The sequence below is a fragment of the Cyrtonyx montezumae genome, unplaced genomic scaffold, assembly GCF_038088225.1.
Source record: "Cyrtonyx montezumae isolate F1298 unplaced genomic scaffold, pur_monq_1.0 scaffold_5, whole genome shotgun sequence".
Taxonomy (NCBI): domain Eukaryota; kingdom Metazoa; phylum Chordata; class Aves; order Galliformes; family Odontophoridae; genus Cyrtonyx; species Cyrtonyx montezumae.
Window position 1 is genome coordinate 8,866,801 of NW_027072056.1, and position 144,179 is coordinate 9,010,979.

The 144,179-nt window shown below is 37.7% G+C and overlaps 3 protein-coding genes across 3 annotated transcripts; 2 read left to right on the plus strand and 1 right to left on the minus strand.

Annotated features, from left to right (window-relative positions):
• The first annotated feature begins 3,554 nt into the window (after positions 1-3,554).
• Positions 3,555-5,760, plus strand: CCL20 (C-C motif chemokine ligand 20). The gene is made up of 4 exons (XM_065748127.1): positions 3,555-3,817; positions 4,066-4,180; positions 4,907-4,984; positions 5,288-5,760. The coding sequence occupies exons 1-4, from the start codon at positions 3,736-3,738 to the stop codon at positions 5,313-5,315; spliced, it is 303 nt and encodes a 100-aa protein (XP_065604199.1). The 5' UTR covers positions 3,555-3,735; the 3' UTR covers positions 5,316-5,760.
• A 6,607-nt stretch (positions 5,761-12,367) lies between these two features.
• On the plus strand, positions 12,368-29,369 carry DAW1 (dynein assembly factor with WD repeats 1). The gene is made up of 14 exons (XM_065748408.1): positions 12,368-12,377; positions 12,845-13,132; positions 13,438-13,510; positions 15,127-15,271; positions 18,550-18,608; positions 19,278-19,400; positions 20,958-21,057; positions 21,377-21,484; positions 22,546-22,652; positions 24,828-24,930; positions 26,284-26,398; positions 27,173-27,249; positions 28,460-28,622; positions 29,258-29,369. Exons 1-14 carry the CDS (start codon positions 12,368-12,370, stop codon positions 29,290-29,292), a joined length of 1,506 nt encoding a protein of 501 aa, XP_065604480.1. The 3' UTR covers positions 29,293-29,369.
• A 4,404-nt stretch (positions 29,370-33,773) lies between these two features.
• On the minus strand, positions 33,774-85,826 carry SPHKAP (SPHK1 interactor, AKAP domain containing). Its single transcript, XM_065748409.1, has 13 exons — positions 85,770-85,826; positions 82,602-82,717; positions 82,187-82,289; positions 75,105-75,215; positions 53,743-53,802; positions 49,910-50,044; positions 48,265-48,520; positions 44,256-47,988; positions 41,082-41,261; positions 39,194-39,280; positions 37,147-37,199; positions 36,874-37,058; positions 33,774-34,489 (listed from the first exon to the last, which is right to left on the minus strand). Exons 1-13 carry the CDS (start codon positions 85,824-85,826, stop codon positions 34,346-34,348), a joined length of 5,220 nt encoding a protein of 1,739 aa, XP_065604481.1. The 3' UTR covers positions 33,774-34,345.
• Between the last annotated feature and the right edge of the window lie 58,353 nt (positions 85,827-144,179).

The window sequence follows — 144,179 nt, forward strand, 5'->3', positions numbered from 1 at the left end:
GAAATAATACCACTTTTTCCACTGACACAGGGATGTCTATCAAGATTCAATTCTCAAGTCCCTTCAGAATTTCAGAGCATGGTGTTGGGGGTAAAAAACCTTTGGGATAAAAGAGGGAATACATGACATGGGCAGAACAGTCTCACGATGAGGGACAGAGGAGACATGGAGGCTGTGGCTTTGCAGCCAGAGCCTGAGAAATGTCTTTGCAGATCTTGTGTTTTAATGTCCTCAAACTGCTCAGAACTTCTGTTTTCCCAGTATTACCATTGGAAAAGCTTCCGTTTTCCCTGTTGTTTCTGCTCCTTTTACCGATCTAACTGAACTGCTGTGAAGCCTCAGTATCTGGGCTACCTTCACATCCTCTTTTAAAAGACATACAGTAGGAATGTTGTGCTCCCCAACTTTCTTTCTGGCCCCTGGAATAAAAGCAGAGAAATATTAAGAGAGGTTGAAAACTTTGTGGATCTGTGATTTGGCATTTTTGTCCTACTGCGAGCATATCAGCAGAGACAGAGAGCAGGGTTTGTGAGAGGATCTGAGGAGGGAAAATAGTAGGGGAGGAAGCCAAGAAACTTGTAACAGAGGAAATGTCAGGAAGAAACAAGCTAGGAATCTGAAATAAGAGAAGGACAGTTAGTCCTAATAGAAATGTCAGGAGGTAAAAAAAATAATAATGTGGGCTTGATTATGGCTTGGAGAGGAACTAAAGGAAAAGATCTGCTCAGGGCAGGATTGTGTCCAGTTATGTTTTAAGGTATTCAAACTGAGTTTTCACATCTTCTCCTGAACGACCTGTCCCAGTGCTTCACCACCATCACAGTGAATATGTTTTTTCCACTGTCTGATGCAAATTTCCCTTCTTGGTTGTGGCTGTTGCATCTTGTGCTTTGTGCTGTGCCCTCCAAAGAGACTTCTGGGCACAGCCCTGCCCACACAGCCCTGTGTGCAGCCCCGGCCTCCCCAACATGGCGGCACCTTGCTGAGTCAACAAGGTGTGGGATGGGTGCAGGGAGCGCTCCTGGCCTGCACTCAGCATGCAGCCCTTTGCTGCAGGGCTGTCTGTGCTGCCCCCAAACTGCGCCAGTGTTGGGACATTAAACACATTGATTTTGGCCCAGCACTGTCCACCCACGGCTAGATCTCCAGTAAACCTTTAGTGGCCGATCACTGCCTCAGAGCTTGAGGGTCTGCTCTTCCATCTGTGTTTCCATATTCTTTGACTGTGTAAAACATCAGGTTTTTTTCCTCTCTTTCTCTTTGTTGTTTTTTTTTTTATTCCCTATGATTGTGTTGTAAATGTGAAGATAGATAAGATATGGTTATGAGCCAGGAAAGTCAGGACCTGCCAGGCAGCTTTCTTCAGCCATTTGCATTGCAGCTTCTGTTGATTTTTAACTACAATGTGCAAATAAATTCAGGGTACTTGGTACAAACCAAGAACAAAATAAGGAACATTGTTTTCTGAATATGAGGCCCTTATGATGACTTTTGTTTTACATCTTAATCTAATTTCTGAAATCAAATGAGTTTTGACACTCATGACACAGCAGCCATGTGTGACACTAGGCACAGCACCAGCAAAGGGCTGTGATAGGAACCGGAGGTGCGATGGAAAATGCCCAAGGGCAGGGGTATGGGCTGAGCACTATCTGGGTTACATTATTGCTCCAGTATCCAAACTGCTTGTACCCAATTAGGAGTAGATGGGGATGGGAGCGGCTGTCAAAGCTGTGGTGAGAGAACTCGGATGAATGGATTTCCTTTAAAAAAAAAAAAAAAGTGAGTAACTTTTTTAACCTACTGCTTGCTTAGTGTCAGTGACAATCATTATGTTAATCCACAGATAAGAAAATGTTTCAACAATCTTAGAAAATTCTCTTTACAAATTGGCTGGAGACTTTCCTAGTTTCGATGCTAAGGTGAAATAGGAGGGTGGAAACAGAGGAATGAGGCTTGATAACCCAATGCCTAATTTTCATATCTTATTGACAGAGAATGGATGGCGTGACTTCCAGCTTAAAAAAATAATAAATTACAGGCTGTCACTGGACAACCATTTGGAAAAAAAATAGGGATGATAGAGAATCCTTCATTGCCAACTTGACTCTGCTTGATGTCTGTCAGTTTAGAAATAAGTTATTTATATCTAACATTTTATGAAAGCAAAAAGCTGTCAACCTAGAGTTCTGTCATTTTAGTTGTTACTCTGGTTAGGTGTTTTGTTGCATTGGCTTGTGCTGACAGCTAGTGCACAGAAAAGCTCAGGAAGCACACTGAGAGCATTGTGCTTTTAGCAGGTTTTTTTGTTTATGTGGCATTCTACTACGATGCATAAAGCAGTTTTATAGAGCAGTATGGGATCTTAATTGACTTTTTTTCCTGCCTCTCTACCAATGGCAGTGGTACTGAGCACAAGCATTCCTAACTTATTGTGAGACCTTGTGTGTGCTGTAAGGTGTGCAGCATAGCTGTATATGCTTCCTGAATTCTCGCCATTATATAGAGAAATGGATTTATCTGAATAAAAATCTGTTCTAGAGTTGAATTTTATTTATCTTTAACATTTTACATTTCAAGCAAGGAATAACAGGAATGTACACATTGTGGGAGGTATGCACAGTCTATGAAGAATAGAGGGTATGTAATTCTGAACAGACTGTGACTGCATCCTTGAGTTTTAACTTAGGAGAAGCTGCTTAAAGCTCAGGTTGTGCTATAACTGCCTGGAGCTGGCAGCTCCTGCGTTTTCCATCTGACCAGGATGTGGCCTGAAGTTGTCACATTCCTTTCACATGGGTCACTAAATGGCACTGGAAGTAGCACAGTCTTCAATTGCAGCTCAGAGTGTACTTGCCTCTCTATGTGGGTTTTTCCCGATCCATGCAAAGCACTTAAAAGTTTGTGTGTTTTGGCTGTGAATGTTCAGGAGTAGTCAATTACTTCAGTGCAGTTTGGCCTGGGAAGGCAAGAAGATACAACTGTGACTCGTGAAACAGTGTTGATGTGTTCAGGACAGTACAGACTCCATTTCCAGAGGAATAGCTCAGATGTGTACAGTGAATATATGGTAGAAGAAACTCTAAGTAAACCCATTTCCATGCGTACTTGATGGAGCCCAAGAAGTTCTGCAGTCTCAGAAAGCAGTCACCTGGAAAGCCTGATGTTACTGTGTTGACTATCCAGTAAATATTAGTTTAGTCCTTCGGCATTATCAAAGATAGTTACTCAGTTTCTAAGAGCTTACCATACTGGAGTGAACCCACCTGAATTAGGCCCACCTCCCTCTGCCCCCAGGTTGGGTTTATTAAACTAGGGCACAGAAAATACACAGTTTGTCTAAGTAATATTCAGTTACCTACATTTGACTTTCTTCATTTCACAACCCACACTCCTACCCCTAAAAATACATGTTTCACCCACAGAACCATTACCTCACAACCTTTTATTTCCTCCTCCTTTGGGTTGAATCTTATAACCTACTTTAAAAAAAAAAAAAAGTCCCCATCATGCCGCTATCTCTGGTTATAGCATCAGGAAGGAGCACTCAGGTTGTATCGGGCATGATGGAATTTGCCGTGGGGAAACCCAGTGATGATAGTGGAACCCGCCCGCGTGTGAATTCCCATGGCTCTGGCTGCTGCTTTATAAGCAGTTGTAGAAGAGTTGAGGCTGGCAGTACAGGCAGGCAGTGAACGAGCACTCACTAGAGCCGAGCTGCTGCTTGGAGTGAAAATGTCTGGCTTCAGCATCAAGAGTTTGATTCTGGCTTCTCTGCTGGGGCTCCTGTTGCTGCTGCTGTGCAGTACCTCCCAGGGTGAGTGAGCTTGGGCACTTTGCCCCAAGGATGCAGTTCTTGTGCTACTTTGCACCATGCCAGCTACTCCAGGGTATGCATGCTGGCAGCAGTATGAGGGAGGGGGGCATTGATTTAGTAAAGTACACTGCCTAATCCAACTTTTCTGTTGAAGGGGAGCTAGATAGGGAACTGAACTATGAATAACCTGGGACCGTGGCAATATGGTCCAAGTGGGCTTTATTGACATTACTGATTTTTTGTTCCAGCACAAAGCAACCAAGATTGCTGTCTGTCTTATACCAAAGTCCGTCTGCCTCGGAAGGTCATTAACGGCTTTACTGAACAGCTCTCCAGCGAAGTCTGTGATATTGATGCAATCATGTAAGTTGCTTTTCAGAAGATCCTGGCTTTTTTTTTTTGTTTGTTTTCTGACAGTTATATATTAACCTTAGGAAGTCTGTCAGGGTAGGAACAACTATCTGAATTGTGGAAATGTGCTTTTTCACTAGACAGGGAATATTAATCATAGGATAGCCATACAATTATTTTGCATAATAAGTCTGTTAGGAATCACTGCATAGACAAAGATGCGTGCTTAACTGTCCAGCTGAGGTACCTTGCCAACACGGAGTGTTTCCTTGACAAAACCTTGCATAAACCATGTTACAAACTCAAATGAGACTTCTTAATTCACAGAGATCAGAATTTTTTTCTGTGATGTTCTAGCCCTCCTAAATGTTTATCTGACATCTCAGCATGACGGCAAATCTTTACAGTCCCTGCAGTTATTTCTTTTATCTAGCAAAGTTATTGGTCTCAATAATGACAACAAATTGAATACAATTTTATGTTGCGAGAAACAGTCCTTAAGACTGAAGCTATTTATTATGTGTAAGCTTAATTGGAACAATATTACATTGTTCATATAGTGTTGAAGGCATTGTGGAGCATCCCATATCAAACCAATATTTTCTAAAGCAGGTGCTATTGTTTATTGCATAGAGTAACTATGATGTGTGGTTTTTATTAAATGCAGCTTCAGAGTATTTACTAACAATGATTTCTAATGTTTACTTACCAACCTCCTTATCATTGTTTCTTTTCCAGTTTCCACACCAAAAGGGGACTGAAAGCCTGTGTAAATCCTAAGGAAGACTGGGTGAAGAAGCATCTCCTTTTCCTGAGGTATGAATCTAAATATCTAAATACTACTAGGCTGATGATAATAGAGCATGTATAGAAGTCTTTCTCTTGTACTTCCACAACTCCTGAAGGCTGCTTCTGATGGCAGTTCTGAACTCAGCCTTTCCATCTCTTGTCAGACATGTCTGCTCCTATTTAGAGTTCTCTCAGGGACAGTCATATCACGTGTCCTTTCCTTTACCTGAGCTATTTTCTCAGTAGGTGTTATAGCTTGTAGAGGGAAATCTGTAATTGATGTGAGTCTGAGTTGAAAATTTGTGTGCATTTTCTTGTTCTTTTCCACAGCCAGAAGCTGAAGAAGCTGTCAGTGTGATACAGTTTCCAGCAGGGAACTAAACGCAGACGCAGCTGAAGGAGCACTTGCTTCAACCTCTTGGTTGAGGTTGTCGTGTTGTACACTGTTGTGTGCTTACCACTATCTCTGGCTTCCTTGGAACCGTTGAACTTCTGGAGTTGATTCATATTGCATCACTGTTTTGCTTGAATTAAGCATTTTGTTGAAGTTTCTATGTTTACTAATATGACTGTTTAGTAAGGACTATGTTAAGCTATTGTACAGAGCATGAATTGTATTAGGCTTATTGCATAGTACTGTTGTGTTTGTAAATCTTTGTAAAGGTTATTTATTCTGTTTCTTATGTTACTTCTTGGCACTTTCTTGTGCCAAAATTTTCCTTTAAACTGTAGTTAGCATTATAATACTTTTTAGGCTATTGTTTTAAAAAAGTGCTTGTGGAAAAAAAATGGAAACTGGAGTTAAAAATAAATGTTAAAAACTGCACTATGTGGTAAGTTTATTTTTGTTATTAAAAGAGGTGAGTTCACCTTGAGTAATTATTTCAACTGGTGCTAAAGAGCAAAGGAATTCATATCAAGTGTATTCACACCTGTTTAATCACTGCCTACCTTGCTCTGTGTATGAAGCTTTTCCTTAACATGGAAGACCTGATTTAGCTCAGTTTCACATTAATGAGACTTGAGGGAATTTCTTTTGCTGTTTTTTTCAGGATAAACCTTACATCAACAAGCTTCTATCTCATTCACTGGCAAGGCTTGTGATTACAATAAAAGCCTGCTCCCAAGTTAGTCATCTCTAGAGGAGAAATTTGCAGTGATTTCTTCCCATTTGAGTTTCCTCACATTAACATAATGAGAAATTCATAGTGCAAGATCTTTTGGTAGAGGTCTGCAGCCATTAATGCATTGTTAATGATGCATGATAAAAGTAAAGGATCTTCAAGGGGTAGGTAGGATGTGGGTGCAGGTAAATGCGGAAGACTACTCAGCTCTGTGGCTACTATTACATGGCTCACATAGACTTCAGGGATGTGATACTTCAATATCTAAAGGCTCTGAGCAACCTGATCTAGCTGTAGGTGTCTCTGTTTATTGTAGAAGAGATGGACTGTTTGGCCTTTAAGGGTCCATTCCAAGTCAAATGATTCTATGATTCTATGACCAGGTAGGCTGTGTAATTGTACTCTGTGTCAGCACCAGTGTCTTACAGATAAATCTACACCTTGGCCTTGGATACCTTTTAGTTATAGAGATAGAAACTTAATTTACATTTAATTGAAATTTAACTTTAAAATTATTTTTCAGCTTCTCTCTCAAGGACACCAGAGGTGGTTTGTATGGTGTTCGTGAATGTAAGGCTGTTGATTCTGCTTTTAAAACTTCACCAGACTTATGCAATCTGCTTCTGGCCCTGTAGATCTGTGAACCAGAAGTTCCCATTGGGTGAATATCTGTGACTAATTTGCTTTATATTCCAACAGATAGAGTTCATACTCTTTATGTTAAGGATATCAGGTAAGAACCTATCACCCTCACAGATAAGCAATTATCCAGCACAAAGCCTGGGAATTCCCAGAACTTTTTGGTAGGGCTGAGATAAACCACAGAGCTCTGCCCCACTCCTGCAAGGTCTGGGGCGGGCTCCCATCCAGGCTCAAAGAGCTCATGTGCTGAATTACTGACCAGAAAAAAGAACTGGCTCATGTTAAAGTGTCAGAATTTGAGGTTCTTCAAAGACCATATTGGGAATAGGTGTAAGGTATTTTGAGGGGAATAGATGAATTGGTACAACCTGGCAAGATAGAGTGTGAGAGCTTTTGCATCAAAGTCCCAGCACAACTTCATTCTTCCATTCAAAAGTTAACTGGTTTTGCAGTATTGAGACCAGTTCTCAGTGATATGCGTTGACTTTCTGTGGTTTTTTTAAAACTCCATTTTTGCTTTATAAATTTATTTATTTTATTTTATTTTTCCCTGAAGAAATTCCATGTAATTCCCAATTCAGTATGTTATATGGCATTTCATTAGCTTGGGATTTTAGTCAGAAGACATCCTTTTAATGTATAGAATTATGATTAGTTTTATGCATTTCTTAATGTATTTTTCTCCCACTCCAGAGCAAAGCAACCGCGTTTGCTACCTTTCCTAGACACAGAAAAGCACCTCCTCTGGTCCTTGTTGGTTATGCAGAACAGCTGTCAGCCGAACTGTGAAGGTGCTGCAACCGTGTAAGTTTCCAGTTTAAAGAAAGCAGTATGACCAGCATTGGATAAAACTGCCTAATGCATGAATAACTGGATCTGAATCTGTTCCAGTTCTGGGTCTGGATCTTCTTTTACTTAATGGAAAGAAGCGTTTAAATATCGTACTGTCATATCTGTTATAGTCCTTTGAAATTATCTCAAGGAAAAAATGTATATAGAAAACTGTGTGCAATGAGGTATGCTTAGTATGCTTTTTATCTGCCACTGCATACTGTGTGTTTACATGTGCTGAAAAAACAGTAGGTATTAATGAAAGGCAGATGAGATGTTGATGACAAAAATAACTCAGTGTTGCATGAACAGCAATTTTTACTGAAGGAGTATCAATCATCCTCCTGATATCATTTTGCTGTTAAAATATAAATCCAATTGCATCTCAAGTGTTGTACATGTACAAACAAGCTATTTGTTGAACTATTGTTCTGTTGATTGTTGCTCCTACGATTAGTTTTTTGTTGTTTCACTCTTCTTTTCTAACTGTCTACCCAAAGTGGGGTCATAATGCATGTGAGTCCAAAAGAAATAGTAAAGTTTTTCTTAGACTGAGATGTGCATGATTTTAAGTACATTACCTCACTGAAAATCATTCATCATTGGGTGTGCTTAGTGACAAAGACACTTCTATCTCTTTTGCAGGGTGTTGATAATTGGTCATTTATTTTCAATTATCAACCAACTTCATGTAATCGAGCTTCTGAACAAGAATGCATTGTTCAGCTGTAATCCTATTGAGAAGTGAATCAGGGAACTTGTGAACCTCCTGGGTTTAGGCTTCTGAAAGTGTCCCTTGATTCTAATGGCATACTCCCAGCTGGATAAACACCAAAGCAGGTGATCAACTGTAAAAGGTCTTCTGTATGCTGGCCTCAGCTGTGCTACAGCCTGGCAGAGTTACCTCAAATACCGAGCTACAGGCAGCATCCTTTGTCAAAATACAAATAATAAAGGCAGTTTTCAGTCTTTAGATCTAAAGCAGTCACTGTCTATGGCAAGTTTAATTTTCAAAGTAGTCACATACATTTACACAAATGCAAAAGCATGTTCTACATTTTTGTGGTTCTGGGAGATGTCAGCTTTAGCTGTCCAGTGCAACAATCCTAACTCTATTACAAGTTTTAAAATTGATAAATTTGTTCCTTGTACATTAAGTGCAGATAACTTCCAGTCAAAACTGACTAAGAGTTGCTGTCATGTTGTGTTTCTCATGTAACTACTACAAATAAAATTAAGCTCTTAATAGTCTTTTGTCAAAAATAGTTTATTCTCACAGCTTTATTCAAAGATTGTGGAGTCTTAAATAGATAATAAATGTAATGGAGTCAGAATGTAGAATACTATGTTTAAAAAGAAAAAATGTCGCAGGAAAAATATTGTTAAATAGTATTATTAAATGTCATTAACAAATTTACATCTGCATTTCTCTAATTTTCCTTACTTGAATTTAGTTTATACTCCCAAAATAAAGTAACGATTTTGTTTGCAAGCATCCATATCTACATTTCCATTTTCCTGAAACGGGCTTTTCCAGTGTACTGAGTTTTCACATTAGCTCACCTGGAGTATCTCAATTCTCAATTTGCAGAGCACTCAGAATTACAGAAAAAGCCTTGGAAAACAAAAGATGAAGAATAACTCAACATGATATCCTACTCATGCTTTTTGAGTAGTAGTGGTGGTTGCTGAAATTTAGAGGCACGGTGTTATGGCCATATTTCTTGCAGTGAGTACTACTTTCAGTTATCAGAAATTATGATCTTGAGCCACTTTTTCAGTAAAAAACAAACAAACTGCAGTTGTAATTCATGTTGAAGATGTGTACATTCTTTCTGTCTGGTTTATCTCCTAAGGGAAATAGCAAGGTGCCATGGATTAAACAGTCTAATCAGACTTCTGTCAGTAGAGAAGGGCTCAAGTAAGTGGCCCCATTTACACTGAAATTGTCAATTATAGTGTCAAGATTAAACTAGTAGTTTAATATTCTTGCAGCATCATTGCTCAGGTACAAAGCTGGTGAGATCAGTATAAACTTACAAAATAAGGAAATGGGCATTTGAAAATTATAAACTTAATGTGACAGATAAAATCAGAGCTATGGAGTGGTCAGTATGGTAACTTCAACTATTTACTCAAATGTGACTCTGTTACAGAGCTGTAAGTAAGGAATACAGATAACCTGAACATAAAACACCATGCAGATCTGGAAAAAAAAAATTACATTTAGTAAAGCTGTCTGAAAAGTACAATTGTGTGTGCTATTGTGTGTACAGTACTTGAGATTGTTGTGATTGTTGAGATTGATTGTGAGACTAGGAATAAATGGTCGAAAGGTTTTTTGGAGAAAAAAAAAATTAAAGCTGTTTTAGATCATGTAGATCTCAGAGATGCTCACTCTATAAGATTGCTACAAATTGCCTGCTACAGAAGACCAGGCAAAAATGTTTTGTTAATTTTAAAGTGGGTAGTGCTGTATAAATGCTAATTACAGTGAATGAATGATATATGATACTGCATGAATTACATATAAATGATGGTTAAAAAAATAGAATACAAGAAACACAGAGACAACACAATAGGACTGTCATACTTAGTGAAAATAAACAGAAATGTAGAAAACAGTATGGTTTTTATGAAATTCTTAATTCGTTTTTGGCATTATAAAAATGAGATATAAAAGACCAAATGAGATATTTTGTCTTCTTTTTTTTTCTTTTAATTATAAGCATAGTAGTGAAATAAACACATTTTGACTTTTACGAAACTCTATTCTAACACAGTTGCTTCCTTATGTTCATCGATTCTATTATAAATCTGTAATTCTAATTTCTGTAGTGGAAATGCTGTTATTTGTCATGAGTTTTTCTTCCATATTACTCAAATCGATTTGACTCAACTGTGTGTTTGGTAACTTCAAGAGAAGTGCTCCTCCATTTTTCTTACAAGGGGCATCTGAATAACTCACTGTCTTTCATCTTGCAGCTCAGTCTGACCGCAGAATACTCACGTGATTACTTGATACCATCAGCTTTGCCATCTTGACTGGTTGATACAGAACACTCCTCAACTGATGGGTCTTCAGCCCTACATAGTCTGGAGCATGGAAAGAAAGATGAAAGGCATTTCTGAATTCTTCTCAGAGCGGGTAAGATGAATACATATTGAGGGGTGGTTTTTTTGTTGTTTTTTTTTTTTTTATATGTGAGCTTTTTTTTGTGCCAAATCTACCCATTGGAGTGGTGAGATTTTTTTTCCAAAAAAGTGGAAAACATTTTTTTAGCTAAGTGAAAATTTGACTAAAAGAAGTAAGAATATATAGAATTAGCTTAACTGTATGGGAAGTGGTAAGAACTGGTAGATGGACATGAAGAGGAATGAACAAATCAACCGTTCCTTCCCTGTACTTATTATCTCACCACAGGTGACCAACACACGTATCTGTTCATGTGAACAGAACCCTGTGACATATTTCTTAGGTGAACAGCAATTCTCTCTCTCTGTGTATTCATTTGTTATAACATCAAATTGATAAAAATGGCCATGAAAAGATGAAAAACAAAATCTTTGGGAAAGAGTGCATTTTGTTTACAATGTAACTTGCTGTCAGCTCTTTCTCCCAGAGTAGCTCACAAACAGAAAACTAGAAAATCGTCTCCTACATACAGTTTTAACATTTTCATGGCTCTACTACCATGATTAGTACTGCAAATAACAGGAAGAAGGTGTACTAACAATGAAGAAGGAAGCATATAAGGATATGTGTTTGTGTAACACCATTCAAGGATAGAACAACATTGAGAAAATTACATAAACTCAATTCACCAAGCAGAAACATGGAAATATCAAAGCACAGACTTACTGCATTTGACAGACGTTGCAATTATGAGAAAGGACAGCATATAAAACCCCCCTTAGTAAAAATTCACTGCACCTATTACTGACATAACAAAAATAGGAAGTGGCTTTGTACATTTTTCCCTGAACTCAGACTACTCTTGTGCTGGCCTTTCTGATTTAGTTCAGCATACCGCAGACTGACCTACTTCAGAACAAGTGGGTCACGATGCAAATTTAAATCAGGAAGCCGAAAACCCACTCTTCTCTGCAAGCAAAAGTGTGTTTGAGTCAAAAAACACTTTCTTCGTGTTATTCTTAGGATGGCACTTTGGCTTAGGAAAATCAAGATTGTGAGAATCTGTGTTGGCAGAAAGACCCCATATTTCTCAACAGGAAATGCTTTGTAATTGTATTAACTTTGCATCACACTATCCATCACTGTCCAGCACTCCAGATAAGTGTATTTTGTATTTTGCATCCTTTCAAAGGCATTTGAATATTGACTGATAGTGAGGTTTACAGTATATAACTTTCTGACATTCCTACAAACTGCTTACATCCTTATAGGTCTGTCTAACATGGGATAGTCTATGACTGTATGATTCTAGTTGGTGTTAACTAATACTGAAGGTACCAGAAAGACTGTTTGACTGCGGTTACATAGCATGGAGAGGAAGGAGTTAATGTAGGAAACACATCCATGTTCATTGTTAGCACCACTTATGTTAAAAGGAAAATATTTATATTCAGAAATTATAATCAGGGAAGATAAGTATTGTGGTACACAAATTTAAAAGGCTTCTAGCCACTGGAGGCCACCAAGTTATTTTTGAACAGGGCTGCTCCGAGTAAGTCAGTTCTGCTGGAAGGTTGTTTAGATTAATTGCTTTCAACAAAAATATTTCCCATCTGACTTGAGATAACTGAATTTCCACGTACAAATAAGACAAAAGATCAAACCAAACCCCGAGTCATGTCACACGGTAAATTTGGGATTGCCATTGTGTTTAACTTCCTGGCTTCCCCAAACCAAAGGGCTGCCTTCAAAGCAGACCCACAGGGAGCCCCGTGGCTGCTCTGCAGAAGTCACGTATGGTTCATCACTGACCTGAACCCTCCCCGGGTGGCCCCTGTCATTGCTATGGGCTATGAGACCCATGAAATGAAAATGTGTTTGCTGCCTCCCCCTGCTGATGTTCTGTAACCCTGTCTGCATAAAGCTGGACACCTTTATCCTGTTACTGTAAAATCATTATGGTTGGGAAAGGCCTCCAAGATCATCAGGTCCCACCTCCAGCCCAGCAGCACCACGCCCACTGAGCCGCGTCCCTCAGGGCCACATCTCCATGTGCCAAAACTGAGTGTAGCACACCAGCGCCGAGTACAGAGCATCTTTTAATCACTCCATGCTGGCTCTCTTTTCAAATGTGATTTCTTTTCCCGCTCTTAGCCATCAACTCTCCGGCAGCCGCCCTACGCTCGTCGCCCGCCGGGAGCGGTCATGCGGCGGCGCATGCGCCGCAGGCTCTGTTTGGCCGTTGCCGTGGCGACGATCCCCGGGCGGCGGAGATGGGGCTGAGGCGGCTGCTGCTGCGCTACTTCCCGCCGGGTGCGGGGCTGGGGCTCGCGGCGGGGAGGGGGCGGTTTCGCGCGCTGGGCCGGGGCGGATCGTGCACGCGGTGCTGTGAGGCCGCGACCGCGGCTGTGGGAGCTGCGGATGAACTGCCGCCAGTCTGCAGTACGGCCGGCTTGAAGAGAGCGCTGATGGAATAATGCAAAAAAAAAAAAAAAAAAAAAAATCAAACCAAACAGCAACCTGCGAAAGCTCTGTTAACTTCTAGAACTGAAAAACGGAGCATGAATATTTTAGGCGGCGATATTTAATATCCGTGATCATATGAACAGCTCAGGGTTGTTCAGCACTGGCAGCTCTCGTGAGCATCTGAGCCACGGGAACGGCGTGCCCTACAAAATCCACATCATCTCATTAAGACCTGTTTATCACCTTTTTTTTTTAATTATTTTGTTTTTATTTTAAATAAGGAATTATTCTGGAATATGTAGAAGATGGTGAGCTGAAGACCAGATCTATAGATCTGCTCGATCTTAGTCCTCAGTAAGTATTTATTTCAGAAAGCTGCACTGTTTGCTGTTTCATAGTATTCACATACAACTCTATTCGACTGTTTTAAGCATAATTGAGGTCAGTGATATCTATTTCACTAAAACAAGAAAACACACAGTCAAATCATTCTCCTAGCACTCAAAATAGAAAATCTTGCATTCCATCCCGCTTTGTCTTACTGTTCAAAGTTAGAGCTTCTTTTATTTCCTACAGAATGATAGTTATCAAGATGCCAATACAAACCCATCAAAGGGAGTTTCACTGTGCCTTGCTTTGGGATGCTGCAATGAGTGACAGTTAGGTCTTGCAATGCTATTTTAGGATGCTTTCAAAAAGTGGATCTGACTCAGTTCCCCATACGTTGCTTTATGTGACCTCTGTTGAAGTCACTGGAACCAATTGCTTGTCAGTTCAGAGCTCTCCTGTTGATTCATTAATGCACATAACAACTATAACAAGGTAGTGTAAGACAGGTAATTCCCTCTCTTGTGTTTATGTGGAGAAAGTAAGAGTCTTCTAATGAAAACAGTGGAAATCTGTTTTTTTTTTTTTTTTAGGAGCCTAATTGCTTTTGTGTTCTTTAAAAGAACAAGATAATCTGGTAGTCTTGTCTTCTACAGGTGATGAAAGATATTTCTGGACCTTGTTGTATGTAATACTGAAGGATAGGTCATAATGAAGAATAAAAAGTGCACTGTATGTTAAAGTTTAGATTAAAGTTTAATAGGTTATCCTTGAGTAAGATAAAAGACTGAGATCACTTAATGAGGAAGCGAGACTTACTATGCAGGAGACAGAATTTGTCTCGCATTAATAAGAATATAAACACTAACTTGCGTTACACAAACAATAACTTGTGTAACACAAGAGGATACTAACTTGTGGGGATGTAAATGGCTCCTGTTTAGAGATCAGAAGTAGAAAATCCACTTTAGCTTCAGTGACTTATGTGCTAGCAGAAGGACGGGGCTTCGTCATTAGTTATAAGTGTGTGTTTTTGTTTTTGTTAATCCCTTTTTTATCTCATGGATGGCCAGGAGTCAGCAGTTGGATGATAGGAGAAGATATGATTCCACAGATTAGCTGTGAACTACCTCCTGGGTGCTCCACAAGCACTAGCAGACTATGGACCTTGATTTTGAAGTTGTTATCATAAATAAATAAATGTTACAGGAACAGACACATTTGTGAAGCCACAGGCAGAGATCATTTTAATACTCTCTGCATCTTATTTATGTTGTTGCTAATTCATAGGTAAGTCACTGGGAATTTATGAAGCTCCACTTTACCTTATATATGTGTTCTTCAATTGTCAGTTCTGGATACACACCTCCCAAGTCTTATCTTCTGCGGAAACCCTTTGAGAAAGTAAAGTTCTTACCAAGCTAAAATTTTTAACAGTTAAATCTTAACTGAAATGCTTTATTGAAAATAGACAGAGGTAAAGAAACCAGGAAAGATTTATTCATATTTCTTTAAGCCATTAACAGTGAGAAAAATGCATATTGTTAAATTCTTTGCTTTAGTTTCTCTGCAAGAAATGCTATGCTTGTATTTATAATTATTACCAGAGGATGAAATGTGCTTTTCTTTTTCTTCATACTTAGAACAGATGTCATAGCCTTAGTAGAAGAAATTCAAAAAGAAGAACCTCTCATCACAGCTTCTTGCAAGGAACATGTCATACGTTTAGTTCAAAGACTGCAAGAGAAACAAGGGGAACAAGAAGACCACAAATTCTCTCTTTTTAAGGTCAGAATAAATAAAATAAAATAACCTTGGAGATTCTGAGGTTCTCAGTTGAAATGTTGTATGCCTTTACAGCTGTATGTTGTACCTGAGAGAAAAATTTGGATTTTATGACTAATTTTTTGGGTCTTTTTGATTATCCCTCTACTGTTCAGAGAGACTGAATCTGGCCTGGTTGTGCATATCAGGAATTCCCCCAGAAGGCCAGAGGTATAACTATTTTTACTCACTATTTACACTGGCTTATGTATGAGGGTGTGAGACAAATAATTACCTTCCTTTTCAAGTGACTCTGTGGACAAGCAACACCCAGTTATGTTTAAACAAAGTCAATAAGTTAAATCCAAATAATTAGCTCCTGGGAAAGGCCCTGAATAATTTTATACCATTGCATTCCTATCCTTCATCTTGTGGAACTTATATTTGTTTTAAGTATTCAGATATATTCAGTCATACCAGTTGTTCTGCCAGCCAACAGATAAGCCAACAAACTAGTTGAAGTAGCAGATTGCAAGGTTAGGGTTCATATATGAGCTTTATTTAGTGAATCCTGTCCATAGGACTGGAGTAATACATGAAATAAAGATAATTAAAAAGTTATTTGATCTTTCGTAATTGGAAAGCCAATGAAAAAAGTGTTAGTCATGTATTCAATCTTGTTGATCATAAAAATAATAATTTATTCAGCAGACCATTACTAGGAGATAATTTTAAAGGCATTATATGCCAAGCCTTCCAAACATCATCTCTGCATTGGGCCCAAGGCACACAGCAACACCGCTTATGGATTTTTTGTCTTTTACATTACTCCTCATCCACATTTCTTTGAGTAAGGGAATAGTAGTTGCTGTGTTCATGCTGTTTTGTGCTAAATGATTTTTTTTTCCTTTTAAATTGTAAAGATTTGAATATTGATGGTTTGATCTTCAGCTTACAGACAGAAATTTGTAAATTTATTTAAATAGGTAAGCATTTTAAGAGCAATGACTACAGAGACCTTTTGGGTCTTCAAATCCAGGATTTAGTCTGTCAGTAAACTTAACTGTATTTAACTATGCAATGTACAATATAATTACTTCCAGAGATTGCACGTTGTAATCAGAAATAATTAAGTGTTCTGTCTCTATTGTGTCAGCAGATGGCAATGTCTAGCTATTAAAAATTGCTGGTCAGTATTACTTGTTACCCCAAACATAGAGAAGGGAGATCTTCAGTGTTGCTATATACATATAATATACTATAATTTCAATTCTTTTGACCAGTAGTTCACATCTGAGTGAATAATATAAAAGATCTTTACATTTAGCCATAAAAACAGACCTTTGTGTGTATAATAAGGCATCTTAAATTAAAAAGTCTTTCTTGTGCTCTCAGGTATGCTAATGACTTATTTTACATAATCTTGTACAATTTTTTGCTTGTCGCGGAGACTGACAAATACCCAATTGCAAATTTAAGCATAAATAATGTACTTGTTTGCTGTGTGTAGCACCACGCTTGATCAATTTGGAGATAATCCAAGCAGGGAAATCCAGTCAGTACTGGCTTAATTCTTTCACTCAAGTAGCTAGAAGTACTTACTTTTCTGTGCATGTAAATGAAACAGAAGTTTCAGACTTTTCTGAAATACTAATACAGGAGATCAGTGTCTTTTTCTTTCAAAACAGTGTTCAGTGCTTGCATTGTCTGGAAATAAATATTTTTTCCTGTGGCACAAGAGCAAAATCTTAAGAGGGCAGATAGGCAGTGCTGCAAACCCTTCCTTTTGTTATTTCCAGTAATTGTGGTTCTAGTCTTGTGTTAGGCACCCCACAGGGAAGCAAGCGGTTGTAACAAGCTCTCAGATTTGTAACTGCTGTGTAACAGTGGCATGCCAAACTGATTGGCAGGTATCTTAGGGACTGATGCAACAGTCTGCTGTAACTTGCAGAACTGAGGTATGTTTCTTAATATTGCCCTAGGGCTTGATTATTACATCATTTGTACAAGAGATTCTTGCATGCTTGGAGTTCTGTGACTGAAGCTATTACAGTGCTGGATATTGAAAGAATAGCATTAATTCTGTGATCTGAAATTAAACATCAGCCTATGTTTTCTGTAGCTCTCTCTCTTTCTCTCTCTCCTTTACCTGGTAGTTGTCATTTCACTTCCAGCAGTTCCTGTTCTTCTGACATTCTTCTCTGAGCTTCTTTTATTTTATTTTCTGAGACAGGCAGCTGAGAAAGCTAGGGATAATAATAAAAAGTTGTGGTAACATGTCAGTGATTAAGTAGCATTGCTTATAAATAATTTCTTCTTCATTTGTGATGCTGCAGAGAATTGGACCACTGCTGTATTTTTAACACTCCTTCACTGCCAGCAGATGCTGTGATTTCCCATGTTATTATACTATTACTCTTTAGACTCAAGCTTGTAATAGGCACAATTGTTTAAATGCAAACCAAATGCTACATGTTAGTCAGTGGTAAGGTCATTCAAACATATTCTTTTGTCATTTCCAAAGTACCATAACACACTGACTTTTATTGGACAGTATTGGAAACTATTTTTATGTATGCTTAGTAGACTTCAGTCTGTTACTGTAGGTACAAGGTAATCTACATAAAGCATACATAGTTGCCTGTTTAAAGAGCCTTTGAAACAATGTTAGGAAAAGAGTAGACTGTAATCTAAACAAAAGAGGCAGAAATCCAGTCCCTTCTTTGAATTTTGTTTGGATAAGTAACTTTGTTATGGTTCTATATGCCTTTTTTGTCATGACCTCATAAGATAGAGCTGCAGTTTGTTCTTGTTCTTCCTGTTTTTAAAAACAAAATCATGTAATAGCCAAAAGCATCCTATATATGACATAAACATTTCAAAATACTCAATTCAAACGGATCTGTTGTTTACTCTTTAAGGACTAATTGCATTTTTTTCATCAGTGAGCTTCCCAGGCTTTTGGTTTTTGCCTTTCAGATATGGCCTAGGGCTATTTCACTGGTCTCAGAGAAAGCAGAGGAAGAAATAAACATTGGGAAACAGCAGTTCATTCAAGTACAATAAGAATCTGAAATCAATATCATGTAATATCTGCAGCAATAATCTGATGAGGCATGGATGTTTTTTGTTTTGCTTTTGTTTTGATGAGGGGTTTATAAATTACAGACGTAACTGCTGATCTGATGTGAGGAGGAGAAAACACTGACCTATTGAATATTTTGAGTTCAATTTTTTTATTTGTCTCTTCAATATAAATATTGAATGTTTTCTTCTCTTGCCCTCTTCCCCTTCTATTTCAGGTACTTAAGGCACATATATTGCCACTGACGAATGTGGCATTCAACAAATCTGGTTCCCGGTAAGTTCTTTTCAAATTCTAAATACCTAATACCTAATTGAAGTCTTCTGCTTGTAAATTAAATTGTAAGCCAAGTTCAGTGCTCCTATCTTTCTGTGGAAAAGAATTCAGTTCTGCCATTTATAAACAACTTCAGGTGTGATTGGGGATTAGATTTTAGTCTTCTGTGGAAGAACCAAAGGGAGATGCCAAAAAGTAATGGGTGAGATTCAGCTGATGTCTTTTTCTTCTTCCAATAAGATAGTTTGTTGATGATTACCAGATTTCACAAAGAAGGACTTTCATGGCAACATAGCAAATATCTCTAAAAGCTCAGGGTCATTGGCATAAACTTGTTTGGGACTTTCACTGTTGTGGAATTGTGTCATGACTGATTTCACTTAGAGCCTATGCCTAGTTGTCTTTTCTTTCATATTTTGAAAATTTGAAAGCAGCAACATGCATTTTAATTGAAGTACACTGAAGATTTGAAACAAAGGTTTTTTTAATCTCTAATATAAAAAAGAAAAGAAAATAAGAAAATCTCTGTGGTCAGTAATCACTATTTTAGAAATAAAGAATAGATTCAGAGTCTGAGATAAAGACAACTGAAGTCTGTGAAAGTTACTTATTTGCGTTTGTACAAGAACAGTAAGATATTCACAGTAAATTAATTTCTCTTTATTTTAGCTTTATCACAGGAAGCTATGACAGAACCTGCAAAGTATGGGATACTGCATCAGGAGAAGAGCTGCATACACTAGAGGGACACAAAAATGTTGTTTATGCAATAGCTTTTAATTATCCCTACGGGTAAAGGCATTTCTTTAAGATAAATCATAATTGCTAATTTAGAATAAGATAGATGGTCTCAAATAATTCAGATTCTGAGTTGGAAAAGTTCAACTGCAGCTGATCACCACAGAGTGACACTGTATCTTATTTGTATAAGGGATACATTTAAGCATGTTTTCTTCTTAAAGTGTATTCAGAAATTCAAATCTTGTGTTATTTCAGTTAAGGAAGAATAAAATCATAACAGAAGTGAATTTTTCTACTTTTTGTATTACACATGCATTTTAAGCATTCATTATGATTTAAGACATAATATAAATGTGTCAGAGATGAGTAATTTTTATAAAATCTGAAGGGTGCCACTGTATGAATGTCGAATATGCGTATGTGCATCTTCTGTTTTCTGCAGGTACTGTTTGCCTTAGGTCAGACTTGCTACCTGTTAGATTAAGGGATTTACTTTAGTTACTGAAGTTTTGTTGTCATTTTCTGCATTAGAGAGCTTTTGCATGTCAAGCATTTTTCTTTCCCTCAAAATGAGATAGAAATTATTTCCTATTCTTACACAGAATCACATAACTACTTTCACTGTTGATTAAGCAGTACAAAGTTAGCATTAGGAATTATATGTTAGACTGTTTGGAATGTCATCATTTCCTTGTGAATGAAAAGACATTATCCAACCTAGACCTATTGTCAGAGTCTTATGTTCTGGTATTTTTATAATATAAAAGAATAATTCATTAAATTGTTTTATATATTTCACATGAACTAATGCATGACAAAAATCTGCCCTAAGATCAGTGACTAGACTATAACATAAAAGTGCAGAAGCAATACATCCTGAGGGAATCCTTGGGCTAGAGTTAAATAAAAATTTCAATTATAAGATAACCTTTTTCTACTAATCTTTAGGCTTCAATACCATCTCCCTTGCTACAGTTCTGGCACCTCACTTCAGTTTTATTCTAGCTGCAAGTACTCACAACTCTTCCACTAACTTAAGTGGGAGTAGAGCTCACCCTCTTTTTCTACTTATGAAAAGCAGATTCTAACAGTTTACAAACAAACAAACCCTGTTAGATGAAATGAGATAGCTTTTAAATACTTCTGGAAGTACAGCAGTTAATTTCATTACTAATCTGAGTTACTCATAGGTTATCTGTTATTTTTTCCCATTAATCCATCTTCTGTTTGTGAAATCCTGCTCTAGGATCTTGTAGTGTGGCAGAATGTGTGCAAGAGCAGAAAGCCTTTTATGCAGATTCCTGCAAGGAACTCCAGATACATTCACCTCTGTCTCATGTTGATTTGTACAGAGGGAATGGCTGCTGGCCAAAGTGATGGCAGTTGCCTTTCATTACATTCACACAAGCTGCCATTCTCTGCTTTGCAAATCTTCACAGGAGCAGTTGCTATTTAATGAATAGAACCTACTGCTAAACTAAAAGCTTGTGCAAGAGTTTGAAGTAATATACTCTTATGCTTTGAAGACTAGACATTATTGCTGTGAGTTCTACTGTGAGTCTTTGAAGTCAGGTTTTTCCTCTAAATAAAGAGTGCTTTTCTATTTAGTGACAAGATTGCCACTGGATCTTTTGATAAAACCTGCAAACTGTGGAGTACAGAAACAGGAAAATGTTATCATACTTTCAGAGGACATGCTGCAGAAATAGTGAGTGCTGAAGGATATTTCTAATTCCTTTGTGTTTCCATACAAAACCATAAATATCTTTGGGTTCCCTATCTCTATGTGCCAATTAGTCCATCCAGTCATTAGATTGGAGCAGTCATCAGGACGTTTAGAGTAAGGATTTGTTGCTCTCCTAATGAACTGTCAGAGTAGCCTTGTAGTTTTTCTGTAAATCATAAACTATTAAATTAGTTCAGTTTGTTCTCTTGTTTAGAAATACTGTGACCTTTTTTTGAGAAAATGTATATAGATGATCTGCTTTTCGTTTCCCACTTTTTCTCTTCAATGTTTCTTGCTATAGGTATGCTTATCGTTTAACCTTCAAAGCACATTGCTGGCAACTGGAAGCATGGATACCTCTGCCAAATTATGGGATATAGAGAAAGGAGAAGAAGTATTTACTTTAAGAGTATGTTTTCATTCTTTATGTTTTTCAAGTTGTTCCTGGTTTCTTAGTTTTCTGACTAACACAACGTTACTACATTTTGAAACTTGCAGAGAATGTCTGTTAACGTGTAGTCCCACAGTGACCGCAGTTAAAAAACACTGGGAAAACTGGAAGATAAAAATATGGTGTTTTATAAGGAGTCTTATTCATCAAAAGGCAGATTTTCTCATTTCAGTGACATTACTGTTATAGGATAGAATGTGTTCCACTGCTTGTTAAAATGTTGCTGTACTGTAATTTATTGTCTCCTCTCAATTAACATAAAATAACTCTAAGAAAAATCTATGTCAGAGGCTGCATCTGCACAGATTGTCTTCCTGTAAACATCAGCAGGAGAAAGCCATCCAATTACCTGTAGGTTGTGATTTATCTTTGCTTTACTAGCAGGGGAATACTATTCAGTTACCAGTAGGTTATGATTTCTTTTTTCTCGACAGGGCTCACTCGGATTCTACTTGTTCTGATTGGCTGGCATTATTTCCATTTTTCTCGAATAAATCCTAAGTAATAGGTAGAGCATAAACTTCTTCCTTGGTGTAGGTGGCCCGTTGAGTGCATAAGGCATTTTCTCCTCCTTGACTTTCCCTCTCTCAGAGCCCTGAGGAGAGAAAAGAGCAGTGGAATGTGTGAACCTACAGTGTATAAATATGCTTATGCTCATTTTTCCAACCCTCTCTACAGAGGCAGTCTGTACTGTAGTTTACTGCAAATGAATCATCTGGTATCAGTATGCATTGGTGAACAAATATGGAAAATACCACTCACTTCTCTGATTATTCACCTATCGCTGGCAATTGCTCAATGCATAAGTGGTGTGCCTGATTTTTTCCAAGTATTGGGATATCAACTCTCTCACAGTCCAGTAGATCTTTCTGTTACAACTGTGACATACTGGACAAGACAGTAAATAATATACTGATGTTGTGTAGAAGAACTATGCTGCTGAAAAAGTTACATATTGAACTATATCAATAGAAAAGTTGCATTTGCATTCTCAACCTCCTTTTTCAAAATTGTTTCAGGGGCACTCAGCAGAAATTGTTGCATTGTCTTTTAACACCACTGGAGACAGGATTATCACCGGCTCCTTTGACTGCACAGTAGGAGTGTGGGACGTTGCCACTGGCAGGTACTAAGGTACTAATAAGTACCATCTTACATTGCATATTTTAATGACAAATGAGAAAGAAAATGTTGAGATACAAATTACAGACCATGTATTTTTTCTTTTTTGGAGTATGTATTACTTCATCTTTTCATTTTTTATCCAGTTCCCTTTGTTCTTCTAAACAGAAGTGCTGCTCAGCAAAAGCTTTTCATGCAACAGGTTTGTGTGAGTACTGAGGAGGCAGACGCAATGGGTAGATGGATGCTTCAAACAGGAAAATATTTCATCAGCATGGAAACTCATGGTTTTGAAGGTGTCCAGAATGTTTAGATGGAGCTGACTGTTTAAGTTAAAAAAAATAAATAAAGGAAGAAAGATATTTTCATGATATTTCATGGAAAATTTGTATAGTCACATTGACTTTAAATAACAGATGGTCTGTTTTCCTCCTCGTACTCCTGCATGTCAGTATATATTTATGAAGAGGAGAAAATTTGATCCCTCTCACTGCAGAGAACAAAATGTCTTGACTATAATGCCAACAAGTAATAATTAAATACCTAAATATTAGCTTGTTATATTATCCTGAAAAAATCCTCTTATTTTTTCAACTGGAAACTCATTGTAAATAGAATAATAAAATGATTGCCCTAATTACTGACGAGGTTATTTATGAAGATAAATATTATGTTTTCAGAGGTATTGGTTTTTTTCTTTTCTTTTCTTTTCTTTTCTTTTCTTTGTGAAACCAAGTGAAATATCTCTGAAATTAATAAACAAATGGAAACTGTGTGTATAGTGCTACCTTGAAGTAAAAACTGAATGTGTTTCCATTTAATTGGAATATTTTACATGGTATTTTGCCAGCCTGTTTTCTGGGTTCTTCTTAATTGCAAATCTGATCATGTGTTCTGTCCTATTTATTCTGCTTATTCATTGGAGATTTACACTTAAGTGCTGGATTGTCTTTTCAAAATTTGGAAATCAAATATTTTTCAAACTTTCAAACTTTTTCATGATTAAATGTTTTGGGCATCAGCTATTACAGAAACAGCAGTCTTTCTGGCCAAATGATATGTTCACCAAATTATAAAGTTTGCTGTTCTCTGTTTGTTGATTTTTCGTTTTACTATACGAAGTATAGTAAGTATACAAAGTGTACCATATAGTATAGTATACTATACTGTTCAACGCAGGCTTCACATTTTAAAAAGAAAAGAGTCATTTTATAAAACAAAATGAGTATAATTGAGTTTCTGTTATCATAAACAAGTAGAGAATTCAATTGCTCAGGAGCCATGCTTTATGAATCATATATTTAGCATATATATTAATTCAGCTACCCTTACATATTGTATGTGAAGATTTCAGTTACTTAAGCTCATTTAGTTGTTTTTCTAGTCATTAGTTTATCCATTAGCTGAAGCTATTTTCTATTAATGATACAATGATATTAGCATTATGATAAAATCCTAATTTACTAATCCTTTAATATATATATATCAATTAATCTTTCCTAGTGTTCATTGCTTTATAGGGTTCATTAATTCATGGTAAGCAATAATGGCTAATTGTACCCCTCTATTCAGCTGAAGCTGATTGAAGAATTTAATGGGACTAGTACTGTCAGTCCTTGAACATCAAGAAGTTTAGGATTAATGAGGATTAGAAATCATATTTCAGTTTGGCTGTCATTTGCCTGTTACTTGGGTACACGCTCAAGTTAAGAACCTGATTAAGTTCCACTGAATCTTTATTAGATGTTATAGAAGATTTAGATTACACTGGTGATTTGGAGTTTTGCAAATACTCTGTTAACAGCTCATTCAAGCAGGATATTGGGAGAGTAATGTTGAAAAACTTGATGACTGTGGTTTCTGTCTAGATGAATAGAAGAAATCCATTTCTGGCACTGAAAAGTGATCACATTTCACTGGTAATTCAGGTGTAAAAATATTTCTGAAACAGAAGGGAGAACTCTTTCACTTGATTCTTTACTGCCTCTTTGTCTCAAGTAGAAAACATGAAACTGATGTAGTACTGGGAGGCTAAATGCACCACACCATTAGATTGCTTTAATGGATAAATGGGGAAAGATTTGACACCTTGCCTGTAACATTTTGTAAGCTTGGTTATAATTTATATTGTTATATCAAAATATACAAAAAAAATCTTTTTTTTTTTGTTTTTTTTCAGGATGTTGCATATTTTAATAGGCCATCGAGGAGAAATTAGCAGTGCACAGTTCAACTGGGACTGCTCCCTCATTGTCACCGGATCAATGGACAAAACGTGCATGGTAAGAAAATAGAAGATGCACTGAACACCCAAGTACTTTCTTACTATAGATTATAATGCATCAAATTATTTGCCAGTTTTTGCATAGAACATGGTGAGTCCATGTTTTTGTTTAGAAAACTGCTTTAGGCTATTTAAAACACTTTACTGTAAGTTAATAACAGCGTGGTTTATAGTTTCACCCAGTAAAGCTAAACCAGGAGACAATTTTTTGGCCTTATAACTTATTTTTATTCTTAGTGTGAAAAACGTCTGTTTTGCAGTGCATGTCCTGGAGTCTTACTTTTTTTTTCCCCTCAATACTTGTGTCACAAGCATCACATGTGACTTCTGGCATGTAGTTCTTCCATTGGATTGCTTCTAATGAATGCCTGTGACTGTTAGTGTTAAACTGCAAAAGGATTATGTTTCAGTGGTGAGAGATTGTCCATTTCTTATCTGCATACAATTGAAATAATACTGGCATGGAGTTGCACAGCAGTTTTGACAAATGTACTGTACCAACATTTAAGAAAGAGCACTCAAATTTATAGCATCTTTTTTCTACTTGCTATAAAACAAAGCTGTAACGTTTACAAAATCCAGCTCTTCAGAATCAGAACAGACTCATAGTATGTAGGAATCAAATGCCTGACTTTCTTCTCAGCTCCGAGCCCTCTGTGCCATGTGTAATAGTTGGGCACTGTGACAAACATTCCTTGGGATAAATTACTGAAGTGTCATGCAAAGAAGTATTTCTGTGTGCTGCAGTCACCTCCCCAACCACGAGAATTCAAAATGCCCATATTTTGGAGAAAAAATACACACACAAAAGAGCCACCTGCTCTTTGTTTTTTTTTTTTTTTTAGGTAGCATGAGCACATTGTAGCAGTTTAGGCAGACATTTATTATTTTTCTGAATTTGGGCTCTTGTATCTCTTTTGCTGTATTTTTGGAATTCTTTTCTGCTTAGTTTTTTACTGAAGCTTTTTCATTGTCTTATTGATATGTAAAACTGTCATTTTTAAATGGAAGAGCATTATTTTAAACTAATATATACAATTCTTTAAGGAATTTGTAACTAAATGCAAAACCTATGCACTTACTAGATGAGTTATTCATTTCCGTTAAATCCAGTTAAATAATGACATGTATTTTTAAGGTTTGTTGAAATCAATACATTGAAATGCAAAATATGTAGTACTTTATCAGCTTGATAAAGTCCTAACTCTTTATTGATTTATATCCAGGTTTCATGTTAATACATTCATTCAGGCCTCAGAAAGTATTTATACGTGTCAACTGATTGACTAGCTATCTATCAAGGATATTAGTCAAAACAAACAAAAAAAATAACCTTTATTTGCCTATGCAGCTGTGGAACGCTCTGAGTGGTGCACATATAGCAACTTTAACAGGCCACAGTGATGAAATAATGGATGTCTGCTTTGATTATGCTGGCCAGCGTATTGCAACTGCCTCTGCTGATGGTAAGTGAAGTGACTGGAACTACTATGAAAATATCTTTGTCCTTTTGCTCTGTTTTTCCTTGATCAAAGCAGAGTATTGCGACTTGGAACTATAGATCAGACTACGTTTGCAGCATTATAGGAGTTTTACTTAAGATTTGGAAATTCTCCCCACTGAACATTTTCACAAAAAGTTTTAAATGCTTTTTTTTTTTTTTTAAGGAATCAGAAGAAATAATGTTCTATATTCATCTGCACATAATGGCAGTAGCATGTTCTTTTTACACATTATTTTGATTTTGCACTTTCAGGAAGATTCCCCCAGATGATGGGGATCACTATTAGGATCATCTTCTGTTGTTGCTAAATTAATGCTTAAGCCAATATAAAACATTTTCTGAAGCGCAATCATTAGCTTATTAAATATAATTAATAGCTTATTAAATAATGTATATCTGAAAGAATAAAACGTATATCTGAAAGAAAGAAATGAAAGCTTTCTGAATATGATGGACATGCATTCTGAAATTACATACTTCAGTAGTCCATACTCTACTCAGATGTTTGGACTAACATTTTTGGAGTTCTACAGCAGAAGCCTTGGAGAAGTCAGCCTTTTCCAGCCAAATTACACTTCCTTTTGACATACATTATCCTTGAAAGAAACTGTGTTAAGATTGTCATATATTTCTTTTGAAATCAAAGGGATGTGGCCCTTCTGGTCTTATTACAGCGTTCTTATTTAAATGCATACTTAATCAGAATAATAAAATGGCTCCTAATCTACTATAACAGGATCAGGAAGAGTCTACAATGCAGAAACAAAGGAGTGCATTGCAAAACTAGAAGGGCATGGAGATGAGATTTCAAAGGTAAGAAGTATGCGATTCATACATTTCCTTATTGAAGTGTAACATCCAAGACACCACTCATTCCATGACACAGAAATACTGTTAAAGAATGAGCACAAGTATTTGAGTACCTTGGTGAAATCTTAAGGCCGCTGCTTTCGGAGATTTTTAGCATCACCCTTATCCCTTGCTTCTACCAGACCTCCTCTCTTTACTGTTCTTATTTCTTTGCATGTCTGACTTATGAAATGGAACCGAATGAACATACTTCTGGGGGAAAATACATGGTGCCTAAGATACTTGGAAGCTCAGAGCACATTTCAAAAGTCACTTGGCCTTGAGTTTACTTAGGAACTTCACTGAAAGACTTGTACAGCTCAACTGCAAATGCTGACGTTCAGTTCCAAATTAATTTGCTTGCTTCTCAAGTTTGAATATGGTAAAAAAAATGTTATTTAATGCTTGCAAGTTTTCGCTATTCTTTCAAATATATAACTTTTTCTTCCATGCAAATATGCTGTGTTTGTGTTGTGAGCAGGTTAGGAAGGGTATCCATCAGGGTGTTCAGTGCTGGTATGTTTTCTTTGCTGCAAATGAGAATCTGCTGAACTAGTAGCATGCTGGAAAGTTAATCTGATTCTGCAGATGTTCTGTGTATCTGTGATTGCTTGGGATGGTTATTACCTGGAAATCTGATCTCAGGGGAACAGGCATTTTGCCTTTAATAATTAAGCAATAATGCATTATATAATAAACCTGTTATTGTCTGGTTGGTTCTTAAAGATATGTATAAATCTGATTATCTGGAAATGCACACAATTTAGGGAATGAATGTTTTACAAAATATGAAGGCATACTGAAGAATAAGTAGCCTTCAGTGGGAGTTTGGATATTACAGAGACATATGTTGTTTAATATAGATCTCCACAAAGTATCCATATATTTTACATCGGGATAATGATAATGTTTAAATAAAGTCATTACAACATCAGCAATTCTCATCTTGGGGATTAAACTGAAATCTTGATCTTTTTGTGTGGTTGTTCCATATGGACCTTTGTACAAAGTTTCCAGCCACATCATTCTGTTAGTGGTGATGCTAATTTTAACAGAAAAGCCGAATTCATTGTTTATTGGCTTCTGTTTTCATCTTCTGATCTCTAGATACACTTTCTTTTTCCAGGCGTATGAACATGTTAAGTAATATAATTATTTTCTCTATTTTTTAAAGATATGTTTCAACCCAAAAGGCAATCGTATTCTAACAGCCAGCTCTGATAAGACAGCTCGACTCTGGGATGCTGCTACTGGACAGTGCCTTCAGATATTAGAGGGTCACACTGATGAGATATTCTCCTGTGCTTTCAATTACAAAGGCAATATAATCATTACAGGTAACTAGTTTTTTCTTTCCCTTGTTTTGAAACACATTTTCAATCTTATGCTAAAAAAGTCTGCAAAGTATTGTGGGGCCATGCCCAAATGTAGGTTGCCAACAATGGCTTTACTGCAGACAAGGAAAGCTGTAACTCACTTTGGAACTGAAGCTTAAATGAATATGGCTGTGAAAAAAATTGTACAAAAGCAAGCAGTCACCATCTGTCAGCAAGCAGTAGCTGCAGAGCAGTGACTAAATCATGCTCTTCTACTGCATTGCTGTGAGAGTTCTGGATGAGGAAGATACAAAGTTTTGTAAGTGAGAGTGTACTTTCTGGGTACCTGACAGTGCAGCCTGTTCAAGTTTCATTCAGAAAATGTCAGACAAAAAGTCCCATTGTGGGAAAATGTGAGCAGAGTTAGTGATTGCTTTGGACCTTTGTGCCGAACTCCACAAATACTGACGTGCAGGATGATCTCAGCCAAAAACACTGCTGCAGATCCTGCTGCCTTTTGTTAGTCACGGACAAAAAAACATTGTCCTTCTGGTTTCTCTGCTTTCCAGGTAGCTAATCAGTACAGCTGTTGACAAAAATGAGTTTGTTGTGCAACACAGCTAAATGATTCCCTCCAAATGTGTGTTTATTACTAGGGAGCAAGGATAACACTTGTAGAGTATGGCACTGACTGAAGACAAGGAAAGATCCAGCGTGGTATGTGCCTACATCCTGACTTCCACGGTCAATAAACTCAGTCTTTCCCATTTCCTGTGTTTCTGCTTGCTGAAGTAGCCCAGTTACCTAAATTTTGGTAGTTTTGAGTTGCTGATGGCTGGTAGCTAAAGATTCACCCAATCGTAGAATTTGGAAAAACTCCGGAGATTGTGTAGTCCACTACTCCTGCTCATGCTCAGCATGCTGCCCAGACCACAGCAGTGGGTTCTGGATATCTCCAGGGATGGATACTCCACAGTTTCTCTGGGCAACATGCTCCACAATTCATCAACCCCACAGGACATAAAGGTCATTTTTTTAACTCATGTTTAAATGGGATGCTTTCCTGTTTCGTGCCTGTTGCCTTTTCACCCAGTACCACTCATTGTCTTTTGTTACCTGACAGAAATCATGAGTGAGTAAATCCAGTAGGATGCCCCTGTTTCTTTGTGTCACTGTTTCCTTGTAACCTTTTAAATAAAAACAAACAAAACAAATAGCACTAGTGTACTCTCAAGAGTGTTGTGTAGTACCTACTTTGAGTACTTTTTTAATGTTTTGTGTTAAGATACTGAATTGAAGTGCTAGGTAATTTTTTATTTTATTTTTTTATTTGTAATAAAATATCCCACTTGATATTTCTGGGGAAAAAACATTTGTAAACTGTTACTAACTAGTGCATAAATGCAGTAGTTAAACTACTGCTCACACTGTTTGCCCTCATCTTTCCATTCTTCTCATCCTCCATTGGTCCATTCTTACATGCAATAACACAGAAGATATTTTAAGTGTCGACTCCAACTCTGAGTATGGCCAGTGTGAAGAAACACACCAGAGATTTGCAGCTAAGGATCACAACATGAGCTGCGAAGTGGATTCTGAACAAACATTTTTTGAAAGTAGACTTTTGTTTAATCTTTCAGATTGTTCTTTTCTGTTTTCTATTCTAATTGTTCTCTTAAACTATGTTTGATACTCAACAAATCAAACACTCATCGTAGCATTTGTCTTCCAGCTCTTGCCATATTTTTTATCACAAAATTGTGATATTGGGTTGGGAGTTTACATCTAATTGTAAAATTGAGTTGGAGGTTTACATCTAAGCATTGGACTGGGAGGCCACCAGGGCTTTATTTCTGTTTCTCTCTTGACTTGCTGGGTGAATAGAAGTGCTTTTCAGACTGAGTTATCCAGGTTCCTTGCTCAAATGTGGAATGCTTTGACATCTGATAGGATTCACAGCACTGCTGAGAAGTGTGCTGGCTCATAAAAACTTAAACAGTACTCTAGTACACCATCATACAAATGCTTTCTGCACCTTGATTTACTCATCTGTAGATTTAATAAATTATAAACACTAGCAATGTATTCTACAGATTCATCATCCCGAAACCGTTCTTTGTCTGTGAAATCAGCTTGATCTACTTCCTTAATTCTACTGCTGTTTCCACAACCAAAATTTCACGTGTGCACTCTGGTACCTTTTTGTTGTTATCAAAACATTTGGCTTCTGCATATGCTGTGCTACCACTGTAATCACAGGGCCACTGGAGTGGAGTGACATTTTCTGCATTTTCCTGAAATGCAGCAACTTCACCCCTGCAATGTTACAGAACAGCATTACTGCAGGAAACTCATGAGGTGTGCTGTCACAGTGGAAATCAGATTTGCTTTACTGTTTCTGTTCTTTCAACCTCTCAATTATTCCAGCAGTACTGTTGTGAAAGGAAAAATTTATCAGGTAATTTTTCCCAGGACAGAACATATTCTTTACAAGGACAAGGATTTCAGTGTATTTGTATGAAGTGTAGGGACTCCTGGTGTGTGCTATTTGTCTCTCTTGGGATTCAAACTCTTTTCTGAATAAGTGAGGATAATAACAGTCATACCCACTCAGGCTTTACAAGTGGCATTTTGAGAACTTTCTTTTCAGATCCTATTGCAGGATTGATTGCATTTCATAAGCTTTCACTAACCACCCAGGAAATGTATCCCACCTGGTTATATTTTGCAGTTTGCTGCAATTTTCTGTCTGATTTTCATCTGAAGCTGGGAGGAGGGCACAGTTCCCCACAGTCAGAGTTGTCTTCACCACAAATGGTATATAATTACTTTGATGGTCCACCTGCCTCACATAACCATCTGTCCTGCTGAACGCTTGATGGCTGCAAGCTACTTTCCTAGAGAAGGCAGTGCCTTCAGAACGGGTCAGAGAAATTAAAGTGATGGCATCCTGAGTTTCTTTATGTATACTGAAGTCTTAGGAATGATGCTGGCATCAACTAAAAATATTTCATTGGCTACCGTGTGTGCTTTCCTTCTTGGTTGTATTTTTTTCCTCAAACTTATAAAGTAACTTACGTGGGCTCTTGATTTCAACGAAGTGGAGTTCTGCTGTAGTTTTGTAATGACATTTTGAAAGTCAGAATGAAGGATTTACTGTGACATTCCTATGCTTGGGTTAGGCATCTCTTTGTGAAACTGGACTAGAAGAGTGGTTAAATCAGCCTCTCCAGAATAGTGGTCTGAATTTAAAAGGATATTATGTCAACAATAAGGTGACAATTTTTATCATAGACAACAATAAAATGATTAATTTACAGAAGACTTAAAGGAAACGTCAGTGTTTAATTTGTGAAAAAATCCTGTTCTGATTTACTCAGCTTAGTTAGCTGTTGGTTCCCTTTTCTGTTTAGCATTAGGAAAAATTTTTCAATAGACAATGGGAGAGTAAGTATCTGTGCAAACCGATAAATAGAAACTCCTTAATGCCTGCTTCCTCCACTGCCCTGCCTACTTCTGCAGGTATTGAAAACAGGACAGAGTAAGCAAGAATAGGTCCTGAGAATGTCAGTTACTCTGGGCTTAATTCTTTGCACTGGATAATAAATGTTGTATCGTGAATGAATAGCAGAACGTGAGGAAAACCATAGCTCTGACTTGCTCAGTTATGGCCAAGGGTCAGATTTTTCCTTCAGAATGATTGCTGTAAGAAGTTACAAGGATTACAGGCCAGTATTAATTGGTCAAATAATATTTTTAGAAAGGCAAAGACAACACATATTAGAACATAAATTTATTTCCGAACCAACTGCAACATTAAGAACTACTGTACAGAGAAAACCGCATCACACTTACAACTCAGTCATGATAGTTGTGCTTCGTAGGATAAGTAAACATTTATTCTACCACAGCAAAAACTTACATACTGACAACTAACTGTATTTGGCTTAAAAATAAATACACTTTCCCATTTGTTAGCTCAATCAAAGCACTTTACAATGCCCAGTGCTTTTTACTAACTTTCAGCCTCGGAAATGCTGAGCATTCAGCGTTACCACCCGTGTTAGCATGAGTTGCAGATGTTCAGCAGTTCCTAGGAGTGGGCCCAGCAACTGCAGTTAGCTGAAGTGGATGCAACAAACTGACCTCTATCTTGGCAGTAAAGAGACCTCCACTGATTCCATATATTGCAGAGATGTAGAAGTTCTCATGTTATTTAATGTTCTGTATTAGGTTTCACTGACGATCTGTACTTAACAAATGCGTGATGAAATCATGCAAATTTAGCAATGGTTTTAAAGATAAAATAGAGAATAATATGGCTCTTTTTCATAAATTACTTAAAACTACTTCAAAATCTTCAAAAATATTTAGTGCAAAAGGATAGTTTTCTTCTTTTCACCCCACCCCCAAAAATATTATAGAAGCATATACTGTTATATGGAAAATAAAATATCTCTTAAATATTTGATTTGGAAAGGCAGGCTGTGTTTCTATTACGCTATTTAAGAAGGGAGAAGCAAAATATAAAGATTTTCAAAGAAACAAATCACAGAAGAGCTTTGATGCGATAAGTTATGTTTACTTTTAAATTCAAAACCAATCTCTTTGGCAGAGTCAAGAGAATAACACTGAGTGCGTGGTGCCTAACATCATCTCAGCAAGAAGACACCACAAGATATCAGTTATATAAATGTTATCATAATGTGGACTATCATTCATAGTCCAACACATATCCAAAATGAACAAGGATGTCCTGAAATTGTAATAATTGTTTTGACTTCCTGAAAATTACAAAAATTAAGATTTTTATGTCAAGACAGCATTCTTTTCAGATGCGTACTTCTTCACCTTATTAACAATTTACTTGATTAAACTTAGTACTCCTTTTCACTGTTTTAACTGACGCATAGCACGTTACCTAGTGCTTTAAATAGGAACACTTCGTGTAACACATTCTGTATCATCACTCCCTCCCTCTTACCCTGGACAGGGACAGTGAGGCACAGAGGTGAACTGACTTGCCCGAGATCACCTGGTGGGGACAGGGCTTTAGAAACTCACTACCCTGACTCGCTGAGCTGTACTTGTACCAAGCACAGCTGTACTGAAATGCACTGCCTGCGAGTGCAAAGAAAGGAGGTTTTTTAAGGGTAATAATTGAGAGTCTGAATTTGAATTTCCTTGAGAAGATGGGAATGGGGACCAGCTATAGGGCTGAAAAGATCACGTAGGAAGAAATTGAAATGTGTTTTCAGCAGCTTTTTGTTGTGTTGTTTGACTTCAAGGATCTGATGTGGTCACAAGTTTTTACCTCCCAGAAGACTGTGGAGACTTCTTTTAAAATGTTTTCCTTATTGGAGGGCATGGTTTTCTCTATGTATCTTGGAACACACTCAGGTTCTAAAAGTTGAAACTGTACAAACATTAGTATTGTTTTAAAACTGAATGTTAGTATGCCATCCTCTTTCAGCTGTTTGATTTAATCGAATTGATGAAAAATCCACCCTTTTCTAGCACAGTACATCCTATAGCACAAAACGTCAAGAGTCCCTCGGGATACAGAAGGATAAAATACACCTTGGTTTCAACTCTGCTCAGCGCAGTTGTGGAACAGACGTGTGCTGCTTCTGTAGTTTATGTCTTAGCTCACTTTATTTGGCGATTCTGAAAATCAGAGTGTCACACAACCCGCTGCTTACTTAAACTGGATTGAAACAAAGAAATGGAACAGGTGAACATTCCTAACCCAATTCAAGGAGCCAATCGAACAGGCTTGGTGTCATCTCTTTGCTCTCCTCACTGAGCTTGCAGTACTGCACCACAGCATGAAAGATGTCACCCACTTTCCAGGACTTCCGTTGAACTAGTTGAACAACGTCTAAAAACTAAATTGAGGAGAAAAAAAAAACAACAATAAAGAATGCAACACCATCACTTAGCATTTGGCTAACATTTTGTTGAGGTGTTAAACAAACACATGCAAACTGCTGTGAGGTGATCCTTTATAAGCACTGCTGTATTGCAGGGTGGGTGCACAGTAACATAAGGGCTCTTTATAACACGCTGAGAACTTCATTTCTGAAATTCCAGAGCTCCTCAGAGGCCGATCAGACTTCACGATGTTCTCTCAATTAGCTCTTCTCATCAATTATTTCCTATTTTTTCACAATTACACGGAGAACAGTGAAAGTAAGCTTGCTATAGAATTGCAAATTTCCTTGTTATTGACATCTCACTGCCAAAATGAAATTGTGACTATCCATTTTATATAGAGAAAAAAAAAATCCTTCATTACATTAGCTGTATTTTGGGTTATATTTAAGTTTCTGCATTTTCACATATCCATCCCACAGTATTTAAAATATTCATGCATTACTGGTGAGAGGGATTTCTGGGTAAGCTTCTGTCACATGAAATATTTTGTTATAGATGTGGCTGAATCACCACAAATGCAGGATATGCATTTGCATTTTTTTGCTTTCTTTTTCCTTTGCCTCTAAACCAAGTTAAATATATATTCTTAAGCAGCTGTAAAGAATTCTGAATTTTGTCCACTTTGTACTTAATAATAGGCTTTACAGAGTCATACATCTGGTCTGGTTTTTCTTCTAGTGTATAAATGCGAATCAAAGCTTTTCATTTCCTTGAATTTCACAATCAGTACCTAATTGGCTCATAACTTCTTCATTTAAGCCACCCAAGAAAATATTGTCTCCAGTTAGTGTAGCTGTTTGCTATTTACATCCCGAAGCCTAAACTTTTAATATGTATTTTAACAATATTTAATAGGCACGGTTATTTCCAAGAGCGCTGTTGTAGGCAGAATGTGCTTCATTATTCTCTAGTGTATTTCTGCAATTGAATTAACTGTTCACCAAAGCACATGGGTAAAGCTGACAGCTGTTTCTTTAATTAGATGCAATTTGGATGGCTGCCGCTGAATGCATTTTAAATTATGTTTATGATTGCCAAACGCAAGTACTCAAGAAAATCAAACAATATCTCTTGCTACTCAAAATGATCTTCTCATAGACATTACTTTAAAAGATGAAAATACTGATTTATAATACCCTTTTCAATAATTGTTTTCTATACTGTGACACTTTTTGTAAGTCTTATGGCTTGAACTATCTTGCTGAACTTGGAGAAGGGGCAATTTTGGTCATTCCTGAAGTGCTGAAGATGACATTTCATGGTGTCTTCAGTGAGCATTAATTATTCAGAAATAGAAATAGTCTGTATTTCTTGTATTAAGTTACAGTTGTTTCTTGTTGCTTGAAGGCTCCGAATAGCAGAACTCAGTGTATGTGATGTCTGCAATCAAGTGGTATTTTTTTGTTGTTGTTTTGTTTTGGTTTTTGTTTTGTTATAGATGCATGTTTAAACTCCATATAAACTGTCTGGAATCCTTCAGATGCAACCATGGAAAGATGGGGAGGAATGGGAGAGATGGGAGGAGACTCTATCAGGGAGTGTAGGACAAGGATGGTTTTAAACTAAAAGAAGGTAAACACTGATCAGACATTAGGAAGAAATCTTATACTCAGAGTGTGGTAAGCCCTGGGATAGGCTGCCCAAAGCTGTGGATGCCACCTCCCTGAAGGTGCTCAAAGCCAGGTTGGATGGGTCCCTGGGCAGCCTGAGCTGATGGGTGGCTGCCAGCCCATGGCAGGGAGAGCTGAAACTGAATGTACTATAGGGTCCCTTCCAATTCAACCCATTCTATGACTCTATAGTTTTATGAACCTTATATGCTGATGTATTTAACCCTCTCCTCTTTCTGTAACAAGCAGTAGTATTTCTTGCTGTAATGAAGGCTTCACATCAGCTTCTAAGCTCAGTAACTTTAATAAATTGTAACTGCATGCAGAGGAACTGCTAGGTCACGGCTTGATCTGGTGACACAGCACCTGGTAAAGGGCTGTGGCTGGCCCAGGGAACACAGGCAAGTTGTTTGCACCTGTGCTCCCTATGTGATCAGCAGGGGTGGACTCAGGAGGGAGCCATCCTGGGGTCACATAAGGGCTAGTCACTGAAGGGAGAACATCTCTTGGACCTATGCTGCTTCCTGCTGAGGAGTGCTAGAGATCCCTTTGCCAGTTGGGTGAGTTTGACTCTTTTTTTCTGTATGTGATTGTTGGTCTACCCATGAATCTTTTACCTGCTCTCACCGTGAGCCTGTCAGGGGCTATTTTACTTCTTTGTGAGTGGAACGTTGCTACTGTGGTTAAAATGAAACAGCAGTGTATCCAATTCTGTGAAAAACTACCTTTTCAATTCTGTTTTCCTGAGATTTTTTAAAATAGATTGTTGGGATTCCAAGTTCAGAAGCTGCTATCCACTGTAGGGTGGCTCGTAGCTCTGCGTTGGGGCATTCTGGCTCCAGATCAAAATTAATCACCAGGAGTTCTTTCTGACAATTGGCTGTTCCCACTGAGAGCCCAGAAGTACTTTCTAGAAAAACAATCTCAACAGTTATTTTGCAATTATTTTTATTTTTTAACTTCAAATTGTATGTTGTAATTCAAATGGTTCAACTTACCCTCTGGATTATCTGTCTGTTCTTTAAGGAAAACCTTTTCTTCTACTAAGTCACTTAGAAACAAACAACAACAGAACTTGTTAGTGATAGTTAGGAACAGTCTATAACATTACTTCACAATGGTTAAAGTTCTTCCCCAATATAAGAACTAGAGAACTGCAAGAAAAAAGTTAGGCAGGATGGTGTGTGTTATGTGATGTAGCAAAATGCTGTTAATGTAACAGTAACTTAAGCTGTAAGTCAAGGAAAGCCAAGGGACTTGCGGTGCTTTTCCTGTAATGTGGAGAAGGACTTGTACTGGCTGTGATGTGTACTACGTTTTATCAGAATCTGTGTGTTTTCTTTGATGTTATTTGAAGATGGTATCATGGTAAGACACAGCAGGTCTCATAAACTGTGGGAGAATACTGAATTTGCCATGTCTGCATTTTTCAGCTACTTAGGTGACTCTTTTAAAATGTTTTGCTTTCTAGCTGTATTTTTCATAGTTAAACACAAACTACTGATGACTTCAGCTACTGCTTTTTTAAAATAGATTACCTATTTGAATAATCAAATTCTGCTTCATGTTGTGAAAAACTCAAGAGACTATTGCTTCTCATGTTACATTGTTTTCGTTAAGCTGCAGGAAATGAACTGCAGGTATGTTTTCACTGCTTCAGTTTTCATTTCTGAGTATAATGCCCAAACACGTTGTAGTAACCCATAAGTTCAGGTTTGAAGTTATAGTTAGAGCAGTTGTTCCCTCACTACTAGAGGGATGGCACTTAGACATTTCCAGACTATCCCATCCTGTCCTTAATCAAGGAAAACAACACAAGTGTAAGGCTTTGTCTCCCACATGAAAGGGCACTACCCTTGCTGCTACAGACTGTCAAAATCTTCTATGAGGCTTCAGAGGATCAAGATTAGATATATTGCTTACTTCAAGTTGTGAAAGAATAAAATGTCAGCATGCATTGTATGTTTTGTCATGACGCAGAATAATAGCTGCTTAACAGTGTCATTCTCATCGGGATTTTCTTTCAGCCTTCTGTTTGAGTAGTGGTTGTATTCTGTACTCTTGACTTTGATTTGGGTAATGACAAAGTGCTCCAAGCGGTGCTGCTGTGTTCCATAACATCTGTTCTGCCAGGATCTCAAGCCTGTTGGCTAACACCTGCAAACAGCACTGAAAGCTAATGAGGAATCAGGGATTTATCCCTCCTTTTAGAAGGGAGACCGAGAGAGAGGTCACCTCACCATTAAGAACATATATAGGAAGTGCCACTGCCTACTGTTAAGATGAGAAAATTTTGAAAAGGTTAGTGTCTGAATTAGTAGTTCAGAGAGAATGCATACAGTGGCAATACAGGCATTCAGATTCCTTACAGAAAAGAGCCTCTCCGAAGTGAGATAGCTAGTTGTAGGATATTCTGGTAATGAATCATGTTGAAGTTCCTGTGTTCAGTGTGTGATATACAGTCCTTCTACAGTGCCTGTGCCCTGTCTGCATCACAGCATTTACCAGCTGGCTGGTCATACCATGTTCCAGGGTAACAGATTCTTTAGGCAGATATTTGCACATCTCTTGAGAATTTTACTGCATCCTTGGGAGAAATATGCCCAGAAAGAATACTTATGACATAAATATTCTTGGAAAATTACTAATATTTTTTCTTTGAGTTTACTTGATCCTTATTTGCTTGATCTTAATTGCTGTTGTATTAAAGCTTTGACAATACTTTAAGTTATTCAGAGAAGAAAAATCACACAATGTAAAATAGATACTCAGAAGACAGATAGCTCTCCTCTGTGTAGAACAGTTGGTGGGTTTATGTTCTCTTGAGAGATCTGCTTGGGTGGGCTTTCCTGCAGCCTTCCACTGCCTAATGCTGTCACGTTCCACAGACACTAGCAAGTGTACTTTTCTGCAACTAATGGTAAGCTAAGCAGCAGGTGCAAAGCAGGGCTTGGCACATTTTAGATGGTGTGAATGATTTGCTGTGTAAATGATTTGCAGTTAAAATTAGACTAAACATAAAATCTCACTTCAGTGACTACTTACTTAATCATAGGAGAAGGTGGCATGTTCTCCTGATAAATTTCCAGGTCCATAATGCCAAGACTGCTAGTTGTACTGCTGTTGCCATTGCTGACAAAGCAAAAGTTTAAGTATTAGTGCCAAGCTTGACTGAACATGTTTCCATACGTTATTTTTCTTTATGAAGTAAAGTGAGGAGGCTGTCCCATGTTCTATAAACACAACTGTGCTCATCAAGTGGTTCTCAGAATGAAGCACACTAATATGTTTAAGGTGATGAGGTTTTATTAAAGTAGCTCTAGGAGGTTCATGTATCGAAGTAATGCTGTGATCTGAAAAGAAAGAATAGTAGGCTATCTTCTTGTGAATGGCTTATGCAATGAGCGTTCGGAGTTAAACACAAAAGCAGTCTGCACGTGCCATTGAAATGAAAAGATTACCAAGTACAGAGATGTCCTGGAAAAACCTTCAGAGGTTCAGGTGCCTCTGAATGTTGTGAGTTATGCTAAGAAGTGGGAGTGTGTGGACACTCATCAAGGCTGCTCATTGTACTACTTACCTGTTGGGTGATTCCATGCAGTGTCAGTTTTGGTACATTACAACCTATCCCAAATGCTAGCAGGGATCTGATGGAAGCTACAGGTACAGTGATGATCCCTTAGAGTTCTGGCTACTCTGAAAGACTGAGATTTTAATTAAATCCAGTGCTACTTGCAACCATTACTACCTTGAAGTATTCTTTACTTCACAAAGTTTAAGTATTACAACAGAATATTTGGGGAAAAACAGTTATCTGTTTGCTTTATAGAATTGCTATCAATTTGATGGTGAATGTTTATGTAGTCTGATAAAACAGGTTGTGATTTTGCTGTCAAACAGCACCAATGTGGTCTGTGTATTAAGTAAGCCTGAGCCACTTCTTCTATGTTAGAAAAGCAACTAAGTGTTTTTCCTCACATCTGAGGGATTGACCAGACAGTTCCTTCCTCCATCAGGTATTTGAGTCAGTGTTAGAATGCCATGCATTCAGATTTGCTGTAACAGCTTGTTTCAACAAAGAGCTGAATGGCACAATGCATTAACCCCCTCAAACCTGATTTTGTTACAGGGTTTATACAACAATGAGATGAATGTTCACCCACACTGACAGACACGCTTGCTTCAGTATCTTTTCCAGCTAGCCAACAGTGCTTTCTAGCAGGCTTTCTTTTCCTGCTTCATTAACATTCTGTCTTCTCTTCTTGTCATCTTAAAGCCCATGAGAAAGATGTAATTACTTGACAGTATTTAAATATCTAATTTAAGATCATGTGAAAAGTCCTTGACTCAATTTGAAGTTATGGAAGTGCTGAAGTCAAACTAACATCACTTCATCTAGTCCTTGGAGTACATGTAACATCTTTAAACACATCCTGACTTAAGCAGGAACACAGAGTAGCACGGTGCAACAGTGGCACTGGAATTCATGCCTATTCAGGGCAAGCTCAGCCCTCCTTTTTAAGCTGTTTCCCCATGCTGGTCTATGCAGATCAGGTTGCTATCTGTTCTCTAACTGCACAGATACTTGCTGGGTACTGCAGTCTCAGCTAAGCAGATGCCACAATAAGCACTGTGGAAATGGTAGCAAATCAAAGGAAAGGCCATAACAATTAGTGTATTTGATGGCTGACTGAGATGGTTGCATAGGATTGAGCAAGAGCATGCTTTCATTGTCTGAATCTAGTTGCTAACCAATACAAAAATCTGGTTTAAAATCAGGGTATAGCTTTTTTTTCTTCCTTTTTCATCATTTTGTTCTTTACAGTATTCTCAGTACATCTTATGTTATCCCTCCTTATTTCTGACACATTCGAAAGTCATAGGTTTGGTTGATTAAAGCATAATGCATGCTAAGAAGAGACAATATTAGTACCTCAGAGATCGTTCGCTGAGTTGTAAGTAGCTACTTGTGTCATCAGGATTGTCTTCATCATTGGCTAGCTGGGACCAGCTGCCAGTGCTTTCCTCACTGCTGCTGAGGTGGGTTGGAAATTCTTCAGCTGCTTTTGTCTCTCCCATGATTTCAGCATCTGGTTTGCTCTGAGTGCTCTTGCTGGCAAGGTGGCAAGGAATAATGGTAATACAGGTAAACAAACTGGTACTGCCAATCTTCAGGCAATGCTCCTCTAATAAAGTCAACCAAGGTGCACAAACTGTATGGATGCAAGAGACTAGATTTACAGTTCATAAATGAGCTCCAGTTGAACACATGGTCTGGAATGCTCTTTAAAAATGGTCTCCTATGAGTTCTATAAATCAACACTAAACGAAGTAAGCCTTGTACTGAGATAGATAGGTTTAAATTGCACCAAAAGAACTGTTTACAGCTTAGGTCTTAATGCACTTCAGCCAATCAGTGTTTGAAATATGGGGGGCAAGCACTAGAGCATAATGACAGCGTTGTTGCCAAGGCTTTGTTTCTTTAATGGGATCCTTTCTTTCTGTTGGACCTCTACTTGTAATTAGGTTTGCTATATGTACGCTCATATGAATATTTTCCAGCTAGGGGAGGTGTAATTGAGGATAAAATCAGAAACATGGTATCCTTGCCTGCTCTTCTAATGCCAGCTTTAGTTCTTAGCAATCGAAGTCATGTGTTGAGTTCTGTATTAACAGGTTTTTATCAATATATTCAGATTTTTTCTCCAATTACTGGTGTACAGAAAAAGTAGAAATGTACTGTAACAATTCAAAATTGTTATATTAAACCATAAAAGTATAGGTTGTAATAGAACATAGAGGGGCAATATTATCCAGTTTAGGAGTAAAATAATAGCATCTAGATGGATCCAATTTCATCTTATGTAGGCTCTGTAGGATCTCTGATTGGATCATTTAACTGATACTTTTGTTTTAACCCTCACTCAAGCTTACATGAAAAATACCCGTGTTTTGTGTAACATCTTCACTGATAGTGCTACTTTCTAAACGTCTCCCATTTCTGTTCTGTGTGTTTTTTCTGAATTGCTTGAAATGCATTTTGATTTAAGTACGGAAGAAACATTCTTTTTTTTTTTTTTACTCAATACATTTCAAAGTCAGCTATTTTAAAGCAATACAGAAAAGACCTACCACATTCAGACTATTTATAGGAAGCTAAAAAGCAAAACAAGGTGAAAAGTATCTTCCAGTACTGAATTTGAAGAACAGGAAAAAATGCCTTCTAATTCTACATACTTGATGCACTTGTTAAATATGTGCACAAATTTATATGAAAAAACTATAAAATTATATATACACATAACTGTAGTTTTTATTCTTCGTTTAAGGTAACTTTTCAGAGGCGAACTGGATATTGAGATTTATCAGGGGACTTTCGTTAAGCAGGCAGAAAAATATTTAATAATTAAAAGAAGCACTCTGTCTTTGGAACATAAAACATGAATCAATTACTGCTGCAGCAGAGTAATAGCTGAAGCAAAACTGCGGTTTTGTTACATTTATAGGTTTGCATTCGCAATTCTGTAATAGAACTTGTTATGTAATAACAGCTCTGGAGTATCCCTCTTAAAAATGACAATTTCTCCAGGCTTTTATCTGTACATGTGGACAATCATTTTCTCATCAGTTAAGAGATCAACCCAAACGGTGCATTGCAAGTAACTAACTTGACTAAGAATACAGTGAGATAGGTTCATTGTGAGTATCTGCTTTTGCTGTGCTCTTGCTCTGGGGGCAACTGAGAAGTTGCTGCACTTATGTTGGATGTTAGTAGGGGAGAAGCAGCCTCCTGGGCAGAGAGAGGGAGGATGTATTTGCCTGAGGGTCTATGATCTACTGAGCTGCCATCATCTGTCAGATAACATAACCTGCCATCCATGACCTCTTGGACACAGAACTCATCATCATGAGCAGCGAAGCAGTGAGGTGTTACCTAGAGGCAATTTAACACAGGGCAGGTAGCATACGATACTTGGTCCAAAACACGTGAGGCTTTTGTGGGAGTAAGCCCTTTGTGGGGGCATGTTAGTAAATGGCTCATAAACTGTGCAGGAAATAACTCCATCTTCAAACAGATTCAAATAGACAGATTTCTAAAAGTATCTTAAAAGCAGGTTGTGCTTGAAGGAAGAGGAAGATGAGTGGGTGAGAGTCAGTATGAAAGAATTTAGACTATTGTAATTATCCACCTAATTGCTACCACAGACAGGGAAGTATGAGATTTCTCACTTCAAGCAGAGTTCTGTCAAAATGGTTTTGAACACTGGCATCTTTCTAGCTCTCTGAGATAAGGGGGTGCTGCAAAGCTCCAAGCAATTGGCAGCTTAGATACCATTTAAGTAATAAATATAATAGGCAATGCCTTGAGAGACTGCCTTGTTCTTAACCTCACAATATCCACAGCAATTTTCTGTACTTGCACTGTGACCTCTGCTTTAACCCAAGATGCAAATGCTTCAACAGAAGGAGTGCAGCTGTAGTACGAGGGTGGTAGGCTGCAGTATGAACCCCCTGAAATGAGATTTTATTATTTTCTGTTTGAATACTACCTAGGGATGTCTTACAGTAGTTGAAGGGTGCTTTTAATTTTTTTTTCCTTATGCTAAAGAGTTTTTATTGTTCTTCCATACTGTGAGCACAAAGCTGACTTTCAAGCTCTCTGAAGTCTGGCTGCATTTCCAGAAACACAAAACATAGCTACATTAAGCACAGGGAAGAACTTCACATTCTGTTACCTTCTGCTTCACGCTTGTCCTAATTTTGAACTATTTCTTTAATTGAGATATCAGCAAATGCTTACTGAAAGTTCAAGCTTTATCTCTCTCTCCTGACCTGATTTATAGAAGATTTAGGTATCTGTAAGGGGAAGCCCACTCATTAATACAGTATTAGTTTTGAGTCTCAGAACCATAATACAGTCACATTCAATGTACATTTGCTCCACAAATGATAGTGCGATGTCATTTGGTGGTTTTAAGTAATTTGAAACCTGCAGTGAGATTTTATCCTGTTTACTTCTCCCCTTATCTTCACCCATCACCAAAATAATTTTCACTGGGAAATTAAACACCAAAGCAACATTCTGATGTGTTGCTTTGTCACCTACCTATTCAGTAGGGTACTGGAAACCATGTGCTTCCCAGCATAAGCTTCTGGAGGCTTTTCCTTGCCTTGATGCTCCTCTTCAGAAAGCTCACGTAGAGTTAAGGACTCAGAGTCTTTATCCGACTCGTCTCGTTGATCAGTTTCTATCTGAATTAAAGGCACTTCCCTGTGCTGACCTGCAGGGAGGTGTTCAGGGTTCTTCATGCACTCTTTCTGCTCATCCAGATTTATTCTGTCCCTTTTGGGTTCTGCTTGAATCTGAGTTGTGCCTTGGGTATGTTTGCTTTCCAGCATGTGTTCTTGGCTTAAAGAATCAAAGGCATCCTGCTGGACGACAATTAAATTTTTACCACTTTCAACAATATTTGCAGCCAGTTTGTTTGCATACTGTTGCACACGTGGTGGGGAATCACTGTGAAAATGATCTACATCTGCAACCTCTGCCTCATCTGTTATGATTTTGTTCTTGCGCATTAGAGATTCAATAGAACTTGCCCATGTCTCATGAATTAACATATCTGTTATCTGGTCAGTCTTGCATCTTTGGTACAGGCATGAGTCAGACTTGCAGAGACCTGATGAAGCCACAGTACTGACTGGCTGTACACTTAAGGAATCCTGGTGATGATGAGCAAATCCATCTAATGAATTTGCCTTGACTGGGATGTTAACTGTTAGTCTAGAACCTGATGATCTGCCATCAGGCACTGAGGACTGTCTAAAGCAAAAAGGTGATCGAAGAGATGGTGATAGCAAACTACTGCACCAGTCCTTTGAATTATGAGGGGAAGACGCATTATCTCTGCTCTCCTTTTCTATTTCTTTTAGCATATACCTGTAAAATTCTTCTGTTATACTTTCTGTGCTGGACTGTTTGGATGGGCAACTTGGTCGTACATTAAGATGACCATTTTTCTTAGCAACCTGTTGCAAAGCAGAAGTCAAGATGTTGTTTGCATTTTTTCCTGCATAATAATCTAGTAATAAATCAAAGCCTCTTCCTTCATTTTCCATTTGGTTCACCATAAATCTTGAAAATTCATCTGTAATGCTTTCACAACTAGACTGCTTTGAGACAGAACTTGTCTGGCTCACAGACTGACCTAAGGCATTCATTAGGCCTAGGGTGTTGACAGAGGTTTTGGAATCCGTGTCCTCCTCCGGGATGCTCTCACAGCTTGAGGCCTTTGCTCGGCTCCATCTGTCACAGTGCAGCCTGTTCCTGGGATGGTTTGGGCCTTGCCAGATGCTGTCAACCACGGAGAGTTCAGTGAGGTTCATGATCTTGGCAGCCACTTCATTTGCAAAGATATTGACAGAATCTGGTGTGTCTTCAAGGTTTATAGATTCATCTACTACTCGATTCATCAACCTTTCCTTTAGCTCAGGATGCTCATCTGTCTTTCTTTTGATCTCGCTAAGTCGAGGTGCCCTATGCTTCCGAACAACTGAACCATTAGCATGGGTTTCCTTTTTCCTTTTCATAGTTCTGCATGATATACTCTGGGTCACCAGATATTCATTGCCTCTCTTCCATGCACAGAACCAGGGCTGCTTTCCATTAGAATTTTCAAGACAAATGGCAGCTATTTCTGTTGCCATGGAGACCACTGTTTCTGCCAATTCTTCTGCAAAATCTGTTATACAGTATTTGTCTCTTGAATTTTTTACCTGTAGCACAGGCTGCGAAGGAAGCAAGACATGGTTTCCTAACAAAGACAAGCTAACTTGGACTTCATCACTAAGTGCAGCATCACACTTATGTTTGGTCTGGTTTTCTGCATTCATGGCAACACTGGAAGACAGTTGTTCTTGAACGCCATGCCTGCATTCATTGTTTACAAAGGTACTTGCTCTGTCTGAAAATGATCTGTAGTCTCTCTTCTTCTGACTGTTACTCTGATTTGAGGATTTGTAGCAGTCTCGTGTTGTTCTTTTCAGGTATCTTCTCTTGGGAGATGTTTTTGCAACAAATGCATTGTGTCCTGTGGCACTGCTTGTTAGCTCTGAACTCACTGCGGCGCTTTCATTGCTATTTACATCTCTCGTGTTAATTTTCTTAGTGTTGATGCCATTTTCCAGATCTTTGCTAGCACTGTAGGATGTACCAAATGCCTTAATAGCAGAGTGATCAAGGGGTCTGTGTGATGTTTCACACACTGTTGCCTGTGTTGGCCATCCTTCTGCTCTTGCTCCTTTCTTGCTTTTAGGGCCTTCTGAAAAGAGAGGAGAACATTCTTCAACTTGTCTTATGTCATTCATCTTCTTGAAAGTGAAATATATAACGTTAAAAAGCAACTCATTTGCGGTCTCCATGAAAATGTCTTGTGTATTTGAGCTGTTTTCTGAATGTGGCTGTAGGTCTCTCTTCTTCCTGACCTCTTCAATAGAATGTCGTAAAATAATATTGGATAAATTTTGTGCTAGTTCATCTCTAATTACTTCATTGGAGTGTGGAATCCGTGGCCTTGCTGCTGTTTCAATGATTCTTCCATTTATGGATTCCATAAAATGCCCTACATTTCTGTATGTATTGGGTTTTGTCAAAATTATTGATGCCTCTTTGAGAAGGGCCTCTGCAATGCTATCGTTCAGTTTCTCCATGCTGCTTCCTATAGCTATGCTACAGTGAAGAGTAATGGCTGCGGAAGTTTGAGCTGCAGACAGCAGCCCACTCGAAGTTGCAGGGTACTTCTCTTCCTTTGTTTCTCCCAGACCACATACTGCTACAGCACTCGCTACTTGAGTCATGCCACACAGTGCAGATGGAAATGAATATTCTGTGCTAGCACAGTCTTCAAGTAGCTGTGAAGATTCTGTGGGTAACTCTTGGTTATCAACTGTTTGAGTTTTAGAAACTGTGGCATCTTGATCTCTTCTGAATTTTTCTGTAGTCTGGGGACTTGAAATGGTTCCAATGACAGTTGCTGCACAAGCCAGAGCCATCTCCAGCGCACTCTGGCTGTGTCCATTTGAATGGTCTTCGAAGTAATCTGACACTTCAGAACTTTCTGATTCAGTCCAGTGGCAAAGGTTTGGAAAGGCGGATCCTGGCCAGTCTGGCACGTTCTCACTGCTGTCTGGACTTTGCACTATGACAATCTTTGGAAGTTCATTCCATGATCGAGAAGCAGACGCATCTTTTGCCTTGCAGGAGCTTCCTACAGAGATGCTGACTGCAGCTTCCTCACTGAAAGCGGGTTGAGACTGTGATAGTCTAATGAATGCATCTTGCAGAACAGATTCTGCTAAATTTGTAGCATACTGACCTGTAGCTGCTTGCTCGTTTTGCAAGGGAGAGTCACACTTCCTAACACCTGCACAATCTTCTACCTCTGCCTTACTGCTGGGCTTTGCTGTGGAGTCGTTAAGGGGCCCCAGCTCCTCTTTAGCCATTTTCGTTAAAGACTCATCTTCTAACGCATTCACTGAGTAGGTATTCTCAGCATTGTTAGTCAAATCCTCAGTACTGAGGGGTGAAGTAGCTCTTCTCACTAATTCCTTTTGACACTGGATTTCCTGGTCTGGCTTATCTTCAGGTTGTGAGATGCCATCTTCAGCCACAACATTTGCACCTTCAGAGGTTCTGCTAGCCGTGTTATCTTTATTAACGCAATTTGCTTCAAGAATTAATGGCAACCTGGCTTTTCTGTATTGGAAACTTTCAAATCCTTTTCCTTTACTTTTTTTGACATCAGAAGATGCTTCTGAAATGCTTACTTTTTCATGGGCTACTGAAAGAAAAGTAGGATGTTAGCCACTGCAGAGTGCTCTGCATCTTTAAAACAAAAATAGCTGCATAACGTTAATACGCTACCGCTCTGTGAAACTGCTATACAAACAAGTATCCTTCAGTCTGAACAACAATTTAAAGTATGAATGGCTATCCTTTTTCTAAATTACAAGTAAATATATGCATAAATCAACATCAAGTGCAATTTCTATAACAATTGCCATGGTTGCTCTGCTATATGAACAATAGTGAAATTATGCTGTCTCACTGCTTTTACCAGTTTTATATTCATCAGCCTCGTTTTCCTCCTCGAGATGCTCAGATGCTGTGAGGAAATCTTCTTCTATTGAGGACACTGAGCAGTTTGTGTCGTCCTCAGGCTTTGAGACATGAGCTTCTATCTGCAGCTGTCTCTCCTGAACAAGCTCAAGCCCAATCAGAAACTTGTTTATTTCAAAGACGATGCAGCTTGCACTGTTCTTCCTGTCTCCCCTTGCACGCTGAACCAGGCAGACATCTGCTTGCCAAGGACACTAGAGGGAAAAAGAACTCAAGAGTTATTTAATTAAAAAACAGAACTTATTTTAAGCCTTCCACTAGAAAAATCTCAGGAATGCTTTCTTGTGAAGATGCAATACAATTAGTCGTTTAGATGTTTGTAACAGTGTGCAGTTATATATATATACAAATATCAACATCTTCTGTTACACAAGCGTTCTAGTACAGAACCCAGCTGTATCACAGGACTGCCCTTATTTTGTTGAAGATTCCAAGTTTGTTTTCAATCAACCTCTTATTTTAATGACAGTCTTGCTCTTAGCTCTGTCACAGTTGGCCACCTGACACACCATTATTACAGCCCTATAACTGCTCTAAGGCTCAGTATAGCATTTGCTCATCTAGCTAATAAATCTTGCCCTACCTCAGTACAAAAGCTGTACTCATTTTAGGACTAACATAAATTTGTCTTTTATTTTTTTTTCTGTGGATGAAGCTGCATATATGTACTTATTTAAAGTTTGCTGAGACAACTGCATATTCTAGGACATCTCTGCAGTTTTAATAAAGTTGTTCCCAATTCATGCTCAGACAAATGAGATCAGAACCCTACCTAAACTATTGAAGTACGGTTCATTTGTCATGAAGACATGAACATAGAAGAAGCACATGTTAAAAATGGAGAGGAGTGGAAAACCTATTATAATAAGGAGTTAAGCCTCTGGAACTTGTGTGTTGAAATGCCTTTAAACAAATGTTATCATTTCTTCATGGTGCCAGCAGGAGGAATTTTTGGCCTGTGATATGGAGTGTTCCACTGGCAGTAACAAGAGTAAAGGAGTTAGTATAAGAACTTTGCTTTCAACTCCTTTAAATGATAAACTTTAATGCATTAATTATTTTTTACACTGACAGAAGCTAAATGAGCTCTGGTACAGTTAATGTATCTTATTTCCACTGTATCAGTCAGGCTCAGGGTAGTAGCCTCCAGGATCTTCAAGTGCTATTGTCAGCTCTTTTCTGAAGTGAGTGTGTGGGACAAGATGGATTGGGAACAAAAGTGGGAAGTAGAAAGACCTCACTTGAACAGGAAGCTGTAGGAGTTGTGCCCTGATGCAGCTACGTGTACAGAAAGTATTGCATCTTTTTGTCTTCCTTCCCTGACATATCAGCTGTTAATGTCTTGCAGCATTATCAGCTGCAACCCAGGCATCCACAGGATTTACAAGAAATAGAGGAATCACTTTTATCTTTGTCTTCCCCTTTCATATGCATAACTTCTTGTAGTCAGATTTGTTTTTTGTGAACTCCCACTTGGCTTTTAAACAGGTGTGCAGTCTGTGATTTCAGTTTCCTTTCTTCCAGTTTCCAAATTCCTTCTTTCTCAGCTGTAATATGCTCCTAAAGAATCATTTGATTCCTACCTGGGGAACTTCATAATCAGCCTGAAGATTTCCTGATGTTAATCCACTCAGGAGAACTATTTCATTTTCCTTTGGTGGTTGTACATTCATAGAACTGATGAGTTTAGGGAGATTTGGAGAGACGTTGATCAGTTTCTGTAGTATGAAAGAGATTTTGCTCTCAGGGTAATGAAGTCTGAGTTGCGTAATTATATTCACAGATATCAAAATAAAATAGCACTTCAGCATTCCTTCAGAAAGCTTAAGCTTACTACTTTGAGTTCATCATAAGTAGAACTGGAAGTGTTAAAATGCACATTCTTTTGAGCTACTGAGACATGACCACTGGGGTAGTATAAATTTCTGCCCAACAGTCCAGTAGCCCAGTCTGTCACTTCACATCTGTCTTTGCACAACTAAATGCTTGGTCTTTCTATTGCTAGAAAGTTTCTGAGAGACTGTGAGAACAATGTATCTTCTATTGAATCTCACCCAGTTTAGATAGTAAGTATGGTAGGGAGAATAGAGCAAACCTTTGTTTTCCTCCAGGCATATGACCAAGAAACCAAAGGGAAAGTTAGCTGAAAATTGCTAATTGAACTAATGTGATACTAAATATGAAGTAACAAAGTAATGAAAACAGAATATGCACTTCTTTGCTGCTCCAGTGGGCGTGATCTTTGCTTTGAAATAACGCCATCATTTTCTGTCTTATTTGCTAGAGCAGTAGATGGCAGTAATCACATCAGTGACACTTTGTAACATAGGAGATCTGCACCTCTGTTATGCCAGGCGTCCCCACTGCTGTACCAGGACATCCCTGTTCTTTAACATACAGAGCCCAACCCAGGAGGATAATACCTGATTTAAGAGTACTTGCAGTTCTTTTTTGCCATAGATCATAATGTGCTTTATGAACAATGATTCAGGGACAGCCCTCTACAGAGGGGCTAAATACAACCTCAGTTTTTCTACATGAACACAGCTCATCAAAGTGGCAGAACCACTAAGGGAACACAGACCTCAGGTTCAGCCCCATGCCTTATTTACTGTGCTATTCAATTATACCTCATCTCTTCCTTTTCATCTTCAAAATGATTAGCTTGCAGTACTTTTTTTTCCCCTCCTCAGAGTGAATTAAATAGATACAAAAAGCCTTTCTGCCTTAGCAAATCTAATTCAACTTTGGGGAACAATTTGCTTATAAATACTTTGCCTCATCTGAAGATCAGTGTAATTAAATTTACTCTAACAAAATTCAATGTTTCAATTCTGTGCTATACTGAAGCGTCAAACTGAAAATTTCTCATCCTTTTCTCTTTTAAAATTATAACTTTTCTGTTATCACATACATTTTTCCACATATCTTCGTCTTCTACATCCTAAATTTCTGCATTGTATCAGGTTTATTAATTATTTTATCATGACTCTTGACTATCTTTTATTTCAGTTCCTTGCCTTTTGGTTGTAATGAAGAGTTAGCTGCATACAGGTAGCTTAACTTAGCTTTTACAGTTACCTGGTCTCTAAAATTGAGTATGAGATGTTTGATACTTTCTCAGTTCTTCTCATTTCATATAGCTTTTCTTCCTTGCAGTGAGAGCAATGATTATTAGAAAACCACTAATATTTCTGTGGATTCAGTAAAAATAAACCTCTCGGACTGTTCTGCAGTTGACCTGCTGATGCAACAGAAAAGTCTTTCTGCTGCATAAAGCGGTACTTATTTTGACGTTTGAATTCCCAGAGACTCGGGATGTAGAAAATAGAAGAACAGTTCCAGCTAATTTATGACTTGCAGTATGCAACTAGGTCCCTGTGTTGGTTGTCCTTCTGTGAGCTAAAATATTTCCACAAATGAACCTCAGTACTTCACTGAGGATCTCCCTGAACAGTCAGGAAACATAACCTTTGCTCACTTACCACAGACTGCTGCTAGAAGAGAGCTGTCAATTAAAGGCACCAAGCCAGAATGATGAGAATGAACTAATAAAGGAGGTTGTAAATTCAAAACTGATTATTTTAAAAGATGACTCTTCAGATTTCAGGATATTTTTATATAGTTAATTTTAGGAACTGTAAAGTAACCAGGCTTTTTTCTTTATGCATGTATTATGTATATATTATATATATTATAATTATATATACAAGGGCTGCTCTGAAAATAAAGCCTCCTGTTTTACTATGTTGGCCCGCAATTTTGGAAGCAGATGTTGGTGGAATGGCAGTAGAGGTTGAACCTTCCACCTATATTCTGTTATGTCTTATTGCAGTGTGACAGATGGCACAAAGGGACAGTTCGACAAAATGATGTCTGATATGGAAGTGTTTATGAAGCAAAGGTGTGTAACTGAATTCCTTCATGAAGGAAAAAATTCACCTATTGACATTCACTGACACTTGCCAACATTTGTGGAGAGGTGGTGGGTGGTACATTTTGGTAGTGGTGACAGCAACATGAAAGACAATGTTCTAGATGCTCATGTACAGCTGTTGCACCATAAAATGAAGAGGATCTTCATCAGTTTGTTCATGTGAATTGGTGGGCTGCAGCCAGGAAACTGTGTACAGAGCTGAGTATCAGCTTCAATGCATTGGAAATGGTGATAGTAACACTGGAATACCACAAAGTTTGCTTCACGTGTCCCACAAATGCTCATACAGGAATGAAAAGAACTCTATGTAAGTTTGCCAGAGCCATCTGAACTGAGATGAGGCTGAAGGTGAAAGTTTCTGGGACTACATCATTACCAGTGATGGGATTTAGTGTCACCTCTATGAGCCAGAATCAAAGTGGCAGTCTGTGAAATGGTGACACATGAATTTTTTCTTCAGTGGGTAATTCAAGATGTAGCCCTTAGCAGATAAAGCAAAGTGCGCTATCTTTTTGGCATAGGAAAGAGGTGATCCTTCTGGATTTCCTGGAATTTTGATGTTGATTAAGGTGAAAGCTTGAACTTCTGGAGTCAAGTCAGAGAAGAGGACAATCTCTCTTGCAACACGACAATGCTAGGCTCCATACCAGTTTGAAGTTCATGAGGAATCCTGCTACTCTTGGCTGGTACCACATCCACTGTATAGTCTGGATTTGGCACGTTCTGACTCCCACAAAGATGGATTGTGTGGGCAACATTTTCCTAGTAATGACACCATTATAGCAGCTGTGAAACAGTGGATCACTGTCACCGGTGTAGTTTTCTGTGTGGCATGCAGGCTCTTCTTCATAGCTGGTGAAAATGCATAACTAATGGCAGTGACTGCTGAAAAACAGAGTTCTGTAGCTGAGAATTTGTTCAATCAAATAGAATTATTTTGATCTTAGTATCTGTTGTTTCTATGAAAATAAATAAAAGGCACTACTTTCAGAGCAGCCTACATGCATATGTAATTCCTTTTTCTACCCCTCTAAACTTTCAGTTAAGCAGGTCAAACACTTTTTGTTTTACCTAGTCCTCCCTTCACACCACCTGCAGTTTGACTGTGATAGTTGATTGAAGTGTCAGAATTTTGGTGGTAGCAACAAAGGATTTGAATGATTTTGATTTAGTATTGGATCAAATTAAACAATTAGGTGTATGATGCATCCATGATTGTGTCTCTGACAAAACCAAGGCTGAGCAAGAAGTTCACTGAGAGAATAAATGCTGTCAATTCACAGGCTGCAATAATACAGTAGCTGTTTCTGGGATAGGAATAAGTAGGTGTTAAAAAGATGTAAGATTCCTGTTGCGTTGCTTTCTGTAAAAGCTCAAGTTTGGCTTTGAATTGTCCATAGAATTTTGCTCTGAGTTTGTTTTGGGAAGTCCTGGTGAATCTATACCTGCCGTGCATACTATTAGAACCTGAAGTGTTACCTGTTTCACTTGTTCATTGCTGCAATCATCTCTGTTTGCATCTAAATTCACAAAACAAACCTGTAATAAGAAAGAAAACAGTAGGTTAGTCATGCTGTAATGGTAGTAATCCTTTCAAAGTCGATACACGTTCCTTTTCTACTCTTGCAGCTGAATGTGTGAGGCTTTTTCATAATACAAGAAAGGCTAGCAAGGAGAATGGCAGAGGACTGCTAAGAAAGAAGAAAAAAAATGTTAGAAGGAAGAGCCATCGTTTTTCAGCAGTTAGCTTGTCTGATGAATGGGCAAATGTTACTGATAGACTGTAATACAAAAGCTATACAAAGAGATAAAGGAAATGTTAAAAATATATTTAGTCATTTCAGATGAAATCTCATGTCTCGCTTTTCCCATGAATTCTTTTCAGCAACCTGTTGCTAAATGTTTAATAAGTGCAAACACTGGTGTACATATATGTAAAATCCTTCTGAGTAAGGGAAATGCTTCCTGATAAGAAATGTGGGGCTGCAGGCTTTATGGAAGTTATTTTTTTTTTTCTTTTACAAACACTGATTAATAAGTAGAAGATTTCAGTAATGCTAACCAGGAACTACAATAGGTGGCAGAACAGCTTCTTATCTGTTAGGTTTACCTGTGATTCATAGGAATGTACAGTTTTTAACTGCAAGGTCTTCTGTCCCTTCTCTAATCACCATCAGTTTCAACAGTCATTTAATGGTAGAACGACTGGCTTAAATAGCAGTTTCAGATCTGAAGATCATTTTGTTTCTGAATATGCTTTATTTTCTTTACGTGACTAGAAAGCCATTTTGTAACTTTCAGAAATGGAATCCTCTCCTCCAGCTTTCTTTGAGTTAAAAGCATGGACTTTGAAGCCAGGATAACTGTATTGCTTCTGGATGTTGTAGATTATCTCGTCAGGAATTTGAGAGACTTTAGGGTGTTTCAGCTTAAGCCAAAGTTTGGCACAGATTCAGGCTGAGCTAAAGCCAAAATCCAAATTGCTTATCCAGGTTTTCTGTTCTCTGAGCTCAGAGTATTTGTTTCCCTTTCACCTCTTTCCATTCACTCCCCTCTCCCCAGTACACAGTGAACATTAAATATTTATTTCCTAAACTCCATGTAAAATTCTGCTAGGAAAGTAAAATGCTCTGAATTATCTTTTACCAATGTTCTTGTTAGGCACCAGAGATCATTTTGTGTGCTTGCTTATAACCCAAGACAATGCTGATTTTAGTTTATATATGCCCATAGCATATGTGCAGATTATGACCATCTGCAATAACAGCTAGTGCAGCAGATGGAAAGATCCAGCCAGGCCTCCCATTGTGAAACAAGAGAAACCAAAACTCAGAAAGCAAGCTTTTTGCCCTTAAAAATGGCTTAATAACTTATGCATCCTTATGTGAACTTAAAAAACATGTTTTTAACACTTACTCAATTTAAAGAAAATGCGTTTCTCTAACACTATCAACAGTCATGATCTACCACTTTCACTTGTGTTTTGTTGCTGGCTAAATTTTAAGAGATAGTTATAAAATATAGAATCCACAGAGTTTTAAAAAACTCTATCAATGCAGTGTGGTAGTTGCATAATGTCCTGAACACATTACAGTTTGTTATACAGAAAACAAATCTCTTTCCACTGGGATTTTACATGTGGTCGTACTACATGCAGGCAATAGGTGGTGCACATTTGCTTTGGTACACACAAAAGATCCAGCGATGCATGGTTTTACGTCTGCAGGTGCATGACAGTGCTTGTGCTCAGGACGCCCTCTGTTTGACAGTTGGGGGAGAGGTGCTGGTAGCTGTATGTCTGGTTTCTAGCCCTCAAGAACACTCACAGCCACGCTGAAGGCAGAGCTCTTGTTTAGGAGCTTTGTTTCCAAGGCCTAAGAGAGGTCTAATTTTGCAGCTGATTAAGTGCAAAGGCTTTGTGAAAAATCTGTTGGCAAGCATGCATGTTCAGGCAACTGTTCCAAACACTCTAACTAGGTAGTAAATGACATACAAGAATTACCATTTTATACAACTACGTGTTATACATGAGTACTTCTAGCAGTGGTGAAGACTGCTACGCCACACTGCTACACTGTGCCTGTTCCATGCAGCCAAAAAATCATCCCTGTTTCATGTGGTGTGGATGGCAAGTAGCTCACTAATGCCTCAGGAGAAGAAATAACAATACTTACAGGAGTATTTGTTAATTAACATCGTATTCTGTTTCTGTCATCTGTTTAATTTCTATTTTCAGAATTCAATGAAATGATTATGTAATGCACGACAGTGCTGAATCTAGTTTCCAAATACACTTGTCAAGTTCTGTTGACATTGATTTATTGCAGTCTTGTCAGTTTCAAATCTTACCATTTTCCTCCTCTATGGATTTTATGGATTTAATTGTAGGCAATTAAATTATTTTTACACAAAAATAGTTTCACAGCATTGAAAGGAATGGAAGAATTGATTTCACTTTTTTTATTTTCTATTTGTTTGAAGATTAGCCCTGCTTTGAGGAAGTGGGAAGACTAAGTGACTATCCTACATTAATTGTACATCTCCACCCTAAGGAGGCTCTGCAGCACTGTTACAGTCAGGGACAGTCACTGTAAGGATACTTGTTCTTGGAGATGTTTTATTAGTTATTAAAGGTGCATGAAGAGATGACTAGATTGAAAAACCTATTTTCTGCCTACCTAACCTAACAGTTAACCTTTAGGTCATTTCTGCTTCCATAGTAGAAATCCTAGTTGGTCAAGCGAGAGCAATGCTTTGCTTGTGATGAACTGTACTACTGCACCCAAAACTAGAGTCTGCGAACTGACTGGAAGTGACGTGCTGTAGATCTGGAAACCATTTAATACACTATCACACTGTCAACAGCATTCATTTTGCTCTGCAGATTCTTGCATGTGAATGAGCTGGAATTGCTCAGCATCCTCTTCATGGAACTCTCCAAGCATTTCTCCTAGGTCAGGGCCAGGCAGATTATCACCACCAACGTACTGAGCTTTGGTTCTCAAGAAGGATCATATAAAACTTACACATGGGGACTCTTATTTATTTTTTTATTTTTTAACTTTTTCCTATTTTGTGTGAGGATTTCTGTGACTGCTAAGGGTAAATTCTCCAGAACAACAGTTTTAGGTGCTGAAATCTACTCTTGTGTAAGTGTGAAAATATGCAGAAACCTCAGCATCCATTGTTTGCACTTTCAAAGTATTAAGAATGTTAAGTACCTATATATAAATTATTTCTTAAGGATACAATATAGAAAACATATAATGTATTGTCATCATTGACAGATGGCACAGTGGCCTTAGGGAACTGCTGGAAATGGAACACTGTTCTCACACTCTGGAACAGTTGAGCAATTTCAAGTTGTTTCTGGGTACTGATGCAAGACAAGCAAGGAAACATAGTCAGTTTTGCTTTTTTACTTTGTTTCAGGCTGAATTCATCAGGGTTGGCATTAACTAGTTTATTAATACTTCCTACATGAAAAAGCTCAGTGATGCTAATAAAGAAACTCTCAGATAATCTACTAATAACTGTATATATTCCCTATTTATTTAAAATTGCATTTTTTTAACTATAAAGTTTAGGATGACATCTATATCAGTTTTGCACTATTTCCACTAGCTAAGAGACTGCTAAACTACTTTTTGCTATTTGTTTTAAGAAGCATTAGTACCTCTTTTGTCTATGTCAACACTTGGTAATAAGGAAGCAGTTTCCTGTGAGATGTTTTATAGCTTTAGGTGAGACTGAAAGAAGCTCTAGCATGTGGTTTTTGTTCTGATGTTATTATTGAACAATTATTTTTAAGATGAAAGTCTAGTCTTTTTCAATCCTCTTCTATGCCAAAACACTAACTTGGGGCTTGTCCTACTACAACAAAGTAGCTGATGCCACAGTGTTGTAATGGCTAAAAGCTGCTGGCACTTTTTGAAGAGAAACAACTTTGACATATATGGTTCCTCTTCTCCTATGAAGCTCTTCCTGCTTCTTGTGGAAGAAACAGGAACTGAAAATTTAGTACGTGGCTCCTCTCACTGGGATAAGTTCTGTTCCTTGTTCATAACTGGTACACAAGTGAGAGCCACAGTCTTATACCTTGACCTTTTCCAGAAAGGGATGCAATCAACATTTGAAGTGCTGTATGAGGTTTTTATTCCCCTAAAATCCAAATACACATACACTAGGTATCACACCCTTCAATAAGATGTCAATATTTATTTAAAAATAAAGAAATTTAAACTGAAGAGTTGAGATTTGAAAATTAGGACTATATGCAGATGGCTTTAAGCAACCTTAATTCCACCTCCTTGTATGCTCACATTTGCATAGCACAGGATCTATGCCTGAATCACTGAGCAGGAAAACTTCAAAAAGATCCACAATTACAGAGGCAGAAAACTTCATCTCTCCCATTTTCTAACACCTGAGCTCATGACTTTGCAGCCTAAAGGACAGTTCAGCGCAGTTTCTTAATTTCTAATCTGTCTTGTAATTTTCAATCTGTGGTGTATGAGTGTATGAAGTATCAAAACTCTGTAACGGTGCCAGGAGAAAATTCAGGTGGCCCAAACAATGTTCCTGTGTACACACAGCTGATCAGCCACAGCTCTAAACTAGCTGCCCCAGGGCCACAATCAGCCAGGATGTGGTGCCACGCACTTATGCGTAGGCCAAAATTCTGTGCATGCATGTGGTTTTGTAGGGGAGCTGTGCAGAACTTGCTGTGCTCTGTGCTGTGCTAATTGGTATTATCATGTAAATGCTGTCCAGAAACTAAGCTGACAGAGGCTTTATGTCCCGGGTTTGTGCTACTCTTCTTCCTCATCTTCTCTCATAGGGCAAAGCCTAGTTAGATAGGCAGGGTGCCAATTCAGACAGCCTAGCAGGGAGTTAGAGGAAATACTTTGAGCCTGCACTGTAATGTGCCCACAAACCTCATGTTTAGTTTCCTACTAACAAAGTGGGGAAAAAATAATTAGCCTCAGGAGAGACCATAGAAGGGGAAAAAAAAATTCTGAGAAGGTAGTTGTTGGGTGCAGAGGAAAAACACTGTTTAAATTCCAAAGCCTGAGGATATGTGGGACACAACTGTGTCGTGGGAAAGCTGAACAAATGTGAGCCGAAGGCTGGTAGCAGTTCTGGATACAAACCCATTTTGAGAACCGATGAGAATGCAGTCCTCAAGGGCAAAGAACTGAAGCAGTGACTGTATCTCCATAGCACAGAATGCAGGTTCAAATTGTGCTGTACTTAGCACCTTATGCTTGCCCTGGTGATGCTCAGTAGTGACTTCATTCAGTTTAAAGGTTAGCATCTATTATAGATAGCGTTCTGCCCAGGAAAGGAGAAATTAAAAGCTTAGAGTTTATTTTCCTTTGTATCTTATATCTCTGTTCTCAGGTTGTACGCTGTTTCTTATATGCTATTTTCTTACTGAACGCTTCATCTTTTTTTTTTTTTTTTGAAGTACAACTGTGAAGGTACAGTTTGTGCAGAGGGTTGTGAAATTTTACAGTAACTCTGATTGCTTTGACAGTTGTTTTTAAGAATTTTATGGAGCATCTGATCTCATTCATTCCTGCTTTTAGCAATAACTGTGATGTGATGGCAGTTTTGGAATACTGAGATCTTTTCATCTTAATTTCATCTGTGCAAAAGTTAGAAGACCAATACAGTTGCTGTAAACATTTATTAGAGCTAAGTTAGTCTCCTGGCTTTAGAAAGATAGTTTAAATCCCTGTAACTTCTCCACAGCACAGCAACCAAATCCACTTCATCCAAGTCACTGCTTACCAGAATGGAAAGTGTCTGTTTTGTAGGAAGTACAGCTGAATGTTGGGCTCCCTTTGGAGCTGAAGTCAACAAAAGCTCAAGATAAAAATATTGCTTTACTTCGTTCATCTGAGTTGAGGCAAACTGTAATCCACAGGAAAAAGTGAAGTGGCAGTGTGCCATGCTTTGTCAAGAAATTTTCAGTAATCTTTTCCTCTTTGAAAATGACCAATGACATTTACATATATATTATTTATATATACATATTTACGGATATTACTGTGGCAAAAAAGTGCCTTTTGCAGTGGATTCTAGCAAGGCAGGCATCAATTTTTAGGTTTTTTCAAAGATTATTTGTTTTCATACTTTTCAGAATGCTGACTGTAAGACCTCCTTGCGTTCATTTTTGCTTGAATGAATTATTCCCACATAAAGCTAAACAAAATCACTTGGACAGCTTATGTTCTATAGCTTGTTGTATGGGCCCCGTAACTATTAAGCTAACTGTTCTTTAAAAATTACACTTCACGAGTTTCCTAATTTCTACGAAGTTGCTATGATTAACTTTGTGCTCAAAAGAGTCACGAGGGTACCCTCTCAATAATGACTAATTAAATAATCTCATAATTTTGGGGATCCTTGGAACTTTTTTGTATCTAGGTCTGGTACGGCTTTCTTGAAAAAAGCCTGCTTGTGTCATGTACATTCCCATAAAGACTTATGTGAACACTATTCCTCTTAAATTAAATTCTTGGTAGGCCCTATGCTTGCTTATTTTCTGTGTAAATTTAAATGTCAAGTACAATCTCAGAGGACTAGATAATATAAATGTGACAGCTAACAAAGCTGAGAAATCTCATTTTAAGGACAGCCTGAAAAAAGCAGTGATAAATCTAAAACAATAAGTCATAATCAATACCATAATTTATCTTTATGTAAGTTAGTTTTGTCTTTTTTAATTTCCTGTGCATGAAGACTGTCGGCATGGAAAAATTATGGTTCAGTCAGACACTGACAGGGGATGTTATTTTCCATGAGGATTTGTTTCTCAGCAAAATGATGAGTATGGATGTGAGACCAATTTGTGGGTGGCACAGAAGCCAGTCCTGCTCCTTCTTTTACTGCTTTCTTTGACCTCCTGCTCAGCAAGTCAGGCTAGCACTTGTTACTGAAAACTCAGTACAGACTAGAACAATATGTCAGTTAAAGGGCTGCTCCAGGAAGCCAAAACCAAAACTTCACAGAAGAGTGCTTCCAAATTTTAGAAGCTTCTAGAGAAATGATTTCACAGAAATATTGAAACTTTCAGTTGTCAAAAAGACAAGAAGTTTTAACTGTTATTTAACAGAGCCTGCCCTATAGTTAACCACAAAGACACCAAAGAATATAAACCATTTAATGGCTTGGAAAATGATCTGTTCAACAATGAAATCAAGGTGAAAGACTCCAGGGAGTCAGCCTTGAGTTGCTAATTGTCCAGGTCAGTCTTGGTAAGCCAAGAAATTTAACAGCCCATAGTCTATAAAGCCAATGAGATGTCTTTAATTTTAATCTTAAAAACTGAAGTGGGGAACTGTTGTGATATTCAGTACATATAGAACATTGATGGTGCATGATCAAATGAATGTTCAGATTTCTGGGAAGATGAGTATTTGTCTACTTAACACACCTAGTTTGTACAAATTATACTATGCTACTATGAAGCAGTGAGAAGTCATTTGTATGTTACATAGAATTCTTTTAAGTTGCTTTTTTTTAATAAGTGCATTAATTCATTCTTCTTATCTGTGGATGTTAAACAGCTCTGTGGTGCACAAATGGCTTTTTCAGTGCTTAGAGAGTTGAAGTAAATGCTGGGAAGCCTAATATAAAAATGCAAATGATTTTGCTGAACAGAGATGTCAAGTGTAAGTGCTCCATAGCAGTGACTATGTGAGACTGATTAGCCACAAGTTCCAACTGTTCCAAGTCTCTAGGGTTTATGACTGAGCAGGTAGTACCAAAGCAGAAATATATTCATAGCTGGAGAGAATAAATTGTGTGTTATATAACTTACATGGTAAACCATTAGAGTAGAAGACAGAATTATCTGGAAAAGTGTGTGTATATATTTTTAACTGAGTGAGCTAATTCTTACCTTTTGTTACTTAGTAATGCTTACCTCCTCACAGTGATGCTCAGTATGATACATTAAGAATAAAATCGATTTATAAAATCTGATTAGGACAATTCCTTAAACTCCTTCCTTTCCCCCTCAAGTTCATCTTTGCTCCAGTGTTTTTCTTGCTTCTTGGGTTATAAGATCAAGGTTTTAAAGCAAGACTGATACTTTTTCCTCTATGAAAGCCAGTACTTCACCCTTTCTGTGACAGATGGATCTTTTGTGAGCTGAATGCCAGTGCTACAGTTACAAGCAACAGAAGTTACAATTTTAATGGAAATAGTTCTGTCACTGTTCTTAGCTCCAGAGACCTTACTGACAATGTCTAACAGTCACTTTGTAGATCTCTATATTAAGCTGAAGAACAAGTTTAAAAAGAAAAAATAAAATCCTGTTATTCTGTAACAGAACAGAGTGATTCTTCAGAGATTTTTTTTCACGTGAACCGAACTCTTAACAGTAAAGCTAGTGGTTTCCTCTGTAGGGAAGACAGTACAAGAACGACTAGGACATTATTAACACGAAAAACTGAAATATCAGGGCCAGAGTTGAGGGTCAATCTAGAATCAGCAGAAATGCCCTCTGCTTTGTGGATCCACAACAGTATGTTTCAAACCAAGGGACAATTCTCCAACTTCCCTAGCTCAGTCTTTTGCTGTGGGCATTGTTCCTGCTGTGGCTCACAAATCTGTTTTCTTAATTTCTGACTGGAGTTCTATAATCATGATAATATATGGTTTGCCAACATCTTCAGTCACATCAAACGAAATCTGTAATGACTGACCTCTGTTTCTGCTAAAGGAGACTTGCATAGCATCTGTCGGCTCAGACATACTTTATGAATTCCAGGACAGTTCTGCCCCAGCTGTTATGCATGTTATAAATAGGTAGAGCACTGAAGCAGCAAGATTACTAAAAAAAGAAGTATATCTGTTGTTGTGCTTATGAAGTTAAACAGCTGAATTTCTGATTGGTTAAGTGAGCATTGGGATTAAAAATTAAAAAAGCCTGCTTACCTATGTACTAACATTTCAAGTTTAGCTTTTTAGCCTCTTGAGATGTAAACTGTGATGGACACTGTTCCTTCAGTAGAATGTTGGTGAAGCTGTAGCCATGTGTCATTTCTTTGTTGTGCCACCAGGTTTGAGATCACATCTAGACAGCGTACTTACAGTCTCCCAGCACCACCTAAATTCATGAAACACGTCCCAGAGATAAAAGTTCCTACACTTAAACTACTAAAAAATTAGACAGATGCCAGCCAGAAACTGTCAAATGGACTCACGCAGATTACATGTCTTTGTAAACTATGCTATGATTGGAAATTACCATCTAATCTCTAGCACTCAGAATGGTAGCTTTGTGCAGCATGTCAAATGCATCAGATAGAAAGAATACTGGTGGGGTAGAAGCACCAGTAGCTTCTTTTCCTGCTGTCAGCACTGTCTGTCTCCTGATAAAGGCCTCTAGCCTTTTCTCTTCTCACCTGTCTCCCGCACACCATCAGGGCTTAAATCTCAGCTTGAAAAAAGCTGAAGTCCAACGTTTTTTTTTTTTCTGCTGATGGAGTCTTGCTGTGAAAGGCTGAGATGGATGTGTGAGGACACTGGACTCCTCTGTCTCTCTGTTTAAGCCTGTTAGAGCCATCAGAGGAGGTTCTGTTGCCAAATGCTTTCCTGAAAGGAGTGGGCCTGCAGTTCTATCAGCTTTTACATAATGGTTTACTTTGGTGTTGCCCTCTCTTGCTTCCTGGCTATTTTTAGAGAATTATTTTGTGTAAGCACCCATAAAATAAGCATCTAAGATACCACCATTTCAGATCCTACGTATTTCTTTTGAAAATGAAATCATGAATCACCCTGCCTACCATGCTTAGAGAATGTTGTTCATGCACATTAAAAAGATTCACCAAGTCAGTTGATTTGACGTCTTAAATATATGCTCTCAAAACCTAAAATGCCACTGTATAATTAGAAAGGCTTGAATGAACTCTGAAATTTCCTTTTTTCCCCCTTCTCCTTTATTTGCTCCTCCTTCAACTTTGATTTACTCTTCCATTACATTACTCTCATTTATGCCTGAAATTATTACTGTTGGTAAACAGGCAAACAGAAACTGCAATTATGTTTTTTTACTGAGTCTGTAATGCTGGGTATACTCTTAATTTAAAGAAAAATATTTAATTAAACAAAATTAACTACTTTGTCAAACTATTTTTATGCACACACATTCACAGCTACTTTGGGACAATGTTTTTGCCGAATTTTTTGTAGCTTTTGACAGATCTAGGTTTTGCCCCAGTTGAAGTCAATCTGTTGATTTTCAGAATCCAGTATGAAACAGCAACAAGTTTTTTTTTTTTAACAACTTCTAGAGGAGTTAAAGGTAAAGAAACAAACAAACAAAAAAAAAAGAACCTGGAAGGATGTATCTTCCCCCAAACACACTGTTTAGTAAACAAGACAGGAAATTCTTCTCTACAGTGTAAGTAACGAATATACTGATTTTAAGTGGGAATTGTCATTTTGCCAAATTTGACATGGATTCTTCCTAAACGTTTGGAAAATTTACATTAGCCACGTTGGTACAGCATCAGTGGAGGAGAACATGAAAAGTCTCAGTTTAACATCTTCTGTTAGTAGCTGGAGGAGAAGACCACTACATCAGAACTGTTAATAACATCCCCAGTCCTTGCGTGTTGGGTGAAGTACCTGTACTTCTGTGTACTTCTGCACTCACCCATCTGCACAAGCTCACAGTCCAGTCCATGCATCTGCAGAATTGTTGTTCTGCTAAGTTAAACAGCAGCAGACGGAAATAATGATCTTTCTGCCCATGAGTCAGTTGGATTCTTAGTTTTATCATTCCTGTTTTCAAAGTTCTGGAAACTTTGATCTTTCTGCACAGTTATATACACACAATTTGTATGTGTGGCTGGAGAAAAAACTACCTTTTGGTTGTTTAAGGAGTTTGTTCTAAAACAAACCAAGAATTTCCTAGCTTCCAATTTATCATATCTGAAATAACAAAGCTGAAACTGCTTCTGGTCTAAGCTTTCTTCTGCCCCTAGACAAGATTCTACCAGGAAAATGTCTGCTTTCCTTAAGAGTTTCTTAAACCTGTAGCTACAGGACAACTCTGTGAATGGGATGTGAGGCTCCCTGCTGTGCTCCCTAAGGCTAAAAGCCTCATCCCCTAATTTGGGCTCTTATTGCATGTGACAGAAGGAAGTTCAGAAGATTCTACAGTGATGACTGAAGTCAAGGCTTTTGTAGCTCCCAGGTTCTTTAGGAAAGAACAAAGAGATGAAAAATCTTGGCGTTTAGTTGAGGATTTGACTGCATCTTTCTGGAAAAGGAGCTAGAAACCTCAGCCTGAGCCAGTTTCCTGCTACGCTGTAAGGAAAAGAGATCTAGGTAATTTCAGAGATGTTACATCATGAAGTTCCTGATCATTCTCTGACTTATGCTGATACTTTGAGAAAGTAAATTTCTAAACAAAACAGAAACCCCTGTTCCTGCTTCTCATTGATGGTGGCAATTTTTTTCTTTATTATGCTAGGAAAAAAAAAAGTCATACACTAATGACATGATGACAAAATGGACACTGTATGAACAGATATAGTGGGTCATTCATTTCACAGGGCCTGTGAACATTCATTTTTTATTTTTCATTTCGAAGAATAAAACACTCATGGCAAACCAACAGTGTGTAATTTAGGTGTAACTTCCAGTAGAAGTTAAGCTTAAGAATGCAGAGCTGGGGACTGGTACAGAAGGAGGTATGAAGATATTCAGAAGAAATTCCACCCCTAGTATGTTCCTCATGTTCTCACTCTGTCATTGGGTGCATGTTTAAGTACGTTATATACAACTGCTCATTTTAAGTACTTTAAAGGAGCTTTACTTCTGCAGCCAACAGCCAAGTGAGCTGCATGGAGGCACTCAGAATAGCTGTCTGAGGGCAGATGGATTTTGCACTCACCCAGGCTTGCTCACAAATTTCTTAGCTGTTTAAAGACATAACTGTGTAATCATGCACATCCTAATGAGGAGGAAATGAACATTATTTTAAGTAGGAGTGTGTATGTCTGCCTTCTGCATACAATCTTGTATTGCCTAATGTTTTATCTTCGTTTAGCTTCTGTCTTTCATTCTTTTAAAACATCTTTGAGTAGGAATTGTGACACCTGCACGATAAAGCACATAATGGAAAAGTCACTTTCCTATAATTTCTGGGAGAGAGGGGGATCCCATCTGATCACAACTGCCAACTGAAATTTGCTGAGTGTCAGGTAATACTCTGTAGTGTTCCTCCACTTTTTAATTTTTTTTTTTTTGTTATTATTTAGCCTCCAATTGATTTATCTCCAAGTGGCTTTGGAAAGCAGGCTGGGTTTTATTTCCTACCTTGCTATTGTATTGGTGTGCTGTCATGGGATGGAAGAAGGCAGTTATGTAATTCCCAAGTGTTTTCCTTTCCTGAGCACAGAGATGAACACTATCTGAAAAATTATGTGTTGCAAAGACTGGAATATTATTTTTTTGTAGAGACCTGATATATTTTGCAAGAAATAAGGAAACACAAAATCATCAGTTGTTGCTTTTCTGTTACAATTTCTATTTACTTTTTCTTTTATTACTTCTTTTTGGAGGAACCAACAGTTACAATTACTATGCACACCTCCACTTTTTGGTAGATACGATATTAGGAATGTTATAAAGGACGTAGTTCTTCTTTGTACAAAGTATAATTTGGTTCTTTAAATTGTTAAAGAGGATTTTTTAGATCAATGTCTTATACAAGATGTTTGGAATCGGCTGATAGCAAGTCAGAATAAAAAAAAAAAACTAACAAAAAACAGCACCCTGTAGAAGACAGAGCTAATTATCCATTAGCATTTGGATTTAATGCTTGCTTAATGTTAATTTCCATGCTTGCCAAAATGATTCTGGCAGAGAAAACATCTATAAAACATGGAAATCAAAAAATATTTGTTTGAAAGTACCAGATATGCAGTGTGGTTGCTTGCATAAGGATGTACAGGTAGACAGGTGGTAATTCCAGAGTACAAAGAAGCTCACGCACACTTTTTGCACACAGTGCAGCTGCATATAGTGGTGCCTTCTTGATTTCACTGAAGTGAGACCAAACTACTGCAAACCAACAAAAGATCCATTCTCATCTCTGCTTGTAGAATGTTTGCCCTGTAGATCCTTCTACTATACAGTCCTTTGGTTACTTAGAGGATGACCATTTTCCACTCTAGCTGTAAGGGGAAAAAGTCTATTTATCTTCTCCCTCTTCCCTTGTATTTTCACTCAGATGGCTAAAAAAATCATATTACTCTCTTCATATTCTAAAATCTAAGTGCCTCTGTATAGGAAAAGCATCTGTACTATGGAAACAACCCAGCTTATTTCTCTGTCATACTTACATACTTAACAACTATCTTGCCATGACTTTGAGACAGACTTTTAGGATGCGAACATAGGAAGATATATCAGTAGCTTTTAAGCAAAAAGAAAAACAATAGATTGAACTCTACACCTCTTAACGTCCAGCAGTGTTTCCCATTTAGTTTATTTTGCCCTTCTCTCAAAGGTATTAGAGCTCTCACACAGATGAACAATGCAGGCTAAGTATTTTTGTTCAGGACACGTTGAGTTAGTGAAGCTGAAATAAGAGTTTGTGGGACTCCTGCATCCTGTGCCTAGCGCAGCCTTGTACTGCGCTCAGTCTCATAGTGAGGAGAAGAGGCAACGTACTTGTAATCATTGTAACCACTCATTTGTCCTTTGGAACATTAAAACCATTCAAAGTGTCCCAAGCATTGGCATCCCTCCAGAAGCACTTCTGTGGAGTTTAATGGCCAGGCAGTATGTGTAGAGTGAATTTGCATTCAGAAAGACTGCGTTGAAAGGCTTAAGCAATTCAGCAACAGTTAACCGGGGCTGTGCCATGCATATAGTATTGCATCTAGCACAGTTCAAAGGTAGGAAGAAAGTGGCAGGAAGCTTAGGTGACAGCAAGGTAAAAAAGTAAGGTAAGCGTTTTAAAAATTTCCCTCTGCCTTTGTTATAAGAGAAGGTATCATAAACAAACCACTGAAAATTAAAGTGCCTGGGCACAGCTCTGCTTGCTTTACTTTAATCCCCCATGTGTTGCACTACCCTTGTACGTATGGTTCAGGGGGCTCACTTATGTAAAAGTTTGTCCCATAAACTGTACAACTGCTATTTAATGTGCAGTCAGGATTTCCAACTGCTCTTCCTGCAAGCCCTAATGGATTCTTTCCAAAAGCATTCAACCCAGCCTATACTGTCTTCTGTGAGTCATTCAAGTTCACATAAATTAGGTCTTAATGTGACCTTTTCGTGTTTCCCCAGTCCAGCTACAGTTCTTTTTTAAGGTGAGCACTGTATGCTGTCAGAAGGATGTGTTACATTCTGTCCAGCGTTTTCAATAAGATATATACCTTAAACTTAGTCCCAATTAGTCTTCAGAAGTTGCATATCTCAAATGACTTTGTAGATTTATGGGTCTTGGTATTTTAGAGACTGCTTTAGTGGCTGGACTGCAGCAATGAATCATCTGGAATCATCTCATAATAATTTATTGCTTCAAAATCAGCTGTGAATATTTTCTTCCCATTAAGACTTATTCCTTTGGGTTTGATGTAATTAATTGTCACTTATGACTTAAAGAAAATGTGCCAGTAAATATTTATGCCTCATTTGCTTTCTCTTGTGCCCTGTATAGTCAATGTTTAACAAATTTCTACATGCCTCATGCTGCAGTTCATGTTACAGGGAGCCTACAGTTACAACAGTAGCAAGCAGTTACAGATGTCTGCTCTGAAGGCAGCATAACAATCCCAGTTCTTCAGAAATCATACCATGGAGACACTGATAATATGACAGTATGAGATGCTAAAGGGGATACAGCAGCAATGCTGCATATGATTCTTCCAGTATTTGGCAATCCTACTTATAGCCTTGTCAGAGATAGGCTAAGCATCTCAGAGTGAGGCTAAGTATCTGATTCTCTTAAACACAGGACATCACTGCTGTATGAGACTGTCACAAAGAGATGGGAGAAAAGATGGGAGATCCAGGCATAAGATAAACGAGAGTCTAAAGCTATAGAGGGAAGAGAAGGAAGGATATTGTGAATCTCTCTCCCCCTCCCCGCTATTCTTATACAGCAACCAAATCTTCCATATAACATGCATATGTGATGTTGAAAATGTGGAAATGCAACCCTTTATAGGCATATTTCATTTCTGCCTGAATGTTAGCTTATACATGAAGAAGTCCTTCTAAGTCAAAAGACCAAAAAGATAAATATATTTTGCAGGGTATAGACGTAGTCCCTCCTACAGAGAGGTCACTCTGCTGTGCTGAGCTCCATAAGGCAGAGAATAATTGAAGACAGGGGTTCTTGTTTCTCTGTGAGAGCTAGAGGAGTGCTCTCTGGAAGGTGCTAATCCTTACCACAGCGGCATGAACACCTACACATGTCTAAGAAAGGGCCAAGACTCAACACCACAATTTAGCCTGCAGCTGTTGATTCCTATACCTTGTCAGGATATAATTAAGGCATTGTCAGGCTGAATAGGAAGATGAGACTTAAAACTAAAAATACCTCTAGTAATTATGGCTTAGATCTGAAATGCAATGGCTGGATTTTGATTTCTGAAAGAGACAATGCTGTTATGGAAGATGCTTGAGTTAGTGAGTGAAAGATAACACTGTTGTAATTCCCTGTCCATAAGACCAATTGCTGGGGATGCATATGCAAGGGAAAGTAAGCACCCTGGTACGTAGATTTGTCTGTTTTATGCAGAGAAATAGGCCTTTGCTAATTTTACTAGGAAATATTCATCTTCATTCAAACAAGATTAAAAACAAAAATTTTTTCAACTATTGATATGCCTAAAAGCATATGTACAGTTTTGATTTAAAAAGTTTCCATTGTGTTTCAAAAATGCATCTCCATACTTGGATTGCTGATGAATACTAAACATGGGAAAATACATCCTCTTTTCCGAGCTCTTGTAAGATAAGATTTCCACCCTTCAATATGGGCATGCTCTCCTCTGGAAACTGGAGAACATACGGAGATAGAGGCCGTGATTAAGAGAGATCTGTTCCCGAAGTACACAGATTTTCACACCCTGACCTAGGAACAGGATTACTGCAAAGAAGTTACCTGAAAGTTATTCCAATTTTAAAAAAGTTGATGTGAAATATAAGTGGTATATTTGTACCTAAACTTCTAGAGTTGTGTAATGTCAAATCTTCAAAAAGTCTTGCGTGAATTAAATGGATAGAAAATATTCATATCTGAAAAGTGTACTCTCTTTTTCCCTTAAAGTACACCCTGCCAAGGATTTTTCTTTTCTGCATATGTTATCATTTAGTCTGGATTCATTTTTAAGAGCTGCTTCCTGGATGTTTTTGTTCTATCACTTGAGTGAGTTCTGGCATTTGCCTGACAACACAGTGATTCAAGGAAGAACTGGCTAGAAAATTGAATTTCTTAATTTTGTAATCCCTTTTCTATGTTGCTTGACTCACTGCACATTTACACAAATGCAAAGGAAACGAAGAAGATGAAGGGGCTGGGAAAAAAGGTGAGACCACAGAAGCCTTGATTCAACCAGCTCGTATTAGTGTATAATGGCAACTTTTAAGCTCCCCTTAATCTGTTTAAAAGCTTGATAGCTGAACTGCTATAAACTTGACAATGCCTAAGCACCTGCTTAGGGTGGTCAAGCTATGCAGTATCAAGGTGAGCAGTCCCTTCTGAAAACCCAGCTGTTAAGGTGACAACCATCCTGCTGCAGTTCCTCTTCCACCTGTGCTGCTGATGGATTAAGGTTCTTCTATGGAGCATCAGTTGCCTACTATTGTCTCTACCATCATCACTTTCCTAGTTATGTCATCCTCCCCTCTCTGTTGTACTACCACCAGCAGTTGTCAGACAGCTTGCAAAACCAGTGCATGTGGCAGAGGCTCAGGCAGAAGACCCAACAACTAAATAGAGTGTCTTTCAGCAGCACTGAATTAGACCTAAATTAATTCTGCTATCCGTCACCTCTCCTGCTACTCTGGCCATGTGTTCCTGCTGCTCCCTTGGGGTAGATTTAATCAATATTTAATACATACTTAACATTTAATTAATATTATATGCATACTTGTATGGAGTATTCTGGTGTGAATATTTAGTGTTACAGAGTAGGAGTGCTTGTAAGAGGAAAAGTTTTGGACTATTTCAAGAATGTTTCAAATTTTTCAATCCTTGTTGAAATTGTTCTCTCATTCATCTGCCTGCAAAGCCAGATTTTGTTTTTTTCAGCTACAAGGAGCCACAAAAAGATACAAAGACAACCTTTAGAGATCTTTTAAGGTATTGGGATTCCAATACTTAAAAACTGTTATCTTTTTATGCTGAGGTTAGAATAAACAGTTCTCCATTGTTTTATTTTGTTTAAATTGAAAAACAGGGAAGTTTCACTGACAACTTCTATCCATGCAGTTTAATGATGTTGTTTTCTACTACTCTAGGGTACTTGGCACAAAAATTTGCAGCTTTTACATAGAAGAAAGCATTTCTGCCCAAGTCTAGAAATCCCACTATCCCTGACAAAGAAGCATGTTGCTTGGGAAGGGAAAGGTACATTTTCATGGAGCAGAAGTTGTCAAGTGCAATTCCCTGTAGGCTGCCAGGGAGCAGGAAGACCTGCTTACTGTAAAGGCACTGAAAAGAAAAACGTAAAATCTTAAAATCTCATAAGAATAATAAATGAATTGTCTGTGTGCAATACTAAGACTTAGTGCTTTAGGAGAGTCTTGTATTGGATACTAGGAAAAATGTCTTCTCCAAAAGAGGTCAGGTGCTAGAATGGGCTGCCCAAGGAGGTGGTTGAGTCACTGTCCCTGGAGGAGTTCAAGCAATGTTTAGATGTTGTACTAAGGAACATAGTTTAGTGGGGAAATATTAGTAGTAGATGGATGATTGGACTAGATGATCTCGGAGGCCTTTTCCAACCTTGGTGATTCTATGATGCTAGAAGACGAAACTACAAATCATCTAAGGAGATTAAGTTTCAGTTTCCTAACACATGCTAGCATAACTCAACCGAACACTTTGAGCATTGGTAAATAAATACTTTAGGTCTGTGGAAAGAAAGTAGGGACAAACTACCTATCAAGTTTTTCTTTTTATATAAGGTTTACTTATCAGCAGGTCCAAAGCAGAGACTATTTAATGTAGATTCAATGAAAAAGATAGTTTTGCACAATGGAATGGACAAAGGCATGAGAGTTTATTTGAAGGGGTCTCTCTGTGAGATAATAAGAAACTCTCATTGTAAATATTGTAGTCACATCTTTAAGTCACTCTGTGCAGCTTATGAAAGACTGTCTTATAAATCCATACACTTTACACTATTTGACAGATTTTGACTGAGTCCTCGTTTAGTGTAAACAAACAAAACAAGACTTATGTAATTAAACTACATTTTAAATTTATGCTATCTAATTATGAAAATAGCACAAAACTGTGTACTTAATTTGTAGCACTAAACTGTTGCAAAGCAGTACCACTGTTTATCACCACTTAATTTAATGTTTCGTAATTGCTCATTCTTTTAGGATGAAAATATTCAGATGCTAGAGCACTCTACTACATACACTCATAACACCAGTGCAGAAGTTCTTTGTAGGAGTCTAAACTTTTTAAGCAGATAGCATGGCAAAACCTAATAGGATCACCCGAAGTAGGGATGGTAGCACGCTTCAACTCCTGATTAACTTCTATGGGAGTTCTCCCTACAAAGTCCTAACAACTAATACAACAAGCCCCGTCCACGTGGCTAAATTCTAGTGCACCTCTTAGATTTCTTAAGTGTAAACATATTTGGACAAAAAGTTTGCTCTTACGCATCTACTAGAACGTAGAAGAAGAAAATTAGGGCAAGGCAGTCTTTCAAACTCTGCTCATAACATACTCATAATACACATAACACTTTCAGTTGTTAACATACCACAGAGCTGGCATAAATAACAGAGACAAGACATCACATTGTTACTACTTCTTCCTACGACTTCTATTGTTCATCTGTGCAGATGTACACAACCACTGGATTAAATACAGACACACTAGAATTTCTTCTATTATGATGGAATACAAGAACTCGATGTAATGAAGTGTTCATGTGATACATTTTTCCTATTTTCAGAACTCAGGAAAAGATGTCCAACTTAGGCAAGTATGAAATACCATTCCTCTAACACAATTTATTATTTTCATATTGTAATATGTAGCTTTTCACTAAGCAGTTTGGAGCTTAATGGACTATTACGTGTACTCAAATGCCCATTCCTCTTTAAGAATCTCCCTGTGGAAAAGCAGTCTGTTATAGCTGAGGTAAGTGTTTAATGTTTTAATAAATCAATGTTAGTACATTTGGTGAGCATATGTAGGACAGGCATGAGTCCATTTTTACTTGTACTAAATGCACTAATCCGTAATGGGAGACAGTGAACACAACATTTATGAAACCTATGTTCATATAGTCTTGCTGTATTTACAATATTATTAGAGATTAGACATTACTAAACATAAACTCTTCCAAATGAAATCTGAACACTACAGAACACTACTATCTGTACACTACTAAATGTACTGCTAGTTATCTTTAAGAAAGGTACCCATTAGTGATGTAGTGCAATTTCGATTTCTTTTTTCATTCTGCAAACCTAATAGCAACTTTAAAACATCTCTGGCACTGCTGGCAACAGCAATTTATAAAATCTCCATGAAAGAGAAGAATGTATTTTCTGTTAATGGCAGTCTGGTTTGTTGGCTATTGGAAAAGCTAGGGAAACTCCTCCATGTTCTTTATTCCTGCAGTCTCCACTCATTTATTATCAGACATTGGAAAGGACTCAGAACGAAATGCTCTCTGGGTAGAATGCTGATCTAATGCTCAGTTCTCACACAGTAGTCAAGTTGTCCCCCTTCCCTAGTTTGCTCAAGCACTGTGCCCAACCAAATACAACACTGGCATACCTGAGGTGGGAAGAGCAATTCTGGAGGAAAAAAGACCACAAAAACAGTGTGCTTACATTCTAGTCTACGTATTAAGTTTGATAATTAATGCAAAAGCTTCCTAGTGTACTGCATTAGCTGCGTAACGTTTTAGGCACTTAAATTAAAATTCTGCCCTGTATTGCCACTCAGAATAAATTAAGCAGGAACATGAGCAAAATTTCAGTTCTGCTCGTAATGGTTAGAGTAACTATTTAACAGTAACTCACAAAAGCTTAGATGTTTAGAAGAACTAAACTTCCAGGCTGCTAAACACCTCCCTTGATGTGAACAAGGAAGTTTTTCTACTCGAGCCAAAACTTGACACCAGCCACCCTGAAGAAAACAATTCCACCCCAGATGAAATTAAGACAAATATCCCCTCCCTTGTTTCACCCAGCATAATTGGAAGTAGAGACACAGGAATATACTCAGTTTCTCACCTTGTACCTTATGTGGTTGCTTACCATCACATACTACTTAAGTTCTACATTTTGATCACTATATCTTTTGGGAACTCATAATCCAGTGAACAGCATGATATTTAGCCCTCTAACCTTGGACTCTATTCTTAAAAGCACATTTCCTTGGTAATTCTTTCTAGTAATGTTCTGCTTTCTATGAAAGTAGAACTAAAAATGAGTTTTCTCTAAAAAATGAGTTTTTTCTTGAATAAAGCACTATTACAATCACAGCAACATAATGTCATTCAGCTTCATAAAGATGGTGTGTAAAGAAATACAACTCTTATTTTTTCAAATACAAGTTTAACCAAAAGCTGTTCTTAATTTAATTGCATTATAATCCACAACACATGGAGATTTAAATTTAATTTCAAATGTGAAGTTATTCCATTTGAGTTCTTTAGCAGCTTCTCCTCACCTAATATGGAAAGAGTTCTTTCCTTAACCGTATCTCTATGTCTTCAAGAACACTCAGCAGCCTTTTAAGCATCTGTTCTTCCCAACCTTTCCATTAACAAGTTACAGTTTGGAATAATTTTCTCTTTAGCTTATTTTTCTCTCTTGTTAGTCACTGACTAAAATACATAATAAAAATACAGGGAAACCTCTGAAGCAATCTTTATTAATGTATTCAGTATAGAAATTTGTATGCATTCTTGCTTTGGATATTTGCTTTTAGCAGAAAGCTGGAAATTACAGGATCTATCAATACATTGACATAATTTTGGAATCGGTTAGTCATTGACTTCTTTTAATTTAACATGTACTCTAAACTCCCCCACATTCTTCTCAAATAGCTCTCAATGGACATTTCCCCAGAGGAGATTACAGTGTGTACTTACTGAGGCACAGTTGCTTTCTGACTTGTCTTCCAGAAAGCCAATTTGGCATGGTGTCCTCTGATTCTGCAGCCAGTAGTCTGTTGATTCTAGCAGACTGTTACTGCAGAGAATCTGTTAAAATAGTTAAAAATAGTTAAAATAATTTAAAATTTACTCAGTCCTACTGTGCCTGATCTCTGTTGTTGGAGCTCAAAGAAAATCTTTGGCTATGCATTTGTTTGAGAAGCAAGACTTGGGACTCCCATTCCCTTTAGGTTTATGAAGTTATGTACCTGGGATTCAAGTGACATATATCCCCTAAACTACTGGACAATTGTATCTAAGAATTAAAAGTCCTAGAAGGAGATGCCTTAAATAACCTCAACAAATAAAATATTTTTGTTGAAAAATAGTGCTAGGATTTTTGTTCTATGCTAAAGTGATAAACGTAGACTTTGGAAAAACTAATCATTTAATCATACCACAGTATACGAACTTGCAAACTTTATAATTTACTGCGTATTTCTGTATAAAATAGATCTGCTATTCATTCTGCTAGAAGCCTCATTTCTGAGACTGCCTAGGCTACAGTCTCTTTCTTCTTAAAAATATATTGCTGCTTTTGGAGAAGCTAAAGTACTTGAAACTTTTTGTAAAGAATACTGAGCTCAGTCAGGACCCTTAGATCAAGGCTTCTTCACCGAGTTCAATCTCTCTATGTTGACTCAGTCCTATAGCAAATGCTACAAGCTTTGCTTGAACAAAAAATAAGGTTAGACTAGAGATATCTGTAGATTATAAAGAAGCAAAGTCAGCTTTGCAAGGCGGATGCTTTAGATTGAATTAAATTCTTTGCTGCCTCTGTACTAATTATGCACAGATTTCAGGTAGGTCAAATTGCCTTTTTAATAAATAGACCTCCAATATGTTACTGAAATGTATCTGCATGAAGTTGTACTCAGAAAGGACTTTCTTTCTGAGCACAGCATCAGATTTCTTTGAAATACCAGTAAGTCTGAAAGTGACTTATGGATCTGGGCTGGTTGTGCCCAGACATGACCAGGAACCGTGACTGCAGCAACGACACAGCCAGTCTCTGAGTGTACAATTTGTTGGGGCTAAAGAGCCATATCATAAAACAGGCAGGCTTGTACTTTATTACATTTACACAGCCACTATAGAAAGATCCATGACAAGCAAAAGAATCACTCATTCCTGTTTGCCCTTTCATTGATAGCGTGAAGGCTAGACCAATTTATTCTAATTTCCATCAGGGATGAAAGTAGAACTGAGAAGCACAGATGGTCTAGGGGTTGAATTCCTATGCTGACAAGACTGTGTTAAAACTGAGTTGTTTCTTTCCATGCATTCATTTTCTGTTTAATAGAGTACAAAGGACAAATAGTTGAGGATGGTGAAGCGTGGGAAGGAGAGTTATTCACATGGACAACTTGAGGAATCTTATTAGACAACAGAGATGTGTGCTGACCTCCTGGAGGGAGTGTGCTCTCTGACTGTACAAAAAGACTATCAGCCTACCTGACAGTGTATCTTTACTAAATTCAGTTTAAAGCATGTATTTCAGGTAATGGGATATTCTGAAGCAAAAGAGAAAGGGTCTGTCTGGATAAATTAATCCACAGGCTGACTATTTGGCATGTTTTTTTTTCCCATGAAAAAGAGGAACCCTTATTATTTTTGAAATAACTAATTAGCATCAGCAAATGATAGCAGTAACAGTGATGATACTCACAGAACAATTTATATGGCTTATTGTTCCTAGGCAAAGATGTTAAGAAGCATGTTTGTGCAATTGATATTTATCTTCTTTGCACTTCTGGCAACTGTGGAAAAACGCTGTACTATAGCTTTCAGACTTTTACTTTAATAATATTTCAAAACATACCAATGTTGCCATACCCTGGAAAAAAAAAAACTATCTACAGTATTTTTCATTACCTTACTGCATAATTTGCATTGACATTTCTTTCCTGCACTTACTTTCTAAGCTTAGATCAATTCCTCATGAAGTGAGAAGAACTTGTCAGGTCTTTCATTTCTCGGGGAAGATGAATGAGTGTGGAAAGCTGATGAGGACAGCTAACACAATTTTCTAATACTCAGGAGCAATCTAGAAGTAAGCTTATTACCACACACAGACTAACACCCACTCTAATTTTTAACTTTTTGTCAGAAAGTCATATAGTAAATACAGCACTCCCTGTGGGATGGATGATGAGGACCACTGGAACCCATTAATTTGGCCTTGCTTCAATGCCTTCCTTCAGTGCTTTTCTTCAGTGCCCTCTACAAAGGTTTTGCACCTTTATGGTTATTTTAATTTGTGCAAAGGGGTAGGCTGACATGCAAACTCCAACCCTGCTATGAGAATTCTTCCGAAAACAAATTTAGGGTTGACAAAATACTCAGAAAAAAACTGCTGTGCCCATAGACTTTGTTATGAGAATGACAAAGGCTTGTGACTGCTTCACATCTACACCAGTTTCTTCTCAGGGACTGCTAGCTAATCTTGTTTACTAATTCAGTGACTCTGAACTCAATAAATTTTATAGTATATTGTCTTAGTATGAACAGATTAATGCCGCCATAATTCTGTCTAGATGGGAAAAACAGTATATGTCGTATCACAGAGAAACAATTTCCTCTGAGCTTTATATATTTTCTTTTAAGAAATGTTTCCGAATGTGTAAATACTGAAACATTATAAACTTATTTGATGCAGTATTTTACCAACACTTTTTCCAAAAAGTACTAAGTTCTGAATATTTTATGAAGAAAAAAGTTCAACATGTACATACACCTACACACATGTATCTGACGTCAGATTTCATGTGATTCTAGATCTTCTCATCCTCAAGGACTGAAATTCTAATGACCACTTAGACTATTATTTCAGTACGTAGGAAACAGTCTTCCTTAACTGAAATAGCTTTTTCAGTAACAGGTTTTGTTTCATTTCCTTAAAAATCTTAGTGAACTTGTCTTTATCCTTAACAGCTTCATATCTTTCTTTCCCAAATTTCAGCCAGTTTCTGAGAAACTGGAATAGGCAGAAATTATCACAAAGAAACAAGCTTCAAAAAGCTTGCTACTCCTTTTTATCAAAGTACTTTGTGTGCTATACCAATATTTCTCTTCAGAACTGCTAGATCATAGCAGATGTATATTGTAGGTGATTAATTAATGAAATGAGATGGGCATTCCAAATTTCAACTGGTTTTCTTCCTGTGGATATTAAATCACCATTGGCACACCTACATTCCTTTCAGGAAGCAAATTCTGGTAATGCGCTATCAGTAGCAATAACTCCCGAACAAACGTTTTAGGTCAGGATATTGCTGTCAAGCTTGAGGGTTGCTGCAGGGTGGTTTATTAATTTCGAGGCTTTTCAATGCATTTAATTTTTGTATGCAACTTTTCCTAATAGTCTTTAAGTCAAGGGTAGAGAGTATTACATGGAAGCTATGACATTATGTGACTTTTAGTAACCTTGAGGAGATGAGCAGCATTAGTGGGATTGTGCTCTCTCTGGCTTATACTCTGCTTTCATATGTTCACAAGAAATGCTGGACAGATACTTGAAAATGCAGTCAGAAATGTGAAGAAGGGTGCAATAACATTTTTACTACTGAGAAGATCACTTTCAGAAATTAGAATTTGCAGAAAATAGATGAAAAATGATAAATAGGATATACTCCAGCCCATGCTGCGTGAGGTGGGGAAAGTCAGCAATCCAAGGAATAAAAGTAGGCCCAAAGTCATCTAGAAATTACTCAGAAAAGATAGCACTGTGGGAAAGGGACCATATGGGTGGGGACTTCTTGCTCTGATTTTACACAAATCTGAATATGGTGTTCAGAGGACAGAAGGTGACATTTGACTAAGCAATGGCTGGAATGAGATGTAAATTTTGGATGAGTTTAAGCTCTACCTTATTATGAAATACAAGTTTCTACATTCTGTTATTTCTCAGAACTTATCCATTAACATTTCTATTGAGGAAGGATAATTTGGGCCTCTCTGCAATGCAGATCACTGTAACTTTATGCATTCCTGTTATGTAAAATTCTATAATTGAATCCTTGTGAACTTTTGGGCATGCTACTTTGGTAGTAGGCAGTAATATTATCATGGTCAAAGACACACACATATAGGAAAAGAGAATTTAATTCTTCTAGGATCTGACTGCTGTAGGCCAGTTGTACTTGTTAACTGTTTATATAAAATGAGATTTTGCAGATGTGTTCAAACTTGCAACAATATTCATGTTTTTAAGAAATACACTGAAGTCCTTATACTACAATAACATATGACTACAGTGGAACTGTGAATAAGCTTGAGTGAGCTTGCCTCATCCATTGGGTATCTAATGAAATGCAATGTGAGCATCGTTATCCCTCAGAGATATAACTCTGCCCATTCTTTCTGATTGTCATTTTTGCATTTAGGCCCTTTTCAAACTATACTGAGCTGTATCTGAGTAACAAAGGTAAGAAACCTAACTTGTATTACTACTGCAGTGGTTGTTCACCATCTTTCTTTCACATGGCCTATACTACTAATACAAACGGCATCACTTGTGAAAATTTCCTCCTCTAACCTTGTAGTTTTCCTCATTGATACCTAGCTGAGACAAGGTCTAGGACAATCCCATTGGCATACGTGGAATTTGCTGAATTCAGTGAGGTTGCTTCTGATTTGCAGTGGTACAAGTGAAAGCAGAACTTTATTCACTGACCGCACTTATGCTTAACAGCTGCACGCACTGTACTGCTGTATGTCTGGTTCAAAGTAGGATCATCACACTCAGAAAATAATTCAGGATGAATTTGCATCAAGCATGAAATGTGGAATCAGCAGTAATTCATGGTTCTAAAAAAAAAAGTTTTCCACTCTCATCTAGAGACTCAGCCATCAGCATTACTCAGTGTGTTGTGAATCAATGAACTAAATCAGCCTCTAGCAGAGTGTAGATTAGAGAAGTCACTCCTTCCCAGAGGAAAATACTGCATACAAGTTTAGCGTAACTGCTTCCTGCTCCCTGATTTAGATAGTGAGACATTAAAATACACTAAATATCTATAACTGTGACAACATTAAATAGGCTCTGCTCCACAAATGAAACATCTGCGTCTTCATGGCTGATCATCTTAATTGCTTTGGTTAATTACTACTCATCAAAAAGGATATGAAAGTGGGACATACAGAATAAGATGAACTATCACAGGACACATCTTCTGCATTTGTTCAGGTTGGTCTTTATGGTAAAAGCCCACATCTCATACTGATCCTGACAGGAACCATTCCCATTCATACCAAGTGAAATTACTCAAGCCTGCAAGCGAACCGTTTAAACTGTTCCCTTGCAGCAGGAACTCACAGTTTCACTCCAGCACCAATTGCATATCTAACTTAAAAAATTACTGTAACTAATGCAGGATAAAAGAAAAGATAATGGCTTACTTTGATTTCTGCATCCTTTTCTACACAACACACAGAAAAAGAACACTAACACACACTGTGACAGAGCTGTAAAGAAGCCCAAAATATCCTGCTGTTTGTCAGAAGTGCTGGCAGAGGTGAATCACTTCTTCTAGTTTGTCTAACATCATAAAATTGACTCGTATTACAATGAAAAGTTCAAATGTAAGGGATCAGACAGATGAAGCAGCTCTAAATCAAAAGGTAAAAGCAAGTCTGTAAGAGTGAAGGTGACCGTGCTGGGAACATTTATAAACACAGTGGTAACACTTTTCAGTGCTGTGCCACTGTCCTTCAGTCTTACACAAAACAGCCAACTCAGATTAAAGAAATGTAAGATGTTCAGCCATGTTATGAATTTTATGCCAAATTCTATAATTACAGCCAGCAGCATTTTTTTTAATCACATATCTTTTTGAAAATAAGCAAATTCTTTGAACAAATGAAATACTGACTTTTGTCTTTGGCCTTGCTGGGATGAGCTAGAGATGTACAATTCCAGCATACAAATAAGTCTACTGAGATTTTCTTATTTCAGTGATTTTAAATTTATTGAAATTTCAGTAGACAGCCAACACTCAACACCCGCAGCCACAGTGTGATTTTCAGAAATATAAGGAAAGTATATCTTTATCTTCCGTTTCATCTTTCTATTTACATCTATACATTGTTATTTATTTTGAAGAAAAAAAAAACACAAATAAAAGGAAAGCATTAAAATCAGTAGTGAAGGATGAAAAAACCAGAAGAAATTATGGGAAAACTGAATGAATTTTGAGATTTTATAATATTTTGTGGTAAATGGATGCTTTCTTAGCAGCTCTAATTATGCCTATGCTCTAGAATTATGCCTATGGGAAATAGTTGAGCTCAGATGGTTACTACAAATTGAGACATGAAAGATGGCCTGTTCTCCTCAATAGGTAATGGCCTTCCCTTGGACTGCACTGCCACAATTTAGCCTTGAGAGTAGATGGAAGCATCTAGAATCTTCACTCGTGTATTCTCAATTGTACTACCTACATTCATAAACTAATCTCAGTCATACCTGACTAATCTTAACTACATATTGACACATACAGGCACTGCTTCCTTTCCTCACCATCCTCTAAACTAAATAACTCATATAAATCCATTTTGAGGCAATAAAAGCAGGAACAGTCAAATCTATACTACTTCCTTGGTTGCTGAAATCCTCTAGTAAGATATTAGGCAGAAAAGCTCCATTACATGAAGGATGGATCATACTGACTTCAGAGAAACTAAGCTCTGGACCCTCAGGCTGTGTCCCAGAGACTTGAAAGCTATCAGAATGCAGACCTGAATTTATTTGTGCTCTTTACATCTTTTATATTTTGCCAGATAATGAGGAAAATGAGAAATAATCAAGGGAAATGCACCTCCCACACACATTTTGCAGCCAGACAAGTACATACCAAGCACACAGAATTGCAAGATACCACAACAGCAAACAGGACTTATTTTCCTGCTTCAGGCATCAGTTAAACGTTGTGCTCCTCAATAAAAGTAAAAGCTAGAAAGCAAAACTATAACCTAGGATATATATATGCCTTTGAAAATAACATAAACTTGGAAGTTACCTTTTTACATGCTGTGACAGAGCTTGCCAAACTGCTTCCCGAACTGTCTGTGCTGTTGCCTTGGTGCTCTGGGATTTCTTGCATCAGTGGAGATTCGAAGTTGCTGAAGAACAAAAAACAGTAAAGAAACCTCCAAAAATCTTTTCAGTGACTCAGTAATATATATAACTCAAATTATGCAAAAAATACAGTTAATCAAAGAGTGGCAACCTACCCTGGGCTACAAGCAGCTTTCTATAGCCTCATTTGTGACATTAACATTCTATTTATGACCTTAATTTTTATTTTTGGAAGACTCTCTTGAACTAAATTATATGAATAATGACCAATGTATTTTGAAGACTAGAGGACAGTACCTAGATGCCCTTAATCAGGTTTGTCTGTCTTGAATGACACTATAAAACATGGTACTAACTTATTTTCATAAACAAGCAGCTTGAAAAAGCAAGCAGAATACTGGCTACGTTCATTGAGCTTGTTAGACCTTATAAAAAGAAGCATTTGATGCAGTTCATCCTCAATTTTACCTGCCTGGATAGAAGAAGTTAAGGGGTAGTGATTAAAATGCAAGAAAACACAACAGAAATGGTTGAATTATGTAATCCAGGGTAAATAGCTTGCTGTAGGGTGGGTATAGAGCAGAAGTCTGTTTTGTGAGTCAGCTGTACACAGGATGTATGTATTTTGGGATTGTCTTTATGTGATAGACACAGCCATAAAAATAAGCTCATGCAGCCAAACTAATAGTATTCACAACTGGTACCACACCTCACACTTTACTTTTGGAATAGGTCTGGCCAATCTTGTAAGATCTCCCTCCATATAATAACAGAATTGCCACAACCTTAGTGGAACTTCTCTCTCCAGACATAAAGTGATAGCTATTAAAGATCTCACAGTACTAAATGCCTCAATATCCAGGAATTTATTAGGGAAAGAGTGATCAACATCAAGATCTGCTTTCCAAACTGAGTTTCTAGAGTGCTTTTAATTTATTGCAAATTATTAATTAAAGGACACAGAACACTTGCAGATAGATCCTAACAGGCAACCAGGTTACCAAGGCTTAACTAATAATCTCTCATCAATTTTAACAGGATAACAGACCATGTAAAATTACCCAGTTTGCTCGATTAAAAACTAAATTGAATTTTCCTAAGTCATCCTTGCTGAAGCTTAAACCAGTGAGTTAGGAGGAGATAGCTTTTTACCCAAATCCACAGCCAAGCATCAACAAGGCTACCTTTCTCTCAAAGAATCACAAAGATTTATTTTATTTGAGACTGTTTAGGACCAGATACGGATGTTCTTACTTCCATACTAAGTAATTTCCTTTGTCTATAAGGATTTTAGCAATATATAAAGTACTATTTCATAATTATTAAAAACATCAACAACCAAAACTCAAAAATGTTCTGGAATTAGAACTGTGAATTAAAAATACAAAAATTAGTGCTTAATAATTGCTAATTAATGGGAAGATTAATGAATTGCATGGGAGGATGGAATACACATGTATAAATGAGATCAGAATGTTAAATGACTTTACTTAACACGGTCTAAGACACGAACATCATTAATATCTAGAGGTGGGAGTCCTGAATGTTTACAAAATACTTCTCCAGTACTTCTCAGCTTATGTAGATAAAAATAATTTATCTGACATTTGAAAAAGCAAACTAGCACTTCGTAAGCCTTACAGTCCATTAGGAGAATGAGGGACATTAAGCATACGATGTCATTCTCGTTTTATATTTTCATTAAACATAAGAATATGATATTCAGGAATCAAATACAACACATGTGAAGTACCCTCCTTCACAGCTCCACAGTTAAGAGTAGCTGCAGTCTTTGTAGTTTGCCCAGTACTCTCAGCAGTGGCTGTCACTGTCTCTTCTTATAAGACACAATCTAATAGTAAATTACAAATCAAGTCTGACCTGCAGGTTGAAGAACAAGACTCATTGTTTTCTCATGCTCTTCAATGAGAGGAAGACTGAGTGGCTTTGCTACTGCTCAGCCCTGCAGGGTCTTGGCATGCTGACAATGAATGCTGGCTTTCTATTATTCTGTGTGCAGGTAACTGAACTGCACTGAAAGTGTCTCTGATTCTAAAAGCAAAAAAGATGGCAGCGTGACCACTAACTGAGAGGCCTTTTGGACCCTAATTAAACAGCACAGATAGAATAGTACATTAAAGCACAGCTTGAAAGTAGTTAAGGAGTCATGTTCTGGAGTACTGACATATCATGTTATCACTGTATCATGGCCTGATAAGGAGTAACACATTACATCTTCCATACAGCAGTAAAGCAGACTTTCCAATCATGAGGAAAGCAAACATCTTTAGTGTCTTAAAATCTGAGTCCTCTCCAAAATACCACTTTTCATTTGCAAATATGGTAAAGTTCATTAAAGGTATGTGATGAGTAAAATAAATGTAAAATGCCAATACCTGTTCTGAATGAGGCTTCTACTCAGACTTAAGTTCTGACAGGAAAGAGTAACTGCGTTTGAAATTATTGAAATCTGGTAAACCTGAGTTCACCTGCCAGCTATCCTAGTCCTCAGAGATATATTCCATGCCAAAATGATTGATCCCAGTACAGCTAATAGCAACTGTTTCCCAGAACAAGGGACATCACAGTCAGGAGTATCTGTTCCACTTCCAGAGGTTCAGCTTTCCTGTGCTGTAACTTCAGAGATCAATCTTTATTCTTGTGCTGTGTTGTGGTTCAAATCTAAGGTGCTAGTACTATGAACTCCAGGCTCTGTTAGCAAAGCTGTTCACACAGTCAGGGTTCGCAGACTGAAATAATTTCAATGTGGAGATGCAAAATTATGAGTTATATTTGGGAATAGTCTTAGACATCACAACTGATTTTCAGTGACTTTAAGAGCATAAGATTTCTAAAACTACAGAGAAACACATACACATACATACTCGCCACTGCTGATAGTTAAATGAACACCTTCTAGTAGACATGCAGCAGTACATACTAATTGATGGAAAAAGAGCATATAGCTGAGCTCCTTCATTTTGGCCACACATCTTGCATAACCCAAGCAAATGCAGCATACAGGATTGTGTCATGAGTCTTTCATTCAACACAGGACTTAGGCTTGGCTTTTCAACATCTCTTTTTCAATTATTTCATCAGTCAATTAGATCCAAGGTTCCTCTTCTCTTTCTTTATCCAATAGGCTCCTCTCTAAGGTTTAATTTTCAACATGCATGTGATTTCTTAAGAGATTCTTCTCAGACCATTCAGCTCTGCCACATTCACTCTGTAGTAAAGCCAGAAAAATAAACCCAGTTTTCATCAGCTCCCCAGAGAAAAACTATTCACTTTTTGAGAAGTTGTCTTCTCTCATTAGTTTCTCAACAGCTGAAAGAAACTGCTGCAGAGATGTTGTCATGTCACCATCAAATGATAACTCTACATTCATGCACTACACTCATTACTTCAGCACACCAAGAGTTTACACAAAGCACTAGTCTTTCAAGGCATCTGGCACAGCTAAGTGCCTTTTCGCTACAAGATAAAGCAAGCTTTTGAAGGCTTCAGGTCCTAATTCTCACCTTTGCTAGATTCCCGCTGCTTGATGGAGAATGCTCATCTGACTCAGATGTGCTCATCGAATGTAGAGCTATCGTGAAAGGACACAGACTTAATAACAAATTTGTCAAAGGATGGCTCAGTTTGGGACTTCAGTCAGTACACTGTTTAGTAGAGGGTGCAAGTCCACAGTATCTACTAAAATATTCTATATCTTGTGAGAAAATGATTTCTCCTTTGGTGTCAGAGATCCTAATTTACAATTTTGAATCTGAAGTTGGAAAACTGGACCAACAGCTTAGTGTTAAGAACTATGCAATTCTTAGTGTAATATCTCCATTAATACAAGAGATTCCAGAGTCACTTATTTGCCACCAGATACTGTTTTACTGATACCAAAATTATGATTGATTCTTTTTTCCTACAAACTAAATGCTTTCACTAAGAATGCAAACAAATTTCTTGGAAATCAGAGGCCTGCAGCAAATTGCTGAGATTTATGGCACCAACAGTAATAAAAATCCATCCTTTGTTATTGACCAAAATGCAAAACAAAAGCTTCTATTTTCCTACGTTGAATAATTCAAAAACACTGACCTCGATGACTCAATACTTAATAAAAAAAAAACAAAACACAGATGCTTCTAAAAATAATTACCTTCCTTGCAGATGTGGCAGATGGTGCTACATCACCAAGAAGAGGTAAATTAAAGAATTCCCCAGGTTATCACTGAAGAAAAATAATGTGAAACAATATCAGAAACTTCAATTTTGTACCATCTTGAACAAGCAAAACCTACTTAAAAAAACCTCGCTGCTCAATAACTATTTCTGAGGAGCAAGTTCAATAAATAATGAGTGCCCACCACATATATATTTTTTAACAGCTTATTGCTTTTCTTTGCAGTCTTTCATCTCAGCATTTTGAACACACAAAATGTACTGATCCATAGAAAAGATAATCTTGTTGAAGTAAGCAAACTGAACACTTTGAGGTCTCTCAGTGCCATTAGACCAAGCAATAGTTGGCTACATTTCTCATGCTTTGCTAATGTTTGTTCTGAATGCTACTACCACCAAGACCTGAATTTTGAACTAGAAATACAACATAAGCAAGATCAGGGCAAAATTCTTCAGCATGTTCTTGATTTTGCATTCACAGACACCCAAAAGCAACTCAAAAAAAACAGGGAGGCAGCTAGCTTAATCCAGACCCTAAGCAAACAGCTTTTTGGAAAGGCATGCAGCGTTCAAGCAGCATCTCTTAACTTCAAAGCCCAAAGCCACTTGAAGCAGGCACACTAGTCACGCTTTTCCTTATGCTAGCTTTCAGATCTTACATTTTTTAAAATTACCTTTAGACGTAAACAGGCCAAGAGTCACTAGCAGTAAAATCTTTAGATGTAACACTGGCAATGTTACTATTTTAATCCATTGAATTGGTTTTGATTCAGGCTGGACCATGTGTATACTTCAATCAGAGCACAGATGGTTAGTCAAACAGATGCTCTATAAATACCTCAAACAAATGTCTTTCTGACTTATTTTATGAATTTGGAACCCATGAGCAGAATATAATCACTGGCAATACCAGGGCCTGATCTTGCAAGGCATTCATACACTTACTTCAGTCACCATTAGCTGTTACTGACTTTATTGGGAACTAAAAATACGGACAGCTCAGTATCTGACCTGAGTGTCCTATATGTAACGAGGTTGCTAGTAAAACTAGTGCACTAAAAAACAGTAGGATGTTAAATCTTTGTATTCTGATTGCTCATTTGATCATGTCTATTGGGTACTCTTGATTTACAAATAATAATAAAAAAGCAAACAAATCTCGGAGCCTCTGCAAGAATTAGAAATGCTCAGACATTCTTATAAAACATGTTTTAAAAATATTACAGAAGAACAGAAAAATTTTACAGAAAAATTAAAAAGTTGCATGATTTAGTGAGAAATATTCTTCCCTTTCTTTATGTACTGATTGAATTATTTAAGGAAAAATAGCAAGGTTTTATCCGCTTCTTCACATTCTTCATCATACTGAATAGTTCAAGCGAGGTACAGATTAAAGAGCTGACATCAGGAGCTGAATGGCAGGTAAGGGCTTTCTGATTTTTAATTTTAGTGATAGTCTAACTATATTTCAGTAGTTTTCTGACAGACAGCCAACCCACGTAAACTTAACTGAAAGCTGACAAGCATCCTGCCTTTCTGCTCCTGAATCTTGGATTTGGCATGACTTTAGGGCAAAAAAAAGGACAATTCCTGGTGGACCTTTGTTATACCTGCTATGTAAAACTTGCTAGGGTAATTTTCTAGAAAAGACAGCCTTGATTCTTGGTCAGGGAAAGCTTCATAAAAAAGCACAAGAGGAAATGTGAGATCTCTTCCTATGAGGCTGCATGAGTTAAATGAAAAAACTCACTTAAAATGTCACGTAGGGTGCAGTTTTGGTAGCTATCTTCTTTGAAGAATTCCTAATTTGGAGGACTTTTAGAAGAGGTCAACAATTAGATAAGATCTGATGAGGGAAATTACTGTTTGAACACAGGAAAGATTAAGGAACAGATGCTTCAATTCACGTGGGCTGAAATATCGCAGGAGACTGCTTTTCTACCCTAGAATCAAGGAGACCATACCCAGTACTGGAGTGCCATTAGGTGGGAAACTAAGGCTAGATGTTTCAAGTAAGTCTATCAAGTCATAGACCACTGGGTAATTATTAAAAGTCTGATTTAAATATTTCTTGCACTTAACAAACAACATGATTTGTCTGACTATTCTTGCTGTACACAAATTATCAGGTGGACACTTCAGGAGAACCAGGATAGAACAGGAAAAATCTGGTGACTTCACATGCAGAATGTTCACCTTAGCTTAACGAACTTGTTAAATATTTTTGGCATCTTGTTTATTAGATACAGTCAGAGTTCACTGTTACGGTTCTCAACCAGCTTTTCCATAGATCCATGCACTATGTTTTTAATCATAAGCAACAGAGAAACAAAAGTCAAATACTGTCAAAACAGGCCTCAGAGTACAACACGTGCTACTAAATATTTCACTAGCTTTCTTGAAAGTTACTTTTTAAAAATCTGAGACATGCTCTATAAAGACTTTTTGACAAACTCACAACTTAAAAGCAAATGAGTATGTCATGGTTTTATTTGAATAGAAAATGCATATAGCTAATCAAAACTTACTATATGTTCCAATGTTTTCCTTATCAGATTGATGAGAAATCAAACACTATAAAATCATTATTGAAATGTGGTAGGAACTCAGGATTATGTGCATGATAGAAAGGGGAATATCATTTTCATGTTTTGAATGAGGTGTTTCCAAAGTTATGCAGGCTTTTGGAAATTCTTAGTACCAGCTCTGTGCAGGAATTTGCCTTTGGAAATCTCAGAGCAACAAAGGACTAATTTTTCTACCAATATTTAAGGGAGAAACTTGGAAATTTTTACTGACAATATTCTTGTTTCCAGTCCTTTTTCTGTGAAAGAAAGTCAAACTGGTTTAGATTTCAGCTAAATCTTTCAAAACGTTGTCTATGGTTATAATGGTGTTCATAAAACCAGTATGTTTTTACCTTAGCTAATAACTCCCAAACAGTAAAACAACAGTCTAACAATAAGTGCCTTCATCTAAAATGGTCTCAGAAAATTCCCATTGTCTTTAATCCGGTATTGTTTCTATGACCACCTGCAGCTATATCTATAAACATCCTAGTTAAAATGTCAGGGTACATTCTGAAGTTATTTTAATGCTGAAGAAAACATTCTGTTATTACTTATTCAAAACAACATATTCTTACATAATTTATGTCTGATATATTCCCGAACAGTTCTGATTTCCTACCAATGTAACACAAATCTTTTCAATTTTGATGCTAGGTTAATATGACAACAAACAGCAATTTGTGAAAAATTACAGAAAATAAGGTCTCAAAATAATCTCTTGGGGAGTGTGATTTTATTACCAACACTAACATTATCAGTGTATTAAATAAAATGAAGCTGCCTCCCTAATTATCTTGGCTTCTAATAATACAAAATATGCTTTTATATGATTCTATCAAGACCTTACAAACACTGCCTTTGCTTTAAATTGTTTGAATTCTTTTTTCCATGGACTGTGTTTAAGGGGATTGAATGGCAGAGATAAAGGCAAAGTTCTTTATTTTTTTGTAGCTTATACTAGCATAAAGAAAGTGAAAGATTTCTGTCTAAGGAACTATGACTGTTTATTGTTGTTCATGTTTTTTTTGTTTTTTTTTTTTTGTTTTTTTGTTTTTTTGTTTTTGTCAGACAAATCCTCCTTCTTTCTATGCCCTAAACCTACGGCCTTTCTTACTATATAAGTAAGGAACACAGTACATTATCTCTGAGAGCCTAACAATGATTCAGATCACTGAGATATTAATTTTATCTATTCTTTTTCATGGTGGTACAGTGCTTATAAAATGCAGAGCTTCTTCATTCATTACTTTGCAATGAACTTCAGAATTACTATGAAATTATTGTGATAATAATATCCTGGGCCTGAAATGATTGACTTGTTCTTGCTGGGATGCCCATGGTTTAGCAGGGCTATCTACCCTGCTGACTGAGCTCAGGATAGGCTCTCAGATAAACTTATCTTTACCTGTGGTGTCATTCAGTGGGAACTTGCTAAATGAGTATTCTTGTATTTACATGTAAGGAATGAATACAGACTAGATTATGTGTAGGCATGAGTTTTTCAGTTATCCACTAAGAAATCAAGAGATTTGGTTGCAGAGAATCTGAGAGAAGAAATTTCTTTTTGATGCTACTTGCTCTTTTTTATGCGTGGTACTCAAAGATAGGAAAACAGCTTCTGTTCTATCAGTGATCTTAATTTAGACACAGACAAGTTCACTTGCACTATAGTCTAGGAATGATCTTTAGTGAAGTTGAGCAAATAGTTGAGTCATACATGATGAACATATCTGCATCACAACTGTTATCTTGTCCAGGCTTCTTTAAAAATAATAATTATATGATATATGAAATTCTTGCATTTTGTAATGCACCCTAAAGTGCTGAATGACTACAGTTCACATTAAAGTGAAGGTGATTCTGGGCAGAAGTGTGCTGCTATTTCACCAGAGCCCAGCAGCACGTACACAATTCCTATGAGCTTCACTAAGAGCAGAGGTGGACTCGATATGTGTCTTCGAGTGGGCTTAGAGTTAACTCTGTTCACTACTGCAGCCTTTATAATTTTTATTAAGATTAACAACAACAACAACAAAAAAAGAGGTATGCAAATAAAACCAGATTTTACAGAATAACTACTGTTTTATTTGTTTGTATGGGGGTGTCACTGTAATAAGTTCAGCTGGAAAAGGATATACTATAATATACAGGACATCTTCTGTGTATCCAAAATAAATCCATGCCAAATTACACCTGGTCTATTTTTTTTTTCTTTAAATTGAATTTGGATTGTTATTTGTATTATTTGCTTATGCTCTGCCTGGGTTTTTTTTTCAGTAGTTATTCTGTATATGTGTTTTTCTGTATATGACATGCTCAAAGACATGCCTTCTGACTAAGAAAATCATCTGTTGCACCCAACAAACACGTTTGCTTATGAAGTAATTTTACTTGTATGAAATACAGATCTGCTACTTATGGCAGCACCCAAAGAAATATCTCTGCGTAACACTCAGATGTCTGTTCTGTAATGTACAGTATTGATCTTAGAAATATGTCTGCACTTTAAAAAGCATCAAGACTTTGCAGTTGGAAACTACACTAACATCTAAATTATATCCTGAAAATCACTGAGACAGTTCAGATAATGTGGCCATTGGATTTCACTGAATGTGTATAACTAATGTTATACACAGGATTAAATTTATTGGCAGGGACTATGTGAAGACAAGATCATGTGAGCATTTAACTAAACTACTCAATAGTCATGCTATTACTTGTGTATTTTCATTTGCTCCCCTCTAGTTGAGGGGAGGGTCTCATTCCAGAATACTTGTGAGGACAATGGGTTTTTCATTTCAACATCACAGCATGCAAGCGTTTTCCTTTTATAAATAAACGAGCTGTCCATTTTTACTGGATGTCTACAGTGGTAATATATGTCCTTCTCTGAGAGAAAAGAAATTGCCTTGCAATATAGAATAACAATCTATAAGTATGTTGTTGGATTGTTATCCTGCTGATTTGATATCTTCCCTTTTCAAACTGAAATTGCATAGACAGCTATAAATCAATCTAGGGGAACAGAATATGGACCTCATTTAAACACAGTTCAATAAACTAAGATACAATTTTTTTTTTCCTTTAAAATTCTGGGGAGTCACAGCATGTAATGAACAGCTCCACTGCTGAGACACATTTATAAGTATGCAATTTTACAAAGTCTAAAAGAGGACTCCTTAAATTTTTCCTTGCTGAAAGCAATTGCAAGTCCTGTACCCTCACTGAAGTGAAACTACGAGGGCTGCTCCGAAAGTAACTCCTCCTATTTTATTATGTTGGCCTTTTATGGTAGCAGAGGTTGAACTTTCCTACTATTATTGTTGTATTTTGTTGCTACGAGGCAAATGGCAGAAGAGAGGCAGCCTGACAGAATGGTGCCTGACGTGGAAGTGAGAATGAAGCAAGGATGTGGAACTGAATTCCTCTTCGGAGAAAAAACTTCACCCACTGACATTCTGCTGAATATTTTTGAAGACCCAACAGTAGATGAGAGCGCAGTAAGGAGGTGGGTGATACATTTTGTCAGTGTTGACAGCAACAGTCGCTCACCTCCACTGGTGCAGATTTTTAAGAATGCAGCATACAGGCTCTTGCTTATTGCTGGTGAAAATGTTTAGTTAATGGTGGTGATTAATGTTGAAAAATAGTACTTTGTAGCTAAAATTTGCTCTATTAAATAGTGCTGCTGTGCTCTTTTTATCTGTTGTTGTTTCCATGGAAATAAATAGGAGGCATTACTTTTGGAGCAAGCTATGTACAAGTGACTCAGGATTACTGCACAAAGCCGTACTGCAGCCCCCCTTGAGCTGCTGAATGTATTTCCTTCTACAACTGTTCATTGTGTCATTTGGCTGGACAGTTACACTCAAGCTTTCCAGATTTATATAGCCCATACATAATGCACTGCCACTTCACTAAGAAAAAAAAACAACCTAAAAATTTAACTGGATACTCAGTTGCTATAAAGCAATAAATTCTATACAATATCCACCATGTGGTCAGCCAGGGTGTTTTTGGGAAAGCAATAAACAGTTTTTGAATACTAAGAACCCTAAATTCTGTTCAGCTTGCTTTTTACGAGGTTTTATGTGTAACACAAAGATGCCTTAGTTCAGTGAATTCCAGTTTGTCAGCAATTCACATACTAACCCTAGCCCAGGTTGCACAGGTAGGTGTCCAGGTGGGCCTTGAACATCTCCAGAGAAGGAGACTCCACCACCTCTCTGCGCAGCTGTGCCAGTGCTCCATCACTGCACTGTGAAGAAGTTCCTACGCACATTTGTGCAGAACTTCCTGTGCTTCAGTTGACGAATTACTGCTGTAATACTCGGAATACTTGCTGGTACAAGGAGACAGCTCAGAGTCAGAGCACAGAGTGTAGAACCCTGCTTCAAAATGAATTGGTCAGGGCTATACGGGACTTGACAACCAGTTCTGAATTTCACTTGCTGGTAAATACACGCTGCAGGATCAAGTTCTGTGGTAGATCTTTTTTTTATACATATTTTCTTTCAGCAGTAGACTAAATTTAATTTATATTTAGAAAAGATTTTTTCTTTGGTAGAAGTCAGTTGGAATTTATTAGTAATACAATAAATTGTGACGCCAAAAAGAAGAGAAAACATATTTGATAAAAAATGCTGACTATTCATTATGTGTCATGGGCACTGGCAACAGCCAGATATTAATAATCAGTCAAGTCTTGAAATGAAGAAAATTAATGAGGGAAACTAAAGAGATTAATGAAAATAATCCAAGGTTTAGAGAACTATGCAAAATCTTAAAAAAGGTTTAAAATTTTTACAGGCACCAAATAAACACCAGCAATCATAACATTAATCTGTGTGTACTGAATGTGCAATTTGTTAAGAGGAAAACAACACCCACTCTGAATTTTTCCTATCTGAAGCTGGGAGAAGGGCAGGTGTACCATATACGCAATTTAAAGAGCTGTTTAAACCACTGGAGGCTGAAAAGTTCCACCCCTAAGTTCCCGATGCTAAGCTCCCCATACACGTTGGGAGTTCCAAAGCCACTGCTCCTGCATGTGTTGGGCAAACACACAGGTAGGGGTTTCCACCTGTTCCTGGGGAGTGCAGCCCAGTGTCCAAAGCATGGAAAGAAGGAGAGCTGCCACTGCATTTCATCCAGTAAGCTGGTAACTAATGCTATTAGTCTTGTTCTGTTGTATAAAACATTATAACTCAATTCCCTTCTGTGAGAAAGCTGAAACTACTTTGCCACTTCTGAGTGCATGTTCAAAACATGCAGTTTGAACACCCAGTTCAAAATTATTGCTTGTGCTCCTGATCCTTCAAGCTGAAGCTGTATCCCCACTGTCAGATAATGAAATACTGGCTCTGAGAGGCAGCTGCAGTACTCCGGAATGAGCTTAGATAAATGTTTAATACAGAACACTGTTAACTGGGGGGACCACTGCCAGCATCCTTGTGATCCCAGACCAGTATCCCCACCTGACTGAGCTCCCAGCCTCTCCTCTCAGCCTGCTCTGGCTCTGCAGCACCTCTGGCTCACGAGGCACTCTGTTGTCTCAATATGAGAATTACTGTCCTCACTTCTGTCTGCTTAGGTGCCAATCATGGTTTAAAATACAGCTCTTCAGAGTGTGCTCTAATTTCTGATGTTTGTATGCTCAAGTAGATGAGGAATGACAGCTGCATCAGGTAGTGACTTGAAGTAGGTTTTACTGCTGGGGTTCATAATCCACAGTGCAGTTAAAGGTTCTCACCGGCCTAATTCTGCCTCACTCCTACTACGAGTTTAGCTTAATAAATTACATTTAACCAGAAAGAATAAAGTAATTAACCTGGGGCTGAGGAAAGAAATGGCAAAAGCTTGCTAGCCTGGTACTTCTCATCATTACAAAAAATAGTTCATTGCTTAAAATGCATACAAAATAAACAGCCTAAGAAAAAAATATGGACATCTATGAAACTGCCACTAATATATGTTCTGCAAGTTCTTTTCCTCCTGTCCCTCACAGCCCCACTCCTCATTTGTGAACTTAAAAATGTGAACACTAAAGTTCCTTCCACTTTTTTTGACCTTACTGAGGAAAATTCTCTCTGAGAATTGTCATCTCTCTGGCAACATAGATTAGCCATGTTAATGAACTGATTAAAGTATTTCTTAATGAAAACAGAATGCCTCATGTCACCAGAAATTCCCACCACTGATCGGCAAACTGAGAATACAAGGAGACACTGTAAGAAGATGGCGAATCTCCAAAATGACCACATTAGATAAATTTTATGGCCACTCAAAAAGTCTGGAAAATTTATATGCTAAGTTGCAAATGAAAAGCATAGCCATTATTAAAGTTGTGACACCAGCTGCTGCTCTAATGCATGCAGTTATTATGATGATAATAACTCTTCTGGCATTACATTTTTGTTCAGAAAATTTCTATATTTGCTCTTTCATTTAAACAAAATTTGTAATATATTTCTCCCCTCACTATTCACAGAGGTGGAAATGTGGAGAATAGCTTTCCAAGTTAGGCAGTCTCACCTGCCTGAGTGGCTCAGTCTTTCCTTACTTCCTTCCACTCATTGCTGACAGTGGTTCAAAATTAATTCCCAGTACTGATTCCTGTTGGTTTATGTCCTGTTCTGGTTTTGTTGCTGTTTGTTTTTAAATTCTTTAACGATTCTTTCAAAGTAACTGTTACATCTAGCTTAATTCCTTTGCTGTTGAACTTCGTAACTTTGATTGCCATTTTGATTGAAGTTTTATTTCTGTCATTCCTAAATGCATCTTTCCCTATTTTAGTACAAAGCCACCAAATCTGTTCTCTCTCCTATACAAAACCTGGGCTGCTTTGCTGACCTACAGCAGCATCTGTCAGCTGACATCTGGAACGTGAGTGCTAGTGTACAAGTCACCAACCAAAATGAGTGAGGACCACACGCCTACTACCTGTAAGAAACCTCTGATACAACTGCAGCTCTTGGATCTGTTCTTAGCTTTGAATATTTTAAATTATCTCTTTGCATCTGTGATCAGGTCTAGCATACTGAGAAAATGTGAAAAGTGCTTGGCTTCCAACAGGGACCTATAAAATCAGAAGGGCTTTTCTTAGTCATTCTCAGTACTCTATGTGCTTAAGTCTTCTGCAACACCAGGCATTACTGGTATGTAGAAAAGATACTTCATTCCATGTTGGTGATACTAAACTTTTTGTACAACATGGAGACTGTATAACAACAGACCCACCTTGGATTTGTCTTTTCACTGTTTAAAGTATAAAACCTGCTATTTCTCATCTCTGTTGTGTGGGAATTCATTTTAATTCTTTTGAATTACTGTTCAGTCCAATGTTCCTTCTAAGCTGCATTGCTGTTTCTGATTCTCAGTTGAAGAACACTTCTTCTTTCCAGTTTTCACAGAAAAAAAAAATGAGTTGGAAGTCTGTGCTAGTTCAATAGACAAGTGCCTGAAGACTTATATTTCTTTGTCAGCTAATACGACTTTCAGATATGCAGCCTTGGCCAAAATTGTGTATGTCTATAGGATTAGTTTCAGAAGCTTGAGCAGAGAAACTGCAGTTTTACTGAATTGGAGTGATAGCAGCTTCTTAGGCTACTGTGCAATAACATGCCAGATAGTCAGTGGTTTATACAGGGCACAGAAGCAAGAGTAGTTCCTGGCTTATATGTAAATAATCCAAGAATTTTATTTCCTGCCTTTCTCCTAAAGAAGCAAGGTGCAAGCTGGTAGATTTAAGGGCTTAATGCAGTTTTGTTCCTTCATCACAACAACAACAAAAATCATTATAGACTGTAGTTCCAGGTTCTTAACTGATGTCAAAAATGTCTTTTAGCTGCTTGAAGAAAAAGTGACAGCTACCAGTTCTGTGCAATCCCATGCAGCTGTTCACCTGATCCCCAGGGTAAGCATTCACCCCAAGAGCTACTGCTGGAAAGTAATTTAGCAGTGAATGCCCAAAGGCATCCACCTTGCTCTGCTGTGCTCCACAGCAGCTGCAGGCATCCACATACAGTTGTATGTTTTCACCTTCAGCTATGAATGCCAAAGCAAGGGAAGGCATAGAGCAGGAATTAATATGTACCCCAACTTTATACTGACCTCAAGGAGTGATCACAGTGCGTGGTTCAGTGAGAAAGGCACAGCTTGGGCCCTTCATTAGAAAGCCAGGTGTTTGTGATTAAGATCAGCTACAGTAGCCACAGAAAAACAAACAAAAACAAATCTAATGTCCAAAGCGATTCTGCAGGGAAGAAGTGAAAAACTATTTGTTCCATAATTGTTTTTTTTCTGTGATAAGGGTCTATACAACTACTTCCCAAACACTGATGTTTGTTGTTTGTGCTTCTTGACAGCTACTATAATTAGTTTCCCATTAAAGTAACTCAAATATTTCAGAAGAGGAGGGTGGAGTATGATGAGCTAAAGGTGTATGAAGAGAAATGATCCCAAAGTTTCCTAATGTGCTTCTTTTCCCACCAAAGTCTTTCAGGACAGAATGAATTATTACTACTTCAGTCATCAACTTTTCTTCACAGACAGAAAGTATAAAGCTTATACGCTTCAGCAAATAGAGGGTTACCTTGATTAATAAATGACAAGCAGCTGTCAACATACCAGCTTCAGGAGATAAAAGGGATGAGGAAGAGGCTTACAGTTGTAGGAGCAGGGAAGACTGACTTTGGATGTAGAAGGAACAACTATAACTTGGTATGAAAGAGGTATGTTGCTTACAGGATCAAGCTATCTCTGGGACTTGCTATAGAAATAGATGTTTTCCAGGTAACAGGCCTAGCTAGGGGGAAGAGCTAACCAGGTGGCAGAACTCTAGAGCAGGTCTGGTTACTAAAGAGATGTTCTGTACAGTGTTAAAAAGCCTAGAAACGGTTGTGTGAGGACAGAAGATAGATGGTTGTATCGCTCTGAGGGGACAAGTGTTTAACAATGAAAGCAAGATCATAAGTGTGGAAAGCAGTATGCTTTCTCACTCAGTATCTTACTGTCTCTTTGGTCAATCTGTTTTATCCTTGGGCAGGTTACTAACATCAGTGTTGTGGTTTACTTTTTTGTTGTATAGGATAAAGGATGGCAGACTAGATTGCATTTAATGATGAAAAGATCTTCAGTCTGGGGCTCTTGACTTTGGCTTTGAAAAAAAAAAAATCCAAACACTGTAGTTTGTAAAAATCATCATGATATTCAGCATATGGAAGTTGCACATAAGAACTACTAGTAATGACTTAACATACATATTTTCTCATAATTTCACCCCGAAATGTTAAGGGTGAGGGCTATTCCTAGGTCAAGCAATTCAGACTCGAGTAGAGCAGCATTATTAAGCTTTGGTCTGTAAAAATAACTACTGATCTGAAAAACAATTAAGATAGCTGTTCTCCAGATGTTGCTTTAAAGGCTTTATTCTTGTTGTAAGGAAATAAAAGCAATTTCTCATGCAAGCAGTTATTTATCATTCATATAAATAAGTGCCACCAATTCCTGCTGAATATTCAGGCAGCTCTGTATCGTTTCACCACCTTCCTCTTTAAGACTGTTCTCCAAACTTTTTCCTAATATATTTTGCTCTCTCTTCGGGACACCGTGTACTCAAACCCAATTATCACTTGCGGCACATGCTTTTTATCTCCAACACAGTCTGCAGTATAAAACGGTACAATTTCTATGATACTTTCTCCTGCCTGTTATCGTCATAACGCAATTTAGCTGTGATTGCCGAAGATAACACCTCGCTGCACCGAGCATCTTCAGCGGGCTGCTCCTATCTGAGCATCAATCTCCTTCCTGCAGGAAGTTTTGCTCAGATCAGTTTTGCTTAAGTGCTATAAAGGCGGTTCGGTGGAGCTCCGGTAGCGGCAGCACAGCGACCGCGGGGTCTTCTGTCACTGAATCTGATTTACTGGGTGGGTATGCGCGCACAGATGCACAATATCCCGAAGGTATTTTATCAAGCACAGATTAACTCACCGCTAGAGCAGGAAAACCGGCTGTTACAAGAAAGGACTGAATCCTCTTTTTTTTTTTTCACTCTAATTTCTGCTATCCGCGCGGCAGAGCCATGGCGGCTGCGCCCCTCCGTGCAGGTACCGGCGCGGCCACAGCCCCGCGCCGCCGCTCCCTCTGCGCCCAGCGCCGCCCGTGCCCGCGGGAGACAGGCGCCGCCCGGCCCGGCACCGCGCGTCCCTCCGCCCCCCGCCCGGTACCGCGGTGGAACGGCGCTGCCGCTCCCTCGCCGCCTCCCGCTCGGGTAAGGGACTCCGGGGACGCCTCACCGGGCGTTACTCACCGGGCAAGCGGCGGGGACCGGCGAGCGCACGGCTCCGCTCCTCGCCGCGCCGCCCGCAGCCGTTACGCAGCGGGGCGCGGCGCGCGTGGGGCCGTTACTCCCCTCGGGCGGCGGCGGTGCGCGGGGAGGGGCGGACAGCGGGGCCATACCTGGGCGGGGGGCGGCCGGCCATGGCGAGACCCCGGCGGCGGGATGCTCCGCTCCGGCGGAGTCAGGGCTCCGGGATCGCGGCCCTAGCGCTCTGCGGCGCCCGGGAGCCCGGCCCTCTGGGCTCACTCCTCCCCCGCCGCTCCCCCTCCCGCCCTCACACCTCCCTCGGGGCGCGGTGCCTGCGCTTCCCCCGGACAGCGCCCGCAGGTCCGACTCGGTTGGCGAGCGCCGTCCCCGGGGCTTTCCCCACCTGCGAAGCGGCGGGTGGCGGCGGGTGGCCGGGCGGAACATGGCCGGGGCTGCGGGCGGCCGCTCCTGCTGGCTGTGTCCCGTGCGGTGCGGGGCTCGCGGGTCCGCGCTCCGCTGCTGCTGCGGCAGCCGGGACCGGCCGCGAGGTGCCGGCTCCTCGCGCTCCGCTGTGCGTCGTGCTGCCCCGGACCCATGTGATTCACATGGTTGGTGCTGCCCGTCTGCGTCTGAGATGTGGCGCTCGAGAATTTAGAGAGCGAGCCTGCTCGGGTCACTACGTCGCAGCCTGGCTTTGCGCTCTTTCAGGCTGCTTCATTTAGTTCTACTTGGCAGCGCTTTTTTTTTTTTTTTTTCTTTCCTTCCCTCTGAGACCGTGCTGAATATTTTCCGCCTCAGCTCTGTCGTGTCTGCACGCCCACACCTGAGAACCTGTGCCGTACAACTATTTAGAATTGTCTGCTTGTCGTAAAGTTCTGAAGGGGTGAAGATTAACGACGCTGGAGCGCTAGCGAGATGTGGTGCAGAGGCAGCGTGTGCTGGGCTCACAGACCTTCGCTCAGGGCTAGTAAATATCCTCAGACGCTGCTGGAAGCTCAGCTGATGTCCAGTGAGCCCGGCTCCTCAGTCATCACTGTGCTCAGAGACGTGCTGAGTGAATTCAGAGACAGAGAGGCAGGGCAGGAGACCATGGCAGACAAAGCCATGCTTTGGCAGCGACTTTTTTTCCCCCGTGCAATAGAGACTCGGTGTTTCTGTCCTTTTGATGCTTTGTTCCCATATCCTGTCTACACCTTGCTATTCCTTCTAGTTGCTGGAAGTCACAAAGCTTAGTGCGATCTGGAAGGGGCAGGCAGAGGGAATAATTTTATATATTTAATCAGTTTTTGTTCTCTGTTCAAGTTTTCAGTGCACGAATCACAGAAACTTTGTAGCCAGGGGCTTGGTAACATCTAACTCCTCTGGAACCAAAGTTTTTCTCCCGTCAGAAAGGCTGCCTGTAGAGTTTGTTGTCAGTGCTTAACCCAGAGGAGAAAGTTTCATGTTAATTTTTAAACACCTCTTAGGAATGCACTGAGGATATCGATTATCCCTGCGGTTGTAGCAGTCGGTTTTTCAACTCATGAGGTGACAAATGTGGAATGGCAGAAATGATAGCTACGCTGTGGTAGCCAAGAGCAAATGGGAATGTTAGCATTGGGTAGGTGCTGGCTTTTAAGTGTGGAGAAGTTGAGAAAACTGAGCCAGTGGAGCCTCTTAAGGGAGCACATGAAAGGAGCATGGTGACCTGCTGCCAGCCCATCTGACAGCAGAGACCTGAGGAATCTTTCTGGGCTCTGAGTGAATGAGTTTTAAGTCCTGAAATCCAGAACCAGGCAAACCAGAGATGTTATCTGCTGAAACACAAGCCCTGCTTGCTCCTGAAACTGTATGAAATGCTACCTGTGAACATGCCAATATGTTCACTGTGCTCAGTGCTTGAACATTAGCTCCTCAGAAACAGCCCCTGCAGTGCTGTGCCCTACCGTTCTCACTCTCCAAAAATTCTTGCACCTCTTATTTCTGGAAACATGTTTGAATGCCTTTTTCTTCCCCTTTGCTCTTAGCAAATGTGCCTCATGATTTGGGATCATTTAAACTTCCTGATCTGTTGCACCTCTCAGTGCCTTGTCTCCCTTCAGCTCTCCTCTAATAGACACGATTTTTTACCCATGTAGTGCCTAAAATTTTCTATCAGCTTCCACTTGATCAGTTACTTCAATTTCATCCATCTTCTCTAAATCGCTTGTACATGACTATGCATCAGATCTCCGTTTTTGTATTTTAAGTGTCCTATTTTCTCTTCCTTGTAACAACATTGCCTTTCTGATAAATTCAATCCTGTTGCCACCTGCCTTCTAATCTCACACACTTCCTCATTTGTTAGCTTGTCTGCTCCTTCTTCACTGTCACTATCTTATCCTTTATCTGCCTCTGTTTAAGTATCTTTTTCTGTCCCAGATGTTCCCTGCTACCTCTGTTGCAGTCCACTGACTCTACCTAGGTGCCTCTTCAGGCTGCATTTAAGCTACTGATCTTATATTTCTCTGAACTCTGGATAAGAGGCTCAAGCATTATATACCTACAGATCCCCTGTTTGTCTCATGTCATCTTCCATCTTTAGCATTTCTTTTTCTCACTTTTTCCTCAGAGCACACAATTCCTTCCTCTCCATATCGTTGCTGTTCTCCCCCTTCTACTTTTAGTCCCTTTTTTTGTTTTGTTTTGTTCATTTTGTTTGTTTGTTTCTCACTTTTCATTCTTTATTATTCTAAGTTGATAGGCAACAATTTTCACGTTCCTGTTTCTGGGTTGTGGAACAGCTTCTTCAGTGCTGGATGTGACCTGTTTCCAACTAAAGTTAGTCTGGAGAAAGGAAATGCCCATTTTCTGTCAGTAATATTTGCACATAAAGCCTTTTCCAGTCTAATTTCTGATTGCCTGTTCTTGTGAATTGTCAGAGGAAGAGCTCTAAGTCACAAAGAGAAGTTTGTCCCTGATTAGTGAGAATTAAGTTGGAATATTGGTTGCTACTTCTCTCCTGCATGTTTAGTCTTTTCTCTGGATGTGATATGGCTCTGATACACTTTTTCTCACTCATCTGTCTCTTACTCCAGCAGAAAGCCCTGAGATTACATGTGCTAGTTCTTGCTTTGATTGTTATCGCGTCCTAGCAGGCGTTTTGAAACCCTCTCATTGTCATCCTGTTTTCTGATTCCTTCTCTCTTTTTTTTTTTTTTTTTTTTTTGTGTGTGTGTGTGTCAGTTGCTATTTATTATCTGGCTCTATGATCCTACAAAAACTCTGCTAACCTGTCTCAAGCAGGCAAAGGCTGTATTGATTCTTCTCACCCTTTTATAGCCAGCCCTTATCTTTTGAATTCCCTCACAATTACTGGAAATGCCCTCATTTAGGTCACTGGTGCTTCACTCTTGTGGAAGTCCATGACTCTTTATTTCTGAGCAACTGTCTGTGTGTGACTTTGTGCCATTGTTCTCAGTGCTTGACAATGAGGGTACATAGCTTGAAAAACCTATTCCCTTTTCTGGAACCTGATTTGGTAGAACAGAACTGATTACTGTCACACATTGACTTATTTCAGAGCTGTCACTGAAAGTGTATTTTTTTCTTAGCTTTTAGATATGAGTTGGCATCAGGAAGAGTCTACTGTGGCAGTTAGCTCACTCTGTCTTCTCTATGTCAGCTTAGGACAGTGTTCTCATACAGAGTAACAGAAAGTTATAGTCAAAGTGTAGAAATGCCTTTGCAGAATGCAGACTATTCCAGTTGTTTGCCCTCAGATTTTGCAAGTGCAGACTTTTATAAAAATTCCAAGCACCTATTTGAAAATAATTGATCAGCTTTTCTGAGGGAATAAACTGCTGCGGAGTTGTCAGTTTGAGCTGACAGAAACTGAAACAATAGTACCAAATAGAGCTGACTGTCACATGAGGAAATATGTCAGTCATTCCTGAAAAGGCAGAGTTAGCCAACTTACACTAAGGCTCTGAGTTGACTTTGAAGTTTTGTTCACTTGCTGTAAAAAATGTCCTTGAAAATTGCGCTTTTGCATAACTTGTTTTGTTGCTTTTTTTTGTTGTTGTTCCCATCCCCCCCCTCCCCCCAAGGAAAGTATATAGTCTAAACTATAGTCTGTGCTGAAACTGTAACTGGATGATACTTCCAGGAATACGTCAGTTTTGTAGGAGAATAGAGAAAACAGTGTTTTTTTTCCACTTCACTTTGCTTGTCCTACGAGCTACTTTTTATTGAACAGTCCTGATTATAAGTAGGAATGTGGGATGCTTAGGATGCCATACATATTTAGAAAAACAGGATCTAAGTAACTCTCGATATCTTAGCATTTTCTGTACAGAGACACAATTATTCCTGAATAAATTTAACACTATCTAGTCCCCAGTACAGAGATCATCTCTCTTGCATAATAGAGGGAAAAAAAATGAATTAATCCATTAAGGACAGTTAAGTCCTAGTCTTAATATTAGAATCATAGAATCACCAAGATTGGAAAAGACCTCCAAGATCACCCAGTTCAACCATCTACCTATCACTAGTATTTCTCGGTAAATCACATCCCTCAGTGCATCAAAACATTCCTTGAACACCTCCAGGCTTGGTGACTCCTCCACTCCCTTGGAGAAGAGGTATGTCCTAATGTCCAGCCTGAATCTTCCCTGGTACAGATGGAGGCCATTCCCTCCAGTCCTATCACTAATTACATGGGAGAAGAAACCAATTGCAACCTCCATTCAGATAGTTGTAGAGAGCGTGCACTGGCCTTTTGGCTCTAGTGCTGATCAAATAATATTTTTGATGTACCTCTCTACTCTTTCCTGTATTTGCTGTACAGCTGAAATGTGCACATAGATCAGTAGATGCACACAGATCTTGGCAGATGTGTGGTTATTCCTCAATTGGTTAAAAGGTTTGCATTGAAGATTAGATAGTTAGCTTACATGTATTAAGGTTTTGGATGAAGACTTTTTTGTCCAATTCTTTTATTCTTTTAAATCTTGATGATCCCATTCCAAAATCTTAGATCAAAGATACTTTGAAAGTAGTCTGTTTGTTAGGCTCATTTCATTTCAGTAAGGCAGAGATCTCCTGTATTGAGTATTTCTGGTGATCTCAAATGTATTATTCCATAGAGAAAGTAACTGATGTTTGCAATAAACTCAAACCTGGCTATTTAGTTCCTCATAGGTCAGAAGTAATGCACTAAATTGGGCTAGAATTTGATAGCAGTAATCAGCTAGTAGACAATAAGCCATCATCTGTAGCTTTAACAGAAATCTTTCAGACAACTAAAGGTGGTGATGAATATAGTGCACACAGGAAGGAGATTTACAAATCCTCTTTGTGTTCAGAAATCATTTTTGCTTTCACCCTTTTCTGTCAGCCTCCAAACCTAGTTGCCTGAGCTGTGAGAACATACCATACGAGTAGTGTGCTTCCTGTTGTACTTCCCTGTGACTCCAGAGGTAGTCAATGTGCTCATACTTACTCAAAAGGCTGTGACTATTTGGTGCAGGTTACTTTTGAGAACACATAGAATTTTTAAGTTCTTCTGAATAGGTTAGGTTGTAGGTGTAATATTGTTAGGTTCTGGAAGCAGTTTTTAAATAGGAATTTTATTTTGTATTCCTTTAGAAGGGAAGGCTAAGTCAAAGACATACTAAAAAAAGGAAAATTCAAAGACTGGTGTAAGTGATGCAGAAAACATGACTTGAGAGATTTCTCAATATCTATCTTGTTCTGTGCTCTCAAAAATGGCCATTGAGGCATTAAAACTTGTATACTGCAAGAACGTACAATTAAAATATGAAGGGAAATGGTTTGCTTTTTTTGTAGATTTTTCATGTAAGTGTGCACCAACTGCTGTGTGTTTGTTTTCTGTGTGCATTATATATTCATGAAATGCAATGTGAGTAAGAAATTGTGCATGTGATCTATTTGAATAAATGCCTTTATATGCTGACAAAAAATGCAGGTGTTTGAAAAGACCAGAGGAGCTACTCCTCATAAAAACAAGCAAACAAAAAAGGAACAAAAAAAAAAAAAACCCACAACATATATATGTAATAAAAAGATCTTTGACTATATTCTGTTCAGTGTCATTTTGGGCATCTCTGGCTGAACTCTCAAGACGAACAACAAAATGCTAGCAACCTTAATTGCATACCAGAAGGCCTTAAAGTTAAAACCACGGAGCTCTGTTGATTTTTGTTACTATTTGCTACTAAATTACCTTGCACAGTTGTTTAAATACCTGTTGGAGCAGAGATTGTAAATAAATGCCTACAGTCATGCACAAAATCCTATGGAGTTAAACATTTGTTTCAGAATGACTATGAAATCAATTTGCATCACCATAGTAGCTAATGGCATTTTCAGAATCATAAATACCAGTTGTTAAACTGAAATGTGCATTTCCACTGTAACAAGTACAGATCAGCCGCTGGTATAAAAGTCCCTCTGCACAGCCCCTCTAACATAGTTGAGTCCGACTCTGTTTCCTCAGGATATTTAAATAATGCAGTACCTGCACCCATAACCCAGTGTGTCTTCTCAGGAACCCTGTAGAATTGCCAGTTACAAGATAAACCTGTGAGATGTCCATGAGAACCTGGATTGTACCGTGACTGTAAAAACAAAGTGAGATGTGTACTTTTGCTATGTATCTGACTTCTAATTGCTAAATGTGCAACTAGCTCAAGTCAGAAGGATGCCTCATTTAAAGAAAAAATAATTGAAGACCTATCTATGGAATTGTATATTTGAGAAATAGTGATTCATGCAGAAGCTCAGTGCAACTGCATTTGAATAAGGTGAACTACTAGTGAATGGGAGAGAGATGAGTGGGATTCTATTTTTTTTTTTTATGCCCAACATTTTCTTTCATTTCATTAATTTCTATATGCAATTTTGAAAATCCTTGTTTCCTTCTACTGTATTTGGTGGGGAGGATAAACTAGGGACACAAAGGGAAAGAGAAGGGCTACTTTTTAATTTCTCTGTAAAATTTTGACCTGCAATAAATTCAGGGTGGAGGACAAAGAGTAAGTGGTACAACAAGAAAAAGAAAAAGCAAAACTCGTAGATTGTCTAATGTTTTCAGAATGTGTTGTTTTTGTTTCCTCACTGTATTTTCTTTATTCTTGGTTACACTGAGTTATTCTAAAGGTCTGCTGTCCTGTATTCCCAGACTCTTAAGAGCCTTAGTTGAGGTGAAGGACTGGAAGTCTAAGGATTGTCTATCAGTGCAGTAAATTGTTGTGGGCTCTTTGAAGCATCTGTTACAGGATGTTCTTGGGTGCGAGTGGAAAACCACCCATAAGGAATAGGATTGATGTTATACTAATGTTACAATACAATTTACTTTCTATATGAGAAGAAGGAAAATTGGAAAAGGGTATGTTTAAAAACAAAACAAACCATTTCAAAAAGCTTATTAAGAGATGGAACTGCAAATTAAATTTATGATATTGTGATGTGAAAAATTAAGAGATGGAAATGAATGTTGCTTTTTCTTTTTTAAACTACATCTTACCTTTTTTGGTGTAGTTAAATGTCATCTAGAAGTTAGATGATGATGGATAAAACTATTCTGCAAAGCTCTAAAGTATTTGCAAGTTGCTTTGGCTTTCATGTATTGTTGTATCTATATTTTTATAGTACTTAATGATCTGTATCTTCAAAATTGAAATCTATTTCTTCATTTCTTGGCCTAAGGCTCATCACTGTATGCTTAAAGAGACAACATAGAAAGAGAGGTGTTCTCTGAATAAAATGCATAATTAGCTTGGGAGCGTGGAATAGAACGCACCTTCCCAGGTGAATTCTGCTTCCTTTCTGAAAAAATCTCAAAATCTTTTCCATACAATGAGACAGTTTCAGAAAAGGCTGTCTGGGATGATTGGATAAACCCCTGACATTTGCTTGTATGAATGTGAACATTGTGATATTCATGGAAATTAGACCCACAGCTTTCATTTTTGGATTACAATTCTAATTAGTACACCATAACATATTAAAGGGTCACATTGTCTTTTGATGTACTTCATCCATGAGACGAGTAACTGAGTAAGCATCTGCTTCCAAGTCCTCTTTAACAGAAGCATAAAAAGTGCGTAAATGGATCAAGGCAGGAGATGAACACTAAAGTAGCCTAATGGGCAGTTCCTTTGGAGAACTGTCAGCACTTTTGATCTCACTTCCAGTTGCAACCACATTGATCTTGCCTTGAACTCTCCTCAGGCTGCTGTCTTTTGTCTGGGCTGATTCACTTGTCTCGTGTTTCTGGAAGTCTGGAAGTCCAAGGGGAGCTGCTGTGCTGAGCAGCCTCCAGGCTACTGTCTGCTGGAAATTCCAGATATTCCTGCAGTGCACATGCTGAGAAACTGCTCGGTGTGTGGAAACAGCTTATTGAAAATGTGTTATTCAGTTGATCGCTACACGCAGAGCATGTGTGATGTGTGGAAATGTCAGGCTTACCATGTGTGCCCAGACTCCATGCCTGGCACATACAGTGTGGCTGGTCCTCTCTGGAAGCTTTACATTTACCCTGCCTGCCCTGTGAAATTCCAGTTGGAATCCAGGGAGCCTTATCCAGCCACTCTTGGTCATGGCAGTTTACTGAGAGAATCGTGTGCTCTGAGCATGTTCTAACACAGGACTTCCTACTTTTAAAGTGTGAAAATTGATGGATCTTAAAGCTAATGTTTTAGTGTTATTTTAGTTTTTGAAGTGAAATGGTAGTGTGAAAAATATCAGAATATATCATTTGGCTTATGGGCAGTCTTTCTAATTGCTGAAGACATTGCTAGCAATTATTCGCTGACTAGTTTTAGCTGCTTATTAGCTGTCTGTGAAAAACAATTAATGTATCTTGAAAGTGTCTTTAAATCGGTCTTTATACATTTGATTGGATTCTGCTCACTGTTGGACCAATGCAGTTCTAAACTGCTGCATCCAAGAAATAACTTCTTTGGCCCTACCCATCAATAAACTATTACAGAGTTGGCAAAAGGACTGTTGTTTAGCCATGAGAAAATATGCTTTATTCATACAAACTTTGTTTTCAAGAGCTAATGCTTTTTGGTCGCTGTTCAAAATGTGTTTTCGTCCTTGCCACCACCACCAAAAGAATAATTAAAAAAATCATTGTTAAATTAACATATTTTTTAATATCAAAGACCTCCAATAGAAATTGAATTTCTCAAGCTTAACTTGTGTTTATCAGCTATTTGTTTTGATGACTTTAATTTACATGCACATTCAGGAATCCAATTTTCTTTCTAGTGTTTAAGACTACAGTAATGCTAAAGAAAGTATTATCCTCTCTGACACAAATGTAAAAAGTTCAGTGGGTTTTCATCTCTGTTAACAGATCCTGATTCATGCTTTCACTTGCTGCAGAAGGGGATTTATTACAGCTTAGGGGAAGCTAATTTGTCACTTGTTTGGTCTTATGTTTGCTCAAACTACACCAAGCTGGAGAAAACCAACTTCACTTATAGTAAAAAAAAATATATATATAATACTAAAGTGAAAAAAAATTCAATTGGCAATGGCATGTGAGAAGCTGTTCAAATGGATGAAATGGAGCTCTGTATCATTTTTAATCTATTATCGTTGGATAGTGAGTTTTTTCAGAGCTGTCTGGGGCCAGCAGGCTCCTGAATAGTGTGTGAATAATGCTACAGGCTTGTACTGCCCTTGCCACACTGCATGCCTGCAAAGCAGGTGATGTTTCCAACTGCACAGCTACTGCTCTTGCATTCATAATGCTTCTGCTGTCTTTGAAATGTTGCTGGGTCTGTTAACAAGTGGTGGTCTTGAGACCTGTCACCAGGATAGCCATATCATTAAACATTATCAGGCCACAGTAATTTGGTGACAATACAGATCTATGTGAAGGTGAGAATAAGCCTTCAACCTGCAAAAATGGAGGCTGGCTCAATTTGAAAAACACAGATAGCGCAGAGATCATTATTAAGAATTTTATTATTGTATATTGGCATTCAGATGGTGAAAATAATAATATGACAAAGGGTCTGACAAAATGAAATGTTTCATCATGCAGGCTTCTTTTGAGAATTCCATTTCGTGGCACTCGCTGCTAACCTTACCATTTTCCAAGGCTGAACCATATTGATTTTCAAGTAGATAAGCAATGGCATGACACTTGTTTTATATTGGAGTAGGAAGGGAATAGCCTTTTGTAGAATTAATGGAAATCAAGACTACAAATGTTGATATAATAAATATGTCAAAGTATCTTTCATGCACATCTGATTTTAAGTCTTTTATAATCAGGAAGAGAAGTTAAGAGGTAGTATAAAGTTGCAGTGTGTTGCTTACTGAAGTTTGCAAGTTATTATTTAATTCATTTGAAAATTAAAATGTAAGGAAACAGCAATGATATTTTCATTTTAGTAGCTCAGAAGAGTTGTGTGAAGTTCCCATACGAAGCTATAGAATTCAAACACAGTCACATTTTGCACTGAGTGTCACAAGTAACTTCAGCTTTTACAGATGTGCCCTGATGGCCTCCTCTATATTTCCTGAATTAGATTTTAACTGGGCAAATGTTCAAAAGCAGTCAACATTATCCAAGTACTCCATAGTGACTGACATACAAGGAGAAATGCACCAGTGGGACTTTTAGGAGTTCTGCTGTCAGTCAGTAAAAAATCAGTAATCTTGAACTGTCTCATCTTTCACTTTCTTCATAGATCTTTTTTGTCATTTTGCCATATCCACACTCCTCATTATCTAAAGCATAAAAAATAGTATGCCAGTTCCACTTGCTTTTGCAGAGTGAAGTCGGACTTCAGGTATAACCTTTGGAGTTGGATTTACCAACTGATTTGGAATCAGGAAAATGCTTTGTTCTATGTAAGCTGTTTCACAGGCACATCAGATTAATAATCCTGCAAAGTAAACACTTTTAAATTAATTTTCTTATTCTTCTCTCTCTGGAGCACACTTATTGCACCACACAATAATGCACCACATCTGTGTGTGTATATGCTCTGTATCTATATGGTACATGAGAAATGTAATTAGTTCCAAATTTTGAACTTGTTTTCTATGTATTCTGCTGCACTTCCATGTCAGTAAAATCTCTTCTGCTCTGAATTTGCCCAAGGAATGAGGCTTTCAAGGGGCAGACAGATGTTACCAAAGTAATTCATTAAGTCCATATCTTTTTCATTAAGTGCTCTTGAGATACCTCAAAAACGAGAGTGAATAGCAAGCAGACTCTTTCTGTGTTGATTTCTCATTGCTCGTTAAATCCATATAGCTGCTATGTTCTGGGTTTCAGTGTGTGTGCACATGCATACTAAGACTAATTTTGGACTCCTTGCTCTTAGTGACCATGACACCTGCTTGGTATTTTCTGGCAAATAGTCAGTTGCATGTATAGCTCCTGACAGTAATTACTGTATGTATAGCTCCTGAGAGACAGTCATTATTATGCGTAATTAGTATGAGTTTTAAATTGTGATGCTATGGTCTGAAAAAAATCATATATTCTCATATTCTAGAGATAATACTAGCTTTAATTAGATTTTCATCTAGAATATTGCTATTATAATATAGTTTTAAAACCATGTTCCTCATGATACATTATGTACTTAAAGATGGTTTCTCTGGGCACATCTATAATTTTTGTTCTTTCAGCATTCAAATGCAATATGATCATAATCATTAGTCCTGTTGGACTGGGTTGAATTTATCGGTGAGTAACACTTGAAATGGTGTTCTGCAAGCCTGGCCTGTATGGTTATCTAGTGTCGAAAGGCTTAGAGTATCTCACTGTGTGGAATTTTCCAGGAGTGGATGCCAACCTCTAAGTCAGTTATTGAAGCAGTAGAAACGATTGTTTTGTGGCCTGTGCTTCTAATTAGGTTGCTTCTTAATTAATTTTGCTTCTTTCATCTAAAAGTTGATTTTTTTTCTCCTCTTCAAATGTGGCTGTGCACTTAAACTGAGAAATTGTTTCTTGCTATGAACACTGAAAAACTGTGCTATTCTGCCTTACTAAAGTCATTTAAAGCTTGTCACATTAAAGAAATTTAATTTATTATTTATTGTCAAGATACTCACAGTGGAGGTATTTATATTCTTAATCAATTGGTTTTTATTCATTTTTGTAGGTGGACTTGCAAAATAATTGTTTTGGCATATTTCTTTAAAACCACAATTATACAGAAAAATGTCAATTGCTGAACATTTGCATTAAAACTCTTTCATTCAATAACTGTTTTCAGTTCTGAATAACTTAGTTATGAGTAATTTCTCGCAACTGTACAGGTGCCTAGAGCCTGCTTTCCCTGAACAACTAAGTGGTCATTCCTATTTTCTGGTTGATTTAAAGAAAAAAGCTGGAAAATCTGTACTAAGGTTTGTACAGTTGAGTTGTTGTTGACTTGTGAGTGGAATACAAAGGCAGAACTCTGCTTCGTGTCCCACAACAGCAAGGACAGCCTCACACAAACCTCTTGCTAAGCTCAGCTGAGTTTGTTTTGTATGAACTGTGTGTTTTTCAGGGTGTTTCATCTCAATTCAGTTCTCAGTATCTCCCTACCTCCTAAGAAAAACTCCACAACTTTTTGTCTTTGGGATATCAGCTATGTAGTCCTTAAGTTTTAAGGAAAAAATGGACTATGGTTTTAATGGTACTTTGGGCATAGCTAAGTAGTCTTATTACCACGGGAAATAATTCTGTATTTGATGAAGTCATGGAGCTTGTTTTTCTTGTCAGAAAATCCTTGCAAAGAAACATATTCTAGAGAAAGAAAAAAAATGTGTGGGTTTATAACATGCCATAAGTACATGTAAATTACACCATTTATCAAAAGCTCATTTATACTAGTCAGATTATAAAGCTAGTTATACCAAGGGCTGAACTCAAGAATGTGTCACTTTTTATAAGGGGATAATTCCTTTGAATTTACTTTATTTTCTGGGTTGAAATCTTAGAGCCCTTTCAGTGTATCCCATCATCATAATCTTTCACAAATAGGGAAAATATTTACTGCCTCACAAAGCTAGTTATTAACTGAAAGTTCTGTTGTAGCAGCCAGGAGTTGCTACTGTTACTGCAAATTAAAACTTAAAAAGTATGGTTTTTGAATTGTTCTGAATGTTAATCTGTAAATATAGTTCTGTTAGATGTGGAGATCTTGCAGGATGATAAAATGTTTGTGCACAAATTCTTAACACATAGAGGAGGCTATTGAAATTCTGTTGTTGTTTCCAGAGGAAAAGAGAACTGTTGAGAGAAACAGAGGGGGAGTTTAAGCAGAACCCAATATAGAGTGGAACAGATGGGGGATGTCTATACACAGCAAGATTAAGGGTATGAAGGTGCGGGATAAGGGCCTGTGTTTATGTGTAGGCATACATGTTACGAGTTTCCTCTGTAGATCTCCATATTTTATGCTTTTTGCTCTTTAAAATTGTAGCAAGGTACAGATGGGAGCAGTTCGATATGCAGCAATCTATATAGCTACATAGAGAATTGCAGGGTAACTCAGACTGGAAGGCTTCAGGAGGTCTCATAGTTGCACAAAATCACGAAGTATCCAAACAACTGCTGTTATGTATAAATTTATAATGTCATTTAAATGTTGCAATGCCATGAAATTCTATAAAATGGGTCTGCAGAAAAGCTATGACTGATGATCCGCTTGTCTGAAGGTAATGTTAGCTATACTTAAGCAACTCTCAGAAGCAATTTCTCCAACATATTCTTAAAAACTTTCATTGCTAGACATTTCCATAGCTGCTGTAGGTATTCTGTTCCTGTGCTTTAGAGCATCGGGTAGGGAATGTACTTCAGCATTACAGGAGTTTGATATCCTTTTGTACCACAATTCAAAAACAGAGTACTGATGGAATTGAAACAGTAAGGGAAAAGTAGTCACAGCTTCATTTATTTATCAAGTTCAAAGTATTATCTTACTTCTGTGTTCTCAAACAGGTGAATTCTGCTACGTCTATACTGTGCTTTGAGCTGTCTATTGTCACAGTAGAATATTTAGCTTTTAGAATGTTTCTGCTGCAAACTGAGCCTGAAAAAAAATATAGTAAAAGAAAATCATAATTAAAAGACTGATTAGCAAACAATTAAATGTTTACAAACATACATTAGTGCAAGGGCTTCTGGAAGAGAAATTGAGTGGAATTGTGCCAGGTATTTACCTGGGCTGTGACGCCTGAGCTTGTGAAAGCAAGGTAACTTAGCTAATGTAGATCAAGCACCTGTGAAAACATGTAATCTGTGCAATCATGCAATTTATATGTATTTGTTGAGAAGGTCTGATGCTAAAGGTTGCTTAATGATGGTAAAACTGAAAGAATGTCTACATGGGGGCTTGGATCTGGGGGAAAAAAACGCAGATTTCAGCTTTTTTACCCATGTGTAATTGAACCCCTGCAGACTGTCTAGATCTTCAGGGTAGTTTGAGCTTGTACCAGCATTTAGCAGAATGAAGGTTGTTCCATTATTCTGAAAAATGCCAACTGATTTCTACAGAGCAGAAGCCTAATGATGTCAGTAGTGCTGCAAAAAGTTCCAAGTGAAAGTCTCATCCTTTGTTCTTGTTCATGTATCATGACTTGCTACTTTCATTACACTGTGGGCGAAAATACACACTATGAGATCATCTATTGCACTGCCACAGCCCAACCTTCTCTGCTGTTAATATCAGATGGAATTATATGCATCAAAGATAAATGAAAAATCAAGTCAAACTGCCCACTGAGTAACTCAATTACATTTTCTGTTTATTAGATCTGATGACATGATAAAATACCACCATTCCTGGGCCATCTAAGAGCTATCACGAAGAATTTATTTGATAGGCATTTTTTTAGGCTCAGCTTTTATTTCCAGTCTTCATGAGAAGGAATATTTATCTGCTGAAATTTAACCATTTTACTTGGATTTCTGTGTTTGCCAGTTTATCTCTAAGTCTGACTAGGAGAGCTGGAAACACCTCCAAAGGACTTTTGAGTAGGTGGTAAACTTCAGTGCACTGAATCACTGTTTGTGAGAGCCTACTGAAGCCTCTTTTTTTCTTGTTTTGTTAGGCAAGTTGCCTACTTTATGTAACAGTTGAAAACTAGGCAGCTTGACTTTCCCCTTTGGTATTTGGGGCCTCTCTGGATGTAAACTGACAAACTGCAACTCACTTTCCTCCTTTTCTCCTTATTGTCCTCGGGCCTAGAGTATATATGCAAGCAGCAAAGTCAGGACAGATCAGCCTTGGAAAATAATAAAAATTATAAAAAAAATACAATCTAGCACTCCATTCAAAGCCCTCTGGGACATGTCTACTTCAGGCCATCTTCAATCTGTATAGATTCAGCAATAGAGCAATAGACCTACTGCCTGTTCATTATGGCTTACAATGCCTTCAGGTAGCAGTATAGTAATATTTGAGTAAAGAGATTTTTGTTGTTTTTTTCTCAGTTGTCTTATGTATATATATATAATGTGTAATATATATATATATAATGTGTAATATATATATATATATATATATATAATGTGTAATATGTAATTTATATAAAATATATTTATATAAAAGGAGAAATTATAGCCCAAGGTCCTGCCTCCAACAGAATTCAAAAGCAAACATCTGGAACAAGATAAACATATATGATCTGCATCCTTTCATCCTTTCCCCAACTTTGAATATGTTTAATACAGAGACATCCCGAGGCATTGTTTTGCCCATGTGGTCAGGAACTGCCAATAGATATCTCTTCCATAATTTCATCCAATTTCTATTTAATCTGTATGAACTTTCATAATGTATAGAAACATCAAAATATGGCAGGGAGATCCACAGCTATATTACTTTCATATGGGGAAAAAAAAATCCAACCTTTTCTTTGTTTAGAGGTTAGCTCTTGTAGCTTTTGAAGCCACATAGTCCTTGCACTGAAAGAGAAGGTGAATAGGTCATCTCAATCTATCTTTGTCATTCATTTTGCAGACCTATCTCATATGTCTCTTATTTGCTTTTCCTGATTTCAAAGTCTTAGACACTTATGAGTGGCATTCTCAATCTTTTAAGAAATCTTATTTTCTCTCTAAATTTTGTCTAGCCCTGCATTTTGAGAGGAAGGGACCAGAACTGCACACAGTAGCATTTTTTTCCCCCCCCTTTCTTTCTCCTGTCCGGCAGGCTTCAGAGTTTATTCACATGACATTTTTTCATAGATTTAATATTTGTGCAAATGTGGTACTGTGTGAAGCATATACACAAGCGCATGATTCTTCCAAATCCCAGATTCCTGATCTAGAGCCTGGAAGCACTGAAGATTGGCAAAGGAAAGGTGTGTGTACATGTATGTTGTTTTTTGTTTGTTTGTTTTAGGTAGTTATTAGAAGTATTTTATCTTAGGAAAATTGCCAAGTATGGTTGAAATAAAAAATGGTAAATTTCAGCCATGTACTGACTGAGTCAGGCGAATGTGTGTGTAGCTGAATGAAGATTGTGGATTGAAATGCACAAGAGGCACTTAATCTGACCTGAAAAGGAGCTGCATGTAGAGATAGAAGCCAAATACAGTCCTCCTGCTTTCTTTGACTAAGTGCTTGACTGCTGTCTTGTTCAGTGCATTAAGAAGCTGGTGAGAGTTCCTGTCCTCTCTGTCTTCCATCGTGCTCCTGCAATGCAGTTTGAATTTATTACAAAACACATGCTTTTTATAGGAATAATAACTTTCCTATGGGCTCATGAAAATCAATGCTGAACTAGGATACTCTTCAACGTTTTGCTGTGTTTGAAATGTTTTCAGTGAAATGACATACCAGCTTATTTTTCTGTAGTAAAAGTCCTCTGGACTGATTTTACAGTACTCCTATGCAAACTTTTGCAGAAAAGAACATTCTTTTATGGGAGTTCTGAAGCCAGAATGAAGACCTGATAAATAGATGGGTCAATTCAGCTATTCTGCTTTTTAAGTGCAGTAATGTTTCATTCAGGAGAGGTGATCTAATGTGGTCAGCTGCCTGAAGTAGCCATAGGACTGCTAAGACCAAGACTGCAGAGACTGCTCTTGCAGCAATAGCATTCCTTTGGGCACGTAAATGACTGCTCACATCTCCCTGTGATGGCACGAGATGAGCAGTGCAGTTACTCACACATCATATTTGATCTTGTGATTAGACTGAGCAGGCATCTCCCAAAGGATTTTATCTGGAGGTCTTCCATCAGAGATCTGTGTAAAAAATGACTACTCCTTGACAGCTGTGTAGCTGCTGACCTAATTGTAACATAACTGTAGCACAAAGCATGCAGCTGCTCTTGTGTTCACCTGACTAGTTTTTTTGGTTTTTTTTTGCGTGTGTGTGGGTTTTTTTTTTTTTTTGGTTTTTTTTTTCCATAAAGGACTCCAAAAGTTTTAGTTGTCCTGTCAGGAAGACCTTCACGGATGATGTAATAGTGGTTCTCACTGTGCATATATTTGGTGCAAAGTAATTAAGTCAAAGCCATCCTCACTGAAGTCAGTACAACTTCTGCTTAGATTGAATGTGTTCATGCAGAGCTGAGATGATGAGATTGTGCTACAGTCATTTACACAATTGCATTGGCTCTCTGGTTTTGGTGCACTGAGTATTTCTTCAGAAGTCATGAAGATGAAGCTGAGCCCTAGTGTTGGGATCCTGTGAGACTCAAAACAAAGTTACAGCTAGTGAAGGGTACTGAATAATGCCTCTGCAGCATTCAGTAGTCTCACAAGAAGTGAGCTGAGCTATACTAAAACTAATTTTACATGATGTGCTCATAGTTACTCATGTTGGTACAGGCCACTTTAAATCTAGTCCTGTGTTCAGGAGGGAAAATGATTTTATTGATTTCTACTTATAGCTGGGAGGTTAATGACCTGCTGCTTCAGCATCATGAATGTCAGTCATGTTTGTCAAAAATGGTATCTCCAATGTGTACTTTCAATGGATTAGTGATGCCAAGGTCTAAAAAGGGTATCACTGTGGAAGTACTGTTTTGTTCTTCATTTCTCAGCTGTGGATATGTCCTTCCTTTTGTTCCAAACAGTAGGAAGCCATTCCATACCTGTCAACATCACAGCTACCGCATAGATGTTTACAACTAAAATACTAATAGAGATACCTTCTTCTTTTGAACTAGAATGTCTGATATGTGTTTGATAGAATGGTTATGTTGAAAAATTATTTTGAGTGTAGACTTGGTCCCAGACCTTTACTGAGAACACTGTAGAAGTGGATTCCTTATTTTGTGGAATTTTTTGTATGTTCACATTGTCAGATGAAGGCATGATTATTTATGTGGTTGTCTTGGCATTTAAGTTAGACAATACATAGATGAATGAAAGTCAAGGAAAGAAACCTGGAAAACCATTCCACTTCATAACACAAAAGTTATGTAAGAGGATATTAAGGCAACAAATTTCAGCAAAGATGATAAAAAAAAAATGTTATGTGCTTTTAGACTTTCACCTGCAGATTCCTTGTTTCATTCTGTGCTTCTTCCTACCCTCTCATCCTGGCTTGTGTCCCATCTGGCCATTTGCTTTCCTTGCCATATTGCCTGCGTGATAGGAGCAGAAGCATTGAAACCCAGGAGTGAGAGCACATTTTTGCTTGCAGGTCTGTGCCTACTGCCTCACCTGTAGCTGAGCTGCCCAGTACCAGTGCACTGTCATGAACTGAATACTTTCAGTATTTTTCCCAGAGAGGGTGTAAAATAAGTTATTGATGTCAAAGAACACCTATATAAATTAAGCTACTGAATAATAACATTGTTAAAGGGACAAAAAAGTAGGTTTATTATTTATTAATATTAACGATTAAAATTTATCTTTACAAGTGAACAAAATACTTCTGATTTAGTGTGGCATTATTGCTGTCTGTTTTCATTTGCCAGTGAAGGTTGAGTTTGAAAGATAATTTGGGAAATCTTCAACTCAGTTTTCTGAAATACAACGAAGTTATAAAATTGCCCGATGCTTCCGTTACAGTGGTTGCACATTATAATGCTAGATAGTACAGTGTTACCTGTAGGCTGCATGAACACTGCTGGTTTCTTGTATTCTGAGGCTGTGAAATTTCCTTGTGAAACTGCCTTATTGATGGGAATCTCTATGACTTTGCAGTTTGCTGGATAGGCCTGAGCCTTGCTTAACAACATTGTGTGATGGAGTACTACAAATAAGACCTTAAATTAAATATATTCTTATTCTTTGCTTACTGCTACTTACTGATTTGCTTACAAACAAGAATTTTGGCATCAGAAAGTGATTACAGTCATATTCCATCTTTCTGGGGGGCTTAAGGACAGAGATTTCTCTGTAAATACAACTGTATATCAAACTATTCACTGAAGGAAAGCAAGATTTGTTTGCCAACATTCTCATGACCAGAAAGATAAAAATAACCAATATGTGACTGCATGTAGAGCCTTGTTTTGTTTGCTTTATAGTGGCAAGCTGTTGTTTTTGGCGACTTAAACTGCTCTATGAACCTTCCTTTGGGAAACTGTTGGAGTCTGCTGTGTCTGCAATGTGAAAAGCAGTGCAAAAGAAAATAACTCTTGAAGAGGTCAGTAACTTTTGAGGTATGGTCATCCACACTAGGAAGTGAATTGAATTTATTTATACCAGTTCTACTGGAAAGAATATGCAGTAAAATTGCCAAGCATAAATTTCAGTATTAATTACCCAAAGGTTTAAAAAACAAACAAACAAAAATTACCAAATCCACCAGACTGTTTCAGTAACTGGAAGTTTGGAAGGTCAGTGGGGAGGAGGTGAACATGAGAAGGGGGCTCTATTTTTCTTCCTGTTTTCACCTCTTAAGTTTTTTAGTCTATGAAATTTATTTTTCTTTGTCATGAAAATTATCACGGTCTTTGCTTCTGATGAAAGCTAAGATTCTCAGTTAATGCCTCATGTCAGAAGCTGAGCCTTTCGTAAACAAACCAAATAGCACAAAACTTGAAGCAGAATAGAGAACAAGTGACACCGTCTTAACATTGCACAGGAGTGTTTATTAAACAACTCCATCAATATCACACTCCAGCCTAACTCTACACTCCTGAATTTTAATGTTTAAAATCTTGATTTCTTAGCAGTTCAGCTGTATATGTTGTTTACCTTTTATTGAAATAGGACAATCTTGCTTGTATTAAATCACCAAATTATGAATTCATGATCACAAGATAAGATGTGAAGGAAACAAAGAACTCTTTAGCAAATAAAAGTCTCTTTTTTGTGTGTTCTTTCCAATCAAAGCTTGCTTATATAAGCACAGAATTCAAAGCTTTATCTTTAAGGAATTCTTCAGGTGAACCTCACAGTCTATGCTCGTTTTGCTATTTAGATTGATTTTACAGAGATCCAAACCCTGTCAGGCAGAGCTTCAATCTCCTCCAGCTCTATGGAATGTTTCCAGAGGGAAATGATGGAATAGATTTCATCTCAGTTATGTGAACCCCAATAACCATTGCCTGATCTCAGAGCCTGGTCAGAAATTAACTTGGTATTTTTAGGTATTTAGATTTTTTTTCCTGTGACCCTGTTCTGAATTCTTGACTTTTAGATGAGTAAACTTTATGAATTAGAGACAAAATGTGCTAGAAACAAGGTAAGCTGCATAGTGTTTCAAAACAAATAGTATAGTGCATATTAATAAGATGCTTTAGCTAAGGTAGTGAAAGCCTGAGATTATGTTGCCTATAGCAAGCTGGCCATCCTACCTGGGAGGCAGAAAAGAAAGTAGGATGCAAGTTGCAGGTAGGTTTGCTGAGAATGTTTGATGCTGCTTGTTTCTGACAGTGCTAGCATGTATAAATATGCTGTATGGTTTTTGAGTATTCTAGCAGTCCCTTAGCTGCCATTGCAATCAGATATTTTGCAGAATGATGCAAGAGCATGCAGACAATTGAGTCACCTGTGCAAAGTTCCATATGGGGGGATGTCACCCATTGAACCAAGAGCTCTACCACTGTTAATCCCAGTGCTAAACTCCCCTTTCTACTTCTCAAACTAAGTCTTGGGATTGGGATATGTAAGATGCTCAGAGCTAATGTTATTGAAGGAATCGAGGCTTTTTTTTGTTTTCGCAAACCAAGATACTTTTCTTGGTTTCTTCTCTTCCTAGAATTAACATGTCTGAAACATGCTTCATATGCTCACCTTGCTTGCACAACATTCTGTTGGCCACTGTACGGTGAAGTGTTATGCTGGTGTGGATGAGTCACAAGAGGTTAGAAAGAGATTTAATTAAAATGATTAATTTCAGAGCCTCCTGCAGGCTGGAACTCTGTAGTGCTAAAGATGGACTAATTACTGAGAACTCTGAGAATCAGTGTAAGAAACCCATGGCCCGCAGTCGGTGTTTGATCAAACCTGGGTGATGATAAATGTGCTCTAAAATAAAGGAGTGTAAAATATGATGTGCTTTATAACAGGAGAAATCACACAGTCCCATTTAGCACTCTAGGCAAACTATACACATCTTAGTTTCTGAGTAGTTTTTAGTAGGAATAGCTATTTAAAATACATCTGATCAAATTATTGGCTAAGTGAACAGATTTTAATTACTCATTTTAATGAGAGCAAGATTATAAAGCAGAGCTTGAAAGTGTTTGCATGCTTTCCCTCCATGCCCACAAAACCTTATCCCAAAAATTCTGCTCTTGTTAGTAAGATTCAGACATATAATAGCATGTATTTGTGAGTGTATGTCCTTAGCAGGTATAAATTTACTAATTAACAAAGCCTTCAATCTTCTTGCCAGTGATAGGGCTGTGACTTGCCTGTTCCCTGCTTTGTCCCATGACATTGATTTGTGGATCTAAAATGGTATCCCATATTTCCAAATATTGAAGTCCTGATATTCACACTTGCCCAATAAACAAAATGTGATGGGCAAAAGTATGTTTACTATAGAAGAGTTCCCATTGAGTATCCCTGACCCATGGCAGCAGAAAATGGATTCTATGGAGACTTTGTTGGGCAAATGACTGTGAAAGATGCAATAGCAGTGACTATTGTGGTGCAGGGGCTGCACTGCACTGCTGGCCCCTGCCTGTCTTTGGCTTACTCAGTAACTGCCCAGGTCCACTCCAGTCCTATGTCCCCTCAACACCGACCCCTGCCCACCCTTGGTCCGTTGAGCGGCTGCTTTGCTCCAAGACAATCTTCACAGTGCCAACAGCCTACTCTGTGTTGAGTTGAATGCTGTGGAGCTCAGAAGCCCGTCAGCTGAGCCTCTGATTTGCCTGGTTGTGCTGTCACCTTGAGACAGGGGCAAATGGTGCTTGGGGATGTGGGAAACAGCACCCTCTTGTGCTTCAGAGCCTTCTGAAAGGTAGATGGAGCTGTTTTTGTCTCATAAACTTTTAATAGAAAGCATTTCTCTTTCCTAGATTTTAGCCCTTGCTTTTTAGTATTCTTTCAAAAATCATTTAAAAAACAACATCATCAGGGCTGCCTTTCTATTTCCACTGGAAACTTGAAAGGAAATGTACTTTCCCTGAGTCATGAGCACATTTGGCATGTGGGTGAAAGACATTATTTAAGTAAATAAATTATTCCCTCTTTTAGTTACAAGGAGAAAAACCATGTGTGTTTCTTTTGTAAACAACCAAAAGCACATGAAGGTAACATAACTTTTTTGGAAAAGGCTTAAAATCTGTGAGATTTTATTACAAATTGTTATTTAAAAGAATATGGCTAAACATAACGACAGAAAGGGCCTTAAAATGCCTTTCATTAAGGAAATACTGATTTGTTGTTTTTCTCCTTTGTTGTATAAAGCTCACAAATAGTGGGCAGTTGTGTACTGGCAAGGCAGTGGCCACGACAAATGACTCAGCAGTCAATAATACTGCAGTCAATGAGTGGGAGAACATCATTTGCAGAGGAAAAGGAACTGGGGGCGTTAATTGATGGCCCAGTGAACATGAGCCAGCAGTGTGCCCAGGTGGCCAAGAAGACCAACAGCATCCTGGCTTGTATCAGAAATCATGCAGCCAGATGAAGCAGCAGGTGATTGTCCTTCTGTACTGGCTCTGGTGAGGCTGTAGTACTGTGTTTCAGCCCTCAATGCAAGAAAGACAGTGAGGCATGTATGTGGTTTAGTGGGCAAGGTGGAGATGGGTTGACAGTTGGTCTTGATGATCTTAGGGGTCTTTTCCAACCTGTGGAATTTTCCAATCCAGTTTTTTGATTCTATGATGGTAGCATGTGCAAAAATTCTCTTAGAAAATTCCTAGGGCTTGGAGAGCAGATTCCTAATTTTTATATGAGCTACAAACTCTTCTTTTCTACTTCAGAAGATCCCAGAGATCCAGAAATGCCTCCTGGCAGGTGGTAATATGGAGCTTGCAACTTAATAGTATCTCTGAGAATACTGATCATGATCCAAAAATACCATGGTGGACTCCTCTTCCTTAAAGTGTAAAGGAGATGTTATGCTTAGGTGATTTTTATATTTTTTTACAAGCTTCCTCATCAGTGAATACGTTTGCTAGAAATCTTACATGTAGAGGTAGAAATTACTAGGTGTGTGTCATACTCTAAAATGGTCCCAGGCTCATCAGCTACTGTTCTCAGTGCTCACAGCAGTACTGCTGTGGAGTGGGGATCTTTTCCCTTTGAAACACTGTCCTCTTTTAGGATTCTGCTGTTAAATGTATTGGAAACTTTTCACGGGAGATAATCTTAAATACAAAATCATTCTTTTTTTATTTTTTAATGGGAGATATTGTCACAAAATTGCATGATTGTGTAGCCTTGGAACAGCTCAATAGACAGCCTTTTAATTTTTAATTAAGTTGTGTTGCCGTTGCTGTGGTAGTTGCCTCTGTTGTGTTCAATACTATGTGCAATACCACACGTTTAAAGTGTGGCTTCAAGCTGGCATCTGGACCAATGATGTCATGTTAATGAAGGAAAAAAATGAAGGGGAAAAAAAACAAAAAACAACAGGGCTTATTCTGAAATAATGGTGAAGAATTATATTGCTGTTTTTCTCTCAGGTTCTATATTGTTCCACTGAAATCCTTTTACTAGTCATTGGGGAGGGATGGGAAGCATGAACAATGGTGATCAATTTAGATCTGACATCTTCCTCAATTTGGTCTGGAGATATTTTATGAAAAAACAGCTTACCTACTACTTGTGCATTCAGCTATGAAACCCCTCTGTAACCTATTCCTCCTTATGCAGAAAATAACTCTTAATAAAGACATTTATGACTTTTCATTACTGTAAATGATAGACCCGTCTCTGTGTTCATGAATCCCAGCTGAAAAGTTCGGAGTCAGCTACTCCAAGAATATCTGCCCTTTAAACACTCTGTAGATAAAAACACTGCTTCTTGATATTTGATGCAGCCCACACTTTTATGAAACAAGCTATTTATATTCCACAATTGTCTAAAAATATGTTTTCCAGATTTGGTACTTAGTTTGGGACAGTGTCTGACAGTGTTTTAATCATACTTGTGCATTCTGTTCCTATCACAGTTCTGCTAGGTGTGTAGGATAATCTTCAATAAAGAAGTGGAGGAAGTTTATTTGTGTTCCTTAGCAAGGTAGTGCTTTATCAGAGTGCATAGCACTGGATCAAAACATTCCAATATGTCATTGATACAAGGTTTTAGCAGAAACAAACACAACATTTTTTCTCAGATGCTGGACAGCTATTGATTGGGGAACTGTGGACAATGATAGGAATGAGCGATTTCTAACATAATGGAAGGAATAAACTGAATACAATGTTCACTAGCTATATGGAACTCATGATAAGTTTAATACAGATCTGGTCTCTTTATCGTATGGGAGTCAGATTGTGGGATGTACTGGAGAAATGGGATTAGCTACACCAAGAAGAAACTTAGGTTAAAAAAATATAGCCTGACTTTTGTGTGTTAGTGCTCTGAAAAAGTTTTCATGTATTTGAGGTGAGAAGAGTAAAAGGACTGAAAAAAAATCTGAAGTCATGATCGTGAGCCTGGCAGGATAGGAAGGGAACTGGGTGCAGAACTCTCTGGCAGTCAGACATTCTGTGTTTTTCCTTCTTTGATGTTATCCATTTGGTACTGTGTCAGAAAAGCTGCTAAGAACAAAAAGATCTCTGACATTAAACAAAGACAATGGTTTAAAGAATCTGATAAACACGCTTAGTGAGGATTAGTTCAAAATGCATCTATTCTTCAGAGTGATAATGTGCTGAGAAACGACCAAGAGCAAATGCTCAGTGCTTCTCTTGCACCAGATACAGGTCTTTATATGGAAGCTGGCTTATAGCTCAAGGAGGCAGATGGCCTATGTTTTATGCTGCTTCTCTCAATCTTTCTATTCCAGTTTGTCACTATCAGAGTGCAGCACAGAGGTATATGACCTGCTAACTGTTTCTAGCTCACAGTGCTATCACAGATTTTTAAGAAATGCATTAGAAAATAAGTTATATGTATAATCTGTAGATGCTGTTGAGTCATCATCTACAATCACTTGCTTCTCTATGTTAAAAAGTTCTATTTTTTTTCCTAATTTTGTTGATTTAATTTACATGTAGACTTCTGGTTCAACTGCACATCCTGGTGTGTCTTAGTATCTCTCTGTTCCTAGTGGCTTCAGGAGAATTTGTAGTTCTAGTTACAGCTTCAAAGAAACAAGATACTGAAAGCTGAGTTATATGAAAATATAATGTACCAGTAAGTTTCCCATGCAGAATTTACTTCTGTAATCCCTATATTTATTTTTTCACGCAGGAAATTTCATCTATTCACACTTCATTTATCAGCATGTTCAATATTATCCTCACAGGCTATTATACTTCTTTTTTTTTTTTTTTTTTTTTTTTGAGCATGATTGCTGTTTCTGCTATTAGCTGGAAATTAGTCTGCACATAATTTCTTTAAATTTCTTTGTGTCAGAATTGTATGTATCATTTTAAAGGAACAAGCCCACAGGACATCCAGATTTTGTCAGTGTTTAGCAAGTAATTTCATGAAGAATGTCTTTAATATCAAATTGCTGCTCTGACATTTTAATATTATAAAATTTTATTATATCAACTCAATTACATTTCCTGAAAAGAGTGATTACATCTTCAGTGTTAGAATAGAAAGAAGCATTTTTAATTTCTGCAGTATTTTATCTGTGATTCTCAGTTCAAGGAAGACTATGAGATGCTCTGTAGGATCGCCTAGAAACATATTCAGGCATTTTGAGTGAATGTTTTAAAAGCTCTCTTCCTTTGAGTGCCATTTTTAATATGCAAGAATCGTAATTAACTCCACCTCTCCTATGTATTCCACAGAGTATCCTACTTTCTGTGTTGAATTTCTGCAACACAGTGATACGCATGCAGCTTACCCACCCCCCTGCTACCAAAACCTAGCCATGTAAACCTAAATTCTGAATCTTTCTGCAGTAGGGGAAGAGGTAATTCTAATTGATACCTTCTACCATACCTTACATGACAAAGATTAATGCTTTTTTCTTATTTTAGATTAATAAAAAAATAAAAATAAAGCCTTCAGAAAAAGAAAGAATTAAGGTAAGTCGTTCCAATATGCTTGCTAAACCTAATCACAACTGAAATTTTGCCTGTATTTCCTAATTTTATTTCTAGAAAGTATCCTGTCTCCTGTGGATGTTCTTGGAATTTGGTACTAAACTGTTTTTAGATACAGAATTCCCTTGTTTTTCTTAGAACTATCAAACTTTTGCAACTAATACTAATTCTAGATATGTACCCAACTGATTTTAGGCATCCAGTTTGAAAAAAATGTCATGCAGAAAGATTGTTATAGAACCATTTTTTTGAGAGAAACTTAAGGGTTCTGCGTGCCACGTCCTACCACCATTGTGACAGAGCACTGCTCTGATCTATTTGCAAACTTACATTGTTGTCAAATATCCTGTTAAAACAGGAGGAGATAGAAAAGTTTATGAAGACATTGGCGTGCAGGAATCTAAGCCATAATTAGTGGGAGAGACCTATTAACAAAGACTGCTCTGATTTAATCAGCGTCGCAGGAAGTCAGGTAGAAATTTGCATATAGCTACATCTGTCTGAATCATTTCAGTGCTTCAGAGCCATTTACAATGATCTTGAACGAACAGCATAAACCTTATTAACGTGTTTAGCAATTCTGAGAGGAAGACCACTTTTTTTTGCATTTTTAAGATTAATAGAAAAGACAGTCTTTTATATACAGGTTGTGCTATTTTTGTAGAAAGTTGCCTCTCTTCTCTCTCCCCTTTTTGTGAAATATCTGAGGACCTTGACTTGTCAAGTAGTATCTAACCATCTCAATGATCAATATGAGAGCAGACACATCTATTTATTACCTGTTAAATGTTTCTCCACTTTACTGGAGTGCAATCGCCTTTGTTTCTCAACATGGACCAGATAACATGGAGAAACTTGCTGCTATTTTTCCAAAGAGAATTGGCTTCAATCATATGTAACAAAAAAGGCTGCTTCTGATCTAGTTCATACTGTGCCTCTAGACTCATGAACCTGTTTTCCTTGTGCTGATGTTCCAGACCAGTTCCCATTCTAGCCCTTAGGAACAAAATAGGTCATGTGCAATGTAAAAAAAATTAAAAAAGTATAAATTGAGAACAAATCTTTTTCTGAATTTGCATTTGTTTCTCAGTCTGTTGACTCCCTCACATATATTATATTTGGCATTTTTTCTGCTCCGTGTTGCAGGTAGGAGTGTTCTAAGAGTTGCATAAAAATGGATGCCCCTAACTGTTAACTTCCTGATGGTTAGCTCTTTCACACCCTTATTTTCTTTTCAACAAATGGAAAACAGTTGCCCTTAGAAACACAGGGAAATTGGCAGGAGTTACAGATGGCACTATCAAATAACAAAAAGATAAAATAATGTCCTATCTACAGAGATTTGTCTAGCAGAACATAGAATGCTTCAGTCATTTCCATGACCCTGTGCTGTATTGAACCGTGGCACATGGACAAGACTTGTCATTTAGATAAGAACCAAAGTGAATGGAGAAAGCAGAGCCATGGTGAAGTTATTGGTTTGGATGAAATCCAGAAGGAAAACTGCTGTTAAGAATTCTGCTAATCACTTCATGCAGTTCTGCACTTGCTGTAATCTATAGTGGCTTAACCCAGCAGAGCTGTTTCTGGATTTATAAACATGTCTTTTTCTGAAGTTAAAATGCAGTATATGTCTGCACTCCTTGTAAATGGCTCACCTATGGTACTTATAAAACTCTGTATAACTGGGGTACCAATCTTGATTCATTCCTCAAATTTTCAAATAGAGCAGCCACCACAATCTGTATGTCAGATACACAGAGACAATTCCCCAGATTCTGGTCTTTTAGATCTCTATATTATGTTCTGTACAGCAGCTGTATAACATTTAAAACAGCATGTTGCTGTTTCAGGTGTAATAGGTTTTCTATCATATTTATTCTCTAATGTCTATGTACTTCTGCAATTGCTGCAAGGTGACTTGCACAGTGCCCTACATTTTCAATATGTATATATATTAAAGGCAGGAGTAATGTGAAAATTTGCTTCTCATTTACATTGGAATACATCCACAATATGTCAGTGGAGACAACTGTTGAAAGAATTTGTGAAGAATCTGACTAAGAGTTGTGGGAAAGGAAATAGAAATAGGATAGTGCAGGAGGTAGGGTTGAGCTGAGGATTCACCCCTTGGCACTTGGATCCTGAACAATCCAAGTCATGTTAGGAGAACTCACTTGATCTCTCTACCTTGTTTTTCTTCCCCTCTGTGTCTCTGGACTACTAGTTCTGTTGTCACTGGGGTACCTTTGTCATTGCTGCTGCTCAGCTGGGAAGGAGCCATGTGTCATGTACAGCTCTGCCACTGGGAAGCTTTCTTCATACCAGGGCAGAGCCTTCCTACCTGACATGGTGGAAAAGGTTATGGCTGTGCCTCAGAAAACTGATTTGTTCAGTTTGATTCCTTGAAAAAGACGTCCCATGTTTAATCATGTCTTTGTGACGTTGGCAGTATCTATTACAAAGTGCCTTCATGATTCAGACCCAGGACTTTGCCATATGTTTGAGATGTTTTGATTCAGAAGGCGTGTTTCCAAGAACTATATATCTTCAGAGAGATACCTCAGAATGTTCAATTGGGTTGCAAACCATTTTCTAAGTATGAATAACTGGAAAATATGGTTGGGAAAAGGAAGTTTGATCAGCATTGGAATAGACTGAATTACTTTGCTGCATGCAGTTTCTTCCTTGCCTGTTTGAAATATTTTCTTGAAGTTGGCTGAGTTACTAGAGGCTCTCCTAGGTGCTGATGTTTTCTGCTGTCCTGGCATGGTGGTGGTGAAATCCAAAGGGGTCTGGGGTGGGGTAGAGGTAATGTGTCCTACATGTCTCTATCCCATCAACTGAAGGAAGAGTCAACATTGGCTTGCAACAACTTTTTAAGATGTGTACAAACAAGAGAGTCTCTGGTGTAGGGTGAGAAGCACACTGGTGATGAGCACACTGCTGCTCATCACCTGTGAAGGAAGCAACTCAAAACTTCTGCTTGTTCTCATTCAAGAGTATAAACCACAGCGTTAATTGGTATTCTTAAGGCACTTTTATTTTCTCCAAAGAACTGGCATTATGTCCTAAAATCATCTTTACTCTTTAATTTGTTCTTAAGTTTATAAAATAGTGACTTTCTAGTGCTAAGAACTAGTATATGCCAGTAGATGTTGTCATAACAAAGATAAGATCTTGGAGATATTGTATAGTGTAGGTGGAATTAAGTCACTACAGTTCAATATTGAAAGCAATAAAGGGAGTAAGTATGTACTGGGAAATAGCTTGAGAGCACATCATTAGTAGGAACAATGTAAGATGATGATGACATAAATCCCAGAACTCCAAGAAAGCAGCCCTATGAATAAATCAAACTACTCATTTTCTAGGTATGAATATTTTTTTATCATTTTTTTTCTACTGTACTCTGAAGGGCAATGAACGTAGTAAGAGGGTGCGAATGATGTGGGACCATATCTTTCCTTAGAGTGTTCCCACTAGGGTAGAAGTTGGAATCAGTATGTATTTCGAAAGGAAGAATTTGAGCCAGAATTTTCAAAGCCATCCTTCGTTTCAATAAAACATATCAGTGCAACTAAAGCAAGTGACTGGATTTCTGGAAACTCTCTGTGCTTGTATTTCTCCCATATGAAGTCCAATATATCCATAAAAATGTTAGGAAGGAAAATGAAAGCATGCTATTACGCTTCAGGAAAACTGCCACTATGAGAAAACATGATGAAATACAAAAGGCTTATGGGTTGAGATAAGGATAATGTATTTAAGGGGAAAAGAGAGATAAATAAAATAATTTAAAAAAGAAAAAAGAACAAGGAAAGTCCATGTGGAATTAAAGAGAGGGAAAATAGTTATTCTCTATGTCCTGTCACCAAAAGATGCTTGGACAAGGAAGGGAAGGGAGATCAGGGAAAAAAATGTCCTGAGACACAAAGGTGTTATGTGGAGGAGAATTAAACGCACATTGTTCAGTTTATTCACATACGATGAGCCCATTTGTAGGGTGAGCCAGTGGAGGCCTGAGAATGGGGAAGCTCTGGTGTTGCCTATCATGCCTGCCTCTGTCCTGGTACATGTCTGGGCAAAATGAATGAGTCCTTTGGACTGTAGAGAGTTTTGAGAGTGTTCTCCTAGAAAGATTTTGCGCTGGCTTTAATGAAAGGGAAATTAGATGTAAATTAGTGTGCATTCAGGTAGAGAGGAAATGCCAATTAGGAATCAGCATTTCTTTTCTATGTGATAAGTAGCAGTCAGTTGAAAAGAGCACTGGTAAGGGCTTGGCAGGGCCAACATTTGGCTAGAAAGGCTGTCTAGCATGTGAATGTTCTGTTCCAACTGTATGCTTGGGAGTAGTGATATTACTTCAGGTCTCTTCTACTATTCAGAGTTGGTGGGTTACTTTACTAAAGGGTGGCATCAGCTTAGTCTTTCTGTAATCCAAATTGTGAGTGGGCATCACTCACAGGCTAATCTTAGTGTACAAATGAACAGGCTAATCTTAGTGTACAAATGAACCATCTGATCTGAAAGGTTGTACTGCTGCCTATTTATAAGCCGCTGCTTGTAAGGCTCCAACGCAAGCAAGAAAATTCCTTCCAAGGAAAACATCAAGTAACATTACCGTCCCATCTCCCCCCAGGGAGAGCTTGCTTTTTTATCTGTCTTTTCTCAAGGATGTACTAGTACTTCAAGTAAATGAAATAAATCTTCAGGAGCAATTTTACTGTGTTGGGACAAAACTCTGTTTAGTCATCTTTTGTCTTAAACTATGGAAGTAGTGAGTAGATGTAAAAGCAGGATATGTGTAGAGTGAGCTTAGCATTTGGAAATGCAGTCAAAACACTACCAAATTTGAAGACTGCTTGAATTGTGTTAATGTTCTCAAATAGGCCTATTATCCATGTTTTTTCTAATTCCTTTTCGGCTCATTTATATTTCTTTCCCTATCTTCCATCTTTATTTTCTACTTAATCTTTTTTTTTTTTTTCCTTCAAAGAATCATTTTGTCAGTCTGATAATCTTTGTCCTCTTCTGCTTTGTGTGTCAAGAGGTGAGGTTAAAAAAATTACATTCAAGACTCACAGTATGGGCACTCAAAGGATTTATATGAAAGGATAATGATGTTTTGGGTTTTGTGAACATTGAGACAATATTTTTATCATTTTTGAGCAATATCAGATATGCTAGTTTACTTTTTGAGGAGGAACAGATAATTTAGAGTACATCATTTTTGTACTTATATTTCCCCCACATGCATTTTTGTTCATTTATTGATGATAAATTTGATCTGCCCTTTAATTACTCATTCAGCACTATCAAGTCTTTCTGGAGTACTTCTGAGTTTGTCTTGTGTTTTTACTACCTCAAAAAAATTAGCATTAACAAGAGAATTGTTTACTCTTCTCATTTGTCTTCTACGCTTTAACAAATTATTCATCTGCCAGAGGATATTCTTTCTTAACCAGTGACAACTTGTTTTCCTTAAATGCCGTTGAGGGACTTTTCTAAATGACTGTATTTTATCATAACTAGCTTCCATAAAGTGTTTCTTCAGAACAGATTCAATGCAGTTACACTGCTCATAACAGAATCCTCTGAAGGCAGAAATTGGGCAAGCTACCTCGACCAATAGTAAGCAATGGAGAGCTGGGAATTTCATATAGAGTTGATAATGAAACATTTATATGTTAGGCATACTTAACTTAATATTGGCTGCATAAATTATTCAGCAGAGAAGGAAGAAGGGGGTGCATACAATAGTGTATAAGACTAGCCTGATTGTTCTCATGAAATAATATGCACATGTAGATTAAAAAATATGAACAGGGATCCTAATGCCACCCTTACCACAAGTTACTGAGATGGAAGATAATCAGCTGTTAGATCTCCTTTGCTGATAAGTTTTGTCTAGCAGTTGCAGCAAAACCAAGTCCCCCATGCCTATGAGTCAAACTTATTGTGTAACAACAGCATGTGATTACCAGACTGAGCACTTCTGATGTGCTTCAGTGTGTGTGTGTGTGCACATCTGTGCTACCTAGAGACTACCTGCAAGTACCTGATCGCCCGAAAGGTCATGTGAGATTGTGTGGGGTTGGCTCTGAAGTAGTCGAAGAGCTTGTGGGCCCTTGAGCACTCAGTTTTTAGAGTGGAAGTCCCTTTAATCCTCTGAAAATCCACTGTTACATTTTCTTGTTCTGTCACAGTAGCTAGATATAAAATGCTTGAAATCCCAGCAGACTGATGTGTGTTCATCAACACTAAAAATAACTTTACATTTTCTCTATATCTCACATTTTCTTATGATTTTTTTTTGTTGCTAATTAACTGTGCTAATGAAGAGGAGTTCATAAAACAGGTTAATTCACATCAGAAGTCTGAGAGGAATAAAAGATAACATCTGCAACATAGTTCTAAACATGGTGTCAAAAATGTACATGTCTAGTTTATGCCCTACCAAATTCGTTATGGGAAATTCTATTTTTTTCTATCTGCCATGTGCAGGTTTGATTTGACTTGACTTCAGTGCCTGCCTGCTGAAGAACACTACGCAAAAGGTGTTTGTATTTAAGCCCCTATGGTCTCTTTATGAAGTTGGTTTGGTTTTGTTCTTGGTTTGTTTATTGTTGTCATTTTTTTTCTTTTTCTTTTTTTCTCATTAGTAACAAGGATATTTTATGTTGGGTTTTTGGTTTTGCAGTGCCATGAACTAATATATTTTTTCTGATATCCTTAGGTATCTTAAAAATTGAAAATACTGCGCATTTTTACATTAAACAAAGTTGATTTTCTTATTTCCTGGTAATAGAATTAAAAGTCATGATCATTGTTGTCTTTATCACTTGGACGCAGTATAATGGTAGCTGATCAAGAATGATACGTCTGTATCATTTGTGTGTACATATTTTATGTTAAAAAGGAGAAAAAAATTAGTATTTTGTGTAAATCTGTACACTTTTATGTCATTCAGAGCTCTCAATTAAACAGATTTGAACATGCTCATCACCTCACGGGACTGTAGCCAACATTCCTCAGCTAAGTGGATATATTTGTCTGTATTTTTTGCTGTCAGTTTGCTTTTAACTCATAATTTTTTTTTAATTTTTTTTAAGCCAAAACTTACAACAATGCTCATGAAAATGAAGGTATGGCATAGTTGGTATGTACATATACAGATATTTTACAGAAATATATATTTTTTTTGCAAGAGGGAACAAAATCTTTCAAAGAAGCAATCATATGAGGTAAATATTGAAGTAAAAATGAATACTTCGAATGCAAAGTAAAGATTAAAACAACTTTGATTCCAGATATAAGCAAATTCTTGAGAATTTAGACTCAGCTCTAATAACAAAGACAGACAACAGTGCATGACAGCAATACAATACTGTTGTATTTTAATTTATTTTTTATTTTTTAGCCATAAGCCAGATGCAAAATTTCTGAAGTGATTGCTTTTATCTGAGAAATGAATGCCCAGGTGAAATTTTTCTCACTAAAAATGCTAGGAAGTGTACTGATGTGGTGCTTTGACACCCATGATCATCTGCAAGGGCTGATGGCAAATTGCTTTTTAAAATATGGATGATTATATTTTCAAGAGTGGCGTTGTTCTTGAACTCCTGCCTGTTATTTTTCCTGTAGCTAGCTGTGAGAAGAATACTTGAGTTAGAAACAGAACAAATGTGATATGAAATTCGTCAAGAAGTAAAAGAGGCAATAAACATAAACTCGATAATGTCATTTAATATACTTCTGCATTAATCGCTATTCTTGACTAACTGCAGTGCATCTCTTCACCCATGCCCTCTGAGGTCACTAGCAGTGCTTTTACTGACTGCAGCAGGACTAGGAACACATTATTGAAGGGGGAATATTAAAACAAATGCCTCTGACTCAATAAGTAATTGAAGCTTTTGTAAGCTGTGAATTCTAGAAAATTGATACTCTGCTGTATCCTTTCAGAAGCTTGAAATTATAACTTTTTGCCCCTCCAGTAATCTGGTGGTTTTCTATTTGGGAAATGTTGACACTTTTCTTTTCTAGGCTTCCAATGGAAGCTGAAATTGCAAGATGATTTTTATGTTGGTGAACAAGCTGTGAACAAGCTGGGCTTTTGCTTTATATTTGGCTGATTGCAATGCATCAGGAAATAAAATATTGTAGGCCTTCTGTGTGCATAGGGTATTGCTTAACTGCTGCTTTCTTCACCCTGTGGGTAAGGTGGTAGATGTGAAAGCATTAAAGTGCAAATTACTGTGTTAAAAATGTTTGTGATAGAGAATTAACAGCATAAGCATTGGCTTATGAAAGTAGCACTGGCAAGTGACTAGCTAATGTTACATAAAATAACTGTAATAAAATAAAAAGCCCTCTAAACAAAACATTTCTTATAACATTTAAATGTAAAGGTCAAAACTTCATCAAGTTTTAACTTTATGAAGATACGAGTTTGAACTATTTCTAAAATTTAAGGACTGTAGAAATAACTGGATGAAACATGATAGTATTTATAACTGCGGGTATTAAAAGAACTCCATAAGTGCCTGTTTTTTGTTTTTTTTTTAAGCAATAATTAATTCCACAGAGATCTCCATGAGGAGAGATGCTCTATGACACCTACAGGAGTGAAGACAGCTGAAAAAGAGTTTTTGTTAGCAAGTGTATGAGGGACAGAAATGCATGAAGAAAAATTTGCAAAAATGGTTTGTAAAATACATGTTGTCTTTTCTACCATTTGTCTTTTCTCCTTTGTAATTCTTCTACAGAGAGAGTGCTCCAGCATTAAAGACAAGTCTACAGTGGGACAAAGGGTTTAGAAAGAAGGGAACCTCTGCCAACATGTGGTGCTCCTCTCCCAAGCATCTCCCAGTTTGCTCAGCTGTCTTATGGATGAAGTATCAAGTTGGCCTAAAATCAACTATAAAATGTATGTCAGTATTGTCCAAAATGAGACGTGCATGTAGGCTAGTGTTAATTTATAACATTAATTTAAGGATTTAATTTTAGCTTTTACCTCCAGCAAGTTCTGAAATGAATATTGCTTACATAAATCGCATGGAAACAAGTCAGTGAGTGTCAGAGGGCCCTGCCCCATTTGGATGAGCTTCTGGGCTGAGTTCTATCAAATTCAGAGAGGAATACTGGCTTGATCCTCATGTTGGCATTGTTATAAATGCTTTGAAATGTTTGAGTTCTGCTGATCAGGAGTGATACAGAGGCTCAGGAATGTGAGACTGTATCTCCATATCAGTATCACACTGTTCCAAAATAATTGAGTAAAAGAGGAAGCAATTCCAGCTCTGGGATGATCACACTGGCACTCAAGAGCTTCTGTCCTTGCTTTTAAAATGATAAAGCAAAATGCTTTCAGCAGCTTGCACCTCTAGAGGATTTGGACTATACTAATCTCACTGTTCCTCCATGCTGTTTGTAAAGCACTGAGGGTAGTTATTGTTCCAGCTGAAGAAAACATTTACATCTGTTCACATCGACCATGTGTATGGTTTTCCTGAGGTCCATAGGGTGGCTTTAAACTAAGCAAGTGGAAGCACTGTGCTGCTGTCTTCGCTCTTTTTGCAATCCCAAGCTCACTTGGACTTCTTTAAGGCCAGGGGATGGGATTATTGAATTGCAGGGACTCCAGTCAAGGCCTTTTATCATGAGTCAAGCTGAAGACCTAGTGGCTTTTCTGTGTCGTGCCTGGCAAGTCACAACAGTGCTGCAAGCAGTCCCAGACACAAAACATGTTTTGGGTGGAAAGGAGCATAGCAGAACAAGAGCCTGAGGGCTCCTGGCTGTGAGATCATGGCTGCTTTGTGCTACTGAATTTAGTCAGATCTGAGGATAGTTGGATGCTGAGGCTTCCAGGTGGGAGAAAAGAATGAGGTGGAGGTAGAAAATGAGTTTGGGGTGACTGATTTGCTTTCTTACCTGAGGCAAGGCTCTGGGATGAGTTTCTCCCGCCAATCCATTTTTCACTTTGTTTTGGGCAAGGCTGACATGAAGGTAAAGGGAAGTGTGCATAGCAAATGAACACAGAGAATGAGAATATAGTGCTAGCAAAATTAATTTGCTTATCATATTGCATTGTAGTATGCAATATGCTTGAATTGTAAACAGTTGAACAACTGGCTGGTAAATTATTCAGCTGTTCTCTTGCATGTACAGAGGGTTGAGAGAGTCCTTTTCCTTGCTTGATTTAGTCATTGATGCTTCTTCACTGTTATTAGATATTGTTATGTTATTAGATATCTGCAGGTCAGAAATATTGAAACATAATTATCCTAACACTGGATGACATATTCCTAGCTACTTGTGAGTATTTAAGTAATGGAATATAGCAGCTTCTGCTTTCCACCTTTCTGAAATTAGTTTCTCTCTTAATTTGCCTCCTGGAAACCACAGACATAAGACAGCAAACTGAAATCTTGCTGCTAATGAGGCTATACTAAATTTACCTCTGAAATTAATACAGGTGACAGCCATTTATGCTGGGAAAAAAAAATCCACACAGAAAAGTCTTAGTTTTCTAGTTTACTCACATTTATCATTGTAACTTTCTCCTTCAAGTTACACCGATAATATTTCTGTCTGATAATATCACTGCCTGATAATGGCCTGTCTTTTGAAATCTCTGGTTTTGGTACGCAGGAATTATTAGGCTGCCAGTTGGTATTACTTCTGCATTAAGCAAATAAAATAACAAAACCAAATAAAACCCCAGAGAGCACAGAATGTGTGTTTCTCTTTGAATTGACCTGTTCTCAAAACAGAAGTTGTCCCTGCATTAAGAATAATAGGTACTTGCCTTTGATAACAAAGTTGTATTAAGAACAAAAGTTCTGGCATCTGAGTTTAGGCTTTGACTTTTAACTCTTTTTCCTCTATTATGCAATGCCAGTAAGACAGAATCCACAATCCCTGTCCTTTCTGGATTATATTGTAATTACTGTAAGTTTTTCAGCACAATTTTCACCAAGTACAAGGTTATAGAAACAAATCTTTCTGTGACAATGGGTCTGTTTTGGCAAAATTTTAATCAAAGGTTTCGCTTAAATTCTACCATGGAATTCCTACCCATTCCTTCCTCTTCCCTATTCCTGAATACTTTTTATATTGGTATTTTATATTTACAAATTTCTCTTGGTGCTTGGAATTCAAGAGTCTTTTCTAACTCCTTGAGAGCTGAAATCCTTTGAGCAATTGATTACGCTGAGATTTATGTTTTGTTTTGGTGCAAATGGAAAACAAACATTGGAACTACCATGTGGAGGTCTGGTTTTGCAGCAAATTTTAAAGAGGACAGCTGCAGGAGGAGCCTTCCTGCTAATATAAGACACTCACCTATCACTTTGTATTCTTAAAATGTCAGAAGGTGTAGGTGGAAGGGCTGATGTTCTGCAAGATGTGGCAAACTTGAACTGTCAGGAGAAATCTACTGTGCATAGATTTATTAATGGCAAGGTCAATGACTGAGACTAAGACATGTGCAAAGATATTTCTTTTGAAGAGTAACGGGTAGGAGTGTATTTCTGTAACTGTGTGCTTTGTTCTGATTCTCCCACTCTGGAATGAAGCCTGAGTACATTTGACTACTTACCATACAGAGTTTATTTGTGGAAAAATGTGTCTACAGTTGTAAAGCCTCAGCATTATCCACTTCTCTTCCTTTAAAATACCATGAAGTAGAATTACTCTTCTGCAGTACTCTGTCACATTCGGTTTCCTTGATTCCCTGCAGACCACAAAACAGAATGGAAAATTCACATCTGCACTTGTAAAAGAGCATCCCTCTGTCATTTCTAATTCCAATACTGCCTCTTCCTATGATCTGGGTGCTCCAAAGTGGGAGGGATGTTTGGGGGCTTTCTCCTATGCTTCTTGACAGAATAGCCTGTGCCAGCACACCTACTAGGACACAGTGAAAACAGCTAGGGAGTGGCAAGGTTTCATGGGTTAAATCATTAATTCAGTCAGTAGTAATCCTAATCTTTTAGTTGTATTTATGTACTAACCAGAGTGCAAACTTTTACAGAAACATCAGAATTTGGAGGTTTTTTTTTTTTTAATTAAGATATTATCTGTTCCATTAAGCCTTATTTCTCATATTCCTTGAGCTGTGTGAGACTAAAAAATGTATTATAACAGTATGAATCTACTAGGAGCATGGAGAACAGCAATGCTGTGTATCGCTGATGAAAACTACAAACACTAGCTAAGAGAGGAAGGCCTATAATGCCCTGTTATAGGTAGTATTACAATTTTTCTATGGCATTAGATTCTTTCTGAACATATGCATGAGTAAATTATGCTCAAGGCTACATCCTTATGCTCAAGGCTACTAGATCAGTCTTGCATACTGAACTGTAGCAGTATCAGAAGACCACCTCAGTTAAAAAACTCCAGTGCTATTTTCTGTGCTGTTACATAGTGCAGTGAAAGAAGAGTGGGCATCTGCTTTGCGTTTCAGTATTCTCACTCTAATGCTAGTAGATCTGTGTTAAATTCTTCCTCTTCACAAGAAATTTGAATTTCACAGGTTTGTTTTTTGTTTGTTTGTTTGTTGTTTGGTTTGGTTTAGTTCCTTTCCTGGTCCATGTCACAGAGTGTAATCTTTGCCAGTGAAAACCCATGAAGTGCTGAGACAGATATGGTGGAAAGGAGAAAAATGGAATCAGAAAGTGTGCCTTAAAGTGCTCTTTCAAAAGATGTTAATTTATTGGCATGTTTGAATACTCCATTGGGAAATATTTAAAGGAGTTAAATATGCAGGTTTTGTTTATAAAGCTTTGAGGTTTAGTGACAAACTTAAAGTGGAGTCACAGCAGTTGGAAACTTGTAGAAGAAGCTACTGTATTACTTATGTCAGTACTACCAACTGCCAATGTATTCATGGATTAATTTATAACCTACCTCCTCAGTTGTGAATACACAAATCATAAAGCAGATGAATAATTCTGCTTTTCAGATTAATTAAAACTAACATTATCTAACTTAAACAGATTGAAACAACTCTATAGGAAACTTAAATAGCTGCAGTGTTTCAGATGATTTCAATAAATTTGTACTGGTCTATCAGCCTGGGATTCACTGCAAATGTCCTTTCTACATGAAGTACACAGACACTGTAGGAACAATCTGATTAATCTGGAAGGTATATAAAACACCACAGGCTCATACATACAGTAATTTCATAAGTCACCCTGCAATCCTGAGATAGTTTTTTCTATGACTAAAAGTATTTCATTTTGAATTGTTAAATCTGTTCACCAGTACAGGTGTAACTGGTGACCCTTCATTCAGACAGTTTCTCTGACACTGTTTTTCCCTATGCTGTGCTTACTATCAGCACACAGTATTCAAGCATTGTATATTTCAAGAATCTTTTTGTGACAAAATCCATTAGATCAGTCAGGCCTTTCTAGTGTATAAGGTGTAATCAATCCTTCTGAAATGTATATCTCGTTTCTGAGAATATAAAGTGTTTTTTACCAAAATTAAATTTGAGAAATTTAACAAGGGAAGGGTTTGTGTTTTCTTCCTATGAGTAAATTTCAAGAACAATTAATGTTATTTGTCAGCATAATTTTACTTTTAGTACTACTGGTACCTCTGATGCCTGATGAAGATTATATGACTGAAATGTTAAGTGATTATAACCTTAGAAGAAGCTTGGGATGGGTAGAGGGGAGGCACTTGTATTAATGTTACATCTATGTTCTTCAAATTATTGAATCTTCAGTGCCTATGACTTGATATCCAAATTGATCGTAGTATATTCCAAAATTGTTACAGGCTATCAATGTGGAGTTAGAATAGCAGGTTCATCAAGTGCCTTTCTAACATATGCAGAAGAATAAAAAGCTGTCATTTGGTATAAGTCAAATGAGAGATGGATGATATAATTCTTATGCTGCTGAAATTATATTATCCTTGAAATATATGTCACAGAATGCCTCAAACATTGGAAAATTATATTTATACTTCATCACTGAAAAGGACATCATTATGAAATTATTCTTTTTATACACAGGAATCCAAATCAGCAATTCACTGCATTATAGTGCATGAATACACATAAAACGACAAAACATTGTAATATTTTAATAGAGACAGAGGGTAATTTTCAAGAAAATAAATTAATCAGTTATGAAAGATAATTGAGAAATAGGAATATTTTTTTATATGGTCCATTAGCATCTAATTGCATAAGCTTGCAACTGTGCAGGCAGATATAAAAATATATAAGAATATATGATAAATGAAAAGAGGAAAACTGGCAATCAAGACTAGAGTCCCAGAAATGTAGAAAATTTGTTAGTTATGCCAAAAGTCCTGGGATTAAATACATGGATGAAGACTAAAGTGTAATAGGAAATTTAAGTATATGAGTAACAGAAAGAATTCTAGCTCTGCTTTCTGCCTCTACTTTTTTGTTTTTACTACTTTTTCCCTTATATTAATCTAAATTTGAAGGGGGAAAGAGTGTATTTCATCAGTATAGTTACTGAAAGTACAAAAATTCACATAGTAGAGTTAGAGTTCACAAGCAAACTCACATAAAAGTTTTTAGGGCTGCCTGAGGAACTGAGCAGAATGCTGGAAGAATGCCTGGAAGGGAAGAAAGCTAAAGCTGTGTTGTTAGTTTGGTGTTTGAAGGTAAAGAGAAATGACTGGTCATTGATTTCTGGTACAGTTTTTGAATAGCTGATGCAGTTTTCAATAATAAATTATTAAAAGATCACAGTAATAAAAAAAGAAATAATTGAATTGCTAAACAACCATAAAATAGTTAATTGAGAAGATGCATCTTTTCTGATTATTCTACAAGTTTGACTGATGAAGGCAAAACTGTTGATATAATTGTTTTTATAGAAAATATGAACCTGATACTAGTCAGCATTTTAATTATGAATTAGAACGATGTAAAAGTCACCTGATGCATAATGAGGGGATTTTAAACAGGGTAATTGACAAGTAGGTTCTTTGGTTCCTGGAAGTCAGTGACATTTGTCATTAAGTGCTTTTTGAAAGTATTTAAAAGAAAATAACTGTCACTTGCATTTGACACAAAAGTCAGCAATCAGAAAATATGACAAGACAATGTGAAGCCATATGTCAAAGATAGAAGTTCTTAGTAGGCTACAGTGATGAGAAGGACTAACATGACTATTAGTTGTAGAAAGTGAGGGCACTTCCAATATAGAGATGAGGTTATCCTTCATGATTAGCAGAGCTCTCCTTGTTTACGGAGCACTACACCAAATCCTGGGACAATAATTCAAAGTAAATCTTAATGGAAAATGTTCATTTAGTGGGGGCAGGGGATTAGAAAATAGGTCTTAATGTGTGGTTTCAGGAAATTGAGTACTGACTCTATTAAATCACTCCTCATCTTTTTAAACTTTTTTCTAATGCTAAATCTTTTATTTTTATTTTTATTTTTTTTTTTTTGAGATAATAGTGAAAACAATGCATAAGTGGAATAATGCGTGGGTTAGGGTTGATCTTCTACTGCTAGCAGTCTGGAAATCAGGACTAGCATGCATTTCTTGAAGCTGAACATAAAATTCTGTTAGAACATTAGCCTGTCTGTCTTCAAACCACATCTTTATGCTCGAACTCTGCTTTGTGCTGTTTGGAATATGCATTACTAGTAGAAACCCTTCACATTCCTTATAAGTATGAGCCTTCCCCCTGCTCCCAAACCAGCAATTCATTTGTGTTCTAAACAAAATAAGGCTTAGAGAGGAGTCTAAAGGTGAAGTCCCATAAATAGAAAACTGCTAGAGTCTGTCCTTTAATCAACAAATATATAAAAATGTCCTTTCTTCTGACTTTATAAGAAGTTAAGATACTACAATTCTTTATGCGTGCTCTTGTCTCTATGGAGACAGCCACTCTAATTTTAGGGAATACTCTTTGCTTCTCTTGTTGAATTAGGTTTTAAATAAATCTGTGTGGTACTGCTGGTGTCTGTTGCACTGTCATCAGGAAAAATCAAAATATAGCTGGAGAAAATGTGCACATCAGATATGGAGAAAGCAAGTGAAATTTTAAATATGAATATAACTGAGAAATTCAGGCTCTATGAGGAAACTCTGTGCTTGACTAAATGTGCCGTCAATGGCTTTGTCTTAAATAGTAGTCACGTCTATGAAGAAATAGATCTCATTTAACTGAGATATGTTAGAGACCCACTCTCCCTTGATATTTATATTGTGGAATAATTAAGTGTAGTGTCATATACACATGTAAAAATGAAGTAAAAAACAAGGACACAGGCAGTGTCATTCAGTTTTACAACTAGTTAACTTGATCAGTGTTTACAATAAAGTTGAAGTTAACTGAATACTGTAATTTATGGAATGTCACCTGTAAAAGCCATCCAGCCTGTATTGAATTAGTAGTGCCAGTGAGGTACATACAATAAGCTGAGGATTCAAAGTGAGGTGAATTGCCTTATCTCATCTCAACTGTCAAGAAAATATCAGCAATGTAATAGAAGCATCTAACTCGTAGGCTGGAAGCAAGAGTTCTGCTTCTGCCAAGGCTGAAATGGGGACTGTCAGTATTGGGCTGTCAGAATTTGCACCAAAAGTTGGTGTTTCTGAAAGACTAGGGAGACAGAAGAGAGCTTTCAAGAATTCTGGTGGCAAGAATGGCTGCAGCCAAAGTTTTAGATGAAATAACCAGCTACAAATATTTCTGGGCACTCTATCGCTATTGAGGATATTCATAATATAGCATAGAAATGTGTCCAAATCTTGAGAGAAAAAAAAATAATCTGTATTAGTGAATGTAAAAGGAACAGTTGTAATCTGCACTGAGCTATTCAAGAAGTTTCAGTGCCATCAAGAGTAACTGAACCATGAATGGATTTGGTAATAGCAGGAGGGCTAGAGAAGTAGTTGCTTGTATGTGCATGTTGTTTTTTTTCATGATTGGGCAGCAAACTGCTCTCAGCAACCCAATGTCCACACACATGTTGACTTATCTCAGGCAGTAAACAAATGTTCATCCATAGCACTGCTTGTCTGTGCAATTATATTAACAAAGCTTCTTGAATTACTTCTGTAGGAGCTAGAAATGATTCTAAAACATGAAATCACAAACAGTGTATTATTATCATGTTCTTAAACTAATAATGTAGAACTAGCAGCATTTATCCAATCATACTTTTGCTCAGATGAACTTTAATGAATTTCATTTTCTTGGGTTAATTTTTTTTGTATTTGAATTTTGAGTGTTTTTCTAGGTGTACGAATATTTATGAAAGGCAAATGTATCATGTAGGAAACAGCATCATAGACACATATAGATGGAAAAGGATCTTCAGAGAGAAAGTAATAATGCTTCACTTAAATTTGCTAATAAGGAATGCAGGATAACTATTGCAATACAAAGAGCTAACATAGATTCCAAAGTATTTGGTTTGAATTGATGTGAACACAGTGGTTCATTTATATTGGCATTCAATAAACTGAGTACTTCAAAAATATTGTAGCTGGTAGTAAAGTTGCTATTAACATCTTAGTTGGGAATATGTCAGGTTCCACATTTTCAAGAATAACTTGAACACCTCAAAAAATAATTCTCACTTAACAGGATTTGAGTATTTTAAACTTTTTCATTTATTTCTGGAAGAGGGCAAAATACTTTAAATTGAATGAGAATAAGTCTACCAGTAAGAGTGGGCATTAGATCTTCAAAGAGATAAAATTATCTGAAAATATAAACCTTTTACAATGTTATTTTTTTTCCTGCACTGAATAGGGCCTTTGTATGTAGCTTCTGAGCATTCCAAATCACTATGATAATGCTGTCTGTACAAAGTTTAGAGACTCATTTGCTTTGCACAGAGGCATAAAGTAGCATTTATGCCCTGAGCACATTGAAAGCTGAGCACCTCTCTAGCCTGGCCTTTACTGCCAAGTCCCACCAACAAAGAAAGAAGAGGTACAGAAGGGCTCAAAATAGAGACAAGAATGTATCAACCTTTTCTCACATTTCTGAGAGGATATTTTTAATTGAGTGTCAAGAAAGAGATATATTCAAAATATTTCGTTTCACTATCCAAATCCAGAAAGGAAGACAGGACCAAATTGCTTTCAAGACACTTCTAGTGTTTTCTATGAATTAAATCTTGCAAATGATTATACCTTCTTGAAATTAGAATAGTGATTCCAGAGTGAGGCTAGTATGTGCAGTCAGTCTTCCTCATTTCTGCTTATACTCTAACAAACACAGTTATTTCCCATGCATGCTGGCTGACCTGTTACAATACTTTTATTCCTGACGGGAAATGTATC

Bases quoted from the DNA above. Each gene is read 5' to 3' on its own strand.
- CCL20 (XM_065748127.1), top strand. From the start codon at position 3,736: ATGTCTGGCTTCAGCATCAAGAGTTTGATTCTGGCTTCTCTGCTGGGG. The intron at 3,818-4,065 runs GTGAGTGAGCTT...TTTTTGTTCCAG, and splicing joins GCTGTGCAGTACCTCCCAGG to CACAAAGCAACCAAGATTGC. The intron at 4,985-5,287 runs GTATGAATCTAA...TCTTTTCCACAG, and splicing joins AAGCATCTCCTTTTCCTGAG to CCAGAAGCTGAAGAAGCTGT.
- DAW1 (XM_065748408.1), top strand. The intron at 18,609-19,277 runs GTAAGTTCTTTT...TCTTTATTTTAG, and splicing joins TTCAACAAATCTGGTTCCCG to CTTTATCACAGGAAGCTATG. The intron at 24,931-26,283 runs GTAAGAAAATAG...TTGCCTATGCAG, and splicing joins CAATGGACAAAACGTGCATG to CTGTGGAACGCTCTGAGTGG.
- SPHKAP (XM_065748409.1), bottom strand. From the start codon at position 85,826: ATGAGCACATCTGAGTCAGATGAGCATTCTCCATCAAGCAGCGGGAAT. The intron at 47,989-48,264 runs GTAAAAGCAGTG...CTTTTCTTTCAG, and splicing joins GGCTGATGAATATAAAACTG to TAGCCCATGAAAAAGTAAGC. The intron at 37,200-39,193 runs GTAAGTAGTCAC...TTTGTTTCTAAG, and splicing joins CCACCTTCTCCTATGATTAA to TGACTTAGTAGAAGAAAAGG.